The sequence below is a fragment of the Tamandua tetradactyla genome, chromosome 4 (assembly GCF_023851605.1).
Source record: "Tamandua tetradactyla isolate mTamTet1 chromosome 4, mTamTet1.pri, whole genome shotgun sequence".
NCBI lineage: Eukaryota > Metazoa > Chordata > Mammalia > Pilosa > Myrmecophagidae > Tamandua > Tamandua tetradactyla.
In genome coordinates, this window is record NC_135330.1 from 43,449,849 (window position 1) to 43,594,027 (window position 144,179).

Below are 144,179 nucleotides of genomic sequence, written 5' to 3' on the forward strand. Positions count from 1 at the left end.
TTATAAATTAAAACTTAAGAGTATAAAAATAAATGTGTTTAACATTACAAAATCAGGAATCTTTTCCTGACATGATATGAAAATTGTAGTACTGTAAAAAATATTTTCAAGCAGATAACTTAGGGAAAACGATGTAACTCTATAAACGCTAACTTCTGAGACAGAAGAATGCTGCAAAATATAGCACCCGAATACACAGAAAAGCAAGAGATACACCTAGTTAAATGTAAAAACATTAATTATACCTATTAGTCTATCATATTGCTTTCTCAGTAATTAGGTTTCATAAGCACAAGATCTTAGAATAAGTGTTTCATCATATTTGGCACTCTTCTGGGAGCAATAAAACCAACATTTTAAGAAAAAAGCAAAATATGTATAAAGTCTTCATTACTTTTAGAAGTTTCCAGAGTAAATGCAGAGGGCTAGGTTTAAAACCTGAAACACAGAATAGTGTGACAGAGGGCATAAATAACTTGCTTTAAACCAAACAGGACTAATTTCACTGCACCAGTCCTGTTACTGAAAATTCATTTAATATCAGCAAAGCCAATTCCAACAGAGCTGATGCTAGAATGTTTCATTCATTAATCCCTTTCTGAAGTCCACATGGAAAGTCACAGCCATGATGATGTTTAGAAAAAATTTTCTGTTTGCCAGGTCATACTGCTGTTTTAATGTTTTTAAAAAAATAAAGCTTAACCATGAAGTTTCTGTGAAATTTGGTGAGGACTGTCTTGTGTTCATTTTTTAATTTAAAAACAGAAATTAAAAGAAAAAAGGTTGCAAGGCATTTTGTTATTCCATGTTTTAAATTACTTTTCATAGGTAACATAGAATTCATGTAAAGTTTTGAGTCAATAAAAGACATATGTAACTTTATTCTACAGGTTAAAAATGAGTCTATAATATGATTTAGAGGAATAGAAAAATATTGTTAAGTATCTTTATCAAAGAGATTGCATTTTATATCAATAACATTTTTCTGTAATGGTGATATACAACATTTCATCCATTAATTTTCTTTGGGTGGATACCTAAGTCATTACTATGTTTTTAATAGCTTGAATATTCATGCTATATGCTTATAAAATGGACAACCTACCTTGTCTCCATCTTTTTAAGTCAGATCGTTCAGAATGAATATTTATTATATCCAGACATCATAGGAGATAGTATAAGAAAATTTAGTCCAATTGTACATCATCTGATATATATCTGAATAGATTTGAGTATGTATGTGTGATGGTTTCAAAATGGCACTTCACTAATATTTAGAAATTCCTGTCATCAAGATGTGGGGGTCTCTGTTTCCTCCCTTAAAATCTGGACAGATTTATGATGGCTTCATTCAGGAATTTGGTGCAAGTGACACTATCTGCCTCCTGAAATTAGAGAACAAGAAGCCGTGTAGTTTCCACCTTTGAAAGACTAGCGGTAAGCATATTAAATCTCCGGGACCTTAACTCCTGCAGTTGTGTCACCATGAATGGAGGAGCTGAAGCTGCAAGGAAACTCCACAAGTTGAGGCTTCACTCAAGAGCTGCAGCTAAGCCTTACTTTAGAGTCACTGCAGTCAAAGCACTAGATCCGTGAATGGAGAAGCTTCCAGGTGCCTCCATACCCCAATCTATCTAGTCACCTCCAGTTAAAATAAACGAGAGGCAAGCCATCAAATTTCCTGACCTACAAGCCCTTGAGCATAATAAAAAGGTTTTCATTTTATGGTTTTAAATTTGGGATTGTTTGTTATTCAGCAACAGATAACCAGAATAATATATGTATTTTGTAAGTTTCAAAATTAGAACATCAAATATTAATTTAACCCTAAATATAATCAAGTTATAAACCCCAAAATTTCTCCAAATTACATTTTGAAGAAAAAGAAAGGATTGGAAAGTAAAAATGTATTTCCATTGATTTATAATCCTAATCTAGAACACATTTTATAATGCAGACACTTTTATGAAATGGTTTTTAAATTTTGATCTGAAGTCTTCAATTCAGGAACAGAAAAACAAAATCAAACAAAATAATAACAACTCCAAAGGGAGCAAATATATCACTGCAGTAGAAATTTACATAAAAATGGAAATACGTAGAATGTTTTATAGTAAATAAAAAAGATGTTTCATTTAAATGTGATCAAATTGAAAATAATGAATTTTATTAATTTAAATATGAATCACATTTATTTCTTTCATTGACAACATGTTAAACACTCCTTGGAGGTAGAGCCTAAGATAATGGGTTGAGGGAATCATATTGGATTCCCTCAAGAGCACATATATATTATTAAAAAAGAGAAACAGTAACAATATGCATGGGTTTGCTGGCATGGAATTGAAATAGGTTGGATGAATTTGGCCTCTCAGGATGTGCTGCTGAGTCTGGAACCTGAAATATAAAAAGAAACAAGCAATGCAAAATTCTTAGGAAGAAAATATCAGGTAGAGGCACCCATGGAGCACTGAAGTTCTTCGAAAAAAATAATTTTGTTCCATAATGGAAGGATCATTTAACAGTAAACATTAGTGAGATAATGCATATCACATACTTTTCACAGTGTCTCATGCATTATATCTAAAAGAAATAAATACGCTTGTTTTTACTAGAAATGTAAGCTTCAAAGGCTGGTAGGCAGTGTTCATAATGACATTAATATTTCTAAGGAATCCATTCTGGCCATCTGGAACATTGACTGGGAATTGTTTGTAATGACTGATTTCACATGCGAGGTAAAATACGCATACAGGATCTGAAAAAAAAAGGTGACATCTATAATACACCAGTCTATAATTTACTTAATAGAACACAAGTATCTTCCAAAGGACAGGAAGCTACATAGCAATAAATTTGTAAAGGCTGTAATGGCTGCTCCCTAGGACACTTTTTAATCAGTACTAATTGAGAAGGAAGTTTACCGCTGAGAAAAGGGCATATTTTACATGAAAGAAAATAATCAACTCTATGAATTAATTTATGTTCACTAGAAAGCAGTATATGTGTAAAGCTTTCACTTAAACTTCTTTAAAAGACATGTAAGATTGTAAATGTCTTTATTTTAAAGTCTATATACAATTTTACCAAAGCCATGAAACTGAAAATATAATCAATAAATTTTAGAATGATTATAAAGGATTCTATGTTATTCTTTTTTTAGAAAAGCTACAAAAATCAACCATGTGTAAATCATTGAAAAGATAATATAACCATTTTGTTAAATTAAGTGTGTTATATCACAAAACCTTTCGGAAGATAATCGTTGTGTGTTTTTTTTTTCCCATCTTTGATTTATTTAATGTGCTATATTGCATAAGTTGATTTTCTTATGTTGGCACACCCTTTCATAACTTGAATAAAATCCACTTGCTCATATTGTACAACTTTTTTTTAAAGTGCTGTTGTACTAAGTTTGCAAGTATTCTGTTGAAGAAATAACATTTATGTTCATTAGAGAAATTGGTCTGTAATTACCTCTGTTCCTGTAGTATTTTTATCTGGCTTTGGTATTAGGGTAATGTTAGCTTCATAGAATGAGTTAGGTAGAGTTCTCCCTGTTTTAACTTTTTTTTTTTAACAGTTTGAACAGGATTGGGATTAATCCTTCTTTGAAATAATGAAAGAATTAACTGGTGAATCCAACTGGTCCTGGGCTTTTCTTTCTTGGAAGATTTTTGGTGACTGATTCAATCTCTTGTAATTGGTGTGTTGGGAGGTCTTCTAGTTCTTTTAGAATCACTGTAGGTTGTTTGTGTGTTTCTAAGAATTTGTCCATTTCATCAAAGACGCTTATTTATTGGCATATAGTTGTTCATAGTTTCCTCTTACTATTCCCTTTACTTCTGAGAGGTCTTTAGTAATGTCCCTCCTCTCATTTCTTTTGTTTTTTGTATTTGTGTCTTTTCTCTTATTTCCTTGCCAGTCTAACTAATGGTTTATCAATTTTATTAATCTTCTCTAAGAACCAAATTTTGGTTTTGGTAATTCTATTATCTTTCATTCTCAATTTAATTTATTTCTGCTCTAATATTTGTTGTTTCTCTCCTTCTGCTTGCTTGTGATTAGTTGGCTCTTCTTTTTCTAGTTCTTGCAGGTGTGCAGTTAGGTCTTTTATTTTAGTTCTTTCTTCTTTCTTAATGTAGATGTTTAGGGCTCTACATATTTCCATCTTAGCATTGACTTCACTATGTCCCACATGTTTTTATATGTTGTGTTCTCATTTTCATTCACATCAAGATATTTACTGATTCCCCTCCCAATTTATTTTTTCCACTGATTGTGTAAGCGTGTGTTGTTTTATTTCCATATATTTATGAATTTTCCAGGTTTCTGCCTGTTAGTGATTTTCAGCTTCATTCCATTATGGCCAGAGGAAGTGATTTTTATGATTTCAAACATTCTATAGTTATTGAGGTTTTGTTTGTTACTCAGCAGGTGGTCTATACTGGAGAATGATCCATGGGTACCTGAAAAGAATTTATTTCATGTGGCTTTGGAGTGCATTGTTCTAGATACTAGAAGAGCTCATTCTAAACCCTAGAAGGTCTGGGTGTAGTTCACTTATCATATTATTCAAGTTCTCTGTTTCCTTATTAACCTTCTGTTTAGATATTCAATCTGTTGATGAAAGTGATGCATCAAAGTTTCCAACTATATTTGTAGAAACATCAATTTTCTCCTCAGTTTTAGAAGTGTATGATTCATGTACTTTGGGCACCATTGTTACTTTCATAAATATGATTGTTATTTCTTCAGAGTGGATTGCCCCTTTTACTAATATATAGTGTACATCTATACAGCTCTCTCTTGCCTAGGGTTTTTTTTGTTTGTTTGTTTTATTGCATGAGCAGGCACCAGGAATCAAACCCCAGTCTCCTGCACAGTAGGTGAGAACTCTGCCACTGAGCCACCATGGCGTGCCCTTGCCGAGGGTTTTATTGTTGAATGGCTTTTTGTTAAAGTTCTTCTTTGACACTTGCTTCAACTTAGCCTAGACCTTTTGAACTGACCACATTTGACTGTTCAGATATCTTCAGCTCTCCTTCATCTGATTCTTATCCTGGATATGTGGGACAAGTTGTGAGATTACATTTTCACCATCAGGAGAAATATTCCTTTCCTTTGTTCCTCCTCTCGCAATCTTGATCTCTTGTATTTGTATTTGTTTTGCACATTTAGTTTTATTTTATTGACATTTCTTTCATTTCCTCTAGCTGCTTTTGCTGGAGGAAAAATTCTGGTTGTATGGTAACCCTGAATAGGAATTTCCCAAGTTAGTATTTCCCAGTCAAATCTAAACCATGGACCCATGAAGTGGGTACAAACTAGCTCCAAATAACCTTGATGAAAAAGTCAAGAAAGACATCAAATGACTTTTTTATGAGTCCCCAAAGCTGAACCTTCTTAGCCTACTCAGCAGGCACCACCCTTCAGAAAACTATAACCCCCTGCCCTAAGGAGGCTATTTGCTCTTAAATCTCCACACCTCTGCTTTTGTATGGGTGGGCTTAAAGCAATGGTCATTATCATCTCTTTCCAGAGTTGGCTGAAACAGAAGCTCAGACTTGAGACCCATTTGATCCAAATTTGCCAGTGTTCAGCCATTTCCCACCCCCCCACCCCCATTCCTGGGGTTAAGGATATCCACATCCCTCTCAATGCACCACCAGCAATGAACCAGACCCCAACATGACTTGCCTCAAGAGTCAGGGATTTGCATCTGCAAACAATACAGAGTGAGTCACTCAGAAATTTTTACTGCAGTTTCTCAGTTTCTTCACCCCAGTTTTCCTTGAATGCTGTACAATGCTCATCGGGCCTCTGGAGCCCCAGAACAGTTGTTTCAGAGATATCCTGCCTGTCTACTAGCCATTTTAGAAAAGGATGGAGTTCTGAATTTCCTACCCTGCCATCTTCCCCACAAATTCTGTGTAGATGCTTTTCATTTCAAATGAAAATACATTTCCTGTATTGTCAAAGAGACAAATATGGGCAGTGCAATTGTTGTTTTGTATACTTCTTTGTTTCATTTTAAAATGGAAAAATATAATGTCTGCATGCTGAGATGAATAGTCCAGAAAGGATGAAAAATAGATGATAAAAAAATGGTGAGGGGATTGCAAAAGCATGCAGGTAAATAGGCAAGAGGAGATGGAACCTAGTGTAAAATGGCATTTGCACAGTAAGCACAGAGTTATTGGAAAGAAGATGGGTACATGGTCATAAGTGAGCATAGGAGCATCGATGTGGTGGGAGCTTGTGTCACTTCTTTTCTGATGGCTTCTATTTTCTAAATGAAGAAAAACATCTGGCCTTCAGCTTGGAATGAATATAAAGAAGGAGATTATTAAAATTTAAGGAAAAAAGAATAATATGAAGTATTTGCCTAGGAGAATAGAAAAGAGGCTGGACTAATAAAGAGTAATATGATTATAAGTCAGCATTAAAAACCTACGTGGGGTTAGCGATCGTGACTATGGAGTGAGGTCAGCCTGGATGGTTGGTGTTTAGCTCAAACCACATTCAACTTCTTTCACACAATGTTGTTTGGGAATAGCTATAAAATTGGATTTAACCATGATGGTGAATTCACCAAGAACGTATCAAAAAGAGATGAAGAGACAAAGGAACAGAGGCAAATGCAAGTTAATCATACCATACTGATTGTTTATGAGACTGAAATAGGATAAGAAAGGAAAAGGACACATCTAGAGTGAAGGTCCCCCAAAAGTTAAGAAAGCAGGAGGTTTAAAATCTTGAGATAATTAAAACATATTGGAGACTAGACATTAAAGACCATTTGCTGAGGCAAAATATGGTGCTAGAGAGGATGATGTTTGAAATTGTGATTATGGGAGAAGTCATCATCACTAGTCATGAGAAGGCTAAGTGAATGATCAATGAAGTCAATCATTGGATAGAAGAAGAAGCTCATTAGCAAATAATTGCTTTGTTTTAGATATTTATAATAGGAGATTTGGAGAAACATATTACTAGTAAATAGGAGATGTTTTAAGAAGTTATCATAAACATATTCTATTGAATATTATCAAAAATATGAATGATAGTGCAGATGTATATTTGTTGATTTGGAAAATTATCATAACAAATTGATTAATAAAGACAATTTCTTATTATTTAAGATTCTTATTTTTCCTCCAACTGGAAGGAAATTCTTCTTATGTAGAATTTCTTTGGCATTCAACCTTCTTTACTATGACTAAATATCTAAATATCTTCTTATCTTTTCTACTTGGTTGTAGGCAGCTTTACTTCAAAACACGCCTCTAAATCAATTGATTTATCTACAAAATACAAAATTTGATGCTTAATGTCACTTATTCTGATAAACAGATAAGTTTCTTCATATTGCCCCACTACTTTCTGTTGTATGAAAAATAATTCTTAAAATGATGTCAAAGGTTAATGGTAAACACGATTATTTTCTTTTCTTCCCCCACCAACTGAAGCTGACTTCTCTTACTTTTATGAACCAGCTCTGTTTAATTTTGTATTTGCTCAAAAGATAAAATTCAGTTGTATTACTTTATTCCAATGCATATGTAAATTTTTAACCATATTTAGAGCTAAACTGATCCAAAGTCAGTGAAAACCCTTAAATAAAAGTATATAATTAAAGTAATGCTGAAAAAGATGAAGATATTTCTATATCTTCACATGTGATTAAATGCCACTGCTTAATCATGATTAATAAATATATGATAAAGCAAAAAATATAAATTTTTTCCCCAATGCGTAACTGAAAGTATTAGATCCTGGAAGTAGGATTTATGGGGATTCATGGAAATCAATTTCTTTAAAAGGCATTTTTAAGAACATAAACAAGCATTGTTGTTACCTAGGGCAAAATTAAGCATAAAAACATATTGCCTCTGAGCAGAACAAAATCATTTCTTGCAGTGAACAATATTGCAGAGTCACAGCATGAGCCTCAAATTCTATTTCAGGGAAGAGAGAGAGAGAGAAAGAGAGAGGGGAAAGCATGTTAATAATAAGCTTCTGTCCATTACCAGGGAAATCTAAATATTCTGGCTTGGATATGCAAGCTGAAGTAAGAAAACTACATCTTGCTACATATATTTTGAAAGTTAATTGGCATCATGTTTCCAACATTAAATTATCTCTTAAAGCATTCATTTTATTTTAAAATAAAACAGTCGCTATGATTAAGCTCTTCGCCTATTTTTTTCATCTCCCTTTGTTAAATTGGCAAAAAGAAAATTCTGTTTTCTTTCATTTTTTTAATCATAGAGGAAAAAGAACCATTTATTTTTACAATGTTTCTGCAACAGTATTTGGGGTGGTTGATAGTTTCATGGCACAGAATAGTAATGAATTTTAGTAATATCATGTAATCTTTTGCCATTCACTTTCTCCTTGAGTGTATATGCCTGTAATATCTTCTTTCCCTTCCCTGTCTGGTTTTACTGTAGTGCTCTAACTCAGGATAAGGGTCCATGTTAGCAGCTTCTCCTAAAACAAGCAGAAATGATATCATATGGCTGAACTGATGTGTGAGCAATTTGGACTACTCATCAGCCCCTGGACATTCTACCCTGGAGGATTGAGTGACCCAACCAACATAATCAGTCCTAAGTCTGAAAACCAGCTTACTTTGCAATATGTGATTTTTACTTTGCTGCACATTTCATTATTGTGTCACCTGGATAGCTTCACTATTTTCTTTTTTTTCCCCACTAGCTCCTTAAAAGCAGCCTTTTCTGCTCCCAGATAATGAAAAAAGCAAAGGAGTAGCAATATCCAGAAAACACAGCTGAATACACGTAATCATCACGAAACCTCACACTGTGATATATCATCTCTGACGCTGTAGAGCAGATGTACTATATTTAGTTTTAATATCTTGGAAACAGCATGGATTCAAAATTGTACAGTCGTCAGTCCCCACAGGAAACTATTTCATTTTCCATAATTTCCTCTTTTCATAGCTACCATGGATATAGTCTCTCTCTCTTTTTTTAACCTCACAAGTTCCTTTTGGTTTGACTTTCTAGAGATGCTGGAAAGTTTCCATCGAAACCTTTTTGAAATTCTAGGTTCATCTGTTATTTGTCTTTCCATGCAGTTATTCCATTTAAAACTTCAAAATAACACAGGTTCAAAATTATTTTACATATCTGAAGACAAGGAATCATTTCTACATAAGATTTTATCTAAGGCTTTCTCTATGGAGTTACCAATCAGATTTTAAGCTACCCCTCCTATACTGGGGTATTTGATAAGTAATTCTACTTGATGTTGCTAAGATTTCTCTGTTAATCATTATTAACTACCTCAGCACCAACTGTTAGAGAGAACCGATTCTCTGTGGTTTACCTGATGTTGAGCTTGTTTAGAACAGTACATGGCATGACCTGAGCAGATGTTTTGGATTTGTTAGATCACTGTGGCTTGCGTCCTAGTCCATCTCTTTTATTCATGAACAAGATGTACCAACCAAACTGTAGAGAACTGTTTAATAACACTTTTCCTCACCTAATCAATTCAATATAACCTCATCTTAATGTTATTACACTCCACAAAGAACATATGTCCAAATAAAGTCACATTCTGAGCTTCTGGGTAGATCTGCATTTTTAGGGGGCAGAAGGGTACACTATTCAACCCAGTACAAGCATTCAAAAGTTTAAATCTCTATGACATAAAAGAATTAAGGGTGAACCATGGTGGCTCAGCAGGCAGAATTTTTGCCTGCTGTGCTGGAGGCCCAGTTTGATTACTGGTGCCCACACACACACACACACACACACACACACACACACACACACACACAAGCTATAAGGTGGAAAGGAGATTGTGAGAGCTGAAAGCAAAAGGAAAGAGAACACAATATCATTTTGTCAAGTAAGCTTTAAAGCAACAGAGCATATTATTGTTGAAACAACAAATGAAAATATAAACATATTCCTTAATTTTGCAAAATTTATAAAAAACAAAAGAAATAAAAAATTTATTAGGAAAATAACAGTACGAGGCTTATGTAGTAGAAGTTAGCTACTTTATCATCCTTCATAATAGGAAATCAGTAAATAATGCCTGAAATAAATAAATATATAAATTTTCTTTGGGGAATATAATTTGAGATAGGGACAAGTGGAGCACTTATTTTTTTCCTATTGAGCTCTTTTCTATTATATGATATTTTAACCATAAGTATGTTTTCTTTTAATACAATCAATTAAAACTATTAAGCTGTTCTGTGTTTGCTTTATAGAGTACAGTAACAAATATGGAAACCCATATTACAATTTTATATATTGCTGGAATTAATTTTGCCTTGGATACTCTTATAGCTAGCCTTTTATTACGTTAGCCTGTGAGTTTTCTTTCACATGTACCTTTGTTTGGTTTTGGCTTCAAGGCTATAATGGTGTCATAAAACAAGCTGAGGCATGCCATGTAAACAAGAGCAAATGGCCAAACTGGAATAGCGCTCCTTTGAGAAAACTCTCATGCAGATAAGAGTAGCCATTGTGTGAGCCCCTCAGTGCCCATTCTTGGGATGCAGACAAAGATCTATCAGAGCCAGCTGGCAGTGTTAGTAGTAGAATTCCAAATCCTGAGCTACAGAGCATTTTAAAACACATGATTTGGAAAGGACAACCTTCCCTCTTCTCAACGACATGAACAGTCAGGAGATGTTCATTGGCTTGTTGAAATGACTGGCCAGGCCTTGGTTCTCCCAGCTAAGTGTTCCTGGTTGGGAAGGGAGATCCAGTTTTATCTCTGGAATATATATACACACATGCACACATATATTTTAAGCAATTTTACTGAGATATATGCACATATCATGTAATCCATCCAAAGTTTACAATTAATGGATTTTAGTATATTCATAGAGTTGTGCATTAATCACCGTCATCAATTGTAGAATGTTACTTTTAGGTCAAAAAGAAAAACCCAGTACACCTTTGGTAGTCATCTCTCAATCCCTCTCCATTCCCATACACCCCCATATAGTTGACGCTTTGCATTAGTACAACACTTCTCTAACAACTGATGAAAGATTATTAAAATATTACTATGAACTATAGACCATTGTATACATTAGGTACATATTCCCATATACTACTGTATTAGCAACACCATTTATGAATGTTCTACATATATTTTAATTTGTGAAAGAAGATTTTTATATGTGTCCTTTTAACCCCAGTCCACTATCCACAAAAGGGTTCACTTTGTCACACCATCTTCTAACTTTCATTCTAGTAACAACACATGACCTAAAACTCTCCTTTCAACCACATTCATATATATAATCCAATGCTCTTAATTACCTCACAATAATATGCTACCATAACCACTATTCATTCACAAACCTTTGCAATCCACCTAAAAACGTTTCAGTACAAATGAAACATCAGCTCCCCATTCTCTACCACTATCTAAAACTTGGAAACCAATATTCTAGCATCTAACTCTATGAGTTTGGTTATTATAGTTAGTTCATATCAGTGAGATCATACAATATTTTTACTGCTGTGTATGGTGAATTTCACTCGATATAATGTCCCCAAGATTCATCCATGTTTTCACATATATCAGGACTTCATTCCTTTTTACAGCTAAATAATATACTACTGTATGTATATATCACATTTTGTTTATCGATTCATGGGTTGATGAATATAAGTTGTTTACAGCTCTTGGCAATTGTGAATAATGCCATTATGAACACTGAGGGGTAATTATCTGTTTGAATTCCTGCTTTAATTCTTTTAGATATATAACTAATAATAGGATTGATAGGTCATATGGTAATTCTAATTTTGTTTCCTGAGGAACTGCCAAACTGCCTTCTACAATGTTTGCAGCATTTTACAACAGTATTCCTATTTCTCCACATCCTCCCCTACATTTGGAATTCTCTGTTTTTTTTTTAATAAGAGTAATTATAGTGGATATGAAATGATATCCCATTGTTAAAGACAGAATTCTGTCTTTAACTTTGCTATTTGATATTCTGACTAGTATGTAAGTCAGAGTAGTCTAATATGATTTATTATGTTTGGAGTATGTTGAGCTTCTTGGACATGTGTTTTATGTCTGTCATAAGAGTTGGGAAGCTTTTGGTTTTTATTTCCTCAGATAGTCTTCCTGCCCCTTTTCCCTTGTCTTCTTATTCTGGGACACCAGTGACATTTGTGCACTTCATGCTGTAATGCAAATCCTTGTGACACTGTTTAATTTCTCTCTCTTCTTTTCTCTGTCTATTCTTCTTACTGTATAATTTTGATTGTCCTGGACACTGAATCTTTCTTCTGCCTGTTCAACTCTGCTGTTGATGCCTCTAGAGTATTTTTAACCTCTTCTATTTTTCCTTTCATCCCCTTAATTTCTGTTATGTTTCATTTTATACTTTCATTCTTATTTATGATCACACATTGTATTCTTAATATCCTTTATCTCTTCATGCATATTTTCCTTCATCTCCTTGAGTTGACTTAGGAGATCTGTTTGAAATCCTTGATTAGTTGTTTCAACTTCTGTGTTTTTTTCTGAAGTTTTAATTTGATCCTCGGGCTTAGCCCTATCTTCCTGTTTATAAGTGAGGCTAGTAATCTTTTTTTTTTTTTTTTTGAAGTCTAGGCATTGATTATCTTGATGATTAAACCCTTAAGTTTAATTTCTCCCTCCTGTATAGGGCTTTATTGTAGATTGGTTTTATCATTCTACAATAAGGCTCTTCTTTGACCCTTAGTCTAATTTATTCTAGATCTTTAGTGTAACCCATGTTTAATTGTTCAGATTTTCTTAGCTTTTCTTCATCAGATTCTTCCTCTGGATGTATGGTGTGACTTTTAAGATTTCATTAATTTTGTAATTCTTTAATCTTTGTGACTTCTCCAGGAATCTTGATCTGTTCTGTCTGTTTTGTTCAAACTTCTCCCCCCAGTTTCTATGATTTGTTTAAATTCTCTCTCACTCAGTGCCATATTTTCCTTATATTTTCATTTTGGGGACTGCTTTATCTTATAGAAGCTCAGTTTAATCCTCTTAGCACCTTTATTCTGTGAGTGTTTTCTGTCTCTGCTCTCTTCCCAGTTAGTGTACCCTAGGGAATAAGGTGAAGATAATCCAGAAAGGTGGGTTACTTCAGAAATGTTCATTTTGTCTTTAGTTAGTCCAGTCAACTGAAACTTGATTGAGTGAGGGCACAACAGTACTTACCAGACTTTCTATCATGACCTCTCTGTCTGTTCTTTTTTTTTGTCACCTTTGGGGGCTATTTTGTATACACCACTCTTTAGCGACTTGTGTTCTGCCTCGTGTCTCCGTAGACTTTGGTCCCTGTGCCTGGAATGCATGGAATTTTAACTCACTGTTCTGAGTTGCACTACAGTCTCTTTCTGCAATAGGAGGAACCCAGGCCATACTTCCTATGTGAGACTCCCAAGCTGCATGGGACTGAGCGACGGACAGGAGTAGGGGAAACAATTGGCAATCTGAGATGACATTCTCATACATGATATTTTTCTTGTTTCTCTGATCCAGCATTTGTAGAGACCTTCTCCAGTCTCTACCATCCTCCAGAGTTCTAAACAAGTGGGATTTATCCTTTTATTCTAAACCTATGGGTGGGCTCCTTCAGGGAGTGTCTTATGTTACCATCTTGACGATATCACTGTAGATGTATTTTAATTTTTTTCTATGAGCTATTATAATAATGTTTTATACTTATTTACAATATTTCAATCATTATCAGAAACATGTTTTTGTCTAACATTGATTCTGTGATTTTATCAAGATTTACCTATGGCCAAATACTTACCCAGCTTTTATAATTGTCTTTTAAAATATTTAATAGTCTCTAGTCATTAAGTATATTGTTTTATAAATGGTTTTTGGTATATCCTAGGAAATCTTATTTCTCAAATACTTTGTAGCTTTTATGAATTATAGTCAGATTTGTTTATCCATTACTGAGAAATATAAATTAAGCTCTCAGTATATGGTGAATAGATCCTTACAATTTTGTCAATATTTACTTTATGCTTTATGAAGATTTCCTTCTTGTCTAATACTTAAAGCTGTTTAAACTCTGTAAAAGTTATTAAAACTCACATTTGCTACTTGCTGGGCTATCACTCAAGCTTATAGGCAAGAAACAGAAGACAAGACAGACTTTATAAGTGTGGTAGATTAGAGTTATTATTTGTCCATAAAAACATTTTATTAATCTTAATCCATACCTGTGGGTGTGAACTCACTGTAAATAGAACCTTTTGATGAAGTTACTTCTATTGAGGTGTGGCCTAACTGAACTAAGAAATAACTTGATCTTATTACTGGTGGCCTTTCAGAGAAGTGCCCAGAGAGAGAAGCCGTGGGGAGCAACCAAAAACAGGAAGTCAGTGTAATGCAGACAATAAAAGAGAATATGCTACTTTATGCATTGTTATGTTATGGAAAAGCCAAGGAACCCTAAAGATTGCCAGATACCCTTAAACGGCTAACCCCAGAAGAAATAAAGTCTTCTATCATCTGCAACTCTTAGCCAATAAATTCCTCTTATTAAGCCAAATCTCCAAGAAATGGGTAGTATTTGTTTTAACAGCCAGAAAATTAAAAGAACAAATGAAGAAGGTTCAAAAATAGGTCAATTTAAAAAGTGAATGCAGCATTTGGAAAAACTAGAAGATATTTTGCATGATTTGGGGTTATTAATAACAAGGAACTAGTATCTTTCCTGAGCTTGAATAGGTAAGATAAGGGAAAGGTTTACTGGATTCCAAAGAATCAATGTTTCCAGAGTTCTACATGAATGAGCTTTGGCCTTTGGTATGAGTTCAGCTAACCTATGGCAACATCAATGTAAGAAACTGGAATAATATTATGAGCTCTCATTATTTCCAGCCAGAAACTCCTTCTGACCAAATGAAATTAGAAATCAGAAAGCAAAGAGAAGTGTTGATAAAATTTACATGGTTTAACCACCCAGGACACAAGGGGAAAGGTAGAGGATAGAATAGAAAGGACAAGGAAATAAATTATAAAACCTACTATAGCTTATTTCATAATTTTTCTTTACTTGTAGTTTAACAATTTCTGCTTTGTGTCTGGTGAATTTAACACATTTGTATTTATTGAGATTATTATATATTTGGGATAATCTCCACAGTCCAAAATTTTGCACTTTTCTATATGCTTCATTTTGAATGTTATACATTTTGTTTATGATAACATAATTTCATAATGTAAAAATTCTCTATACTTATTTAGCTAATAGTCCATACAAATTGTTATACTAAATAATATAAGAACCTTAGAAGAGTTTTAATTTTTCACCATCCTAAGAAATTGTATGGAATAGTTTGTGCAGAAATTCAAATTTAACCAGTTTAACACATAAAATAGTAACATTTTGTAGAACCTGAGCTTTCTTTTTTGTTTTATTTTTTAAATGTACAAACAGGTTTACCAGTAGGTCATAGTCCATCTTGCCATTCTTTATCTGATTTTATTTTACTTCTTTTTTTTGTGGGGGGGGCATTGTCTGGGAATCAAAAGTTGGCCTCCCACATGTAAGGCAAGCACTCTACAACTGAACCACCCATGCACCCCTACTTATTCTTAAAATATGTTTTGTAGACATTTCTCCTTGAGATTATGTTGGTTATAAACTGTTTATTGGTTGGTTTGATTTTGCATATAACATTTATGTTTCATCTTTGCTTTTGAAAGATGATCTATAAGGAATACAATTTGATTTTTTCATCACTAATAAGAGGCTCCTATTTTTCTGTGAGTTTCCATTATTACTATCAAGAAGTCAACTGTCTATTACCTTCGTAAAAATTTATTTTATACATCTGGCTATTTGGGGGATTTTTCCCCATCTTTAATGTCATTAACTGTCACTATGACATACTGTACATACAGATTTTATTTTTAATTCTATTTTGGATTTGTTGAATTTTCTTCTTCTGAGAATTCAAATACTTCAACATTCCCTACCCTAATTTGCTTGGATTTTACCTTTTTCATTCTGCCTTTGTTAATATCTACTTCTGGAATTCTTGTTAGACACATTTGAGAAATTTTCATCCTGTCTTGAGTTTACTCTAACATCTTTTTCATATTTCACATCTCTGTTCTCTATGTTGCATTGTGAGTTGTTTATTTATTTATACTTTCCCTTCAGTTCACTAATTCAATTTCAGAGGTTGATTTAAAGTATAAACAGTGTGTTTTGGGAAGATGGCTGAACAGAATAGATCGAGGTCAGCCCTGCTTCACAGAAAAATTAGAGAAGGGATGGGAGAGTGACTGAGATGGTGATTCAAGAGAGCAACTGAACTGGGCGAGCTGTATTAGTTAAGGTTCTCTAGAGAAACAGAATCAACAGAAAACACAAATATAAAATTTATAAAAAGTCTCATGTAACCATGGGAATGCAGAGTCCAAAATCTGCAGAGCAGGTTGTGGTTGTGAAGCTGATGATTCCAATGGAGAGTCTGGATGAACTCCACAGGAGAGGCTCACTGGCCGAAGCAGGAGGAGAGCCTCTCTCTTCTGAATCCTCTGTAAAAGGCTTCCAGTGATTAGATTAAGCATCACTCATTGCAGAAGACACTCCCCTTGGCTGAATACAAGTCAAATCAGCTGTGGATGCAGCTGACATGATCATGATCTAATTCTATGAAATGGAATGTCCTCATTGCAACAGAGAGGCCAGCCCTTACCCAACCAGACAATCAGGTGCCACCACTTGGCCAAGTTGACACATGAACCTGGCCACGACAGGAGCCTTCTGTACCACATAAAGGTAGCCCTGTTGCAGAGGCTGAGGAACTGAGAAATAGGTATCTGGAGCCTGAGACAGCAACACGGAGCCCATGGGAGCACATGGATGGGAGCAGGAGACTAGAAAATAAGCCAGGATGTGTTTAAGGAATGCACTACACTTACCAGTGCAGCCCTGTGACTTGCAACTCACCCCACATACCAAGCACCCAAACTCCATCACCCACTCCCATTCCCCATGCTCCAAGCACCCCCACGTCAACAGCCCACAGCATGCGTACTTGCCCCATGCCCCTACCCTAAGTGCCGCACGGCCCACCTCTCCAGTTACCCTCTCAAGCTCTACCTCCCCTCCCTGTTCCTTGCAGGCTATTGCCAGTGCAGAAAGGCTACAGGCTGCTAACGTCCATACCAAGGCTAACTCTGCCTTCTGGCCATAGTGTTGCACAGGCTCACCCCTACCCATGAGCTCTGCACATCACTTTATGTCACTCCTAGTCCTGTGCAAGTTCACAACCTCCAGTCACATCCTTCATCTCTAAGAACTCCGGTTTATGACAGTCCTCAACTTTCACATGTGCACAGGACCTCAGTCACATCCTACAGCTCTGTGAACTTCAGCTTATGGCAGTCCTAGATCATAAATGTACACAGCCATCAGTCACACTTCCCAGCTGTGACAAAGTGCCAACCTGCACAGCTTGGTAAAATCTGCTCCCAACAAGCAAAACCATAACACTGACCTGCTGCCACAGCTCTATGCATGCTCACAAAGGGCCTTGTGCCTTAGACCAGTGCACACCAAGGTTTTGCCCCCCAGACTGGTACACCCACACAGCTACATCCTCCCTGGGAGCCCACATTCACAAACATCAGTTTAACATCCCCAACCTGTGCCTATACCTGCCTTGAAATGTATCACTGCACTGTTGTGCCCTTCCCTGTACCCTACTCCCTGCTGCACATCTATCCTGCAAACACAAGACTTTAGACTACTGAAAGAAATTACCTTCCAAAGTAAATCAATCAAGATATCTACATGCAACAAAAATAATAGATGATCACTAAGCATATCACAATGCAGACAGATATAGCCCTGCCTGAGGACCAAATTAAAACACCGGAGGAGACACAGATGTTGAGACAACTAATCAAAGATGTTCATACAATATACTTAAAAAATAAGTGAGTTGACAAATGATATGAAAAAGATCAAGAAGAAAGTAGAAGAGCAGAAAGAGGAACTTGAAAGAATAAATAGAAAAATAGTGGATATCACAGAGATTAAAGGTTCTGCTGACCAAATAAAAAACATACCAGAGGCACACAACACCAGGTTTGAAGAGAGAGAAGAAAAAATAAGTAATATAGAGGACAGGATAACTGGCTTTGAAGACTCAAAACAGTAAATGGCAAAAAATATGGAAACATTGGAATCGGATATCAGGAAAATGATAGACAAAACTAAACATGCAAACATAAAAATCAGTGGTGTCCCAGAAGGAGAAGAGAGGAATAAAGGGCTAGGAAGGGTAGTTTAGGATTTAATGGGAGAAACTTCCCAACCATTATAAAGGACATAAATATATAAATCAAAGAAACTCAATGAACTCCAAGCAGAATAAATCCAAATAGGCCTTCCCCAAGACACATTCTAATCTGTCTGTCAAATGTTGAAGAGAAGCAGAAAATTCTGAAAGCAGCAAGAGAAAAATCACATAAGATTGAATTTAGACTACTCAACTAGCACCATGGAGGTGAGAAGGTAATGGTATGATATATTTAAGATTTTGAAAGAGAAGGGTTCTAGCCAAGAATTCTGTACCCAGCCAAATTATCCTTCAAAACTGAGTGAGAGATTAAATTTTTCACTTTAATCTTTCTGCATAAACAAGTCCTGAAAGAATTTGTCAACAAAACCTGGCCCTACAAGAGATACTAAAAGTTCTGCCAGAAGAAAAAAAAAGGACAGGAGAAAGAGGTCAGGAGGAGGGCACAGAAATGAAGAGTACCAGCGAGGATATTTAAAAGGATAAAAAGAGAAAGAGGGAAAAATATATAGATCTGACAAATAGAATAAAAAGATTCAGATTCAAGAAATGTCTTTTCAGTAATAAGTTTGGATATTAATGGACTTAACAGTTAAATGATACATATTGGCAGAATGGATTAAGAAACATAACCCAGCGGCCACGCTGCTTGCAAGAGACTCATCTTAGACACAAGGATACAAATATATTGAAAGTGAAATGTTGGAAAAATATTTTCAAGGCAAATTATAACTAAAAGAAAGAAGTAGTAGCTATACTAATATCAGATAAAATAGACTTTAAATGTAAAGACATCATAAGAGAAAAAAAAGTCACTTTATACTAATTAAAGGGTCAAATCATCAAGAAGAAATAAAAATCATAAATGTTTATGCTCCCAATCAAGAAGCTCAAAATACCTGAGACAGACATTGGCAAAACTGAAGAGAGTAATAAATGTTTCAAGAATAGCTATAGAAGATTTCAGTGCACCACTCTTCTCTATAGACAGATCAACCAGACAGAAGATCAACAAGGAAATAGAGAAGTCAAATAACTGGATAAATGAACTAGACCTAACAGGCATTTATAGTTCATTGCACTTCAAAACATAAGTATATACATTCTTCTCTAGTGCTCATGGAACATTCTACAGGACAGATCATATGCTGGGGGCACAAAATAGGTCTTTATAAATTTAAAAACATTGAAATTATTCAGAGCACTTTCTCTGATCACAATGGGATGAAGCGGGATCTAAATAACCACAAAGGAATGAGAACACTCACAAATATATGGAGATTAAATAACACACTCTTAAACAACCAATGGGTCAAAGAAGAAATTTCTAGAGAAGTCAGTAGCTATCTGGAGATTAATGAAAATGAGAATACAATTTATCAGAATTTATGGGATGAAGCAAAGACTATACTGAGAGGTAAATTTATTTCCCTAAATGCGTATATTAGAAAACAAGAAAGAGTAAAAATCGAGGAACTTGAGAAAGAATAGTAAATTAACACCAATGCAAATACAAGAAGAGAAGTAACAAAGATTAAAAGCAGGGATAAATGAATGGGAGAACAAAAGAACAATAGAAAGAATCAATAAAACAAAAATTTGGTTCTTCTAGAAAATCATTGAAATTGATGGGCCACTAACAAGACTGATAAAGAAAAATGAGAGAGGATACAAATAAACAAAATCAGAAATGAGAATGAGTGTGTAACCACAGATCCTGAAGAAGTAAAATAAATCATAAGAAGATACAATGGAAACTATATGCCAAGAAACTAGACAACGTGGACAAAATGGACAAATTCTTGGAAACACACAAACAAGCTACACTAAGGAAGAAATAAAAGATCTTGCCGAACCAATAACAAGTAAAGAGATTCAATCAGTAATCATAAATGTTTCTACAAAGAAAACCCAGGGCCAGATGGCTTCACAGGGAAATTTTATCAAACAGTCCAAAAAGAATGAATACCAATTCTGCTCAAACTTTTCCAAGAAATTGAGGAAAAAGGAACTCTACCCAATTCACTTTATGAAGCTAATATCACTTTAATACCAAAACTGGGTAAAAAATGCTATAAGAAAAGAAAACTACAGGCCAGTCTCCCTAATGAACATAGATGCAAAATTTTTCAAAAAATATTAGCAAATTGAATCCAACAAGACATTAAAATAATTATATACCATGACCAAGTGGGATTCATACCAGGAATGCAAAGATGATTCAAAACAAGAAAATCAGTTAATGTAATATAGCACATTAACAAATCAAAAAAAGGAAAAAATCAAATAATCATCTTGATTGATGCTGAGAAAGCATTCAGCAAAATTCAACATCCTTTTCTGATAAAACACTCCAAAAGATAGGAATCAAAGGTAACTACCTCAATGATAAATGGAATATATAAAAAACTGGAAACCAGCATTGTGCTCAATGGCAAGAGACTGAAAGCATTACCCCTAAGATCAGGAATGAGACAAAGATGCCCACTGTCACCATTATTATTCAACATTGTGCTAGAAGTTCTAACTAGACCAATCAGGCAGGATGAGGAAATAGAAGACATCCAAATTGAAAACTAAGAAATAAAACTCTCATTGTTTGCAGATGACATGATCCTATACTTGAAAGATTTTGAGAAATCTGCAGTGAAGTTACTGGAACTAAAAAGTAAATTCAGCAAGGTGGTAGGATATAAAATTTATGTGCAAAAATCAGTATCATTTCTATATACAAGCAATGACCTAGCTGAAGTGTCAGTTAAGGAAAAAGTTCCATTCAAAATAGCGACTAAAATAATCAAAAATTTAGGAATGAACTTATCTAGGGATGTAAAGGACTTATACACAGAAAACTGTATAACATTGCTAAAAGAAATCAAAGGAGATCTAAACAGGAGGAAAGCTATTCCCTGCTCATGGGTAGGGAGGCTAAATATAGTAACAGTGTCAGTTCTCCCCCAAATTGTCTACAGATTCAACACAGTAGCAATCAAAATTTCAACAACCTACTTTAAAGACTTGGAAACACTAATTGTAGAATCATCTGGAAGGGAAAGAGAATCTGAATAGTCAAAACATCCTAAAAAAGAAGAACAAAATGGGAGGATTAACACTACCAGACTTTAAAACCTAATATAAAGCCACAGTGCTCAAAACAGCATGGTATTGGCACAAAGATGAATGCATTGACCAATGGAATTGAATCAAGAGTGCAGAAATAGACCAACAAATCTATGGTCAATTGATTTTTGACAAGGCTCCCAAATCCTTTAAACAGGGAAAAAATAGTCTTTTCAATAATTGGGCATGGAAGAACTGGATATTAATAGTGAAAAGAATGAAAGAGGATACCTATCTTACACTCCACCCAAAAATTAACTCAAAGTGGACAAACAGCTAAATATAAGATCTAGCACCATAAGGCTTCTAGAAGAAAATGTACAGAAACATCGTCAAGGCCTAGTAATAGGAGGTAGCTTCCTACACTTTACACCCAAAGCACAGGCAACAAAAGAATAAATAGGTAAATGGGAACTCCTCAAAAATCAAATTCTTCTGCACCTCAAAAGGCTTTGTTAAAAAAGTCAAGAGGCAGCCAACTCAATGGGAGAAAATATTTGGAAATTGCATATCAGACAAAGGTTTGATTTCCTGTATATACAAAGAAATCATACAACTTAACAACAAAAGAACAAACAACTCAATCATAAAATGGGCTAAAGAAATGAATAGGCATTTTTCTGAAGAGCAAATAAAGATGGCTCAAAAGTACATGAAGAAATGCTCATTTTCATTGGCTATAGGGGAATGCAGATCAAGAATATAATGAGATACCACCTCACACCTATAAGAAGGGCTGTTATTTAACAAACAGGAAATTATAAATGTTGGAGAGCATGTGGAGAAATTGGGACACTTATGCACTGCTGGTGGCAATGTATAATGGTACAGCCATTATGGAAGTCCGGCAGTTCCTTAGGAAACTAAATATTGACCCAGCAATAGCACTACTTGGTATATACCCAGAAGAGCTGAAAGCAAAGACACAAACAGACTTTTCCACACCAGTGTTCATAGCAGACTTATTCACAATTGCCAAAAGATGGAAACAAACCAAATGCCCATCAACAGATGAGGGGGATCAACAAAATGTGGTATATACATATGATGGAATATTATGCAGCAGTAAGATGAAAAGATGTCCAGAACCACATAACAAGATGGATGAGCCTTGAGGACATAATGCTGAGTGAAATAACCCAGTCACAAAAGGATAGATATTGTATGATCTCACTTTTAGGACCAGCATGGAGAAATTATCAAAAGTCAAGAACGTTGATGGACTGTGGACTTTGGGCATTATACATGATGACTGATGAATGCAGGTGACTGAAGGATGCACTGATTGAGAAGTAGGTTGGCGAACAATAGTGTATACATATGAATGAAGGTTGTGTTGCTACAAAAAAGGAAGAAAGTCATGAGGCATACAACGATGTGAATGAACATGTGGGACATTTGGTGAGGCAAAATAAGCCTGGAACGAAAGAACAACAATGGTGTGGTCACCTTTAGAAATAGCTGATAAGAAAAAGGACTAGATTATAAGCTTTTAGAGCAGATGTATTAATTCTGGAGTGGTGATTATTATATCTGCATTTTGAGAAGCTGTGTTATATATATATATATATAGCCTGATATTTAGAGATAAGAACAAAACCAATCAGATTGTGGTTAATGTAATTCAGAACACAGGGGGAAGGAAGACAGTTTCTATAGTTTAGAACCACACATACTGTTTGAGACCAAAGGAAGAAAGGTTTATTTGGTCTGGAACTGAAATTTTCTGTAGTGCATTACCTAATTGAGCCTATCTGCAGAGCGTATTTGAGCAATGAAACACAGGTTGCCCAGAATAAGAAAAAGGACCTTCAATCATGTATAGATTATTGTAATGCCTGGATACATCCTAGAGTATATTAAGCAGGTAATCAAAAAATATTGACAAAGCCCCTTGAGGGATTAGAGAAAGAATATGAAACTATTAAACTTTACCATCAAGGAATCCCCTGATAGTGTGTGAAACTTCAGGGACACCCAAATCAATAGGCCACACCCTTGATCATGAAGCCTACTCAGGTGAAGCTTATGTAGGTAGTGGAGAAGCTTAGACTACCTATAGGCATGCCTAAGAGTTACTTCCGGAGGACCTCTTTTTTTGCTCAGATGTGGCCTCGGTCTCTCTAAGTCCAACTCTGCAAGTGAATTAATTGCCCTCTCCCCTACTGGGAAGATGACATGCAGGGTTGAAAGTCTCCCTGACAATATGAGAGGTGATTTACAGAGATAATCTGACCCAGACACTGTTGGATTAATAATTCCATGCCAACCACAAAGGTGAAAAGAAGTGTAACTAATAAAGTATCAGTGGCAGAAAGAGTCCAAATAGGATTGAGAGGGTACTCTGGCAGTTGCTCTTATGCAAGCTTCCATTAGACCTTGTTGCCTATCATCACTTGCCAAAATCCAACAGTACCATTCCAGCCAATCCTAAAGAAAACCTAGGGCAATATATAAGATTCCACAAGTGTTCCATGCACTAGAGTAACTTTCTAGAAACCTACAACCTCCAGATGGGTCCCTGGTCTAGATAAGTCCTGAAACCTAGAGGGCCCAACCTTTTCAGAGCATCAGATAGTTCCATCTCCCTACCCCATATTAGTGACAGACCCTTCTAAAATGGAAACTTTTGAATGGCCATAGCCCAAATACCTCTAAAGTGAGGGATGGAAACATCAAAGGCGATGGTGGAATTATAAAGTGAAGATAGGATTTAACAAATAGATATGAATGCTGAGTCATTAAATTGATATCTCTTTTATTCTCCAGTATCTTATAGCAGCTAGAAGTTAAAACCTGGATTTATGGAAATGTAATCCATGTCAAACTCTAAAATATGTTCTATAACTAACTGTGGTGCTATGCTTTGAAACATATTGCTTTTCTGTATATGTGGTAGTTAGGTTCAGGTGTCAACTTGGCTTGGTGAAGGTGTCTAGTTCTAATGCTGTGGACATAAGCCAATGGCATGTGAACCTCATCTGTTCCTGATTACATCTGCAGTCAGCTAAGAGGCATGCCTGCTGCAATGCATGATGCTTGAGTTAATTGGCTGGTGTTTAAATGAGAGAGCTCAATGTAGCACAACCAAAGCAGCTCAGCATACCTCATCTCAGCACTCGCAGTTCAGCCCAGGCCTTTGGACATGCAGAAAGAAATCACTCTGGCGAAAGTTGTTGGAACCCAGAGGCCTGGAGAGAAGGCCAGCAGAGATCATGCTGTGCCTTCCCAAGTAAGAAAACCTCAGTTGAAAGTAAGCTGCCTTTCCTCTAAAGAACTAACAAAATAAATCCCCTTTTATTAAAAGCCAACCTGTCTCTGTTGTGCTGCATTCTGGCAGCTAGCAAGCTAGAACAGTAAATATGTTATTTTTCACAAAAAAAGAAGGAAAAAAAGTCTATTGTGATAAAAAATATTTAAGCCTCCTAGCCTCCTATATTCTGAAGCAGCTAGAAGGAAAAATCTGAGATCGTATGGTTACCCATGACAAACTCTGGGATCTATCCTGTAACTACTTGTGGAAGACTGCTTTGAACACTTTTGTGTTTTTATTTTTTTGCTTTGTATATGTGTTATACTATACAATAAAAAAGTTTAAAAATATAAAGTGTGTTTCTTATTATGATGATTCTATTTTGCATTTTTTTGAAATATTATTTCTTTGGAAAACATAGTTCAATATTTTGATAATCTATAGTTCTTTAGTCACAGTTTGATACACTCTTTTTATTTCTCTAAGTCTGTTAAAAACAAATACTTCATGTTCAGTTTTAAATACTTTGGATACACTTATTGTCAATCTTCATCTGTTACATATTATTGATGCTATTTCTCGCTCTCATACTTTGTCTGGTTTTTTTTGTGACTTTTTTTAATGAGATAATTTTCATTGGAATGATTTATAAGATAATTCTTTGAAGCCTGGATTTCAGGTACATGTCTTCACAGAGACATTTTAAATAAGATAGATATTCATTCAGCCCAAGACAACATAAAACAAGTTCTTTTCAGGGGACCTCAGATTTCACACTGGCCTAAACTTTACATGGTGTGGAATTTTGATTTGGAATCGTTAGGTGGAGAAGGGTTTTCCTTCCATCCAAAGTCAATTTGTGAGATAAACAATATCTCTTAGGAAGAGATCTTTTAAAAATTCACCTACTCTGGCTATTGCCTTTCAGAGATCTAGGCATTTTATGGAAGTCTCTGATCTGAATTCCCCTTGTGTGTGTTGTATACTTTAGATATCATCCCACATGTTCATCTCATTAAAACCAAATATGGAGGCCATAAGGGTTAGTCATTTCTTTAGGGCAGTTCCAATTTTAATAAATGTTCTCTCTGATATTTTTTTCTCATCATTGTTCTGTAGTTTGACAATACCCATTCAAAAGGGAGGTTTTAAAATTCTTTAGCTAGCATTGTAAGTGTGCTTTATTGAACAGTGTTTAAAGGACTTTTTTTTTCTTGCAAGTACCAGAAAGCAAAACATCTGTTTTTTGTTTGTTTGTTTGTTTTTTCTTCTCAGTATTAGTTAGTATGCGGGGTTGGTATTAGTTATTCAATATTTAATAATGTGTAAAATTACAATGTAATAAAATGTAATATTTGTATACCTATCTACATTGAAATTCTTCTATTTTCTAACCATATTTACTTCATCAGAGCTTTTGCTCACTATCGTGGGTTTAAATATCACCTTTATGCTCACAATCTCTAAATAATATTTCCAGCCCATGCATCTACTCTTAATTAAATTAAAGTCTTAATGTATTTGTTTCTTTATATCATCTCATTTCAAATATGAGTCATCTGAGACTTCACATATTTAAAATTTCCCAATCTGAGATAATGACAACGCCATCCTTCCTGTTGTTCAGGTAAAAACTTCAAAATCACCCTCTGCGTCTTCCTTTTTCAATTACCCCATATCCACTGTACGAGGACATTTTCATTACACTACTTTAAAACATATTCCAGAATTTGGATACTCTATACCACTTCACTGTTGCTTTCAAATCATCTCCCTGTTTCCACACTTGTACTTCAGACTTTTCTTAGCACAGAAGCCAAAGAGATCGTTTCAAAATATAGCAAATTTTGTTGCTCTGCTGCAAATAAAACCCTCCAAAAACTTACATTTCACTCATGGGAAATGCCAAAGTTCTTATATTAACTTCAAAGACACTAGAATATTTGACTCTGGTTGTATTTTGCTTTCATCTTTTAATGACGTTGTCTGTCCTCACTTTGTTTCTGACAGTCTGATCTCTACTGTTACCCAGAACATTGGCTACTTTCTTATATAAGGTGTTTTATGCAAAATCTTCTCTCTGCTTGGAGTAATCCCCCAGATCACAATTAATACTTTGTCATTATTCTTAATTTTGCTCTAATGTCACCTTTTGAGTTAGGACTACTAAGGAAACCCTATTTAAAACTGCAAAGCCTGGGCACACCTTACCTCTTGCCTAGAACAGAGATTCTAGAGTTCTTGCCAACTTTAATGAAGTATGTACAAAATTTATTAATTATTTTATTATTACTGTATAGCCACTGAAGAATTGCTGGAGATATTTGTTTGTTTTATTCATTGTTGTATAAATATTCATTGTCTAGGAAACAAACAGTTTCCTAGAAAACAGTAGTCACCTAATAAACTCTCTATCCTCATGCTTTACTCACCTTCTATGGTATCAAGATTTATATTTAAAAAAATTCTTTTTTTTACTTCTACTGTGGTTGTAGGATTTTACTGTCTTAACTGTTTTTCAAAACTGTCTTCCTTTTTGTTTCAAACTCTCTATTTTCCTCATTAACTGCTCTGTTGTTATCTCAGATTTTCTCCTATTTTCTGGAGTCAGAGTTCACCCAAAGTGTATTCTCATTTGTCTCTCCAAGTTACATTGTTTTCCCTAATATTCTTGGAGAATACATTTAAATAGACTAAATGTTGGAGTTTTTTTTTTTCTTATTTTAATGTAGATAATTCTATATTAGTCTGTTAATGTCCTAAAAGGAATGTGTATGGCTCTTTGTCAAGATCTCTGTTTTAAAACTCTCTTTAGATTAGATTTCAAATGATGTATCTCTCTGGTTTGCATTCTTTGTGCACTTACTCAGTAGTTTTGATGAGTGTACATGTGTTAAGAGTGCTTCTGGTGATTGAATGCCTGATGATAGAGTAAAAATTGAGGTATATTGATTCCTATATTTTTCTTCTAAATTTCCTTAATTCCATAAGGACAGTAAGGAACTTGGATATATATCATTCTCTGCTTCATTAGAGAACTTCTTGGCTACAAGCTGTTTTTCTATGGTGAATTGGTGCTCCCCAGATGATTTTGGATAGTAGCTGCAAAGCTGTTTGTTGCAATTTCATATTTGATCTATAGATTATTTTTCATAATTTAAAATACTGACCAAAGAGAATTAAACTACTGAAGAATTTTGTCACTGTTTTGGGTATTTTTCACAGATTATCTATCTAAAATAGACACGTACCAAAAATAGAGAATATTGCTTGGGGATATATGAATAGATCATCCTGGCATGAAATAACAATGAAGGGAAGTTGAAAGTGAGAACAAAATCTTGAGTACTAAAATTATAATCTAGAGAGAGGATACTAGAAATTGAATATGTATCTTTTTAGTGGTTGCATATTTTTATTAGTTTGAAAGTTCCTGTCACAAAGGACATAGTGGAATCAGGAGGCAAGATGGCAGCACAGTGAGGTGTGGTATTTAGTTTGCCCTCCAGAGCAGCTAGTAAATAGCTAGCTATGAACAGTACAGAACAACTGCTGGGTAAACATCAGTTCCTGGAAACACACTGTACACCAGCCTGGATTAGGTGGAATGGCTGAGACCCCACACAGAACTATAAATCCCACAAGCCATGTAAGCTGACCCCCTTCCTCATAGGCATGGCAGGCTGGGTCCCCAAGGAGAAAGGAAACAGATTTTACTAGCAGCAAGGGCTTAGCTCAACCAAGCCCCAAATGCAGAATTAATTAACAAAGTCTGACTACTGAAAATAGTCCCCCAGCACAGGTAAACCTGAAATCAGCACTAAAGGTACTAGGAAAATGGGCTCATGGAAAAACATACCTAGGCCTTTTAAGTTGGGCAGCACAAAATACTGGAAAATGGCTGGAACCCAAAGAAAAGGGGGCACATAGAGACTGGAGATACAAAAAGCCATGTACCAACTTTAGCTCTTGATTGGCAAACCCAAGGAACAGAGTTCCAGCTCTGAAAGAGCTTTTTTTTTCCTATTCCTTAACAGCTCCTTAGATAGAGCTGGGAGCACTCCCAGACTCCAGTACTGCCCCAGGCAAGGGCAGAATTAAGCTTGTCTGAGAGAAAAATTAACTAGTTAAGTGAAAGGAGTCAATTATCTAAAGGGTGTATCTTCCCCAAAAGAAAAGCAAGGCCCAAACAAGTGGAATCCCTCCTACAAGAAATTCAGTCCCCAGGGACTGGAAAACTGAAGTAATTAAAGCCATCCTACAACCTCACCTCTGTCTAAACTACACCCCTGCCAGGCAGTTTGCTGAAATTAAAGGCACCACATCGTTTTAAGCTGGTAGGAAGCTGTGGGAAGACAAGTATCAAATACTGGGCAGGATAGGAAAAGCAGAGTCAACAAATTTCATATTAAAGTCTGACAACATGACAGGTCTCACCCACAGGGAAAATTGTTGCTGGCTACATTTTAGTCATGAAATGTGGGCCTATCTGTTCTAGGAAAATCTGACTGTGGTCTATAATATCTGAGGAGAACCTCTTCAATAAAAAAAAGCTCCATATAGGCAGGGCAAGAAAGAGGAGAACTAAAAAAATTCTGATCAGTTAAACAGAACCTATGCTAGATGTCTAGAATATGTTGAAATAAATGTCAAAGAAGAAATAGAGAACAAAGCCTTTCAGCAAGAAAACCCTAGATGAAAGAGTGAAAACAACCTCCAGAATACATTAATTAAGGACTAGCAAAAAAGTAAATAAATAAATAAAGTCTTGGTAGGAAAATCGAAGCTATGGCCCAGTCAAAGAATGAATCAACCCATCAAATTAGATACAAGAGTTGAAACAACTAATACAGGATGATTGAACAGACATGGAAAATCTTATCAAAAATCAAATCAATGAGTTGAAGGAGAATATAAAGAAGACATTGAGTGAACACAAAGAAGAATTCAAAAGTTTGAGAAAACAAATCAAAGAACTTATGGAAATGAAAAGCACAATAGAAGTGATAAAAAAAAAAAAGTGGAAGCCCACAAAAACATATCTGAAAAGTCAGAAGAAAGATCTGTAAACTAGAGAACTGGACATCTAGAACTCAACACACCAAAGAAAATATAGAAAAATGAATGGAAAAACATAAACAGGGTTTCAGGGAATTGAATGACAACATGAAGAGCATGAATATACATGTTGTGAGTGTTCCAGAAAGAGAAAAGAAAGGATAAGAGGAGAAAGATTAATGGAGGAAATAGTCACTGAAAATTTCTCATCTCTTATGAAAGACATAAAATTACAGATCCAAGAAGTACAGCATATCCCAAACAGGATAGATCCAAATAGACATACTCCAAGACACTTTCTGATCAGATTGTTGATTGTGAAAGACAAGGAATTTTGAAAGCAGCAATAAAAAAGCAATCCATCACATACTAGGGAAGCCCAATTAGACTATGTATGGATTTCTCAGCAGAAATCATGGAGGCAAAAAGACAGTGATGAGATATATTCAAGATTCTAAAAGAAAAAAAAAACTGTCCTCCAATAATTCTATATCCATCAAAATTGTCCTTCAAAAATGAGGGGGAGATTAAAATTATTTTCAGAAAAACAATCACTGAGAGAATTTTTGACTAAAGGACTGAGTCTGTAAGAAATACAAATGGGAGCACTATAGGTAGATAGGAAAAAGCAGGAGAGAGAGAGAGGTCTGGAGAAGAGTGTATAAATGAAGACTATAGGTCAAGCTAAAAAGAGGAAAAACTAGACATGACATATAAAATCTGAAAGACCAAATGCTAGAAGAAAGTACTGCCTTTACAGTAATAATATTAAACATTAATGGATTAAACTCCTCAATCAAAAGACATATAATAGCAGAATGGATTTTTTTTTTTAAAAAAGGGCCCATCTATGCATTATCTACAGGTGACCCATTTTAGACCCAAAGACCAAAATAGTTTGAAAATGAAAGGTTAGGAAAATATATTTCAAACAAACAACAATCAGAAAAGAGCAAGAAGCGATACTATTATCTGAAAAGTTAGATTCAAATATAAAACAAAAGAGACAAAGAAGGACAGTATGCATTAATAAAAGGAATAATTCAACAAGAAGACATAACAATCATATATATTTGTGCACTGAGCCAGAGTGCTTCAAAGTACATGAGGCAAACCCTGACAACACTGAAGAGAGAAGTAGACACCTCTACCATAAAAGACAGAGACTTTAATTCCCTGCTCTCATCAATGGACAGAAAATTTAGACAGAGGATCAATAAAGAAACAAATAATTTGAATAATACAATAAATGAACTAGACCTAACAGACATTTACAGAACATTGCACCCCACAACAACAGGATACACATTTTTCACTGGTGCACATGGATCATTTTCAAGGATAGACCCCATGTTGGGTCAAAATGTAAAAGGATTGAAATCATACAAAACACTTTCTCAGATAATAATGGAATGAAGTTGGAAATCAATAACAGGCAGAGGGCCAGAAAATTCACAAACATATGGAGGCTAAACAACACACTCTTAAACGACTGATTGTCAAGGAAGAAATTACAAGATAAGTTAGTAAATATCTCAAGACAAATGAAAATGAAAACACAACATATCAAAATTTATATGTGGCAGCAAAGGCATTGCTAACAGGTAAATTTATTGCCTTAATGCTATATTAAAATAAGAAAGAACAAAAATCAAAGATTTAGCTGTTTACTTGGAAGAACTGGGGAAAGAACAGCAAACTAACCCCAAAGCAAACAAAGGGAAAGAAATATATGGAAATTAGAGCAGGAAAAAATGAAATTGAGATCATGAAAACAATGAAGAAAATTAAAAGAAAACAGAAGTTGGTTCTTTGAGAAAATCAATAAAATCAATGGGCCTTTAGCTAGGCTGACAAAAAAATAAAATAAAGAGGTATGATGCAAATAAATAAAATAAAAAATGGAAGAGCAGATATAATCACCAGCTTCACAGAAGCAAAAGATGTAATGAGAGGATACAATGAGCAACTATATGCTCATAAACTAGACAATGTAGATGAAATGGACAACTTCCTAGAACAGAATTGTTCTAGTTTGCTAGCTGCCTGAATGCAATATACCAGAAACAGAATGGCTTTTAAAAAGGGAAATTTAATAAGATGTTAGTTTAGAGTTCCAAGGCCAAGTAAATGTCCCAATTACAACAAGTCTATAGAAATGTCCAATTTAAGGCATCTGGGGAAAGATATCTTGGTTCAAGAAGGCCAATGACATACAATGTTTCTCTCTCAGCTGGAAGGGCACATGGTGAGCATGGTGGCATCTACTGGTTTTCTCATGGCTCTACCAAAAGGGACTCTCTCCGAACTGTTTCCTCTTTTAAAGGATTCCAGTAAGCAACTCCACCATCAGTTGGTGGAGATACACCTCTCTGGAAATCATCTAATCAAAAGTTACCACCCACAATTGGGGGGGGGGTCACATCTTCATGGAAACAATCAAATGCTCCCACCCAGCAATATTGAATGAGGATTAAAGGGCATGGCTTTTCTGGGATCCACCACAGAATCAAACTAGCACAATCATGAACAACCATTGAGTTGAGGAGAAATAGATGACCTCAACAAGCCAATATGAAGTAAGGAGATTGAATCAGTCATCATAAAGCTTCCATGCAAAAAATTCCAGGACCAGATAGCTTCACACATGAATCCTACTGAGTATTTGAGAAAGAATTAGTACCAATCCTGCTCAAACTCTTCAAACAAATTGAAGAGGAGGGAAAGCTACCTAATTCATTCTATGAAGCCAACATCACCCTAACACCAAAGCCAGATAAAGATATTATAGGAAAAGAAAATTATAGACAAATCTTTCTAATAAATAAAGATGCAAAAATCCTCAACAAAATTCTTGCAAATCAAATCCAACAGCACATTGAAATAATTATACACCATGATTAAGTGGGATTTATTCCAGGAATGCAAGAATGATTCAATACAATAAAATAAATTAATGTAGTATACCATATTAACCAATGAGAGTGGAAAACTGACATGATCATCTCAATTCATGCAGAAAAGGCATTTGACAAAATTCAACATCCTTTCTTTATGAAAACACTTCAAAGGAGAGGAATAGGAGGAAAGTTCCTTAACATGGTATAGGGAATATATAAAACAGCCACATCTAACATCATCTTCAATGGGTAAAGATGGAAAACTTTCACTCTAAGATTAGCATCAAGACAAGGATGCTCTCTGTCACCATTTTATTCAATATTGCGCTGGAAGTTCTAGCCAGAGCACTTAGACAGGAAAAAGAAATAAAAGTCATCCATATTTGATGCAGATGATATAATTCTACATGTCAAAAATCCCCAGGTTATCAAGAGATAGAAATTCAGAAGAGATTTGACATTTGGTGCTAAAAAACTACAGATTGTGCAACAGGATTGATTGTAAATGTTCAGAAATGGATAGCGCAATACTCTCTGATTGTAGCACAATAATATAAGTACTCTGAACAAAGTCAAATGTGAGTATGATTGAGATAGAATTGCTGGAGGTACGTATGAAACCAGAAGGAAAGATGGATGATAAAGACTGAGATGGTATAATTTAGGAATGGCTAGAGTGGACAGTGATGGTGATTAAAAGCACAAATGAAAAAATGTTTTTCATGATTGAGAATGAATGTCAACATTGTAAGATATTGAAAATGGGTGATATGCGTGAAACACTACAATCAATGCAAACTAGGGTCTATAATCAATAGTAACACTGTAATATGTTTCCACTGAATGTAACAAAGCCATTATGCTAAAACTAATTGTCAATGGGGGGGCATCTTTGTAGAGTATAGGCTCTTGGTGGAAGAAAAGGAAATGTCTTCATATAGATTATGCTGGGAAAGCCATGTCTATATACTTAGATTGGATTGTATGATGTGTGAATAAAGTTGTTTAAAAATGAACAGAGAGAAACAAGTGCTAGAGAAAATGTGGAGAAAGAGAGGTACCTATTCACTATTGGTAGGGAAACTGAGAGGTGCAGTCCCATAGAAGGCAGTGTGGTGATTCCACAGGAGGCTACCAGTGGGGCTTGACATATAATTCTGAAACCCTTTTGCTCAGTATATAGCTGGAGGAACTTAGAGTGGGGACATGAATGGACATCTGCACACTGGTGTTTATGGCATCACTGTTCAAGATTCACAATGGATAGAGTTAGCCTACGGATACAATGACTGAGGAATGGAAGAGGGAAATATGGTGTATACATACAATGGACTACTGAGCTGCTGCAAAAAGGAATGAAGTTGTGAGTCAGGCAACTATATGTATGAACTTTAAGGACTTTATGTTGAATGAATTGTCAGGAACAAAAAGACAAATAATATCATGTCAATCATATGGACTAAATATAATATAAAATCTTCGTGAACTGAAGTGGAGAGCCTGGATTATCAGGCTGAAGCCTTTTGTAAAGGGTCTTAGATTGTAAACTCTCACAGCAGTCATATATATTCAGGAGCTATAACTGTAATTTCTAAATTCTGAGATAGTGACCTGTTCGCATATAACCTGGTAGTTCTCAGAAACTTTGGGTATGTATGTGACACCTAAGACTCAGAGTTAGAACTCTGAAGTTATGAAAGTCAGCAAAACCCCATGTAGGAGTTGTTTAAAACATTGAAGAAAGGATCAGACTTCAAATAGCGATATGAAAGACGCTGATCTATATAGGACTGAGGTAGAGTTGAATACAGGGTAAAGGATGATATCACCCATATTTTAATACTTCAACCTCTGCGGGAGACCAAAGGGACAGGTGTTTAATTGGGTCAAAACTTATATTTTGGGTAGTGCATTACCTAATTTAATTTGTATCTTCAGTTTAGGGGAACATGATAAATACATAGAATCTTGAATAGGGAGTGAGAATTTGTTGGTTTGTCCAGGTCAGTGTGGTGCCCTTATATATCCCAGTGTGATTTGGCTAGTGAATAAGAACTATTTGCAAAGTCCCCTTGGGGCACTTGGAAGAAAGAAGGAAATATTCAGCTTCCTCATTTGAAGAATTTCTGATATTCTTGCAAACAGTGGGGGCAACCAAATCTAAAGGACAAGTCTTTGATCTTGGGGTTTGTCCCTATGAAACTTATTCCTGAAAAGGATAGGCTAAGCCTACTTAAAATTAGGCCTAAGAGTCACCTCCAGAGAACCTCTTTCATTGCTCAGATGTGATCTCTCTCTCTAAGCCAACTAAGCAGGTTGACTCACTGCCCTGTTCCCTACATGGAGCATGACTCCCAGCAATACAAATCTCCCTGGCAACATGGGACAGAACTCCCAGGACGAGCTGGGACCTTGTGTCAAGGGGTTGAGAAAGTCTTCTTGACCAAAAGGGGGAAGAGAGAAATGAGACAAAATAAAGTTTCACTGGATGAGAGATTTTAAACAGAGTCAAGAGGTTATCCTGGAGGTTATTCTTATACATTATATAGATATTCCTTTTTAGTTTATGGTGCATCAGAGTGGCTGGAAAAGTACCTGAAACTGTTGAACTGTGTACCAGTAGTCTTGATTCTTTTTCTTTTTTTTTTTTTTTTGTGTGGTGTATGGTGGACTCACATTTCATTATTTTTCCATGTCAGAATCCCATTATTGCAGCATCATTGTTGAATTTTTGTTTTCTTTGTTTGTTTGTTGGGAAGTGGATAAACCAGGAATCAAAACTGAGTTTCCTGAATGGCAGTAGAGAATTCTACCACTGAACCACTTTTGCAGCCCCCCAGTAGCCTTGATACTAAAAGATGATTGTATAAAGATAAAACTTGCACAATGTGAATATGTTTTATTGGAAACCTTGTGTCTGATGCCTCTTTTATCCAGTGTATGGACAGATGAGCAAAAATAATGGCTAAAAATGAATAATAGGGGGATAAGGAGTAAAATAAGGGGTGGATGAAAATACTAGTGGTCAGTGAGAGGGAGTGGTGAGAAGTATGGTATGTATGAGTTTTCTTTTCTTTTTTTTTTTCTTTTTCTTAAGTGATACAAATGTTCTAAAAAAATTATCATGCTGGTGAATATACAACTATGTAATGATACTGTGAGCCATTGATTATACCCCACATATGGAATCTATGTGTGTGAAGATTTGTCAATAAGATATTAAAAAAATGAAAAGACATAGCCTAAAGTTTATAATGGAAATCTTGTTTCCTTTTATCTATGAGAAAAAGTACACATGAGCAATGAGGTAACATAATGAAAATTTACAAACAACTTCAAAGTAGAGCTGACAATTTAACACAAAAATCTTTTATTAATTATTTAGTTAAATATTCAATGAGTATATATTTTTATGTCAGTTGATATTGAAGGTACTGTTGATTTAGGATGAACAGTACCCATCAATGCCTCTGCTATAAGGAAGATTGCACCCAGTGTAATGGGAATGCAACCAAAGATATATATATATTTCACATACCCATGAATTTACAAATATTGAGAAGTATTATTCACATCATTAATGTTATATTTGAAAAGGGATAGCTGTCATCTTTAGCATAGTGAACCGAGAATATTACTAATATATGAAATTTTTCTTATATCTTCACTAGCACTTTTTAACTACCATGTATCAAATATTTTTATTTATAGTTTCATATTCTTGCTTTAAACCATTTTATACAATAAATAATGTAATTATATGAATTTTATGACTAATATTTGTAAAATATAACTATAATTAATTTAATGTTTATGTTTTGAAATATTCTGTGTTGGGGAAAGTATCCAGAATGATTTATGGAGCAAAGTAATAATTAAAAAATTCTAACAAATTGTGAATTATTTGGAAAAGATTTTGCCACTGATTTGTTCAGAATGTAAGCTCCAAGATGAAGAGATTGCTTTGGTTTGTTTGTTCAGTGTTGTTTGTCCAGGGCCTGGAATAATGCTTGATAAATTTTAGGAACTCATATATTTAGTGAACATATTGATGAATTTATTAACCCTCTTAATATCTTTATGTGTTCGGTACATGAACCTTACAGCTACCTCTTTCACAATGTAATATTAGCAGGGGAAGTGCATGTAAAATTAGATCATTTTGAGATTAATTGTCTTTAATAATTACTAAAATATGTTTGACTGAATCAGCTAAAATTAATTAGAAACATTGCCTATGTATTTTAATTAAGCCAGATTACTTGGTCTTTATTTGCACATAGAATGAACAGTAAATATATCTGATAGTAGAAACTTTATCTTCTGCCCTTTACATTTTATCTTTTATTACCACTTCCCCATAGAAACCATTTATGTAGACACCAAAATTTGTTTCTTCAAAATATTTTTGTTCATGAGTTAGTTGTATTGAATTGTAAATATTATTCCTCTCTATATTGAACAAAATATCCCTAAATATCCCTATTTAAATGCTATTATATATTTTTTGTGCATTAATCTGTATAGTCCCAATGATATTGTATAATTTAGGATCAATTTCTTCTTCCACAATATGTCAAATTTTGCATCATGTTCTAATTCTTTTACATATTTCAGATTATTTTTTACTACTGTTCTTGTTTATATAATCAGATAATGTAAAGAAATCATAGGTTTAAGCATAAAAGTAAATCTATTAAATTTTTGGAGGAAAAGAGTAGAAAATCTTCATGATCTTAGAGGAGAAGCAAATATTTCTTGGGCCACAAAAATCTGAGACAATAAAAGAAAAACAAAGGATAATTAGAAACCTGCTCTTAGAAAGATATTTTTAAGAAAATTCAAAGCTAGCCACAGAAAATACTTTCAAGTTATATTTACAAAAACAGACATATTCTGAATAGATAAATCTTGTACATAATAATTACCTTATACATAATAATTAGAAAACAATAAAACAATTCTATAAAATATAAGCAAAATATCTAAATAGAAATTTTACAATAGAAGAAATACAAATGACCTAGAAGCAAAGAAAAAAGGTGCTCAGTGCTATAATCCCACAGAAAAACACAGATTAAATTCATGAGATATTTCTATACATCTACAAAATGGGAATATCACAAAATAAAGAAGCACAGCAGATCACCAATTGGAAGTATTAATGTGGATCAACTGGAGCATTCACACCTTGATGGTGGGATTGCAAAATATTACAGCTTGACGTTTTCTAATAAAATTAAACATATCCTTACCATACAACTAAGCAATTCTGTCACTAAGCATTTACAAAAGAGAAATTGAAATTGAACAGGGGGTGCAAGGATAGTTCAGTGGTGGAATTCTTGCCTGCCATGTGAGAGACCCAGGTTGGATTCCTGGCCCATACACTTCCCAAAGAAATAAGCAAACAAGCAAACAAACAACAACAACAACAAAAAGAAAAGAACCAAGCAAAAATTCAACAACTGTTGCTGCAATAAGGGGATACTCACATGGAAAAATAACAAAATGTGAACCCCACTGTTCTAGTTTGCTGACTACCAGAATGCAATATACCAGAAACAAAATGGCTTTTAAAAAGGAGAATTTAATAGATTGCTAGTTTGCAATTCTAAAGTTGAGAAAATGTCTCAATTAAAACAAGGCTATAGAGATGTTCAATCAAAGGCACCAGGAAAAGATACCTTGCTTCCAGAAGGCTGATGAAGTTCAGGCTTCTCTCTCAAGTGGAAAGGCACATGGTGGACATGGTCAGGGTTCCACTCTCATCTGGAAGGGCACATAGCAAACACAGCATCATCTGCTAGCTTCTTCTCCTAGCTTCCTGTTTCATAAAGCTCCTTGGAAGGCATTTTCCTTCTTCATCTCCAAAGGTCGCTAGCTGGTGGACTCTGCTTCATGGTGGTACAGCATTCTCTGCTCTCTCCAAATCTCTCTCATTCTCCAAAATGTTTCCTTTTTTACAGGACTCCAGAAACTTATGAAGACCCACCCAATTGGGTAGAGACATCTCATCACCTAATTCAGCCTAACAACCACTCTTGATTAAATCACATCTCCAGGGAGATGATCTGATTACATTTCAAGCATACAGTATTGAATAGAGATTATTCTATCTTTATGAAATGGGATTTTGATTAAAACATGGCTTTTCTAGGGTACATATATCCTTTCAAACCAATTCACCTGCTATACAAAATACAAAAGAAAAAAATAAAAAGAAAGGAACTGAACTGAAATTACACTTTAGTTTTATTCATAGCAGCTCAAAACTGGGAACAAGTCAAATGGTCATCAATAGGCAAATAGGCAAACCAATTGCAGTATAGCCTTTCAATGGAATATATCCAGTAATAAAATAGAATTAATTTGGTATGCATTTTAAAACATGGATGAATTTCGAGACACCCCCAAAAATTATATGAAGAATTATTCTGTTTAAATGAAAATTTACAAAGGGGAAATTTAATCCATAGTGAAAGAAAGCTGATGTGAGTGTAGACTCTTCAGTCTGAGAGTGGAGAGTTTGATTAAGATGAAACACAAGGAGTTTACAGGAGTGATGAAATGTTCTATATTTTAATGTGGTGACAGTTGCACAGGAGCACAATTTTGTGAAAACTAATTGAGTTGCATACTTAAAATGGATGTATTTTAATGGGTGTAAAATATACCTCAAACAAATTGATCTGAAATAAAATGGCAGCTTTGACCATACATGATGGATTGTGAATATGCTGAAGTTAGATTATAGGACTTCAATATTTTAAATCCATAGTGTTTTTTCAGGTGAGAAGGATACAATGTTTGAGAAAAGTCTGGATTATCATTACATGCAGTGAACATTTTTATGAAATTATCCACATAAATTTTTCTCTTATTTGAAAAGAGGGATCTATAATTCTATACCACCCTTTCTATCAAAACATGTATTTGTTTTACCATTTTTAACATTTTACTATTCATTTTCTTAAATCCCTTTCAGTTTAGTGGTTTTTCACTTAATCTGTGTAGTCTTTCTATATTCAAAATATAAGAATTTGATATCTATAGTTTTTATGATAATGATTTAGAATATTTGTTTCCTGATAAATCTGGAATTACCTAGCATTTGAATTTGGCACAAGATATAGGTAAAATGCAAAGTAATGGGTTTCTAGAAGTGCAGTTAACAGTTAATTTCTTCACAGACAGTGAAGAAAATCTTTTATTTTTTGAAAATGGCAGTTTGATTCATGTTGTGCATTAGAGTTATGTTGCTTATATTATTTTGAATCATTATTTAGCCAAATCTTTTAACAATTTGTGAGTACTATTTTACTTCAACATGTTTTTATCCCACATAAAGAGGTGATATTTTTAGAAAGACTGAAACCACTAGGTAAAGATTTGTAAATAAAGTTAGAAGATTACAAAATCCAGTGCTATGTAAATTTAAAAATCAAATCGTAAATAAAAACCATGCTGCTTTTCCATATATCTTCATACTGTTTCTTAAATGATCACATAACTTGTTATTGAGATATTTTAAACAACATATACAATTAATTATTGCTCAGATTCTCATTTTAAGAGGAATATTGACAGATTGGCAGACTTGGATAGAAGATATAGAAAATGATATAGGATTATGAAATAAAGGATTTCTACCAAAAACAGAACTAATATTTTATTTGCCTGGCTTCTAAAACAAATATCATACAATGGGTAGGTTTAAACAATGGGAATTTGTTAGCTCACAGGTTTGAGGTTAGAAGTCTAAAATCAAGATGCCAACAAGGTGATGCTTTGTTCCTGAAGAATGTGGCATTCTGTGGCTGACTGCTGATAATCCTTGGAGTTCCTTGGCTTTTCCAATGCCCTGTGTTTTTTCTTCTAGGATCCTTTGATTTCTGACTTCTAACTTCTCTATGTCTGAATGTCATTGTGCTTATTAAGCAATTCAGTAATCTGGATTAAAACTAAATATGATTGGGCAGGCCACGGTGGCTCAGCAGGTAAGAATGCTTGCCTGCCATGCCCGAGGACCCAGGCTCGATTCCCGGTGCCTGCCCATGTGGAAAAAAATAAATAAAAACCAAATATGATTCATTTGGGCCACACTTTAATTGAAATGAACTTTGAGATCCTATTTACAATGGGTCCACACCCACGAAAGTGTGAGCTAAGGACATGTTGAAACTGAAGCACACATTCAGTACCCCAAAATTAAGATGTGAGTGTAACAAGGTGGGAGAAAATAAGATCAACACTCAAATCAATCATAGATCATACATTTCTATGAACAATTATAATTTAAATAAAAATAACATTTAAAATGCTACATAAAATTAAATGCTTATGTAAATTGAAAAAATACAGACTGTGTATGTGGCAAAATTGAAAACATGGTGAAAGAAATAAAAGAATGTCTAGACAAGTGACAGGCGTTCCATATTAGGAATCCAGCATTGTAACAACATTAATTCTCCCAAAATTGAAGTGTACGTTCAATGAAATTCTAATCAAAATCTCAGCAGGACTTTTTTAAATATAAGCAAACTGAAAGTAAACAAAAGGGTAATTAAAACAATGGTTAAATTATTTGATTAGACACTTCACTGAAGAAGGTATAAGATAGTAAATAATAAACATAGAAAATATGCCGACGAGCACAACTCATGAGGGAAATGCAACTTAAAAAACAATGAGATACCACTACATACCTGTTAGAATAACTAAAAGTAAAAATAATGACAATATCAAATGTTGACAAGAATAGATGTGAAGCAATTAGAATTCTCATGCCTTATTGATAGGTAAGTGAAATGGTACAACCACTGTGAAAAACTTCTTATAAAATTAAACACATACCTGCCTATTGCCTGGCAGTTTTACTCCTTGGAATTTATCCTAAATAAATGAACACTTATATTCACAGAAATACATATAAACAGATGTTTATAGCAGCTCATTTCAAAATCGCTCAAGCTGGACTTAATTAAGATGCCTTTTAGTGAAATAATGAAATAAATTGTGGTACATTCATAAAATGGAATTATATTTAAAATCAGAATTATCAATGCATACAATTTTGATGAAGCTCAGTGTCCTTATGTTTAGTGAAATAAACTAATCTTAAAAGGTTACCTAACTATATGATTCCATTCACACAACCTCCTCAAAATGTCAAAACTAGAGTAATAGAGAAGATCAATGGTTACCAGGGGTTTGGAATGAGGGTAATATTTCACTGTAAAGGAATAGCTTGAGGGAGTTGTGGGGGTTATGGATGGAACTATTCTATGTGTTGATAATAATGGTGGTGGTATGTTACGTAGAATTGTGCAATGACAACATGCAAATTTTACAGTAAAATTTGAAGAATCAAAAATTGATAGCACTTACACTTTAAAAGATGATTTTCCTTCAATGTTTGCATGAAGTATAATCATATACTTCAGTTATTTATTTCTTCACTGAAATAAAACTCCAGGAAAAAACAAAACAAACAAAAACTCCAGCAGATGACAAATGTTAGCACAATGGAAATTCTTAAAGGGAAGAAACACAAGAGCCCAAATGAGGAAGAACCTAGCAGAGTGATGCTAGGACTGTCCAGACAAAAAACCCTGAGTACCAGAAGGAAATAGTATCTGTATACTAGTATCTTAATGGTAAATGTAGATATAAGTGTATTCAGTAATATATACCACTAGTCTGAGAGATCCATCCTTGCTCTCATCTCATGTCTGTATTTCTTCTTAAAAGTAACATTTTATTCTTACATTCTTCCTATACCACTGATTCTCTTAGAGGACAAAGACAATGGCTGATAATATGACAAGACAAATATGAGATTTTATGATATCAAATCAGTGTCTTGTCTATACGATAATTTCCTTTGAGTTAGGTTAATATAAATCAGTCTCAAAAGACTACTTTGTTGATGTGAAATAAAATAAGTTTTTAAATCTGAACCACAAAAGATCTTACTGTGGACCATGTGGACCTCACTGTGAAATGGTTACATAGGCAGGAATGATCAATATTAAACTTGATATTTAATATAGCATAAAAGTTGACGCTATGCCCCTTTTGTATCTCAAAATACATTAAAATCATTTTCTCATGCTTGAAAGTAAAAAACGGGGGAATTATGCTGGAGTCGGTATGAAGTACCAGAAAACAAGTCTTGTTTTTGCATTAAGATAAAATGGGAATAGGAATAACATTTACATCTAAGTTTGTTGTGAACATTAAGTATGTTAATACATTTAAAACACTTATAACAGTACATAGTAAAGATCACGTTTCAACTGTATCAATAATTAATATTATTGTTGTAAAAGAATAATTTTCAACAAGTTTATATAACACTAGTACAAATATATAATGATCATGTGTCAAAGATTTATTTAACTCATTAATGAGGAAATCAGCAGTCTGGTAAAACTAATTCAAAAAGCATTTGAGGAACAGAGATGATCAGAAAACACTGTTGGAATAAAAGTAAAAAAAAAAAAAGATGGATTAATGTTTGTATTAGTTAGGGTTCTCTAGAGAAACAGAATCAACAGAAAACACTCGCAAGTATAAAATTCATAAAAGTGTCTCACGTAACTGTGGGAACACAGATTGCAAAATCCGCAGTGCAGGCTGTGAAGTCAACAATTCCGATGGAGGTTCTGGACAAACTACACAGGAGAGGCTTGCCAGCTGAGGAAGGAAGAGAGTCTGTCTCTTCTGAATCCTCCTTAAAAGGTTTCCAGTGATTAGATAAAGCATCACTCATTGCAGAAGACACTCCCCTTGGCTGAGTACAAATGAAATCAGCTGTGGATGCAGCTGACATGATCATGGTTTAATTCTATGAAATGTCTTCATCGCAACAGACAAGCCAAACCTTGCCCAACCAGACAAACAGGAACCACCACTTGTCCAAGTTGACACATGAACCTGATCATGACAGTCCACCCCTTGTCAACCTGACAGCTATACATATCACCTTAAACCATACCTAAGTTCTAAATAAAAACCAATAAAACACACGTTTTTTTCTTTCACCTAACAATACTTAACTGTCCTGCATATAACTGGAAACACATTAAATCTTTCCAGAATATGTTGCAAGTTCTTGTGTAATATTCATTCTTAAACTTGATATCTTAAAACTTAAATTGCATAACACAAACAAAACAGCATTACAATCCTTGTTTCTGTAACGGACCACGTGGGCATAGTTCATATTTATCACTACCTCCTTACACTACTCATTCCATGTTCCCTTTACCCTTAGCAAGCACTTCAGCTGGCCGTGGTCCTTTGCCTGGTGGGGTGACCCAAACCTTCATTCCTGAAGTTTCAGAGCCATTGGTAGTCCTGACTGGATTGGGTTGTTGCAGTTTCCATTGATTTTAATCACAGGGCATGGTAGTACTAAAAGATGCCAAAGGGGATCTCCTATATTCCAAGAGAGCTCTTCTTTACCTCCATTGTGTAGTTGCAGTCAAATTTCCCCCTGATGGTCAGGGTCAATCACCCCAGCCAAAATTTAGCCCCCTTATTGGCTTGTTGATCCAGGGGAATGAGTAGCCCAAAGTGACCATATTAAGGTGGTAGTCTTAGATTCCAGTTCAATGGAATCATCGTTGTTTCTCTTGGTGGAAACATTCCCTCTTTTGGAACTAAAACCTATAGACCAGCAAAGCTCAGGGTCGCAATGACAGGAAGCAAAAATTTTCCTAGTGGATCACTAGGGGTAATAGTGAGTGGTACCACTCCCATTTGCACCCCTTGGTTCCTGGACCCATGGATCTTGGTTATGGGAGAAACACCACCATACAGCAGACACTGATGCAGAGCATATGCAGCTTCCTGGAGAACATTACCCCAGCACTTCAAGGTATTGCCACCTAGTTGGCACTGTAATTGAGTTTTCAAAAGAACATTTCACCATTGTATCAATCCAGCTGCTTCTGGATGATGGGGGACATGGTAAGGCCAGAGAATTCCATGAACATGGAATTTGCACTTCATTTGCTGTGAAGTGTGTTCCTTAATCAGAAGCAATGCTGAATGGCATACCATGATGATGGATAAGGCAGTCTGTAAGCCCATGGATGGTAGTTTTGGCAGAAGCACTGGATGCAGGAAAAGCAAACCCATATCCAGAGCATGTGTCTATTCCAGTTAGAACAAAATGCTGCCCCTTCCATGAAGGGAGTGGTCGAATGTAATCAATCTGTCACCATGTAGCTGGCTGGTCACCTCGGGGAATGCTACCATATTGGGGGCTGAGTATGGGTCTCTGCTGCTGGCAGATTGGGCACTCAGCAGTGGCTATAGTCAAGTCAGCCTTGGTGAGTGAAAGCCCATGTTACTGAGCCCATGCATAACCTCCATCCCTACCACATGACCACTTTGTTCATGAGCCCATTAGGCAATGACAGGAGTTGCTGGGGAAAGAGGCTGAATGGGTCATTTTATCCAGTTGATTATTAGAACCTGCCTCTGCTTAAGACACCTCTGGTGTGCATTCACATGGGATGCAAATATGTTCATGTGTTTAGCCCACTCAGAAAGGTCTGTCCACATACTTCTTTCCCAGACGTCTTTGTCACCAATTTTCCAATTATGGTCTTTCCAAGTCCTTCACTATCCAGCCAAACCATTAGCAACAGCCCATGAGTCAGTATACAAATTCACCTCTGGCCAGTTCTCCTTCCAAGCAAAATGAACAATCAGGTGCAGTTCTTGAAGATTTGCCCACTGGGAGGATTTCCCCTCACCACTGTCCTTCTAGGACATCCCAGAAAGGGGTTGTGCTGCAGCTGTCCACTTTTGTGTGGCACCTGCATATTGTGCTGAACCATCTGTAAACCAGGCCCGGGTTTTCTCTTCCTCAATCAATTCACTGTAAGGAACTCCTCAAGAGGCTGTAGCTCTGGTCTGGGAAAGAGAAGGTAATGTGGCAGAAGCAGAGACCATGGGCATTTGGGCCACTTCCTCATGTAACTTACTTGTTCCTTCAGGACTTGCTCTGGCCCTGTCTTGTATATTTCATTTCTATTTTACAATAGAGTGCTGCTGTGCATGCCCAACTCCATGACTTGGTGGGTCAAACAACACCCAGCTCATGATAGGTAACTCAGGTCTCATGGTAACTTGGTGGCCCATGGTGAAGTGTCCAGTCTCTACTAAAGCCCAGTAGCAGGCCAAAGCTGTTTCTCAAAAGCAAAGTAGTTATGTGCACAGATGGTAAGGCTTTGCTCCAAAATCCTAAGGATCTGCATTGTGATTCTCCTATAGGGGCCTGCCAAAGGCTCCAAACAGCATCTCTAATTGGCACTGACCCTTACAGAAGCATTTGATCTGCTGCATCATATGGCCCGAGTGGCAGAGTAGCTTGTACAACAGCCCAAACCTGTCACAGAGCCTCTTCTTGCTCAGGTCCCCACTCGAAATTAGGAGCTTTTCTGGTCACATGATAAATGGGCCCAAGTAGCACACCCAAATGAGAAATATGCTGTCGCCAAAATCCAAAGATATGAACAAGGGGTTGTGCTTCTTTCCTGGTCATAGGAGGGGCCAGATGCAGCTTATCCTTCACCCTAGAAGGAATCTCTCAACATGCCCCATGTGACTGGACACCTCGAAATTTCACTGAGGTGGAACACCCCTGTATTTTTGTTGGATTTATCTCCCATTCTCTGACACAAATGATTTACCAGTAAGTATTCAGTAGTTGCTACTTCTTGCTCACTAGGTCAAATCAACATGATATCATCAATATAATGGACCAGTGTGATATCTTGTGGGAGAGAGAAATGGTCAAGTCCGCTGAATCTTCATGAAGCAGGAAGCCAGGAGAAGAAGCTAGCAGATGAGGCTGTGTTCACCATATGCTCTTTCAGATGAGAGAGGAGCCCTGACTCTGTTTGTCATGTGCCTTTACAGATGAGATAGAAACTCTGTGTTCACCATGTGCCCTTCCACTTGAGTAAGAAACCTTGAAATTCACTGGGCTTCTTGAACCAAGGTCTCTTTCCATGGACGCCTTCTATTGGACGTTTCTATAGACTTGTTTTAATTGGGGCATTTTCTCTGCCTTTCAACTATAAACTAGTAACTTATTAAATTTCCCTTTTTAAAAGCCATTCCATTTCTGGTATATTACATCCAGCAGCTAGCAAACTAGAACAGTACCCTGTAATTTACAAGACAATGCCACAAATTTCTGCAAGTCATGTAATTTTAACTTGTGCTTTGAGTTGCTGTCTATTATAATAGCACATATACCCTGTCTTTGGTGATTAAGCTCTGCCACCTGGTTTCTGCCAACTCGGGATCACATCATCTCCATTGTGGTTAAGGATTCCAGATCAGTGACAGCAGTTCCTACAGTAATATCTGACCTACAGAGAAGTGCAACCACAGAGCTCTTCAGGGATGATGACGCTAGTCATACAAATTCATTTCTCACTGTTCTGGTAAAAGGTGCATCCTCTGGACATTCCAAGGGTGTAAGTGCAGATTTTGCATGATAAATGCACCCTAATATTCCAATCTCTCTAAAACCTCTGTGTCCCCTCATCTACATTATACCAGGACAGTTCTGGCATTTCAACCTCAGGTAATGTCAGCCACCTTTTGATGCATGTTTCAACCAACCATCCAAACAAACTGTTAATATCTTTTCTAACCCCTCGAGCTATAACATTGAATTCAAAATCTCTGCTTAGTGGGCCCATATCAATAAATTCAGCCTGATTCAGCCTTATATTCCCCCACCATTATCCCACATCCTTAAAATCCATGGCCTCATATATTCCCCTGATTCTGTCTATAAAAATCAGAAAACTCACACTGTTCTTTTGGAGTATAATGCACCTCCTCATGTGCAATACTCTGTACCTCACCTTTACGGGCCTGTTGGGACTTCAGTCTAGTTATATGTATGGAAGAAATGAGGGGTGGTGGGGTGGGTCATGAAAAGAATTACAAATATCTTCCAAGTCATCTGTTTCAGGGCCTTCATTTGCAGTTTCATCTGGTGAAATAGGATTGATCACTCTAGAGCTAATCCCTTGAGGAGGAGGTTGGGTGGCCAACTCCTCAAGGCAGGCTGGAGGTGGGTGGCTATGTCCTCAGGGCAGACTATTACAGGGTTATCTAGAGAAGACTTAGCATGGTCTAGGGTTTCAACCTCACCCCTGATATCATTATCAATCCACATGTCACCATCCCATTTTCCAGGGTCCCACTCCTTTCCAATCAATGCCCTCACTTTAACAGCAACACTATGCAAGATTGAGATTTCAGTTTATGTTGTAAAGTTGCTCCTCTAACAATAAGATTCTGAGTTTGATTTTCAGAGATCTCAGGTCTACAGCTACAGGAAATAAGATTTTCCTTCAGTATACTCATAGAAACTTCTAGATCTGTCAGATGATGCTTAAGCTTATTGTTTGAAGCCTTGAGTTCATCCCTTTCACTCCTTAATGTACCCAATGCATCTAACAACAATCAGCCAACATCTATATACCTCTTAGTTCCATAAAACTCCATAAAGGTATAAAAAACATTATCCCCCAGAGTTTGATTTTGTATAAGCAAAGCATTAGGAGAATCAAATAGTGATATTTTGACTATCTCTTTTGCCAACTCACTCTATGGATTGGAAGTGTCATTCTGATTATGGGAATCAGAGTCTTTAGTGCCTTTGAGTTCAGTCAGAGTAGAAAAACATTCATAAAAACCCATCTTTAAGATCTTAAGAACCACTCCTGATGATGTTGTATTAGTTAGGATCCTCTGAAGAAACTGAATCGACGGGAAACAATCCCAAATATAAAATTGATGAAAGTGTCTCATGTAACTGTGGAAACACAGAATCCAAAATCCGCAGACTGTGATGTCGATTCTGATGGAATGTCTAGATGAACTCCATTGGAGAGTCTTGTCAGCTGAGGTAGGAAGAGAGTCTGTCTCTTCTGAATTCTCCTTAAAAGGCTTCCAGTGATTAGATTGAGCATCACTCGTTGCAGAAGATATTTCCCTTGGCTGCTTAGAAATGGAAGCAGCTGTGGATGCGGCTGACATGATCATGATTTAATTCTATGAGATGTCCTCATTGCAACAGACAGGCCAGCACTTGCCCAATCAGACAAACAGGTACCACCAATTGGTCAAGTTGACATAAGAACCTGACCATGACAATGTCCTATAGGGCAGTAAAACTGCTTCTTTAGAAGTTGCCCTTTTTGATTGCTAGAAGTCAAACTTTTGTCATGCTACTGATGTTCTCTTTACTGCACAAATATCAAATTAAGATATCCATTCAAAGTTCAGTTACATAATCTTAAGAGGGTTTTAGACAATATCTCATTTTGATAAACCCTTTTGTGAAAGGATACGCAACCATTATGCTGCCTTATTTTCATGTTTTGTTTAATATTATGTAACACTATCTTAAACATATTCATATTCTGACTTCAATACTTACTAGCAATGGGTCCCTGGTCAAGGTGCTTAAATATTATCTAAAAAAAACATTGCTAATAATTTTTCTGTAGTAAGAAAAATAACCTAAAGCCTAGGGCCTTATTTATATTTAGTATAAATTAAATGTTAGCTACAATTACCTATAGACATTTCAAAACTTTATGCAGCATGATTTTACATAGTTTTTCATTTTGTTTTGTTTTGTTTTAGTTTCCTGACTTCTAATGCAAATACCATGCAAAGTACTGTCTAAAACTATGATAATTTATTGCCTCACACTTTTGAGATTAAGAGAAGCTCAAAGTCAAGGCATCATCAGGGCTATGCTTTTTCCCAGGAGACTCTGGTGTTCTGGAGCTGGCTGTCGGTGATCCTTGATCCTTTGCTTCTCTCTCACATGGTAGTACACATAGCAGCTTCTCTTGCTTTCTCAGTTTTGTTGACTTCTAGCTTCTGACTGCTCTCTGCGGCTTTCTCTCTATGTGTCTTAATTTCATTCTGCTTAAAAAGGACTCCAATAATAGGCTTAAGATCCATTTTAGTTCGGCTGGGCCACACCTTAACTGAACTGAAACCTCATCAAAAGGTCCTATTTACAATGGATTCACATCCACAGGAGGGCATTGAGATTAAGGACATGCTTTGTGGGTTACATAGCTCCATCCACCATAGTTTTGGTATATGACACCAAGGTATAGGGCACAATAATATTTTTGAATGTGGAGCATATTTATTCAGTTTGCAGAATGAACTAAATCGAAAATAAGAGAAAAGAAACTTAAATATACATAATTTCATTTGACTAGTTAAAAGACCAGAGTCTTAAAGATATGCTCTCTGTTTACAGTTTGCATAATTTTCCTATAAACACTTTTAAGTGAATAGCTTCTTTGTTTATCATTGAGATAACTTTTGCAGGTCTGTGGAATAAAACAAAAAGGCCAAAACAGTTTATCTAACTTCAATATCTGAAAAGTTACATATTTCCTTTACTGATAAAGAAATAAACAAGATATAAATAGGAAGTGATGTATATTTTTGTCTCCTTACCTTCCAGGAAAGGTTTCATCCCTAATTCACCATTTTCATCTACCAATAGCCAGAATATCCAGAGTAGCCTTTAATTCCCTCCTCTTTCTATGCCCTCTTAATCAATCACAGATTTAATCATTTTAGGTTTGCCTATCATATCTGTGCTTCCAATGTGTCCGTGAGAGATTCTGATTAGCTTATACCTTCACTACAAAAAACTTCACGACTGTAGAAAAAGTGCTTTCTCCTGTTAAAAGTAAACAAACAAGCTCTTACTAGGTTGTTTTAAAATACAAGATCCTGATAAAATTATTCAAGTATATTTATCTTAACTAGAGCTTTGTTTGCATGTGTTTTGCTCTTGTGTTTTTTTTTAAATCTGTATCCTAATAACCATTCAACATCAAATTTGAAGGTGAAAGAAATTTCATCCTTTGTAAATGTACTAAAGAAAACATCATGGTCTGATGTATCCTGTCAGACTGGTTGGTAAACTGTCCATCATATCAAATCTTCTCATAAAATTAGTGTTTGCCATTTAAGATTGCCACATGTGCATCAACAGGAAAACAGCCTGTTCTAATTCTCCAACATCGCCTTTTAGTGCATCTCACACACCATTGAGATAATTAATAATTATAAATAGATAATTGATCTTCTTAACCTGAAGTGCATGTAAGGGGATTAAATCACTTCAATAAGTATTAAATATGGTTAATGATATGCAAATACTAAATTTGATTCCTTTGAAGCTTCAGATAACAAAATTAAAAATCCTTTCAGAACGGTCATTGAAAAATACATTTGTTTCATACACCAGAAATGTGTGCAACTTTTCTTCATGAATTATGCATACAGATAGTTAATCACAAGCCATTATATTTTATGAAGCTCTGTAAATAGTATCTTCACAGTCATGTTATGTGAACAAAATTATCAGAATATTGGATTGTGATTCAATGAATCCTCTTCTGTTGCTCTTTAAGTTTTAAATATTATCCAATTATTTAATATTTATACTTTAAGGAAAAATAATTATGTATGGTAAATTTTTATTTGTAATCAAATATATTATTGCTGCCTGTATTAATATGTCTGTGACTATGAAATTTAATTCAAAAGTTATGATCATCTTTCCATTTGGGACCACTGAATTAATTGTGATTTAAAGATAGTAGAAATAATTTTTAGCTTTTATTTAACTCAAGAAAGAAGCATACCACCAAATCATTTTGTATTCTGATTCTGATGAAATAGCCAGGTATTTGTTAATATGCTCCCAAATGCAGAAGTAAGCTAAAATGATATATTTTGGGGTTATTTTCCAAACGTTTTGTGCTATGTTGGTAGGAAAAATCATCCAGATTTTCCACGCTGTATCCATGGCCTTTACAGAAACACTCCATGTTTCTTCCATAAAGAGAAGGCACTATGCTTATCTTTTGAATCTTGCGATCTGCTCTGCCCCAAAAAGAATGCCATAGAAATAGTACGATCCCTATTGCCAAACTAAGCCTTAAGAGGTTTAGTGAAGTTCTACCTCCTCCTCAAGCCTTCTGATTCCACTGTGAGAATAAGATCACAGAAACCTTCTGGAGGGTGATTGTCATAAGGAACAAACCAAGCCATTCCAGCCATGGTTATTCTAGACGTGTGAGTGAGTCCTGCAAGGGCCAGGACAACTGCCCTACAAACTGAGCAGGATCAGCCGGACAGTCTGGTTGACCTGTAGATTTGTAGGGATAAGAGAAGGCTGTTGATTTAAAGCCATTAAGTATTGGATTTACTACATGGCATGTTATGGTAATAGATCCCGAGACATACTTAAAATTAGTAACTCATTCACTCAAGGATATTTAATATTAAGAACATAAAAATTATAATCCTTGTTTTTCTTTTATTCAGCCATTATATCAACTAGTGCTATAATTATCAACATTTCAGAAGGGAGGAGAGAGTGTAAATATTCTAAATCCTCATCTCATAAAGATTAGTCAATAGATAAAATACAAAAATAATAAATCAAACAGTAACATGCACATATGTCCTAGAGAAAGGAGTTTAACCCTAAAAGGAAAACAAAAACAGAAATTGCCTCTAAGAAATAGAAAAAAGAAAGATAAACTGAGGCACTTTTTTTGTCCTAAGCCATTCTTTACTATTTTTTTTGTCATAAGCCGTTCTGTACTACTTTAAATACTATCAAGAGCAGCTTATAGTATTTAAAAAAAGGAAAAGTTGCTAATCTAATCCATTAAAACTACATATTACTCCATAAACATTAAAAAGTTTTAGTGATAGAGTAGAATATTTATGATATATTGTCAAATGGATCAAAGTGGTTAAAACAGTTTACATATGACACAGGTTTCATAAAATGATATGTATGCATGAAATGAATAGCAATTCACGTCATATAGCATGAAGAAATATAATTAAATATCAAAAGTTATCAGTAATTATCAGTTATCCTCTCAATTCTTATTTAAGAAATAATGCTGCTTAAATTGAAATAAAGATAAATAAAATATAAACATGATATGATGTTTTAAATAGTCGATTATTTCTGTTTCCTTAACTTTAATACCTTACAAACCTTCTTTTCATGGCCCTGAATTTGCAGCTCATCCAACCCTGTTTTCAAAATTCTTTTTATCAAATATAGTGTAATTGTGGCAATATGAAGAGAAAGCTCTGAAGATAACTTATCATGATTACCATATTATTTTCTAAGTGCAAAAGGCATTCTCATAAGTGGATAAAGAGAGTTAAGGAACTGGTGGTCTGTGTTGTTTCAGATTTTATTTCAAAGTTTTTTGAGTGATGAGACTAACACAAATATCCAGCCAATGGAGAACGCAGGAAGGGTCAGCTTTGCTAGATCGAGGGACCTGGAGTAAGAAAGGGCGCCGGCTGGGCTTAACCAGCCTGGGATCCTGTGAGATTCTTTGGAGGAGGGAGGGGTGAAAAACTCATGGGAGTCCTGGGCTTCTGGCTTTACTGTGACCCAGAGGTCTAAGGCCATTTCAAACTATAGGGCGCCAAAGCAGAGGTGGCAACGGCCATTTTGTTTTCACCCAAAACATAAGGGGGTGTAGGTCTACTATTTGCACTTACATCTAGGGAAAGACTAACTGAGGTGTTTGCTCGAAAGGAAGCTTAAAACTAAGCCAGGCAGGACGACAAGGCACCAAATATAATTTATTTTCTGACATTACATAACGGGCGTTTATATTATGTGTCAACATGGTGTTTTTATGTTAAATTACAGAGTTCTTATTCCTCTCCTGAAATTTCTTCATCAAAATTCCCAGCAGTTCCTTTTATCTATGGTATGGACACATGAATATAACATAGGGATTGAAAATAAATACATAATAAGGGGGAAATGTTAAAATAAATTGGGTAGAGGGAGATACTAGTGGTCAATGAGAGGGAGGAGTAAGGGGTATAGTATGTATGGGTTTTTCCTGTTTTCTTTTTATTTCTTTTTCTGGAGTGATGTAAATGTTTGGAGAAATGATCATGGTGATGAATATACAGTTATGTGATGATATTGTGAGCCATCGATTGCACACCAAGTATGGAATGTTCATACATTAGGATGCTCATACTGTATGTTGACTGACTTTATTAATAAAAATAATAAAGAAATTCCCAGCAGTCACAAATTTGTGATCATTTAATTGTTCTCCATATTGGAAACAATTCTGGAAGTATTCACCTAGCAATTTGACTTTTGTAGGCAAATAATATTTCAATTACCAGTATCAATTCAGTTCAAATTCAATTTTCTCTATTTTTTAATGACACTTTTCAGTATGTGGCATATTACTGCATATTTATTTGCTTATTGTTTGTCTCTCCCACTGGAATGAATGCTATATGAAAGCAGGGACATTTTATCTTTTATTCATTGCTGTTTCCCCAATATGTAGATACATGATTAGCAATTGTTGGTACCCAATAAGAACCATTAAAACAATTAACCAGTTGAATTAAGTTCAATTCAATGACAGCTATAACTTCTTGCAAGCACTTAATGAGTGCTACCTGATCTCTACTCTCAAGAGCTTTGAGAATCAAGTGAAGAAGGTAGATACACTCGATAAGAGTTAATCTGCACTGTATATATAGAGGAGGAATATGTAAACTAATAAAAGGATAAGTGCCTTTTATTAGGCAGATAATAAAAAAATCATTTTTGAGATTGATGCTAAAGAATAAAACTCTGAAAAGCATTCCAGACAGAAATAAACAAAGGTTAAAGTCATGTTTTTTGAGAGATGTGGTATGCTGAGCAAATAACAGAGTTTTACTGTATAATAAAGATGGTAATAAGATGTATGTTTGAAAGATATATGGAGGTCAAATTAACAAAAGATGGATACTTTTAGTGAGACGTTTGGGCTTTTTTATACAAGAGAAAAATGCTATTAAAACTCTTTCAACAGTGGTATAACTTGGTCAGAACTATGTTTATAAAACTGATTCTCTTAACAGTAAAACAGATTGGCTTGGAACTGAAGAGAATATGAACACAAACACCAGTCAGGAGACAATTGCTTTAGTCTGGTGGAAGAAAATGAGAACTGGAGTTAGAATAGTGACTATAGGATAGAGAGAAAAAAAACAATTTGGAGGTATTATCAAAAGTACAATTTCATATATTTGGTATGAGAGAGAGAGGATTGAAAAGTGCCTCCAGAGCCCTAGGCAACTGGGTAGGAAGTTGAAGTTGTAAACCTAGGAGAAGCAAGTTTAAACATGCTGGATTTATGCTACTTATGCATATATATTGAGAGATATAGATTTCTCCTTCAATTAAAAATAGAATCATTCAATAAATATTTAGTTAGGTTCACTGTGTCAGGTACGGTTTTAAGTACGAGGGATACAATGATAGGTTTAATATTATCCTTTTCTGAGTGATAGATACTCACTTAAATTGCCTTATTTTGAAAAAGGGGTTATTTTTACAATTAATATAGAACTGATTGATTATAACTGTTGAAAAAGGTAACATTTTCAAATAATTTTAGAGAGAAATAACCAGCAAATGCTCTTCACAACACCCAGGAGGTTAATAAGATGGTTAAACAAGGATTCAACTCCTTTATGGCACATTTTATAATTGCAAGTTTAGATATTTGGTGAATTCTCTAATTCTCTCATGGTTGAGTAAAATTGATGCTGCTTTGAAAGATTCCATTTCTACGTTTTTGAAAATATTATATTTCTATATACAGACAAATGTGATTCCTTGTTTTATTAATCAGGGAATTTAAATTGTAATAAACTTATTACTACCAATTTTTAGCTCTTTTTTACTGAGTTTTTCCAGTCTAGATCTGAGGTATCAGTTGAAAACACTGAGAAAGTGATTAGAAGCAAGATAATTCTCTAGGAACATTGAGCAATTGGGGTTTCGTTTTGTTATACAATGTACATTCTCTCAAAAATACAATCTGAGATAATTCTAACAATTTTTCAAATAAGAACTATGATGGTGTTACATTTCATTATGTGTTGCTATAGTTAAATTGCCTCAGATACTTGAATTTGTTTACAGGTGACTTTTTTCTCTCATACAAGTTACGTACTGAGCAGAAACTTCATGAATGGCTATAATTTTCTGTCACTTAATTCCAAAGGCTGTCAAAAACTATCAAATAATTATAAATAAACAGAATTTAAAAATTTGGTATTTGAATTAAATTTATAAATTATGTAATTTTTCAAAATAAATATTCACATTTATTATTGACCACTCAATCAAAGTTGGAGAGATAGCAATTTGAACTTTCTGACCAGTTATGAAAATATTTCACTGGCTTTTTTTAGGAAATTAAATATCCAATAAATGAAATCTAGGAGACCTTCTGTACAAATAAAATTTATTTCTTCAAAAATTTATATCCACAATTGCTTCTTTGACAGATTACTGCAACTTATAGATATAAAATGGATCAAGATAATATAATGCAGTATTTTCTCCTTTTAATCTGTTTAGTTTTTGAAAATAAATTAAGTACTACTTAATTAAATGGTGCTTAATTTTCTTAATGTGTTAAAATGCATTAATGGATTACGTATAGAAATATAACACTTTAAAGAAACTAATGTTTAGTGTCTGTTGAGAGAGTGGTTTGATAATTACATATATTTGAAATGTGCATAAGGGGAAGAAAGTGAAAAGTTATAAAAACTTAGAATGAGCTAGTTAAATACTGAGAATCATTTTAAGTCTTTCAGGTATTTGATAAGTTGTAAAAATCTTTTTTAATAAGGAGTCAGTAAAAGTGTGAAATAGCTGCTTAAGAATCTTAAAACTTAGCTGACAACTATTTCTTTATTCATATATTCAAGTTTAGTTTATTCTCCAGATTTACTTAAGAATTTTTCCAACCTGTTCTTCACAGATCAACAGAATTGTTCAATTAAAATCTTCTCGGTGGTTTCTCATGACAATTAGACTAAAATCCAAATATCTCATTACATCCTCTAAGGTCCTCTTGATTTGTAGCCTGTTTAGCATTCTGACTTCATTTTTCTTTTTACAACTCAACCAATGGTTTTGTTGCTTCTAGCCACGTGCATAGAAAGTGAGGCCAATTTTCAGTTTCTTGTCCAATGTTACCATACGTACCAGTGAATTTTTATAAACCAATTTATCCTCATAACTAGTTTGATTTTCATAACAAACAGTACTTGTAAAACATTATTTCAAGACCTTTGTTTTGCTGTGCTCAACAATCCTGATGCATTATTTCACAAATAATTTCAACCAATTCCGTCTTGATGATACATCTTAATCCACATTTCCTTGTCTCCATAACCCTTTCCTTCCTTGCCTATTTTGCAGCATCACAAAGACTCTGGCAAGGTCCACTGAGGTCTCTGTAAGATTAATAGACTGAGATTTGCTTGACTCACTAGATTTCATGTTGGTATTTGAGGAGGCATCTGGGCACTCCACTAAGATCCAGCTGAAACTGCTGCCATATTGCAAAAAAGAAAATTTACTCTGAAGCTACATGCTCTTGTGGTCCCCCTGGTGTCTCCCTCTCAGATGTCTCTCTGTTTCTGGGGAAGCTGGATAGTAAGGTACGTCTGAGTTCCAATTTCTTTTCGCAGAGCTCTCTATTTGGTCTCCAAGAAATGAGGATCCACCTTTAAGGGATTCTTTGATTACCTGAGCAGACTTAAAATATATTATTTTATTGATAATACCCCACATTGTTATTCTTTTATTGGGGAATTATAGCTTGACTGTGATGGTTAAATACTTTAACAGATTGAAGTTTAGATTCTGGAAATATACAAACTCTTTATCTAAATGCCCATAGAAGTTACCCTGTAAAAGCCATTTAATTCCTGTATGTTAAATTATCCATCAATTGAAGGCTGAAAATACAATTTGATATGCAGCTTTAAAGCCCCCTGAAGAAAGAATTTTGCCAATGTTCAGTTTGAGAAATTTGCCAGTAAGGAGATAGATATTTTTATTTGAAAATTCACTTCATTCATTCTAAAACAGATCAACTTTGCAAAAATATGCTAAGAAAAGAGCATCTGTAATTTTTTTGTGTGTATACTGTTTGCTTGGAAATGTTTGAAAATAATTTTGAATTTTTATCTTTTATTACATTTTAAGATCAATTTTGGTATATTTATGGTATGAGATTGATTTCCAGAAATAGAACTACAATTCATTTTACTGTTTGACAGAAAATGGAACTAAGTTATTAATTTCCAGGAAACAACTCTCATATTGCCTAAAACATAGCTGCATATGATTTACTAACTTTCAAGCAAAATTTGGGGAATAATAAAGAAACCTAAGTACAATTTATGTTACTCGTACTAAAGGTGATCATAACATAATTTTTAGTGGAAAGTATTATTTTATTTTGAAAATCTAGTATAGTGTGTAATGCAATATAGTAAAAAATCATGAGCTTTGGATATGTAGCAGTATTTTACTCACCTAGATGAACATAAAGTTGCAAAAGTAAAAACATATAATGAATATTGCTACATAGTAGGAAAGAAAACACACAAAATTTACTGATATATGAGATACCAAACCAGACACTAAACACTTTAAATGAACAAAAAACAAATGCAAACTATAATACATGTGCACATATATGCATATATGCATAATACATTTGAATAAAATTCTGATAAAGTATATGCCAATAAAAGCACATAGAGTGAGTGTAATCCCATAAGGATGTATATGAACACATAGTATATATCAGTAAATATGTTCTAAATCAAGGAGAAACACCGAATGAGTTTAAATAAATTCCTATATGGGTAAGCAATATTCTTAAAAATTTTTTAAATGAAGTAGTATAGTGATGAATTTTAATATTTTCATACATCGAGTAAAATAAATTCTTTTCTGAATTTAAATACACAGGTGGTTAAAATATGTGAATTATGCAAGCTTCATGGTATTGTATAATAATCCCTCTGTTGCTTTTGATCTATGCATTATATTAATACATTTCAATTTATAATATTAGACTCACTTCAAATCTGTCTCTCATTACTTCTGTGAACCACAGCTTCATATTTGTTTAAAGATTACTAGCAATATGCAAACGTCACGTAATTGGTGAGATGTGCTTTAACTGAGACATCAAATTTAAGGTTGATTTCAATTACTGAATCATTATAAAAATATTCCTTTTTTCTCTCTGTCATACTGGAGTAAATAGAGTGTGTTAGTTTGCTAACTGCCAGAATGCAATATACCAGAAACAGAATGGCTTTTAAAAAGGGGAATTTAATAAGTCTCCTGTGAACAGGTTTAAGGCCAAGAAACTGTCCCAATTAAAACAAGTCTATAGAAATGTCCAATTTAAGGCATCCAGGTAAAGATACCTTGGTTCAAGAAGGCCAATGAAGTTCAGGGTTTTTCTCTCAAGTAGGAGGGCACATGGTGAACACAGTCAGAGTTTCTCTCTTATCTGAAAGGCACATGGTGAACATGGTAAAATATCCATATATTTGGAGATTTGATAAATTCCTAACAATTTGACAATATTCAAATTTTTATTTATACAAAAATAAATATGCTGTATTTATATCCCGATACTAATCTGTATGATTTTAAGATATGGTATGGTGTTGTTAGTCATGGTTTGAGCTATTCTAAAAAGGCTACAGATCATAGAAGCAGCCAAATCTTCTGTTGTACTCCTCTACTCTAATACTTCTCTAAAAATATATGTGCTCAACTTTAAAAGAGTGGTTGAGCAAATATATATATATATTATATTATATTATATTATATTACATTACATTACATTACATTACATTATATTATATTATATTATATTATATTATATTATATTATATTATATTATATTATATCCATTAAATAATATAACTCATTCTTCTCCACCCCTTTACAAGCTATTCTACTCCCTCTTATTGGGCCCTTAGTTATCCTCTTGTTAACTTTCCTTGTAGCCCTCTGCCTCTTACAATGGCTGTCTAGATTTGTTCACAGGTCAATAACAGCCATGACCAACCAGCAAAATTCTGAAAACATATTCCTGCTATGACAGAAATGTGAAAGTATGCTCCTGTCACAATGAAAACATGGCTATCCACCTGTTCTGACAGAAGATGCCCAGAAACACAGTTAGTACTACCCCTGCTTGGCTCAAAGAAGTTTATCCCCTCCCACCCCAACTATACCCTTTTGACAGCTGAAAGTAGCCAAAGATAGAACACAATGCCCTTGATCCTTCTAAAAATTGTGTCAAGCCAAGCAAAGTCAATAACTTAAAACAAACCCCAGCTTCATTAATTTCTATTAGAAGAAAAAGACAGGAATGTCAGGTCTCAGAAAAAGAACTCAATAGGTAAAAGGGATTTTGGACCCAGGGGGTCCTCAGGTTCTTTTGCAGAACCAGATGTGACAGCAAGATAAGCCATCACAAGGTTTATGGTTGAAGGATGTTTGAAAGCCCCAGACATGCTGGCACTGCGCCCACCAGAGGGCCTGCTTGATAACCCTCTTTGGTACATATCGCTGCACAGCAAAGGAGAGCAGTGCATCAGAGCCTCAGCAACCAATTGGATCATAAGCCAATAAGCCCCCCCTCCAATGAAGGGACAACACTGTGGGCACCCTCCCCTCCCAGCATGACTTCTCTTTAAAAATGCAGTTCCCAGAATGAGGAGCTGGAGCCATTTCTTTCCTTTCATTGGCAGGTTTCACTGGCTCCCACCTGCCCTTTCCATCCTGCTTTCTCCCTGCTTTCTCCTCTCAATAAATCTGTTAAGCTTTGACTCACTGTCTTGTGCAGATTCCTTAATGACTCTGGACCTAACACATATTGTTGTTTTTGATATAATTTTCTCTGTATTATTTTAATACTTTAGTTTGTTTTCCATTTTTTGTTTAGTCTTTTTTGGTTTTCCTTTCTGGTTTTATGCAATGTGTATTTACCTTTGTGATGCTTCCAACTCTGCCTTTATTTCTGTGAGACTTCACTTTTCTGCTTCATTTCTTTCATACAGTTTAACAGCTTATGTTTTACCCTCTCATCTTTTTGTTACTATGAAGAAATGTCCAGTACTCTTTCTTTTTTTTTTTTGCTTAAGATGATTGCTTCAGTATTTTTCTTAAATAATTGTGCCATTTGTGTGGCAATTTTTAGCTAATCTACAGCCATATTTTTAATCTTGAGTGTTTTTCCTTGTGAATTTTCTTTACTTTTTCATCTCTTTTCTTTTCTATTTCATTGTAGTGACTTAGTAGTTGCTGTAATGACAACTTGTTGTCCCATTTGACTTATTTCTCTTTTTTGAAACAGGTGAGTTTTCGTAGTGAAGAATCAAGGCCTGTGATCCTGTTTACTAGAATTTCCCTCATGTATTAGGGTTTTGTGTGTGCATGAGCACTCTTCATCTAGCCACGATTAGCAACCTAGAGCTCTTAATAGCCAAAGTAATTCCTTTTCCTTTTGTTGTAATGATATGCTCCTAATTAGACACATAACCCATGCTTTCATTCATCCAGCTCACCAGGCAGAGCTAACAGACCAGCCAGGTCCCACAGCCAATCTTTGCCCTTAATTTATGGTACTGTAGATAAGGATGGTTGCTTTGTACTTCAGCGTGTACTGTTAACTTAAAGTGGGCTATGGAAGCTTTTTCAGGTAACTGTAGCCAATAGTATACTATTCCATATTTTATTGCCATCTTATTGGACCTTCAAAGCTTTTATAAAAATTACCTCTCTCCTACTTTGGGTTTCTGAGCTTCAAATCTTTCTTGATACCACTGAAGTTGACATTTTTGTTTCTGTTTTGTTGTTTGTCATCCCTCATTGGGTAATTTTGAAAAGAAGAAGATGAAAATGAATAGCTTTCCTCTGAAATTTTATAAATGGATATTTTCTTAGATATTTAGAATGAACAGAATATGTTTATCAGTCACTGCATTGCTTTTAAAAGTCTTACCAGACACATGATCTGACACCAATCCAGACTTGGCCTAAAAATTTTGGAGTATGTTGAGATCATCACTATGATAATGACACACTTGTAACTTCATGTTATTCCTTTTATCTTCCGTGTCTTCCCATATGCCACCATACATTTCTACCTTTCACAAACTAATTCTATTTTATCTAGTTTACTTTCCTGTGTTTACGCATTTGTTATATAGCATTAATCAGGACAGATTCTGTTCCTTCGCTCCTTTATAACTGGCATGCTGGCTAACAATAGTTAATGAATAAAAATCAACAAAATTTGCTGTTTCTTGAATTTATGCTTGTACACATCTGCACCCACATGTGCACATACTATGGTTTCATCAAATAGCAGTGCCTTCCTACTCTCTTGTTCCTACTTTGATTCTATTAAGCACATATTTTTATCACCAATCCCTTTTCTTACTTATTTGCAACTAAACTGTGGATTAATGACAAATTTAAGCATTTTCATGATCAAAATAAAATGGGAGTCCAATATAAATATATACATGAAAGCTGCAAGTGTATTTTGCTTATTTCAAGATGATTTTACTGTCCAAGTGATTTTAAATTATATTAAGAAATAAATATTTTAGGCTTCCTTTTCATTTACAAATTTGAAATGCTTTTTTTTTTGTTAGTGGTGTTTCTAGGCAGAAAAATGGAGTTTCATCAGAAGTAAATGAGTCGGCAAACATTGTGAACTCATTAGAAAATTTCAGTTTCAATAAAGCACATTATATTATGCGTAAGCCAAAAAATAAAATTTAAGCCCCAAATTCCTTTAGTAGTTATATTATCTTGGATATCATTTATGATTTTTTAAAATAACAGATATACATATGGGAACACAATAATTTTTAACAATGTATAATGTTTGAAAGTGATTTTGATATTATTTTTAGTGCTCTAGGATTTTACAAAAAGGATTGGACAAAGCAAGGGACAGGTCTTTAGGATTTAGGATCTCAAGCACCGTCTCCAGTTTTCTTACAAAGAATCATATATTGCATGTTCTGGACTATTTATGCTTAAGATGTTATTACTTACTTCTAAGAGATCTGTAGATTACAGAAAGGTGGCCAGAGGAAAATGTAGCAACAACCTAGAATTCAAATGAAAATCTGTATCTGGAAATAACAGCTGAATAAATTTTGTTTTTCTGACTCCAAATTGATAAAATCAGAGTCATTTGAATTAATTAAATAATAAGTCACACTTTTGGAAAAATGAGCAAATATGAAGTGAATGAAAACAAATAAAACTCATAGATTAAGTAATAGACTCCATTCCTTTTCTGATGCATACTGCATAACCCTAAAACAAAATGCACTGTAAATAGTAACATCCGTATTTGAGAAAGAAATGCTTCTATTTTCTGAGTTACAACATTGTGTTATCCCAAATTATAAGAGTGAGTTAGCTAGGGTAGGTTATTCTGATGAAGCAAAGAAAGCTAATGCAGTGGTGCACATAAAATGAAAGTTTATTTCTCATTTTTATACCTATTCAGATTCTTGCTTATATACCAGTTCAGGTCAGATTCCTATAGTTCAGGTTTTGATGTGTTAGAAAGAAGAACATCAAGTTGTCACCCCTTGATCCTGGAAAGGAGCAGAAGTATGAAAGAAATCTATTGGAATAATTGTCACTCAGAAGATGAGAAACACAATTAATCTTTTCTATAAAAAGATACGGAAGACAGTTACACTGGACTCGGTGCGGATTGTAGTCCTCTCACAAAGCAGATGCTTGAGTTATCATGAAAACAGGGTATGAAAAGGCCTATTAAGTCCAATGTTCCCATAACAGAAGAGAGTTGTTAATTTTCTAACAATTCAGGCCTATAATAAGTCTATAATCTGCATTTAATTTTATTTTAAGATTTAGGTTCTCTGAATAAATGAGACAATTGGACACATTTTTAAAGTTGTGAAATTTTAACAAGATGTTTTCAAAAGAAGAGACATTTCTCTACATTAATCCTTGCTTCTCCTGAAATGAAGCTTACAAAGGTCAGAAGCAGATGGAGCCTCCTGCCCCTCCTTTTGCTGTCATACCTATGGAACAGCAGGATCCCCCAAATGAAAGGACAGGAGTGATGTTCCCTATAATAAATAGCGCTATTTTGTTGCTTGACCTTTAAGACAGTCTGAAAATTTCAAGTCAGAGATCAGAGTGGAAGAGCAAATTGATGAGTAGGAACACTGTAATCTTAACTGATAACTCTTTAAAAGGTAACCAAGTCATTTCTTTGCTCCTTAGATAAGGGTAAACTTTTCAAAGAACTTTAAAAAAATCTAGTGGAGTGTAAAGAGAAGTGAACATTTTTGAGTGACCTTTTCAAGACCAGGAGTCATATTAAGACTCTTGGGGCAGTCTTGCTTCATGAGTGGCTTTCCAAATTCTGAATATATTCTCAACTGGAAATGAGAGTCATATGAGACTTATGTAAACTAAGGCTTATTGTTAAATTCAAGAGAAGATCGGGGGCAAAAAAGAACATACCTTTAAAGAGCAAAAGAGTAGAAGTCCACATAAGACAGGACCCAATCTAAATCTTAGCAAAATGCTGACTGGGTCAAAGGGAGCATTTTTAGATATAAATCTGGGAAAAAAACAACCCTGGGAGAAAAAGCAAAGCAGTAAAAATGAATTGCCTTACTTTTGGAAGTTTGACTTCAACAGAGAGGAACATGAATAAAGAGCACCTTAAAATATTCTAATTATGTTACTGTATTCTTTTGCTCTAAATCATTAAATACCTTTTATCCTCTTTACATATATCTATATATCTCTTTATCCCTATCTCTTACCTCTATTTTTGGTGTACATGGGGATATTTCTAATACTTAAATGTACATGGATTTAACTTAAAATATCATATTTATATTATTATTATAAAATTGGAAACATTAAAGGAAATGTGACACAAAAGCAGACATTACAGCTTATTTTTTATTCAGGTAAAAGAATTTAATAGAGTCACTTCTGTTTCAATGAACATTTCCTTAATTCAAATTAGCTCTTATATGACTGAAAAAAAAGGGAGAGCTAAGGCAGAAATCATGTTGCTCCATATGTGTTTCTCCAGCATACTCATGTTTTCAGGTACCAAGTGAATCAACTGATGACAAAGTACACTAAAGCAGCTGGACTCAGCAAATCCCAGGAAAACTCAGTACTCTACAGTACACCCATACAGCCCCAGGGTCTTCATTTTGCCTTCGTTAGCCCACATGTCCTTCCCAGGAAGAACTGATTGCGCTGTTATCCCTGATATTTGTGCATTTTATCCTATTTGCATAACTCAGCAGCCTCAACCCTTCTTTATATGCCATTCAAGCAAGTTACCTTCACCTTTTATACAGGTAAAGTCCTAAATTAATGGCAGTATTTCTTTATATATTAGGAATTTAACATGTTTGAGATACACTAGTAATTTTAAGAATTTCATTAGGCTAGCTATGGCTATAATTAGATCTTTGTTGCAGAATTTCTGGGATTTTAGTGGTATCTCGAATTTATTTGCCTATATGTTTGATATTTTTAGCGTGCAGATTTGTATGAGAGTGCTTTTTTTTCAAAGAATACATATATTGTGTTATTGAAGTTTGCTTGTATATAGTAATGTGATTTGCTAGGACTCTAAAATGTTACTATAATTGTTCCCTGTGATAGTTGATTATGAGTGACATTATACTTAATAAAATTAAAAGAGTGCAAAAAACATATTTCATCATATTTTTTTAATTTTTCATTTACTATACTGTAAAATTTCTATCAAAAATTCATGATAATGAAAATACTTACAAATATAAAACTAAAACATATTTCTTTTCAGTTATCTTCTCATAATTGTGTTGAATATAAAATCTTGATTCTTGACAATCAAGTTCTAATCTAGACATGAAACAGAAAGTTTGTCCTGACACTGTGTAGCCACATAAGTAGGTTAAAACTGAATTATATCTATGGATTGAAATTTGCCTCATAACATACATAAAAGTAATTTTATGCTAGAATCAACTCTACAAAATATTATGGATGCTATCAATGTATTTACAGTTATCAACATTGGCTTTTTTTCAAAATATGAGTTGTAAACATTAAAAGAGTGTAGGAGGAGAGGAAAATTGCAATTCTTTGCTTCTTTAACTACAATAAATTAAATAACTGTATAAAAGCCTCTGAATATGCTGTGGTGGTTCAATAGACAACTATTCTGAGGGAAAAACTAAAAGAGAACTGAACACAGTTTGAAGCTTCCTCTCCATCTTTCACAATCTAATGACAATATTTAAATGACAAAACTAGGCAAGCCCAATGCTATAACAAGTTTAGAGACAGTGGCGGAGCTGAGAATGCAACATTCGGTCATTTTTTGAAAGAGTTCTGACAGAAATGATCTGAACTAAATTTATTTCTTACCTCAGAAAGACATTTATTTTAAAGCAGAAAAGGAACGATACCAATTTTATAGGACTTCTACTTTTACAGAAATCTGCAGCCTCGTTTATGAGTGTAAGACCTTACCTTCCTTAATAGATCACAAAATTGTGTCAATTATTTTACTCCTAAAAAAGTCAACTGTTTGAAACCAGTAGTTTGTGGTCTTTGATTTTGTCCTCTTCTAATTCAAATGTGTAAAATTAATTGTAGATGTGAAGATAAGATAATTAGACACCTACTCTGGGACACAATGTGTACTGAAAATAAAGAGCTGGCAATTATGAAGACATAATTATCACAGTTTTACCTTTAGACTCTGGTAAATCATGTGTAAAATTTAATCTGATTCCATTAGATTTAGAAGATTTACCATAGAAGCCAGAATGGTTCAGAGCCAGTATGTTTTTCTTTGTTCCGACCATTGCTCAACTTATAATTTGCACACACAAATAAATATTTTAAAGATTGTTTCTAATGAATTTGCCATTGATTGTGTACACTTCTCTTTTATAGCTGTAAAATGAGTATTTTATTCTTTATTTTTCTTTAAGTTTTAAATCATCTGTTTCTAGAGAAATTTAACTTCTGGAGTCTCCTAGATTAATTGCTACCTTTTTTTCCCAGTGAAAAGTTAAATAGTTGTTAAGATCTCAGAAACCCATACTATAAACTAAAGGTAGGAATTCTCTCTCTCTCTTTGTTTATTTCCATCCCACGTATGCTGGTTTGAAGCTTGTTATATACCCAAGAAAATGTCATGAATTTTAATAGAGCCTATGGGTGCAGACCTATTATAAGCCTTCTGATTAGGATACTTCAATTTGACATGTAACCCACACCATTCAAGGTAGGTCTTAATCCTCTTACTGAAGTGCTTTATGTGAGGCTAAAGAACAGCAACGACAGCAAAGCTGAGAAAGCTTACAGAGGGAAAAAGCCTCCAGAGAAGGTGTGAGAGAGCATTTAAAGTCAGAAGCTAAAAGCAACGAAACTGGGAGAAAAGAACCAGCAGACCCTGGCCATGTGCCTTCCCCTGTAACAGAGGTGACCTGGACGCCAGCAGTCTGTCTTAAAGTCCAGGTATCATCCTGCTGATGTTTTAATTGGGACAGTTTCATACCTTAAGAACTGTATATTGCAAGTTAGTAATTCCCCATTGTAAAAACCTATCAATTTCTGACATACTGCATTCCAGCAGCTTTAACAGACTGAAACAGATTTTGGTATTGGGCAATGGGTTGCTGCAATTTGCAAATACCAAAAATCCTGGAACAGCATAAAAATAGAAAAGAGGAGATTATGGAGGAATTGTGAGGAACTTGACAGGAAAGGCCTGAATTGTCTTGAGGAGACTGCTGTTAAAAATATGGACTTTGAAGGTACCTCTGATGAGGTCTTAGACAGAAATGATGAATGTTTAATTGCAAACTGAAAGAAAGGCACTCCTTGTTTTAAAGTGGCAGAGAATTTGGCTAAACCGATATAGAACGGAAGGCAGGATTTGACAGTGATGAGCTTGGATACTTAGATGAAAAGGTTCTCAAATTAAATGTGGAAGGTGAGGTCTGGCTTCTCCTTGCAGCTTATATTAAAATGCAAGAGGAAAGGGATAAATTGAGAAATAAACTCTTGGGTACAAAGAAACTAGAAATTGGTAGTTAGGAAAATTTTGAGCTTTTGGGAAATGAGTTCCCAGTGAATAAAACCCCATAGGAGGATTTAACCAAACATGGAATGGCTAGTCATTTTAGTGCTAGTAAGAATTGGAGATGGAGTTATCCAGAAAGGCTTTGCCTGAAGTCTGATGTTTGATGGTTGTGACTCCTGTGTGCTGTATTTAGAACTGATGAATTTTTGCAAGAACTATAATAATGGAACAACTGCCAGACTGAACTAAAAGAGACAGAAAAGGGACAGATTAAAGGACAAATGATTTCAAAAGCAGGACTAGGGAAGCCAAGGTCTGGACCGAAGATACTTCTGGTAAGGACAGCAGACCCACACATGCATGTGGAAAGGCTAAATTTGCCCTGTATTTTTCAGATAGCTCGAGATGTTCCACACACCATTGGGTCTTAATCCTTTTAATGGAGTCCTTTATGAAATGATAAGGGACAACAAAAGTTAACAGAGCTTACAGAGGGAAAAAGCCCCTGGAGGGGCTAAGAAATGGAGCCACAGAAGCCATACACTTAAAGCAACAAAACCCAGCAGAGAAGGATCAGCAGACAACAGCCATGTGCTTTTTCATGGGCGCTTGGATGCCATTAGCATGTCTTCAGAGTCCAGGTATCATCCTGTTGATGCCTTAATTGGGATATTTTTACCACCTAAGAACTGTAAATTGTAAGCTGATAAATCCCCACTGTATAAATCAATCCATTTCTGGTTTATTGCATTCCAGCAGCTTTACCATACTAAAACACCAGGAATCCCTAGATTGTCATCTTTGGTTTAAAGTTCAGCCTAGTGAAGTAAGTGCCCTATAAATATTTGTAAGCTCCAGTAGACTGGTAGTGTAAAAATTCCTTGGGGGAAGAGATGGGAATCAGGAATGAATTCTCTGCACTTTCTTCAGAAAAACTAATATTATGTCAGGTTCAAATAAGCAATGGTGGTGAGTATTGCTCGTGCCTACAAGACAGTTTCTATTTTACTTGCAACAGTGATCATTGCCTGCAAATTATTCAAACAGAATATCTCAGTTATTTAACTTAATTAATTAATTAATTAATTTGAGATATGTATCCAGCATTACTGTTTTTTTTTTTTTGCATGGGCAGGCACCAAGAATCAAACCTGGGCCTCCTGCAGGGCAAGTGAGAACCCTGCCTGCTGAGCTACCATGGCCCACTGTTCTAGTTTGTTAGCTGCCAGAATGCAATATACCAGAAATGGAATGGCTTTTCAAAAGGGGAATTTAATAAGTTGCTCATTTACAGTTCTAAGGCTGGGAAAATGTCCCAATTAAAACAAGTCTATAGAAATGTCTAATCAAAGGCATCCAGGGAAAGATACCTTGGTTCAAGAAGGCCGATGAAGTTCAAGGTTTCTCTCTCAAGTGAGAAGGCACATGGCGAACATAGTCAGGGCTCCTCTCTCGGCTGGACAGGCACATGGCGAATACGGTGTCATCTGCTAGCTTGGTCTCCTGGCTTCCTGTTTCATGAAGCTCCCCAGGAGGCATTTTCCTTTTTCATCTCCAAAGGTCATTGGCTGGTGGACTCTCTGCTTCATGGTGCTGCAGCATTCTCTGCTCTCTCTCTCTGAGTCTCTCTGAATCTCCAAAATGTTTTCTCTTTTATAGGACTTCAGAAGCTAATCAAGACCCACTCAAATGGGTGGAGACATGTCATCCCTAATCCAGTTTAACAACCATTCTTAACTAAATCACATCAACCAGGGAGATGATCTCATTACAGTTTCAAATATACAGTACTGAATAGGGATTATTCTACCTTTAAGAAATGAGATTTATATTAAAACATGGCTTTTCTTAGGGGGCATACTTCCTTTCAAACCAGCACACCCACCCTCCAGTATTACTTTTAGTGTATTACAGGTATTCCCACTGCTTCTTTCTTTAAAAGAACAAAATATTTTGAGTACATGTACTAGATGCAAAAGACTTTGCATTTGACACTCTGAGTCAAATACTAACAGTTAACAATGATTGTGCATTTATGGTATCACTCTCAAATTTTACTTTTTTTCTTCACATGGATAGGCTCCAGAAAATGTACCCAGGTCTTCGGCATAGCAGGCGAGAAGTCTGCCACTGAGCCACCATTGCACCACCCTCAAAATACACTTTTATCAGCAGGACATGATATTACCGTCCTGTTACAAATGAGAAACTAGGGCTAAATAGCATTGTGTCTTAAGTGGTAGAGCTGCCAAGACTGTTGAATAGTCAAGGCTGATGTACATGTCTTAGTTCTTTAAACTGGGTACTAAATTGTAAATTTATCTTAGCTTGGGATTATTTCAGAATTGGTCAAGCAACAGTAGAATACAGGTTAGCATGCAACTAGGGGTTGGTTGAAAGTTTTATTGTTGATGTTGAAATTTTGAAATATTATAAACATTATTGAAACATCTGAGGATCACACAAACCTCATAAATGATATCTGGATTGAGCTAGGCGGAGAGTTCCAGTTTCCCAGTATATTTACCAACTTGTACTAATGTTCAATTTACAAAGAAAATACAAGTAAATGGTTTATCACTTATGTGTGAGGCCAGAGTAGTGTAGAAATAACTCAGGCTGGAACACTTACAGATGGCAGGAGGCATTTTAATTGTCACAACTGGTGGGGGGAGGTTGGGTAAGGGGAGATTTCTAATGGCATCTAGTGGATAGAGGCCAGGAATGCTGAACTAATAAACATTGCACAGGATGGAACTGCATAAGATAGTCCACCACAACAAAGGACCATGAAGTTTGAATTGTAAAGAGTGTCAAAGTTTAGCCCTGGGTTACTGTGAAAGAGCAAGAGAATAGGGCTGGGACAGAGGTACAGTGTGCTTGGTAGGTATTTAAAAAATTGCTACCCTTTGATTTCAACTTACATGCATCTTGCTTCCTTTCATCTTATTTCCTATAATTTATTTGGTGAATTACCTGGAATTTTACTTTTCGTGTTGAAGCTGAGATAGAGTACCCATCTTTTCCTTTCTTTCTCTTAATTAGGTGAGCCAATAAAATCTCTGTGATGGTTGGCTTTATATGTCAACTTGACTGGGCTATAGAACCACTTATTTAATCAGACATTAATCTAGATTTCGTTGTGGATGTGATTAACATTTACACTCATATTGGCTTTAAGTAAAAGAGATTATCCTCAATTAAGAGGGTGGGCCTCATGCAGACAGTTGAAAGGCTTTATGGATGAAACCAGGTTTCCCCGAATGGAATTTCTTCCACAAGACTGCAACATTAACCACTGCCTGAGTCTCCAGCCTTCTGACCGACCCTACAGGTTTCGGACTCAAGAATGCAACATCCACTCTTCACCTGCTGTGAGTTGCCAGCTTGCCTTACAGGGTTTGGACTTGCCAGCCCTCACGGTTTGGTGAGCCAGTTCCTTAACATAAATCATATATATATATATATATTTGTTTTTAGAAGTAACATATACATATAATTGTATTTGTTTTAATTATTCTTAGTTTTAATTGTGTTTCATTTGCAACTGGTAGAATTTGGTTTAACACAAAAGGCTATCAGAATTATCATTATATTTAAGAAAAAACAATCAAATAAGCAAACCATAGATAAACAATTTTATAGACAGAAACTCCAAATGAATAGTTATAAAGTACATAAGGTTAAATTGTCTTATACAAATGTTTGATACAAAAATCTGTGTTTCCTAATTACTCATTTAATTTCTTTCATCCATTAATTCATGCAACAAATATTTTTGAGCCCCTGCTACATGTCAATAACTTTATTCTCACAACAACCTAATGAAATAAAATTGCAGAAATGGCTACTCACCAATAAGTATTCATTCTCCTCTTCCATAATTCAGAAGTATTAGAATAGTGTCTGACATACAAATGTAATGAGTGTTAGTCATTTATGTTATTATTATATATTTTAGCTTAAATTTTAAGGTCTTCTAAATGAAAGATGTTCCTAATACTATATTTAAAAAATAAATTTAGTCAACTTTTAAAGCAGCATCATAGTATATTCAAAGATTAAGCTAAATGCTGACAAATGCGATTTTTATGTATGTTTCTAAAATGAAGAACAAAATTTAGCATTTTCTAAAATTTATAATGATTAATAGGAAGATAAATTCCATAGGGCATATTAAACACAAGGACAGAAACACAGAGTTAAAAACACACTGAACTTTTTATTTTAGATTAGTAATATGTGTACATATGTATGTAACACATGTATTCAGGGAAATTTATTGTATTTAGCTCATGTCAATCATGTCAATGAAACATGATTTCAAGGTATACATTGCATTAAAATCTAATTACGTACTATGAAATTCAACAGATTGGGGACATTTGTGTTTTATGATATCAATTTATATGTATTTTTATCATTATTATTATTTTTTTTTGACATGGGCAGACTCTGGGAATTGAACCCGGGTGTCCAGCATGGCAGGTGAACACTCTACCACTGAGCCACTGTTGCCCATCATTAATTTCTGAATATTAAGTATCAGGGGAGTCATGTGATATTTGCTTTGTAAATTAATATAATATTTTCCAGACACTTTTTAAATATTGGTCAGAAATGTGAAAGGAAGATGCTTGATGCTACAGTATCTGCAATTCTTAGAAACTTTGATTTTCATCACTAAATATATTAATAGAAAATTGTATAGCTGTTCAAGCTGATATTGAAACTGTTCAATATCAAATGAACAGGAGTGGATGTTTTATATGTGAGAAACTATATTTTTTTTCTGATCACAAATATGAATTTGCATAAACTACAGTTCAAAGAATTGATATAAATGATTGAATGAAAATTAAACAACTGTTCACATTTGAAACTACGCATAGGATTTATAAGCCAAATTTTGAAATTCTTTTCCATCCTCAGAGACTTACCTACTTGTTATTTACATAAAATAATCTTAAATTGAAGAATTTATTGATCTTATATGATTTTTTCAGAGTAAACTTATATAAGATTGTTTTAAAGCATCCCTGCTAATTATGAGCCTGTCTGTATAACCTGATATTTTTGGAATGTCTGAACTGAAATTGTCACTAGAGAAGTATTTGTATTTTATTTATTTTTAAGAATCTTGCCTGTTTTTTAACAAGTAAATGTATTTTTGATTGACAAAACTCATTACGGCATAGAAAATGGAACAGAATTTTAGCTTAATTCATCATAGTTCTCATCTGAAGAAAAACAACTTTTAAATTGAGTTTTGTGATAATCAATTAGTGTGATTTATTGCTTGGAATTATGCACATACTGCTTTTTTTATGTTAAAAACTCCTTTTCCCTGACTCAAAAAACACTTCTATTGGTTATCAGCATCCAGATTAAATGATCATTCCTTAAGTAACATTCTTCCACCAGTCTGAAAAGAGTTAACCCCTCATTATTCATACTTTCATGGACTTCCTTAAAATCTAGTTTTTAATTTGCTTTAATTATTTGTGCATGCATTTCTTATCTCCACTGGGCCATGAATCCGGGGAGGTAGTAGATATTCTATTTTTTTCATCAGTTTCTTGCCATTAAAACAGTGAGAGACACATACCAAGAATACAGTAAATGTTAATTGTCTTAACGTGCCTATCTAGATTTTTTTAATGCCATTGGGCTAATAACTTGAATCTTTTTTTTCTTTTTCCTGTTCAGTACAAATAAAACTGAATCATGCTTTTGCTTTCCTTCCCTCACCATCCTTTTCTTTTTCTTCTTCACTGAGGATCCAAAGTATAGTGGGTTGTTTAATAAGTGGGGTAAAGTTACAGTGATCATATGAAGCTGCATTGACAGTTTCCAAAGAATATTTTTATCTCTAGTCTTTGCAAAAATCAAGGAACTGATTCCCACAACTGATATTTCACATAGAGAGATTTCCTTTTTCATTCTTTTCAATTTTAAATATCTGCAATCTCAATCTCTATAAATTGTAATAAACACCTAAATCATTTTAGTAACTGTTCTTTTTTTTTTTTCCTCAATGGAAGCTTCTATAGAGAAGAAGATATTCAATATGAATGAAAAATCATAACCAGGATTAAAGCCCTGTGAAGAATAATGTATAAATGTAAAACAGGGGAATATAACTTTCAATAATATAACTTATTTTCTATAAAGTAATTTGGAGTTATATAAAATGGCCCAATAAGAAAGATAACTTGGTTAGAAAATTTTGGAGACCTTGATCCTGATCCCATTTCCTGTCATGGACTTATATGACCTCAGACAAATTCCCTTAGGCCTCATTTTTCTAGAGTAAGATGAATGTTTGGATATTATCAGATTTCTTCCTAACTTCCATATCTTTTTTTTTATTAATGCATTTGGGTATTGTATTAGTTTGTTAAGCTGCTGGTATGCGATATACCAGAAATGTAATGGCTTTTACAAAGGGAATTAAATAAATTCAAGTTTACAGCTCTAGTGCTGAGAAAATTTACAAATTAAGGAACCAAAAAGAATTTATCTTCACTCAAGAAAGGTTGATTATGCCCAGAACACCTCTGTCAATTGGGAAGGCACATAGCTGAGATCTGCTGGCCCCTTGCTCCTGGGATCCATTGCTTGCAGCCTTTGTTTCTTGTAGGGATTCCTCACTTGGTGTCTGTGGGACTTTACACAGCTCCTCTGGACACAATTCTAGGTTCTGGCTTGCTTAGCATCTCATGGGAAGATACGTGGTGACATCTGCTGGGCCCTGCATCTCTAAATGTCTGGGTCTTGTGATGTCTCTGTCAGCTGTGAAGCAACAGTTTTCCAAACATCCACATTTGCTGTAAGCTCTCTCCTAATGTTTCCTCTGTTAAAGGATTCCAGTAAACTAATCAAGATCCACCTGGAATGGGTGGAGTGATATCTCCATCTAATCAAAAGGTCACACCTACAATTGGGCACATCACATCTCTGTGGTGATAATCTAATCAAAGTTTCCGCAATGGCTGCTCCCACAAAATTAGATCAAGATTAAAACATGGCCTTTCTGGGGTGTATAATACTTTCAAACTGGCACAGGTATTAAACATTACTTCACCATCCTGATTTTTAAAAACAATAGGTAATAGCAAATTGCAGAGTCAACCTTCTTTAAATAGCTACCATGTGAATAGCATTGTACTTGATATTCAGTGGTTCTAGGCATATAACTTTACAATCTTACCGTGGCTAAAAGTCATTCTTGTAGTAAAAAGAGGAGAGTAAAACATCTAAATTTAATATGCATTCACTAAAAATCTGTGAACCAGGACAGGTATTCACATTTTACCAGTAAAGAAAATGAGAGTCAAACTTGTTCAAAGACTTACAGTTACTAAGCAGTATTCTAATCACACTTACAAATATGAAAATATTATTTAAATTTCATTGGTTATTATTGTCCTAATCCACCTATTGTATATTAAGAACAATATAAACAATATCAATAGCGAGCCTAAATATAATTATCTAAACTATTTTTCACAATGTATTTTTTTTGGTATGTGGAGTATTATAATTTGTGTTAAAGTCTGGAAATTCAAATTTCTCTCCTTTTCTTAAATAAAAATTTAGAGTTTTGACATTGCCAACAACAAGTGTTTTTTTCCTTTTCTATTATTAAAGAAATACTTGCATACTATAAGAAACAAATTATTTTTCCCTGAATGTTGGTGTTCAAATTTAAAATTAAAATTTTGCAATGAATATCACTAAAACCTGTAGGAAGCACCTCACTGATTTTCTGACTCTGAGTTACTGTGGATAGAATATTTCAGAGAATTCTCATCTGTGTTTGCATATGTGGCCATGGACCTGCCAATCACAAAACAGTGCTAGCATGGAAACAAATGAACTGTAAATATACTATCCAGACATTCTGGTATCCAGCTGAATAAACTCAATCACGTCTGAGTAGGCAGACTGAGTCAATATATCACAACCGATGGATGCACAAAGGTGATCATTAGAAATGATTTAAGAACAAAAGGTACAATATAATTGGAATTATTTTCTAGTAAGTTTTGGAGCATAAGCAAAGATGCACATAATGAAAAGTTAGCTCTTGAATAGGCACTGCAAAAATCACAGAGTTCACAGAGCAGTTGTAGAATGGACATTAACAACATAAACAATATTTCACCTTTTAAAAATAATAGCTTTTCTGAGACACATTATAATTAATGGAACATTATCACACTATTGCAATAGAAAAATAACCTGGTCAATTTCTGTTAAGAAATCAACAAATTTGAATTATGAACACTCATGCAATTGTGTTTCATAAGATATTGTTGAGCAACTAAAGTTTCCTGGTCCATGAACACAGATTTAGTGGTAATTAAATTTTTTTTTCTCTTATCCAAGCTGCCAGCCCTATTGCTCATCCCCATCCTGCCACCTGCTTCCTTCCTCATTCTGCCTACCTTGAGAATACTTTTGCAGCTACAGGACTACAGAGAAAAACAACTCAGAATTCAGGGAAAAAAAGAAAAAAAGATTATATATAAAAAAAAAGACAACTTCAGACCCTAACTAGTCTAAATATTAAACTTGCGCACAACCTCCCCTTCTCCTTTCCCTCTCACCCTTACTAATTATTTACGTGAGAGACAACTAAGTATGTAGCTCCTCGTATCCTTCTTCTACTCTCCCAGCCCTTCCAGACTTCAGGTGGCTTATTTACTCTAAAGGAAAACATTCTGAACCAAGTGGTCCTATTAAAACCTCAGTCAATCACTCATTCACCCCTGTAATCAATCCCCACTTACTAAAAAAGTGGGTTACTTCTCCTCCAACTTACTGCCAGCCTTTACAAAGCTTTCTGTTCTTTCTCGGGCTTGCATTCTACTCTCTCTCCTCTGCTATAGCAGCCCCTTGAATAAAATCATGCTTGCCTGTTTAGCATTATCTAATACAAATTAACAGAAGACTCGCCTTAGACACAAAGATAGAAATAAGTTGAAAATGAAATGATGTAAAAAGATATTCCACGCATAAGCAAAAAAGATCTGGGGCAGCTAAAATAATTTCAAACAAATTAGACTTTAAGTCAAAAGCTGTTGTAAGAAACAAACCAAATGGGTGGAGAAATGTTGTCACCTAATCCAACTTAACAACCACTCTTGCTTAAATCACATCTGCAGGGAGATGATCTGATTAGAGTTTCAAATATACAGTATTGAATAGGGATTATTCTGCCTTTATGAAATGGGAGTTAGATTAAAACATAGCTTTTCTAAGGGACATACATCCTTTCAAACCAGCACAGCATGCAAGGATGATTCAACACAAGAAAATTAATTAATGTAATTCACCACATTAACAAAATGAAGGGGGGGGGAATGGTCATCTCAGTTGATGCAGTGAGGGCATTTGACATAAATCCAGAGTCCTTTCTTGATAAAAGTAATTAGAACACTAGGAATAGAAGGGAATTTCCTCAACATTTTAAAAGGCATATATGAAAAAAAAACAAAAACAACACATACACAGCTAGTATCATGCTCAATGGTAAAAGACTGAAAGCTTTTTTTCTCAGATATGTAACAAAATAATGATGACCACTGTGAAAACTGTCATTCAAAATTGCATTGGAAGTTCTAACTAGAAAAGTTAGGTCAGAAAAATAAATAAAAGAAATCCAAATTGGAAAGGAAGACATAAATGTTTTACATTTACTAGAGTTAATAAATGAATTCAGCAAGGGTACAGGGTACCAGATCAACATGCAAAAATCAGCAGTGTTTCTATACATTAAGAATGAGCAATCTGAAGAGGAAATCAATAAAAATTCCATTTATAGTAGCAACCATAAGAATCAAATATCTAGGGACACATTTAAGTGAGGAGGTAAGACTTGTACACAGAAAACTACAAAATATTGGTGAAAGAAATAAAAGAAAAGCAAAAAACATGGAAGGACAGTCTGTGCTCATGAATTGCAAGACTAAATATCATTGGATGTCAATTCTACCCAAAATGAGTTACAGATACAACACAATCCCAATCAAAATTCCAATGTCCAAATTTGCCAAAATGGAAAAGCCAAATATAAGAAAATTATTTGGAAGGGTAAGGGGCCTGGAAGATATATTAAAAAAAAAATTTAAAAGAAGAACAAAGTTGCGTGGACCATGGTGGCTCAGCAGGCAGAGTTCTTGCCTGCCATGCCAGACAGTGGGGTTCGATTCCTGGTGCCTGCCATTGCCAAAAAAAAAAAAAAAAAAAAGACGAAGAACAAAGTTGGAGAACTCACACTTCTTCACTTTAAAGCTTGTTACAAAGATATTGGGTCAAAACAGCATGGTACTGGCACATGAATAGATATATAGAAAAATGGAATCAAATTGAGAGTTCCAGAACAAACCCTCACATCCATGGTCAATTGATTTTTTAAAGGCTGCAAGTCCACTCAATTTAGGAATATTAAATTTTGCCAGAAGAACTAGGAATCCATATGCAAAAGAATGAAGGAGGGCCATCAGTTCACACCAAATACAAAAATTAACTCAAAATGGATCAAAGACCTAAATATAAGAACTGGGGCTATAAAACTCTTAGAAGAAAATGTGGGGAAGCATTGTCAGGATCTTGTGTAATCATCGGTTTCTTAGACTTTGCATCCAAAGCACAAGCAACAAAAGAAAAAAATAGATAAATGGAAACTTTTCAAAATTAAAAACTCGTGTGCATCAAAGGACTTTATCACTAAAGTCAAAAGACAGCCTACTAAATGGGAGAAAATATTTTAAAACCATATATATATAAAAGTTTAATATCTAGACTATATAAAGGAATCCTACAACTTAATAAAAATCAAACAACACAAATAAAAAATGGGCAAAATACTTGAATGAATATTTCTCCAAAGAAAATATACAAATGGCTGAAAAACACCTGAGATACAGGCATCATCGCTAGCTATTAGAGAAATGCAAATCACAAACCACAATGATATAACATTTCACACCCACTAGAATGGCTGCAATCTGAAAAAGAGAAAATCACAAGTGATGGAGAGGATATGAAAAAATAGGGAACACACATTCATTGCCAGTGGCAATGTAAAATGGTACAACCATTTTTGTAGAGAGTTAAACAGTTCCTCAGGAAGATAAATAAATAATTACCATATGACCTGGCAATCCCTCTACTAGAGCTATATGCTAAATAATTGAAAGTAAGATCTACCACAGATATTTTCACACTGATATTCATGTTGGCATTATTCACAATTGTCAAAAGATGGAAATAAACCTAGTGTCCATCACTGATGAGTGGATAAATACATGTGTAATGTTCCATGCAATGGAATAATTCAGGTATAAAAAGAAGTGAAGTGCTAATACATGTGACAATATGGATGAACCTCAAGGACATTATGCTGAATGAAATAATCCAGACACAAAAGGATACATGTTGCATGAACTCATTGGTATTAAATAATTAGAATAAGCAAACTCAGAGAATAAGAATCCAGAATATGCATTACCAGAGACTGTGTTGAGAGTAGAAAATGGGGAGTTAATACTTAATTTGTACAGAATTTCTATTTAAGTTGACTGTAAAGGTTTGGAAATGGACAGTTGTGATTTTAGCAGATAATTATAACAGCACTGAATTATGTATGTAAATGCAGTTAAAAGGGGGAAACTATAGGTCATAATATGTTATTAGAATAAGAATTAAAAGATAATTTACAGTACTGTGCAACAGTGGAGAAAATGTAAACAATATATGAATCCTATGTTGACTTTTACTTATGTACCACAAGTAAAATTTTAAATATTATGTCTTTTTTATTCTTATCACCTTTACTGTGCTGAAAAGGTTGATGTCATACAGCATCAACTCTTCAGTTTATTTTATCTCCAACTGAAAATACTTTTTGTACATCTTTATTCATTCGATAATGTAGCCGTATATTAAAAATGTTTCTATTCTCATTGGGAAGATCATTTCCTCCGTTTATACTTAGCTGCACTCTTCATTTTATCACCTTTGGAAGAAAGGAAATTCTTTGTAAAAAGTGGCAGGGAACTTGTAAAAAATATATTCTGATGTTGGATTGACAGTGAAACTTGTAGGTGATGAACTTGAATATTTAGCTGAGGAGGTTTCCAACTAGGTGAGGAAAGGGCAGCTTGGTTTCTCCTTGTTGCTTACAGTGAAATGAGAGAAGAAAGGGATAATCTTGGAAATGAACTCTTAAGCTCAATGAAGCCAGAAATTGATTGTGTAGAAAATTCTGACGCTATTCAGATAGCGTCCTCTGAGACTGCTGCCAGAAGTGGCTTATGAGGGAAATCTCTGAGCTTTGAAAAAACGAATCCTTGCAGAATATGGCTTCATCTGAGTGTTTGAACATAAGTCTAGTTAATGATTTCAGTGGAAATTAGAGTTGTAAATTCAGTTATGTAGGATGGATCTGTGGAAAGTTCTTTTGTCTGATGGTTTGGACTCTGGTGAAGTGCATACAAAGCTGAGAGGGATTTTGTGAATTTTGTATGAGCAGAACTACTGTCAGCCTAAACTGAAAAAGACAGAGAGGGGACAAATCAAAGGAAGAATGACTTCAAGGGCAAAAACTTGGAAGTTGAGGTCTGGACCAAAGGGATCTTCTCAGACCAAGAGACTGGGCCCCTATATATGTGGAAAGAGCAGTTCCACCCGTACATTTGGAGAGGGCAGGCCATCTTCCTGGCACTGGGAGAAGGTGAGCCTTGTGTCTCATTGTTCAGGGAGAGTGCTGCTATCTCAATGCTCAGAGACATTGTACCCCAGTATTCATGTAGTGCCTAGTTGCCATCTTAATGCTCAGAGAGGGCGGGAATTTTTATTCTGGCCATCATAGATTGAGTGTACACCATGCTGATGTTTGGAGAGAGTCGAGCCTTCATACTAATGTTTGGGGAGAACACGGCCACTGTGCAAGTGTTTGAATGGAGTGTGGCTGCTACTCTGCCAGTCCTAGAGGACAAAGCATCATCAATAGATGATTCTCCAACCTTGACATCTAAAGGAGTTCATCTTGCTGGGCTTTGGAATGATTCAGGAACTGTGACTCCTGTTTTCCTTCCATTTTTTTTTTTCTTCTGGAATGGGATTGTTTACCTTATGCCTGTCCCTCCATTGCATATTGGAAGCAGAGAATTTGTTTTCTAGGATTCACAGATCCACATACAGAGGGGATTTGTGCTCTAAGACAAACCACACCCATAACTGATTTTGGGGAGACTTTGTATTTAGCATTGTTACTTAAATGGCTTAAGGCTTTAAGAAAAACATATTCTTAAACTTAATTCATTTGTGTAGATGTGAACTCTTGAATAGAGGACATCTTGATGAGGTGACTTCAGCTAAGGTATGGCCCAACAAACTCAAAATTAGTCTTATTCTATTACTGAAGTCCTTATAGGGAAGAAGAAGAGAGAGAGAGAGAGAGAGAGAGAGAGAGGAGAGAGAGAAGGTAACATGAACAGCCAGAAGCTGGAGGTTAACATAACCTAGAAGAAAAAAGTGAAAGGCAGAGGAAGCCACCATGTGCATTGACATTTGACAGAAAAACCAAGGACCAGGAATCACCAGTCCCAGAATAGCATCTTCTGGGAGAAATCACCATCTTGTTGACACCTTTATTTTGGACTTCTCCTAGCCTCAAATCTGTGAGTCAATAAATTCACATGGTTTAAGACAACCCATTGCATGGTTATTATTTGCTTTAGCAGCCAAGAAATCGAAACACACATACATACATATTATGTGTTTGGTCATATACATTCTCCAATGTGGTTAAGGTAATCAGGGTATTCCATGTGTATTGAAACTTAATATTCCCATAACCTTTAAGCTTCTGCATGATAATTAATGTACATTATTCTCAAATCTGCAAATAATTCACTTTAAAAAATTTAATTGTGATGATCAGTTTCCATCATGCATATGTCCAAGGGAACATTTTTTTCAAAAATTTACATTAATTTTCATTTCTTTTGGGACACCACAGAACTTTATTCATTGGGCTCTTCTAGTAGTTGTGCTGGTTTGAATCTGTGGTGTGTCCCAGAAAAGCCATGTCCTATAATCCCCATTCAATATTGCTGGGTGGTAGCTATTTGATTGTTCTCATGGAGTTGTGACCCACCCAATTGTAGGTGGTAACTTTTGATTAGATGGTTTCCATGGAGGCGTCTGTCTCCACCATTCAGTGTGCGGTTGCTTACTGGAGTCCTTTAAGGGGGAAATATTTTGGTAAGATAGATGCCAACCCACGCAGCCAGCGACTTTTGGAGATAAAGAAGGAAAATGACCCTGGGGGAGCTTCATGAAACCAGAAGCCTGGAGAGAAAGCTAGCTGATGTCACCATGTTTGCCATGTGCCTTTCCAGTTGAGAGGAACACTGAACATCATCGACCTTCTTGAACCAAGTTATCTTTCCCTGAGTGCCTTAGATTGGACATTTCAATAGCTGTGCTTTAATTAGGACATTTTTGCAGCAATAGAACTGTAGAATTGCAATTTATTAAATTCCCGTTTTAAAAGCCATTCCTTTTCTGATGTATTGCATTCCTGAAGCTTTCAAACTAGAACAGTAATTATACAATAAGTTTGGCTATACATATATTTGCTGACTATACTATTGAAACATCAAGAGCAGTGGATATTTTCTTTTCAGTATTTGAATCCAAATGCCATGTCATAGTGCCTATTTCATAGTCATTTCAGAAATTTCTGACCTGATAAACCAAGAGAAAAATCTATATTACAGCATGTGCTAACATAGGAATACTCTAAATTTATGGAGTTATATTACATGCCTCAAACAATATAACTATAATTGTTTAACTTTGATGTTTTCTTTTATTTAGCTATAAGTTTTATTAATAATTTCATTTGAATTACTTGATGTGTGATCAAAATACTAAACAACCTATTTATTGGAAATAAAGAACACGTCATTAAAAATTATATGCACAAGCATTTTAAAAGTGTCTATACCAATAAGGTAAATTATATTGTCAGAACACATTGACATTGTTAATATTAATGATCATGTATATAAAAAGCTTTGCAATATAACTACAAATATTACTAAACATTGATAATTGCTAAGACTTTCAAGAATACATGTGGGGGAGTGCATTGTTTCTTTGAAGCAGTATAGTGTTATTTTAAAATGGACTTAGATTAGTTGTAAATGTATACTGATACATCTAGGGCAAGCACTAAAATTTTAAAAATTAAAAATGAAGTCCAATTGACATGATAAAAAAAGAGAAAATGGAATCATAAAATGCTCAATTTAATTCAGAGAAGGCCAACTTAATATGGGTGAAAAAATAATGAAAAAAATGTAAAGCATAGGAAACATAATACAACTATACCAATTTAAATATGGATGGCCAGGATATACCAGTTATAAGAAATAACCCAAGTGGGTGAAAAAACAATATCCAAATATATGTTCAGTATAAGAAAGCTACTTTAGATGTAAAAACTCACATAGGTTAAAGAAAAGTGATGAAGAAAGATATATAACGTTAATTCTAATGGAAAGAAAGGTGGAATAGCTATACTAATTTCAGACAAAGCAGATTTCAAAACAAATATAATGAGAGGTATAAAATAATAGTTAATTCATGAAGTATATATAACAATCCTAAATATCTACATACCTAGAAACAAAGTATCAAAAAATATGAAGCAAAGCTGACAAAACTGACTGGGGAAATGCACAAATCCACTGTTAGAGTTGAAGACTTAAATGCCTCTAGCACAGAAACTGATATATCAAGGAGAAATAAATATATCAAGTGTGCATTTGAATGTAAAAGCTCTCTCAATCAAGATGATCTACTTGACATTTATAGAATCCTCCTTTCAACAATAGCAGAATATATACTTTTCTCAAGCTCACATGAAACATTTACCAAGATAGACCATTTTCAGAGCCAGGAAAACATTTTAATTTAAAAGAACAGAAATCATTCAAGGAATGTTTTCAGAGCACAGTGTAATTAAATTATAAATAACAAAATCAGCTGGAAAATCTTCAAACATTTGGACTTTAAGCAAGATATTTATGAATAACACACAGGCCAAAAAAGAAGTCTCAAGAAAAATTTAAAAACTCATTTAGACAAAATGCAAATTAATTTGTGACATCAAACTATTGAAATATGGTAAAAGCAGTGCATAGAGGGAAATTTATAGCATAGAAAACATATACAAGAAAAGAGGAAAGATTTAAAATTCAACATTAGGAAACCAATGAAAGAAAAGCAGTTTAAGCCTAAGTATGCAAAAGAAAAGCAATAAAAAAAAGAGCAGAAATCAATGAAATCAGAAACAGGAAAACAGAGAAAATAGGTTTACCAAAATATGTTTTCCATGGAAAGATGAACAATATTGATAAGACTCTTCCCTGAAAAATCAAGAAGGAAAAAGAGAAGACACAAATTACCAATGTCTGAAATTAAATAAGTATCATCACTACTTATTTTCATTTAAATATTTTTAAGAAAACTGAAGAAGAACATTAACAAAAAAATACAGCTCATACACACTTAAATGTGAGAAACTGCATAATTTCCTTTTAACAATGGAAAAATGTCAGAGGTGTCGTCTCTCAACCCTCTTATCAAACAGAATAATGAAATCCTTAGTGCAAAAAGACAAGAAAAGGGAAGTAAAATGTATACACATTAGAAATATAAATGTCATTTTTGCAGGTGACATGCTATGCCGCAGATAAAATCAACAAAAGAGAAAACCCTTAGATCTAATTAGTGAGTATACCCAGCTCTCAAATTATGATACTGTTTTTGTTTCTTAGGCTGCTAAAATCAAACACCATGGAACAGGTCAGATTGCACAGTGGGAATTTACTCACTGAAGGTTTTGAGGTTAGAAAAAATTCCGTATCAAGACATCATTAAGCAATGCATTCATCCTGAAAACTGGCTATTGGTAATCCTTGACTCCTCTCCCACACAGCAAGGCATATGGCAGTATCTGCTGGTCTCTCCCTTCTATTCCAGTTTCCATTGCTTACAGCTCCTTGCTTTCCTGATGTTTGGTTTGCTAATGCTGCCAGAATGCAATATAGCAGAAATGGACTGGCTTTTACAAAGGGGATTTATTTACAGTTCTAAGTCCCTGAAAATGTCCAAAACAATACTCTTCTCACAGAAAGGGCATCTGGGACACTTCTGTCAGCTAGAAAGGCATGTAGTGATGTTTACTGTCATTCCCTGGCTTCTGGTTTCAACAGGTCTCTCAGCTGCTATTTCCAGCGGCTTTCACTCTAAACATCTATGGTTTTTCACTTAACTTCCCCTTTTATCACTCTACTCTTTGTGTAGACTTTTTAAAGGACTCCAGTAAAACTAATTAAGATCCATCTTGAAAAGGCAGGGTCACATCTCCATGGAAATAATCTAATCAAATGGTCCAACCCACAATTGGATGTGCCACATCTCCATAGAAACAACTTAGTTGATAGATCCTACCCAAACAACATGTCTGCCCCCCACAAGATTGTATTAGGATGAAAAGAACATCACTTTTCTGAGGTACATAACAGTTTCAAACCAGCACAACTGGCTTTTCCTGCCTCTGTCCGAATTGTATTCTCTTATAAAAGCCTACACTGATAGGGTTAAGACCCATCCTGAATGAGGTGGGTGATGCCTTAACTGAAGGAGCCTCATCAAAAGGTCCTACTTACAATGGGTTCACACCCGTAGGCATGGATCAACTTTAGGAACAAGTTTTTCTGGAGAACATAAAGCTTCAAACTGCCAAAACAGCCATTTTCTAAGTCCACTGATTTCTAATATACAGTATGAACAACTAGAATTTGAAATATGAAAAAACAAAACCACAGACTTCTATGGTTTCTGGTCTAACATGTAAAGAGCTTGAAACTTGTCACTCAAATCTTTACAAATAAGAAAAAGACTGAAAAATAAAAAGTCAACAACCCCGTTAGATTCATCAGAGAATTGTAGTCATGGGGCTAACTAGTCTTCACCCTTCAAAACTGAAGAAACAGGCACATAGAATCAGAGCTTGCTGGGGCAGAAACTGCAGCTGAAGATAGTAATAGCTTGGAACTGTTAAAGGGTATTTCACTGTTGGATTCCAAGTGTGGGCTTGCTTAAGAAATAAAAATTCCTGAGGTCCAGCTTTAGAGGAATGTCCACATTTTTGTGTACTTTAACTCCAGGGACTCCGTCAGGTTCCAAATGTGGAGATCAGGGAAAAATAGCTTTGTGTTGGGGCAGGGGGAGAGGAATAGAATAGTAATAATTTTGAAATATGTCTAGAGAGTCGGGGTCTCTTTAACAAATGCTTGCTGTCAGGGGACATTTTTTACCAGGGCCTAACTAACATGGATTATACCAGAGCCAAGACATGAAGAAGGGAAAATAAACAACTCTAGTCCCTCTCCAATATTGACTTGGGGTGTGGTAGCTAATTTTACGTGTCAACTTGGCTATGCTATATGGTCTGGTGCCCTGTGGTTTGGTCAAATACAAACTTAGAAACTGCCATGTAAGTAGTTTGTAGATGCAACATCTGCTGTCAGTAACTTTAATTTAAGGGGTTTATCCGTGATAATTGAGTGGGTCTCATCCAATCAGTTGAAGGCCTTAAGAGGAAAAGCTGAGGTTTATTGAAGAAGAAGAAATTTTCCATCAAGACTGCAGCATAGAAATCCTGCCCAACTTTCTAGCTTGCTTGCCTGTATAACAGATTTCAGACTCATAACTACGACATCAGGTTCTGAGTTTTCAGAACAGGACTCAGGAAATCAAGACTGCAATGTCAACAATTGCATGTTTTCACCCTTTCCACCGGCCCACCACAATCACATATGGCATTTTCTTAATTGTCTCTTTAAAAATATATAAAAGTATCAATATATTTATATAAATAAATATATATTATATACATATTCATGTGCATATTGATTCTGCTTCTGTGAAGAATCTTGTCTGATATATGGAGAAAAGGAAATATCCAAGTCCAAACTCTCGTAGGTTTCCATGTGGAGAAATAAAATACCAAACGCTCAGCACTCTTTCTTCCTTCAGATTTCCTCTCTCACCTAAGTGAGGAAAACCTAGCTGAGAAGAATTTATGAAACCCAGGAGCACAGGTTCACTAAAAGACTGAGACCTAATCATAAGATTATAGAAGACATACCCTCCCTCCATATTTTGCCAATGTATCAGTAAAGCTTCTACATAATTATAGGGGATTGCTGTTAAAAAGAATTCCACATCTCAGACTGGGTGATAAAACACATGTGTAAAACACATACCTGGTAGTTGGAGACTTCAATACACCATTTTCAATGGTGGATAGAATGTCTAGGCAGAAACCATCAAAAAGACAGAGGACTTGAACCACAAATGGTATAACCCAATTGAACCTAAAAAACATATACAGAATACTTTAGCCAAAGATGACAAAACACATTCTTCTCAAGTGTACATGGAATATTCTCCAGGATAGACCATATATTAGGTCACGAAACAATTCTCAATAAATTAAAACACATTGAAATCATGCAAAGTATCTTATTTAACTTTTGTTCAATGGAAATAAGCCCATAATTAATCACAGAAAAAAACTCAGAAAATTTACTTATGTGGAAACCAAAAACATCATAAACAACTGATAGGATGGAGAAAAAAATCACTAGGGAAAATATTAGATGGATCCCAATTGAGGTACATTCTACAAAATACCTGAACAGTACCCCTCAAAACTCTCAAGATCATCAAAAACAGGGAAAGTCTGCGAAAATGTCATAGACAAAAGAATCCTTAGGAGAGTCATCAAATAAATGTAATTTAATGTAGATGGAGCCCTAGAACAGAAAAAGGACATTATCATTAACTAAATAATAGCATAATAATTAAAGAACTATGAAGAAAATAAAGGCTTTAATAATAATACGCCTACACTGGTTCAATAAGTGTAACAAATGAGCCATCCTAATGTAAAATAATAATAATAGGGGAAGCTTGGTGTGGGGTATATGGGAATCTCCATACCATCTTCACTATTTTTCTTTAAAATCTAAGAAATCTAAGGCTATTATAAATAAAAAAGTTATTTTTAAAAGGAACACAAAACAAAATTGTATCATTAAAATGTTTGCGATGATTACTTGTTGAAAACATGCCACACATATAATGGCTTAAGTGAAATATACTATTGAAATTAACACGCAGAGAAAAGGGCTCTCAAGAGCTTTGAGAGGCCAACTTGTTCCTTGTGTAATGACAATTTTAAAAAGATGTTCTTCAGGGAGACAGAAGGAAAAAATGCTGACATCTGTAGTACAGAAGAGAGAGGAGGCTGGAGGAGTCTCATTGTATCCTTCCATCCCAGTTTTCATCATATCTTAATGTTTGACTGGGTTTTCCATGAGTTCCCATGAGACAATTCATGTTTCATTATAATTATAATAAATTCCTTCTTACTTTTTAAAAGCATCTTTGAGTAGGCTAATACTACAGTTTCCAATCCCTAACTATACAATAGCAAAGATTACAATGTTTTACTTAACTTCTGTGTCTATTCTCATTCAATATGAGTGTCCTTGCCTCTCTTTCCTCAATAGATAGTAAAGCAGCCCAGTAGATCTTATTTTCTTATATCACTCCCATCCATTAATCTCTTCTCAATTGTACACTATTCTTAATATCTTCAATGAGTATTACTAAAAATATCATTACACTAAACATTTTTGAATAACTTATTCAAAATAGCATTAATAATAATTCAGTTTAAAATATGAATGTTCTTTTCTAAAATAAAAAAAAAAATTCTTTAAAAAAACTAAGAGGCCTGGGAACTTACACTAGGAGAAAGACCATGAATATGACATAGTACTTGGCTTCAGAAAATACAAAGTCTAATAAAAATGGTTAAATATTTAAACATAATCATAACAAAATTTAACATTTATCACAAGAATGAGAGCTATAACTTTCAAAAAAATGGAGTTAAAAAATTCAGAAGCACTCAAGGTTTCTTTAGCAAAATGGAGTCATATAATGCTGGTCATTAAAAGCGTATAAGGAAGTGGTAGGTTTAAATAAAATTGTTGAAAAGGAGATGAGGCAAGCTCATTATGGTGGTTTGGAGCTGTAATTATCCCAGAAAATAATGTTTTTACACTTAATCTATTCCTGTGTGTGTGAATCCATTGTAAGTAGGACCTTATGATGAGGTTACTTCAGTCAAGGTGTGGCCCACCTCAGTCAGAATGGGACTTAATCCCATTACTGGAGTTCATTACCAGCAGAATGAAATTCAGATAGAAATAAATGGAAAAGTCTCAGGGAGAAAATGGAACCCGGAAGAAAAGGAAGAGGCTTTAATAAATAAAAAGAGAACATATATTTTATAAAAATAAAATGCCGTATCAATTTGAGAAAATGTGTTCACTTTTGAATTATTTTAAGGCCATAGAATTAACAGTATTGCTATTTATTTATTGCTTCTTTTTTAATATTTAGATATGATATACTTTCACACCTTACAAGTCTCTTTTATAATTGTTCTTCAATTAATTATTTCATTTTTTGTCTTTCTACACTACATGGAATAGCAGCCTATGCTTATGTTGTTACTACTTTTATATTCAAATACAGTAAAAATGTTTGCTATTTTGTTTATAATTTATACACGTACATATTTTCAGAATATATAATCTTCTCTATTCATTATTTTACAGAACAAATTTAGATTTATAATGAATGTAATGTGAAACTACGTAGGAATGGGAAAGGAGCATAGTTTTTTTTTTGGTTTTTTTTTTTTTTGTCATAGGCAGGCACCAGGAATCGAACTTAGGTCTCTGAGAATTCTGCCACTGAGTCAAGTCACCATGGCACCACCCGAGAGCATAGGTTTTTGAAGAGAGAAACGTGTATTAAAAACCAACCTCAGGAATACTTTCTTGAAAATAATTGTGTGCATGGGAATTTGTTATGTTGGTAGTGGTCATTAAAATTACAAGATTTTTTTTGTTCAAATGAAAAAAGGAATTAGGGTATAACCTATAGTGTATTTTAGGCATTCCACTTAATATCATCCTTTCCTATGTAAAGGAAAACCACAAATATAAAATTCAAAACTCTTAGTTTTACATCAGCTTCACCAGGAACTTGTTGAAGCAACTACCTGAAAAGCTATTTGCAGCTGCTTACGAAATAAGCATATACCACCAAGGACATTAATCAAGATATTTTTAACTGGCAGTTGTACTAATTTTGGTATTTCATATTTAAAAAAGTGAATTTGGTTTATTTCATGCTAAATGCGTACTCGAATACTTGCCCGCATAATTCAAATAGTTAGCTCTACAGTGGGGACTATACGCAGTAAGTATCCAGCAAATTCAGCTAAAAAAGAATCTATTTATAAGTTATGATAAAGAAACACTCTAGAAGATATCTACAAAACAAAATGCAGATATCTGGTATTTAGAAATGAAAAATGAAAATAATCTATATCATAGCTTGTTAACATATGGTTACATAGAGAAGAAATTCCAAAAGGGACTTTTAGGACAAACAAAAACAAAAATAAAAACTGAAAAGATTTCTTTGGGCTTCTTTGGTCGTATCAGTTGAGAAATCCCATATACTTCAGTTAAAGCAACTCTTCCTCAAAATACTAGAACACAAAGGTATTTCTTTCTTTCCAAAGACTGTGACTCTGAGGATGGTTGCCAGTGATCCTTGGCTCCTCTGTTACATAGCAAAGTACATGGTGGTAACTCCTGGTCTTTCCCTTTTCTTTCTGTTCCATCAGTGTCCAACTTCTAGCTTCCTCTGATTTTCTTTCTGTCTGAATTTTGTTTTGCTTACAAAGCACTCCATTACTAGGATTAAGACCCATCCTGATTGAAGTCGGCCACATCCTCTGAAGAGGTAGTCACATCCAAAGTCTCTTTTACAATAAGTTCATATTGCATTAGAACTAAGAAATGTTTTTCTGGGATACATTCGGCTTCAAATCACTACACTCAACCCTCTGGATCCCCAAAAGATGTGGTCATTCTGTATAAAAAATACATAGATTCTGTCACAATAACACAGAATCTTTAAGTCATTTCAGGTACAATGCCTAATACAAAGTTTCCTCAAAATTGGTATAGACATGGTCTGTCTCTTGGCATAATTCCCCTCTGTCTGTGTATTGTGAAACCGAGAGAGCCAGTTATCTGCTTCCAATACCCAATGGAAGGACAGACACAGGATAAACATTACCATTTTTATACGGGAGAAATTGGAAGGAAAACAGGAGTCATGGGCTGCAAACAATTCTGAAATCCAGCTGGGCACACTGTGTTAGATTTCAACATCTGAAGGTCATCTATGGAATGATGTTTTATCCTCTTCATCCTGATGAAGTGACAGTCCCAGTCCTTCCAATTACTTGCTTTGTGACCATGTTCTCCTTGAATACTGGAGGGAAGGCTCCACCCTCTCCAGGCACCTATATGTAACCAGGTTCTTCATGCTCTCTGAGCACAGGATGAGCAGCACTGTTCATGAACAATGGGGTGGAAGAGCCACCTTCTCCAAGTTCTGGGACATACCTACTGATTCCACACACATGGGTGGGCCCACTCTCTTGGCCTGAGAAGATGTCTTCAGTCGTGTCCTCTGCTTCCATGGTACTGCCCTTGAAATATTTTTCTTTCAGTTTGTCCCTTCTCTGTCTCTTTTATTTCAGGCTAGCAGTGGTTCCTTTCATACAAATTATGCAAAACCTTGCTAGTTCTGCCTATAGTTCATAGGGGTCCAAACCATCAGACAAAATAACTTTCCACAGATATTTCTTGGATAACTGCATTTCTATTCCGGACTTCTATGAAAATTGCTGACAGGGTCTGTGTTCATTAAACCCTCACATGGAGCACCATTCTCTGAGGACTCATTTCCAAGAAACATAAAATTTTCCAAACCATTAATTTCTGGTTTCTTTATGCCAAGGAGTTCAGTTCTTAGCTTGTCCTTTTTATTTTGTGTTTTACCATAAGTTAAAAGGAGAAATCAAACAGGACTTTCCACACCTAGCTTGGAAATCTCAGCTAAATATACAAGTTCATGACTCAAGTTCTCTCTTCCATTTGACATCAGAACTTTATTTAACCAAGACCTTTACCACCTAAAAAGAAGAATTGTCTTTCCTCCTCTTTCCACAACATATTCATTATTCTATCTGAGTCTTCATCGGGAGTGCCTTTAGAATCCATATTTCTACCAACAAAGCAACCTAAGCCTTTTCTACCTAGCACCTCACAATTTTCCTCCTCCACTTACCCACTTCTAAAGCCATTTGTGATTTTTTTTTTTCATTTGTAATAACAATACCCCATTCCCGGTAATGAAATCTGTTCTACTTCCTAGGCTGCTCAAGTAAATGCCATGAAATTGGTCAGGTTAAACAATGGAATTTCCTTGCTTATGGTTTTAAAGTTAAATTAAAGTTCAAAGCATCATCAAAGTTAGGCTTTCCTTCGAAAGACCATGGCATTCTGGGGGATGGCTGCCAGTGATCCTTGGCTCTTCTGTTATATGGCAAGGCATATGGCAGCATCTCTGGGTCACTCCCTTCTCTTCCATCATTGCCCAGCCTATGGCTTTTTATGACTTGCTCCCTGACTGTCTGAATTTCACTTTGCTTATAAAAGACTCCAGTAATAGGATTAAGACCAACTCCTGGAGGTGGGACATACCTCCTTTACTGGAATAACTCATCAGAACGTTTTACTTAAAATGTGCTCATGGCTACAGGAATGGATTAGATGTAAGAACAACTTTTCTTGGGTACATAAAGCTTCAAACCATTAGATACATACTATCACCATGATATATATATGTTGATCTTGACAACTTGGCTAAAGTAGCATTTGTTAGGTTTCTCCAATGTAAAATTTCTGTTTTATCTCCTCTTTTCTATACTGTTCTTTTTGAAGGAAGTCACCATATACAGCTCACATTTAAAGAATAGGGAGTTATATGATCCAATTTTTAAGAGGCTATTCCATCAATATATCAGTGTATTTTTTCTATTGTATATATTTTAATTTATATGATCATCATGCATTGTCATGGTTTTGAATGCAACTTACATTTTCTCCTCTGCTTTTAAAATTATCAAAATAATTGAATGTATGAATTAGGGATGTATTGGGATCTAAATTATAGAATACTGAAAGAATGGTTTAAAACCTGAATGCATTTATTTTTTAATTAAAATAGAATAAGAGGTAGATGACTGGTTAAATCAACAGCTCTGTGGCTTAACACAGTGAAAAAATAAAAAAAATACAATAACAAAAACAAGAAAAAACAAGAAATTGATACTTGTGCTAGCTGCTAACAGCTGGCATTTGGCAGTGAACAGTTAATAAACACATCCAGTCTTTGGGTAATATCAGCCAAGACAGAGACAAGGACATTCTACTAATAAAAATAAATAAATAAATAAACCTCTTCTTCTTCTTTGTAACATGGGCGACTATTGCTTTTTCACCCTGGCCCCTTTCTATTCTTCTACTTCCTAATAAGTAAAATTACCTGACAATCAAATTGGCCCTCTACCTGAAGTACCCAATCAGAAACAAACCCACACTTCCATAAAACCTAAAACCACCCTGCATAAATCCAAATTACATCCTAAGCTTCTCATACTGACACACCTTCCCTTCCCTCATGATGTACCATTTCCCTCTTCCATTAAGGTAATAATCCTTACTTTATTTGACTCCAGATGTGCTACTGGTGGATTTAGCTGATGGCTTTAACAAAGTTTCAGATCTCAGTCTGTCCTACTTTTGCATCCCCAGGCTGTTGGCTTTTCAGTCTTACTCATGTTATGAAGAATGCTGCTGCTTTAGTTTTCCAACATCATTCACTCACTCCTACATGCCAAGCAAAAAGAAGAGATGGAAGCAAAAATTCTTTTGGAAATTATCTTCTTATGTAATAAATACCATCTTTCCCTAAATACCCATGAACTTTTTATTATGCATCACTAAGCACTAAACAATCACCTTTAGTTATGAAGCAAACTAGAAAAAGATGCAATTGCTGAAGGGACATAGATATGTTCTGATCAGACAAATAAGAGATTTATATTTCAAGGAAGGTCATATCAACATTTTCTTTTATGTGCAAGAAAGAAGTGAGAGAATAATTGAAGGATGTGTAATTGATATTTTCTTTTATATTAAGATGATAATTAAAATATATGACAATGACTTTCTTCACCAACAGATTTTTGACATTAATGAATTAGAAATAATGCTTATATAATTATTATATCCCTATGTGTACAAGACAGAATGATTAGAATACAAACTTTCTTTAGATGACATATTTTGTATGCATTTGTCAGAAGTTTTAACATAATTTATAAGTGTACATTATTAAAAACAAAAAAGAATGTATGTTTATTAAGAAAATAAGGGAAGAGAGGATTTCCAAGGACAAGGACTAATAAACGTGAGACATAGAACTCAGATGGTGATATCAGAGAACTAAAAACAGCTTATCATTTTAAAGTATGAGGTTCAATTGTGATTTTGAGAAAAATGAAAACAGAGAGCTAGGTAAGGGTCAGTTCATGTAAACAATACAAAAGTAGATTGACTATCTGGTGTTTCTCAGATAGTAACTTGTCAAAGTTACTATCAAAGCACTTGTCAAGAATCTCATAGTATTAGGAAATTACTATGTAGGCATCAATGCTGAGTTTCCAAATGTTTACACAAATTGCAAGTGCAATTGAGACAATGCAAAGTATTTTTCTTACTAAAGGTAAATATCACATTTTAAAAACATCACATCTTAAAAAATATCGCATTAAAAATATGACAATTTATGAATTAGTTTTTCTCAATTTTTCCTTGATATATTCCTTAGAATGAAAATATAAATACCTTAAAATACATATTCTAAATAACGTCTGCATTATAAAACGTGCTAAAGTATCTTAATTAAATGATAATTTATTTTATTTTATATGCTGAAGGCATGAATGAGGCATCATAATCAGGTAAACAGTCCTTTATTGCTAAAAGAAATTATTCAACTAATATTGAGATCCTTTGTAACTCTTAATGAAATTATCTGTTTTACTGAGGTCAGTTATATTTTATATAAGGGTCAAAATAAATATACAGTTCAAACTAATTGTATTATTTTTTCACTATCACTATGTTATAGAAAGATTTCATTATCCCTTGTACAGCATTCATATTTATGGATTTGCTACAGAAAGACAAAAAACCATCTAAACACCTGGAAACTAAGTAACATACTTCTAAAGAAGATGTATCAGAAGGAAAAAGTGTCGGGAATAAGAATAAAATTGGAAATGAAGTTGAAAAAGCAGCACATCAATATTTATAAGATCAGTTAAAATATTTGAGATATATTTATAGCAATAAATGCTTATATAAGAAAAGCAGAAAGCTCTTAAATCAATAACCTAGTTTTCTACTATAAGAAAGAAGTAGAACAAACTTTAAGGAAAGAGAAAAGAAGAACTAAAAGTAGGAGAAGAAATCAATAACATTGAAAACAGAATAAAAGTATTTAAAAAATCAATGAAACAAAAAACCTAGTTCTTTGGAAAGGTTATAATGACAGAAAAAAAGGCAAGATATATATTGCCATCATCAGGAGTGAAAGCGTGTGTACCACTTCACGCCCTGCAGATTTTACAAATATAATGAATTCTTTCATTGAAATCAGCAATCTATGCACATAAATTTAATATGTTGGATGAAATGTAACAATTCCTCAGGATCCTTCAACTATCAAAATTAACTCTATAATAGAGAGCCTGAATATTCTCATAACTTTTAAATAAATTGAATTTATATTTAATAATCTTTGAAAAACAAGTTTTGAACAAATTTTTTCAAACAAAAAAAGGTCTTTGAAACAGCTTTTCAAAGGAAAAAAAGAAATCTCTAAGTCCCAATTTTTAAAGTCAACTAATACATTATCTCTCAGAAAGTAGAATAGGAGTGAATCTTTTCCAATTACTTCTATTTATCCTGAACCTCTCTCATAGCAAAATCAAAGCAAGAAAACCACAGGTAAAAAACATCATAAACATAAACACAAAATCTTCAACAAAAGATTACAAATTGAATTCAGTACAAAAAGAATAATACAATGTGACCACATGCACTTTATTCAATGAAAATAAGGTTTAGTATTTGAAAAGTAAACAATGCAATACACTATATTAACAGTACAATGTAGAAAGAAACAAAAGATCGTATAAATAGATGAGAAAAATGTCATTGAACAAAATCAGTATCAATTCAGGTTAAAACTCCTGGTAAAAGGCAACTCCCAAAATCCTACAGCTAAAATGATTTTTAATGATAACTGACTGGATATTTTTCCTTTTAAGTTGGAAACAGGCTAGGGATTTTATTTTCACCACTCTTACTGAACATCATACTGGAAGTCCTAGCCAGTATAATGATCTACAAAAAAATCATAAAACATAATTGTTGGCAAGAAAGAATAAAAGTATTTTTGTTTACAAGCTAAATAACAAAGAAAAATACTGATTTCATGATTGTTGAACACAACAGAAGAGAAGAGATCAATTCTATCCAAATTACTGTTCTATAGATTTAATGTAATACCAATAAAAATACAGGAGTTTTTTTTTATTATTTTAACACAAAAATAGATATGGACAGGCAAAGCAATTAGAAAAGCTAAAACAAATTTGAAAAAGAATAATGTTGAATAATTGAATTGCTACTTCATTTTAAGTTTTAGTACTATTTTGTGGAGGGATTAACTCCTTGATCAATAGGATAAGATATAAAATCCCCAAACAGACTTATACAACTGTGGCTATTTGAATTTTTTCTATAAAGGAGCCAAGGCAATTCAATTAAGAAAGGCTAATTTTTCAAAAGTAGTTTTGGAATTGCACTTACATAGTCAAGAAAGTTAATTTTCATCTAAACCTCACACCGTATACAAAAATTGATGTAAAATTTCTTTTTGATGAAAACACAAAACTATAAAACTTTAAAAAAAAAAACATAAGGGAAAATTGTTGTGACTTTAGGCCACAAATAATTTCTAGAAATGAAACTATTACCATGATTCATGAAAGAAAAAAAAGTAAATGAGCATTTAAATTTATAAATTTTGCCTACAAAAGAACATTCAAAGAATGAAATAACAAAGTACAGATTGAGAGATAATATTTGGAAACAATACATCTGAAAAAAGATTCATGTATAGTATACACATTGAACTATCAGAACTCAGCGTTAACCAAAAGAGCAATCCAGTTGAAACATGGGCAAAACAGTCAAACAACAACTCTGCCAAAGAAACTATATGGATAACAAGTACATGAAAAGTTGCTCAACATCATTGTCCTTTAAGAAAATATAAATTAAAACCATGATTCCTAAATCATTAAATTGATGTTTCTTTTAGTCTCCAGCATCTTAGAGCAGCTAGAAGTAAAAATCTGAAGTTGCGGAATTGTAACTCACACCAAACTCTGAAATCTGTTCTACAACAAAATGTGTTGTGCTTTGAAATGTGTTGCCTTTTTGTATATATATGTTATTTTTCACAGAAAAGAAAAAAAAGTCAACTGTGATGATAAAAAATATATATATTTATTCCTTCTGACTTCCTATATTCTGGAGCAGCTAGAAGGAAAAATCTGAAAAGATGATATGGTAGCCCATGGCAAATTCTGGGATCGCTCCTGTAACAACCTGTTGAAAAGTGCTTGGAAAAAAATTTTCTTCATTCTTTGCTTTGTATGTATGTTATATTATGCAGTAAAAAAAGTTAAAAAAAATGCAATGCAATATAACCATACACATATAATGGCTGAATAGAAACCAATGACAATGTCAATTGCTGATAAGAATGTGGAGCAACTAGAAATCTCATACATTATTTGGAGAATTCAAAATATTATAGCCAGTCAGGAAACAGTTAGACAGTTTCCTGTAAAGTTAAACAAATAGTTACCATGTGAACCAGCATTACCACTTCTGGTTTTCTACTTTACAGAAATCAAAACATTTGTTCAAATATGAATGCCTACAGAAACTGTACTCATAATCACTCAAACCAGAAACAACCCAAACGTCTTTCTACAGGTGAATGGAAAAATACCTTGTGGTATATATATATATATATATATATAATGGAGTACTATTAATTAAAACAAAACAAGCAATAAAGCAAAATGAATAGACATTGATATATAAGGGCAATTTGGATGTATCTCAAAGGTGTTATGTTTGTTGAGATTAGCCAGTTTCAAAGTTCTAAATATTGTATGATCTCATTTATATAGCATTCTGAAAAATACAATGCTATAGTGATTTAAAACATATCATTGGTCACCATGTTTTGACACTAGAGAAGTGTATGACTATAAAAGTATAGGGGGAGGGAATTATATGGAATGATAAAGCTTAATCATGCTTGTGGTCTTGGTTATGTAAAAATATGCACATATGTAAAAATGTATTCAACTTGATACAAAAATAAAACCAGACAATTGAAAAAAATAACACAAAATAAAAAAAAATCACCAAACTGCTGGAGTTAAATTACTGCAGTATTTGACAGCTGGGCATAGAAAGACCACCAGTCATGCCCTTGAAATCCCAGAGCATCATATCAAAGAATAGGTGTGAAACAAATTATTCTAAACCCTACCAGACCTGCAACTTAGAAATGAACTACATCTTTCTTCATTGTTTTGGAGGGACCAGAGAACAGGTATCACTAGCATCTTCAGCCTCTGTAGTTCATTTTCTAACAACAATGGCATAACAATCACACAGTCAAGAAAATATATGTTATAATAACCAAAAAATACTCAAATAAATGAACTATATCACTAATAACAAGGGGAAAAAACAGAAAAATTGAATCAGAACCTTAGAGTATTCATCTTCTATTGAAGTTAACAATCAAAGACTTCTAAATAACCACAGTTAATACATATAAGACATAGAGGAAATCTGAACAAATATATAAGATCAAGAAATTAAAATAAAAAACAAAGTTTATTAAAGTAATTAAATGATCATTTTCTAAATTAAAATCACATTGATGAAACTAATATAAAGACTTTATCTTATAACTTATTTGGTATAGCATGAGATAGAATTAGTGTAATAGAAGACAAGTGAATAAAATAAACTATGCAACATAAAGCAAAGCAAAGAAAAACAACTTTAAGGAATGAAATATGAAACATGAAATGACATTAGAAAACCTAATTTATGAATGATTTCAATTACAATAGAGAAGAGAGACAATATGAGAGAGAAGCAATATTTGAAGAGAAAATGCCTTAAAATTTTCTAAAACTGCTGAAAGATATAAATACAGATATTCAAAGATTACAGTGAAGCCCAGACATGATCAATGCAAAGAAAATCCCAACTAAATTACACAAAAGTGGTATTTTGCCCACAGGCGACATCATTCATGGGATATATGCCTGGATACATGTGGACTACATCATAACAGGTGCTGAATCATGGTTACACCAACTATGCTATATAGTGCTCCCCCAGAACTTCAGACCCCAATGCACTTACAGCAGCCATCTTAGCAAGTTGCTTATAATGACCAATTTTTCAGGCCGCACAGTGACTTTCTGTACCCAGCTGTCTTAGGTCATGGAAGCAATACCGTGAAAGCTCAATAAGCTACTGAGGACCTCTTGATGCAAGACCCAACAAAATTTTGGCCCTCTGAAATATTCCACCAGTAAAAGGTGGTGGCCCCACTTGTTCTCAGTCCCTTGCCAGATGCCATGGTGCTGGAGGAGGTCGCCTCTTTCCCAGTTCCCTCGGTTACCTGGGGAATCACGTGGGATAAATCGAGTGGAAGTGGAAGTCCATAGAATTTACAGACAGCAACTGTTCCATTGTTGGTAAGGGAACTCAGTGGAATGTGCTGATTCTATCTCTTAACAAGAACATCACTGATAAAAAATTGGCACTGAGCGTCAGCACAGTTAGCCTTACATAAGACAGTCATCTTAAACCTGGATTCTCTAGACAACAAATAACCCTTTCTGATAGCTTTATAAATTCTTGGGCAGTTGTCTAAGAGTTACCCCTTTTGTGGAATGAACTCTGGGATTGTCTTCTCTAAAGACACCCAAAATATAATTTAAGGTAATAGATGTCTCTATACCTTTTAAGGTCATAATAGAAGACCTCACCACGACACACCTTATACCTAATAGAATTCCAGATATTCCAGATAACACTGATAGTGATCAAGGCATTGAATTTTTTTTTCACAGAATACACAATTCTGGGCTTTTAAGGAAACCATTCAGTAGGATCTTTTTGATAGGACCCAGCAGCTGGCTTAATATAAAGGCATAATGGGCTCCCCAATGAACTCCTTTTGAAATTTCAAAGCAGTTGGGCATGATTGCCACAAGCAGGAATTAGTCTAAATCCATGCTTTCTACAGACCTGCAGTCCCTATACCAATACCACAAAGGACCCTCATTTGTCTTTATTGGCCATAAAGGGAGCACCTCTACTGTTTTTGACAGCCACCTCACCATGCGGACCTCTCCCTTTTGGTCAAGAGTCTACTTCATTCCTTTGGAGGATATTCCCCTTCTCCCAATATGCATCAGCCATCGCTAAAACAGAGGTTTGATCAATTGTAGTGTGAAACTTAAAATTTCATTGGTGCCTTGAATTCTGAGCCTCACAAGGCTCCATAGGCCTAACCATGTGTTCTCCTGCTCTCACCCTATATATTCCCCACCTGTAAGGAAATGTTCCTCACTTGGCCTGTTTCCCTGTCAACCAGACCTGCTGTTCAGTACCTAGTTCTCAGTCTAATAGGTTTCACTTCACTGACAGCCTGTGGAATTATTCAAACAAGCCAATTACATACTCCCACGGGAACCAGGAATCATTTCATCCTCTTATTACTTACAAAGCCAACCTCCAACAGTCACTGCCGGTTCACTCTGCTCCTGAGTGCGAGCACCATGTGACTCTATTTGGCTTTTTGTGTACTCCTCCCCTGGGTTGTGAGTAGATGTAACTAATAAATTGCTGCCAATCTCATTTGTCCAGTATTAGTTCCCATCTGTTCTGCTATTCCTAGATCCTAGGGCATGACTCCTTCCCTCAACAATGGAGAGAAAATGAGGCAAATTAAACAACATGACAAGTTCACCTGAACTCAGAAAATGAAAAACTTAAATCACTGGAGAGAAATAGGATCATAAGGTACAGGTAGTGAGATGGTGGCTCAGTGGCAGAATTCTTGTCTGCCATGCTGGAGACCCGGGTTTGATTCTTGGTGCCTGCCCAAGTTAAAAAAAAAAAATTAACAATTAACCAAAGGTGGACATTGGACCATATGTGAATATCTAGAGAATGTCTAGATATAAAAGCTTATATTCTCCATCTTGTCTGTGGCTAAATTGCAGTGGATTTTCAATCCACAAACAAAAAATTGGAAGTGAATTCTAAATTATATCAAACATATAATATTCCAATCAAGATTTCGTGGAAAAAGTTTTGAAAATATAGTGTCACTGATAATATGTGAGTTATGTTGTAGATTGATTTAAGTGCTACAGAAAAAAAAAACACATTCTAAGGTATATGAACCTGTTGTAAATAAAAGTTTTGAAGATGTAATTTTACTTAAAGTGTGCAACTGAATCAGAATAGGTCTGAATCCTGTTACTGGAGGCCTTACAGAGGAGGCTACAGGGACAAAGCCTTAAAAGGAGCAGAAGAAGGAAGTCAACTGAACCCAGAAGAGAGAGGAGAGGGTATGTTACTGGAAAGACAAGAAGCCCAAAAGTTGCTGGCCAGAAAGAATTCAACTATGGGAGGAAGTAAGTTTTCTAGCCTCTGGAACCCTGAGCCAATAAATTCCTATTGTTTAGCCAACCTATGTCGTGATATTTGTCATAGCAGCTGGAAAATTAAAACAAGTTATTAAAAAAGTAACTAAATGCTTTAGCTAGGCAATGTTTTTCTTTTTTGTCTGCTCATTAAGATCTTAGACAGTCATTTGATAATTAAATAACATCATATTTTAATTTTTGTGAAAATAGAAATTATACCTAGCTTGGCATAGATACTAAATAATATTAATGTACTTTCCAAGCCCATTATGGCATGCCAGTCATCCTTTGCCATTGTACTTCTTGTATAGAATTTATCATATCAGGTACAGAGGAAGTGATTGGGGAATCACCATGTTTAATCCTTCATAGTCTTGTGTCAGTCCTTGTGAGCCATCTGCATTGCAAAGTACCCAAATGAGTCTGCTAAATTGGAATTAATGGTTATCAGAACTACTGCTGCAGCTATAGTTGCTTTCCTGGAACAAAACATTACATAGTATTTACTGCAGGAGCAGGTTTAAGCAATTCTAAAAAACTTGCATTTAACATCATATAGTGGATGGAATAGTGCCCCCCCACCTCCAAATTCATGTTTATCCAGAAACTCAGAATGTGACCTTATTTAAATATAATCTTTGCAAATGTATTTAAAAGTGGAGTCATTCTGAATCAGCAGGGCTCCTTACTTCAATGACTGTACACTTATTAGGAGATAGAAATTTGAGGCATAGATACACACAGGGAGAAGGCCATGTGACAATGTAGGCAGATGCTGGTATAATGTACCTACAAGCCAAGGAACTGCAAGGATTGTCGACAACCATCAAAAACCAGGAAGAACCATGGAACAGATTCTCCCACAGAGACTCAGAAGAAACCAATGCTACGAACACCTTGATTTTGGATATCTGACCTGCAGAACTTGGAGAAAACAGACTTATTTTGTTTTAATCTACAAAGTTGGTAATGATTTTTTACAATCCTAGGAAACTAATAAAAGTCACAATTAAAATTAGCTGAAGGAAAAAAAAATTAGGTGACGGGTAGATTTTAGTGGTCATGCCATATGCCAATGGAAAGTCAGAGTCTTCCAGTCACACGTAATGTGCATTCCAGTCACTCCTTCAAGTAACAGGGATGAAACCTCCAATAGCATTGTCTAATCCATAGCATAACCATCACTTTAGGACCTTTCATAATCTCCATATATTTAATTCAACCTTTGGGCCTTTTAAAATTCCCTATCATTTCTGCATTAAAATTACAGTACAGTGGACTCATGAGTTGACAGAACATCCTCAGGATTCTATGGTTTGCTGGCCGTGGTTCCCACGACACATGCATAATCTTCACTTACAACATCCATACAGGTATCCTGGAAAATGAATTTTTTTGCATTTACAGGAAAAAGAGAGAAATACTTTACTTCTTTTCTTAGATTGCTCTTTTGCTCCTCTTTATAATTCAAGTTTTCAGTAGGGATGCTAATAACAGTGAGAAAATAGTAAATTTTGGTTACTGTTATATTATGCTGGTCACTCTTTATTGTTTTGGCCAATTTCCCGTGGCCTAAATTTCTATCTTACAAATTCCCCTGGCAAAGCTTGCTTTCATAATCTTTCAGGTTTCACCACTTCATCACAAAGATGCCTGGGGAGCCATCCTGAAATTCAATTTTCATTAAGTTTATGCATACTCTCTCTTTTCTGGCCAAAAAAGGGATTCCTAGGTCTGAAAGGCAATTAATTTTCTGCTTCCAAGCTCTGTTAATGCAATCATTGATTCATTAAAACTAGATCTTACCTGAATTAAATTTTACTAACAATTCAAAAGATAGATGAAAAGAGCACAGGCATAGAGTAAATTTTATTATTTTTAGGACTTAAACCATCAGAACTAGCTTCAGAAAGCATTTCTTTCTCTTACTTCAAATGGTAAGGTTTTAGTATTATATCCAGAAACATTGTTGGAAAAAAATGCTATTTTCAGATTTGGGGATCCTCCTTTAATGCATTTTCAGAAAATAATGCAGAGAACAAACTGCCTTATTTTGGGACATTTCATGACCTAAAAACTAAATTGTGCATTAATAAACCCCCTTTGAAAAAGGTAACCCATTTCTGGTATATTGCATTCTGGCAGCTTTATCAAACCAAGACAATTTCTTCATCTAATATAATCAGAAAGTGCTTCCTAATTTCCCCCTTAAAATAAATTACTTTATTCCTTTCATTCTTTTTTTGAGATGGAATGGGTATAAATTATATAACAAACTGGATTATTCCAAATGTTTTCAATAACAAAGGACATCTTATAGCTCATACAGGAAACATAATTCAATAAAGAAGTGGGTTTTTCAAATGCAGAAGATCTAATCCTGAATACACAATGAATATATGCTGTGCTTATATAGGAAAATATAAAGCATAACAGAAAATAAAACACTTTTTAACTGAACAACTGGATAATTTTCAATTCTGGTATATTTAGTTACATTGATCTAACAAGAGTGGTCTTAAATCCTAAAATCAGCCAAATCTTAAATTGCAAAATATTAATATATTAAAATGCTCTAACAATTTTATAAACATAATATAATGACTGAATAAGTGATCATTTTGTATCAGACACTGCCGTATGTGCTTTAAATACATTAACTTACTTGGTTCCTTCAAAACTTCTGTGATTTAAGCCCAATTCTTATTCCCATTTTCCATTTGAAACGTCAGAGGTACAGATATCATGCAATCAATCATCTCCTTCCTGTAAATTGAACCAAGGTGTTATATTATCTAGACATTCTGCTTTTCACCACTCATATTTTTATATCTAAAATATGCTGATATTTTAGACTCTCGAAAATGAGTTTTGATCACTTGGTTGGATATTTTTCTCTAAATCAAAAAACCAGGGTAATAAACTCTTACCATAGCTTTTACAATTCAAACAATTAGCTCATATATTCCACACATGTAATAAAAATTTTTGAACTTTTAATATGAATATCTCCTTTAACATCTTACAAGGTGATAAATCTTTTTATATTTTAGTTTACCAATTCTTACTGATTTTAAGCTTTTAAAAGTGCTCCTCAGTTATAGTAAGGCTCACTTTGTTGGATAAAATATCTCTGTTTTCTTGCTCATTTTATTTATCAAAGTTAAGCTTTTCATTATTAGTGTATATATCTTGATATTAAGAGAGTCTTAAAATTTGGGGCTCACAAGAGACCTTCTTATTTAAATTATCATCCTTCTTCATTTTTTTGATTGATTATCTTGTACTTTATGAACCTAAGAATCTTAACTTATTCTTGCTTCTTCTTTAATGGATATCTTACCCAGTATAAACAAGAATCGTAATTGTCATTGTCTTGTGTATGATACATGTGAAGCACTATGCTAGTTGCTTTATTTAGTTTCCATGCTTCATTCCCACAACAATCCTAGTAGGTAGGCATTCTTCTCTGATAGGTGAGTGAACAAAAGTTCAAAAAGTTCTCAGACACATAAGAAATAATCAACTCAAAATGAGGAACACATTAATATGAGCAATACAACAATAATCCAATTATGTTTGCATTTGAAAGTCTCATGATTATACCTCTTAATTATTAAGAAATCATTTGTATTTTGAGTCAAGTTATTATTAAACATAATATATATGAAGTATATTAAGAGTGAAACTTGTTAAAATAAAATATTAGTAAAACATATTTGGGAATTTTTCTGAAAGTTTATGATCTCTTAATAAATGAATTAATAGAGCAATTTTAACAATATCTTGGCCTTATATTTAATTAAGTAACACCTGAACCATAGCTGAACTGTGCTGTAGTACACAGTGTGAAACAGAATTTTTAATGTAAAGGTTAATGAGTTAATTAGCCACATTTAAATGTTTAATTCAAGCAAATGCTCAATCAGTTAACTTTAAAGTTCAGCCATTTTTGTCCCCTTTTGCTTATCTACTCTAAGATTCTTTTCGCCACTGCAGTCGATGTATGGATTGCATGTGGGGTTTGGGGAGAGGAAGCAGGAAGATTTGATTATGGATCCTGTGTCTTAGGATAATGAATCCATATGTTAAAATGAAATACATTATAAAATCTTGCAAATATTAATAATCTGGTAATAATGTAGAAATAAAACTCAAGTCAATGTTTATAGCTGTTGATGTATTACTTGCATTTCTTGTGAATTGCCTTTCTTTTTTGGTGGGTTGAAAATCATCTACTATACTAAACAATTCAATGAATTTAACAGATCAATTTTCTAATTAATATCTTCTACCTAGAAAGATTGTATCCACCCCAAGTTATTTAAAGTATTACACCCTTTGCCACTATGGAAAATAAAGAAAGTAAACATGGCTACATGGCTACATATCAGGTGCAATCTCTCTTACCTTTTGATATTCTCTTCCTTGGAAATATGAACAGCTTTGTTTCCAGCATAAAGATATGGGGAAGCATCTTTTAATAGATGATATGCATTGATTTTTTAGGGTGATTTAAAAAATAATATCAAACTATATACATTCTTTACTACCAATGAAGAAATTATACTTGAGATTTTCCCATTATTAGAGTTTAAATGTTCAAATCCTTGCAATTAATTAATAATAGAGTAATTGCCTAAATTTCTATCTTATTTATTTAATGGAGTATAATATAAAACTTGATGAAGATTTACTTAATAAAATCAACTGGCAATATAGAGAAGCATGTCCATCTCTTACTGGCTTCTGTTTATTTTAATATCTTGATTCATCTTTGCCATTTGAGTTTTTGAGTTCTAACCACATAAATTCCTTGATAGCTTTCAAAATCATAATTGTCAATTGGAATGGATCCACATTAATTAGCTCTATCTGCTTCAACCCTCTGTATTTCTTTCACCTACAGATCCTTCTTACATTTCTGGCTTACATGCAATTTACTCAACAGCATTAAACACATGATCCGAGGCTACACTCAAGAAAAAATTGTATAAGATTATTCGGAGAAAACAAGCATTTGACTTTTCAAGACTGATCTCAATGACTTCTCAATTCAAAAGTAAAAATTTAAGTCACACTTCTGTTACTAAAAACTTGAAATAGAATTCTGGAGAAACCATGAAACAAGTTAATCACAATTATTTCTTAAATATCATATGAATAAAGTGTTCAAGAAAATGACTCAATACTTCAATTACATGCTTCAATTAGACTTGAGGCTTAAATTATATTCTATTGGATAAAAAGACTAAGTCTAATAACTAAAGTATGACCAACAACAAGGCATAAGATCGTTGATCCTATAATAATTGAAAACACTTATTTAAGTGTTGAAAATTACTTATTACCATATATATAAGATCATGAGAGAACTGTAACCATTCCAGTATTTTAATATAATGGCAACATATTGCCATTATATAAGATAAGACTGTCCAGAGCTGCTTCTAGGAACGAATACTGGCAGAATTTCCATCCAAGTTCTCGCTCAATTGCAACTTCAAATATATCCAGTAATCAATGACTAAGCATGGTTTAATTATTTTTATCCGAAGTATTTTTACTATATATCTCACTAACTTAATTAACCTATCACCTACCATCCTTCAACTTATAAGCAAACAACAACAACAAAAAACGCATGTCTAATGTCTTTCTTTCCTATTTTGAAACTGCCTTTTAAATTCTGTAATGATGTGCTCTGCTGATTATCAAGGAAATTCTTATTTTCTTGTAAATTGAAACTTTCTTTTCTATCTTGCCTTCTTAAGATAATTCTTATTTTGCTCACTCAGCTTGGTCCAAACCTGTCCTTCTTAGGTAGGTTATATTTTACCAGACAAGTTTCTTAGGTTCTGGTGATACAATATCAAAAGAAAATAAAGAGGTAGAAGACAGTGGTGTGAAATCTAGGATGGGGAAGAATATATTTGTAGCTAGTTTGAAGGAGCAGTACCTGGTGTGGAAAAACGGGAGGCATACTGAATATATACTAGTATGCACACACATATACTGAAGGCTAATGGAAGGGATAATTCTTATTCCTAAAGAAAGTCAAATAAGAAAATGAAGTACTGGCTTTCTTTATAATTAATTTTACCAGCTTACTTTCTCTAAATTTGATTTAGCTCAAAAAAATAAAAGTTAAGCATTGTCTCCAAGAGACTTACATTGTTAGTATTGATGCCACCAACTGTGAGAATGTGTCAGAACGGTAGTCAACTTCTCTGTGGCTAACGCAAATAAAATTTGTTATAGAGTTCAGCCTATGCTGCTATAACAAAGAAGACCAAAGCAATCAGAAATTTATTTTTGTCTCACTCAATGGCCCAAAGGTAGGTATCTTTGCCAGAGCTATTGGACTCTGCATGTATATATCTCTATGCATTTATATATCTCTAGCTTCCTCTAGTACTTTATATTTCAACAGAAATGACTTCATGTAAAACATGATACTTTTCAGTGAGGTCTTCAGGGATCTAGTCAGTTTCCCCTATCTCTTTATTGCATGAGTATTGTGGGTATGGATTTTGTTTACTTTGTCAAAACAGGCAATTTACCATCATATCTGAATCCACATTTAAGACTGGAGGAAAAAGGAAGTGGAAGGTGAATAAATACCTTTTTTAGCATGGTCAGGCTCTGGGAAGCAGACCCAGGTTTCCAGCATGGCGGGCAAGAATTTTGACACTAAGCCACCATTGCACCACCCATGCAACTTCCCTTTGATGATATAACATTGAAATTGCAAATGTCACTGCTGGTCACACTTTATGAGGCCAAATTAGTTACGTAGTCACCTCAAGCTTCAAGTTTTACCGATTGGCTACATGTGCCACTAAAAGTTGAAGTTGTAGTTTCCATTACTACAATAAAAACTGAGAGAATAAATATTGGAAGACAATTAACATTATATTCCAGAAATGTGATGGACCCAGAGCCTTTCTGTAACTCATCAAAATGCAAAATCTTGATCAGTAGGATCTCATTGATCATGGCTAAGAGAGAATGAAATAAAGAATGTCCTCATTCAAATTATGTAGGATGGAGCCTTGCCTCTCACTTTTCCTTGGTGTTCTCCAATTATGAAGAGTGGTTAAATGGTATCTAACTTGAAACAACAAATAGCTGTTAAAATTACATAGAAGAAAATGTGAAATCTGGCCTTTTTTCCCATTTCTAACTTACTATGCTCTCCAGAAACAATCATTGAAAAGTTTAGAAAATATCCTTTTACAGTGCATTTATAAATCCCTATTTTTGCCCAATATTTTATTTTCAAACACAAATGATTTTAGATAACGCAAAATACCTTTCACATTTCTTCTTAGAATAAGTGTTCCTAATTTTTACTTTTGTTTATTTCTGGTCTACCAGTGCTAAAAGTAGATGAGTAGCTACCAGGAAGTAAATGTGCACATGCTGAAGTCTGTGTTAAGTAAAGTGACATCAGTATTCCACGGCAGCATACTATCCACCATAGCACAGAAGATGAGCTGGAATCACACCACACAGCACCATGCTTCTTATCCTAAATTAACAAATACAAATGCCCCAAACAATATAATACATTAATATAGAGCACTAAGTAGTAATATGTTCCTAGCATTCAGCATAACAGGGAGAGGAGTAACATTTGTGAATAAATAATTCGTTTATAGCTGAGAGAAAGAAAACTGTACAGTTTGCAGTATGAGAATTACATGTTTGTATGGAACTGAAGCTGTTGGTTTTACTCTTTCCTACTCAAAGTATTATAGCTCTAAATTACATATTGTATTAGGCTAAATTATTTCTGAAAGTTATAAGCTACATGAACATTCCACTATGGCAAAATTATAGAGTACGTTCCTCATATTTTATAACTTAAGCAAATGAAATTATATGAATGAGAACCCATCATCTTATAGTGTCATTATTTATTTTGTACAAGAATATCCACTTACTGCAGAGAAATGATTGTATAACTTTAAATTCTTTTAGAAATTTAAATTTGAATCTTAATAGTTCCCAAGCATGTTTTTTTAAAAACAACTTCATCTTTAAATATGTTTCATGTTTTTTTTGATTTGAACAAAACGAAAGAAATATTTTAAATGGTGGTTTATTTGTTACATCATTAAAACTTTGCATAATTAAAAAAATTAGCCAACTCCACAAAATAAGGGATTATATTTATATAAAATCAATAGTTTTCCACCAAAGGACCACTTTACATTGCAATATGCAGACCAATTATGACTAGAATGAATTAAAGAAACCAAATTAGCAATTACTTAAAACATACGCTTACAATGTGTGCTTTGTCTTAATTTATTCTCTATTTTCTGAAGAATGTTACCAAATTTTAAGTCAATACACTAATGACGTGTTTTGCATATTAAACGTTAATCAGTGCTAAATTATAAAATACATCTTAAATGTGGAATATTCTGCTCACCTTTAGGTTACTGATCATAAAGTTGAGAAAATCAGCTCATGTAAGTTAATTAATTATAATGCACAAACATTATTCTTTGTGCCACGTTTGTAATTGAGGCCGTTTATTTTCCAGGATGTGCAAGAGCAGCTGTGAGCTATAACCAAGAGGAGACGTCTTTGCATTTTTCATTGTTGCTCTGTAATTGCCTAATTTTTTCTTTGATATTCCATCATATTAGGAATCCAATTACAAATATGATGTTTTCACTCTATTTTGCATATTAATCGTAAAGTCACTTTTTAAAACGTTTTAACCCTGGGCATGCTATTTTCTTCCAATTAATTCATAATAATAGACTACAGTGATTCTGATGAGGCAAAGGCATAATATCCTAATAAGTCTACAATCTTAATTTTCCGGCTTTAGAAGCAGAAAAAAAACTTGAGACTTCATTGATTGACAGTTGATTGATGTGATCATTACTAAGCAACTATTCATTTGGTTGAGTTAAAAAGGTATCTCAATGTCTTTGTACTTATGCATTACCTCTAAACAGTGTTTTTGAAAGCTTAATACAGGTGTTTGGAAAAAAGAAAATAAATACACTAATTATACATGCTTTTTCTACTTAAATAAAAGACAATCTTTTTTTATAGATACTTTTGTGGCAATCTTTGCTCATTGTTCTAACCAAGAAAAGCATTGATGTCATTTTCAGTATATTATGTAATCCCCTCTTTGGGCACCATCGAATCATAGTTTACAGAGTATAAAAGACACCTTCAAAAGCATTAGCTCACTTGGTCATTGCTATATATGTTGACTCCTCTAATGAGATTCTTCTGTGCAGTAGATGTGAGCTTTAAGTGGTATGCATTAGCTATATGGGTCTTTGAAATACCTCTCTTGGGGAGGGAGTGAGCACATTTTAGGCATCAAGAGGAAAAATAGAATAAATTCTTGGTAGGTAGAAAGGTAGGCTGCAGTAGGGGCAAGGCTACTTGTTCACTGAACTGTTTTTGTTTTCCTCCAAGGCATGAAGAAAGCATTGTCAATTTGCTTTGCTTTTATGCGAAGCTCAGTGGAGAAAATAATATAGTTCATTTTAGGCCTGAACTATAATCTCCTGCATGATCTTCCATTTTAGCTCTCTTCCTTTGCTTCTTTTATGTCTGAGTGAAAGATGCTTAAGAGATCACTCCAGAAACTCGAATTGTATTGTATAGAAATTTATTGATGTTAATGTTTTATAATTCTGTACTCTCCAGTAGAGTGCCCACAAGCCACAAGTGGGTATTGAGTACCTAAAATGTGGCTAATGTGTCTGAAAACTGACTTTTAAATTTTATTAAATTTAAATTTAAATAGTCATGCATGATTAATGTTTAATGTATTGGAAAATGCAGCTCTAGAATTTGGTTGTACTATAAGCTGGAAGAAACCAGGAACCTAAAACATCACTTGGAAGGTGTTATTCACTGAACGCTATAATTGGACTAAGCTATGAATGAGAAACAAATCTTTAATTTACAACAATGAGGTATTTTGATACTTTCTTAACATAACCAGAGTTAATTAACAATCATGTTCCATTTATATTTGTATTTTTAGCATTTAGTATAGAGTTTGGCATATGTGTTGGTGAACAAATGAATTTCAGTGTTTTTATTCATATACTCTGTAGATATTGAAACAACATTCATTCATGAATAATATATAGACTAACAAGCTATTTTAAATATCATATATATATAAATTATAGATATAAATTACATATAAATGTATTACTTAAAAGCATCCCTTTAAGGGTGACTCTTTGTATTTCAAAGAATGTGTGAGGAAAATGAGCTCAGCCTAATTTTCTTTTAATTTTGAATATGTCTCTTTTGCTATGAAGCTGAATGAGTATGCGATTTTTATGACCTTCAGTAAGGCGACTTAATGAAACAGAACCAAACTAAAAATCAGTGGTGAACTTTCCCTATGTCATTTGAATGTTTCTCCCACGCTTCTTGTCAGTGACTCATGTGCCCATTCTGTGAACTGAGAAGAATTGCTTTTAGTGAACAATATAGAAAGGATTAAAGGGGGTAAGCCAATTTTGTGAGATAATTGGGAAACATGGAGATGTGAGTCCATCTGTTAATAAGTGTTTCTCAATAGCACTGGGAACTTATTATTAACATTTTATTTAGCAAGAATTAACCGCAGCTAAGCAAATCCTTTTCTCTTGAAATGGGTTTTATAGGAAAGTAGTGGGCCTGAGAAGAATGGAAAAGGTGAGGTGATAGCTATTCCCTGGGAACTTTACATACTAACACTTTTATAGTATCCCCTTCATATAATAAGTACTTTTGCTTGGTTATTAGAACTCAAGGTTCACTTATTCTGTGATGATGCAGAATTCTGGGAATGATCCTAGTAATAGATGTGCAGCATGTATATGGAAAGAAACATTGAAAAGTCTTCCACTGATAACTGCTTACTATGATTTTTCTAGAGAATTCTGCCTCTAATTCGGGGATCTTTCCTTGGACATAGTCTGAGAAATAATTTAACAAGCAAAATATAAATCAGAATAGGTACCTATTTCATTCCTATGTGGAGAACATGCCTTGTAGCAAATAAGTCAATGTCATAGTCATGAAGATTTCTTTCTTTAAGATTCATTAATATAGTCCAACAAGGGAATGAATAATAAGGCTTTCTTTTTTATATACATTTTAAGAATGTACAGCATTTCTTCTTCTTAGCATTTTTACTTATATTATGTTTATTATTAGGCAAAGTACTTTTGAATCTGAAAATATATACATTACTACCTCTACATTTTTCTCCTCTCATTTGTATAATAATTTTCTTGGATATAAATTGTTTTTATCCAGAAGTAGCAAAAGCATAAGAGAAACATTAGCAAAAACAGGTGCCCATGATAAGAAGAAGTGTACAGGGACTGGATCACATGGAGAGGAGCTGGCAGGAAGAAGTGCACATTGCACTGTAACAGAAGATGATGTCAAAGCAGGGGGCTGGGTAGATTTGGTGGAGAGTGACGCAGTACCTGGTATTATGACTTGAGTATGCAAGGAGTCTGCTATAGGTAGCAAAGCATGCAGAATAAAATAATACAGAATATTGACCACAAAGTGGCATAATTTTTTTTAGGCAATTGCAGATATGTGCTCAAGTAACAACACTAATATTTAATATGTTATAAAAACCATAAACTAGTCATTCAAGTTATTGCATTCACATAAATTTCATTAAGTGCATCCTTGCTTGTCAATACCAAAGTGAGTATATACTTTACTTGTCTTTGGTGCTGTGTCCAGGAGATACCCTATGTTGAAGGACAGTTAGTGTTGTATAATACCATTTAATGTCTCAAATTGCACATTTATATACGGTGAATAGAAAAGACCTGAAGCATTTGTCTGCTTTCATATTACGGTCAAGAGACTTTTCCTCAGAATAATAAGTAAGACTTAAACCTATGATCACTAAGTTTATTGAAACAAATGTAGCCATAGCTTCAGGCAAAAGTCTATACAAATCAGTTTGATAAACTTAATTACCACTTTTTATAATACCATTGGGCCACCTTGAAATACAGTCCAGATACCATATAGTGAATGGCTTTTGGCTTTCCCCAAAAAGCCCTGGGACATTGATTTAATTGAATCTTTTCCAAACAAAGAGAAGTTTCCATTTTTCTTGGTCTGCTAAAATAAAGAGTAAAGAAGGATTCAGGCATGTCCTGTTAGCCCTTCATGTTATCTCTGTTTTCTAAATGCCAATTCCCTTGTTAGTCATTAGAAACCTGAATAAATTTTTATTCAGAATATAACTGTTGCTATCAATTTCATTATGAAAGTAAACTTTCAAAAATATAACATCTATAGGGAAAACTGAATAAATGCAGTAAATAAAGTGCAGAGTTCAATGAATTTTCATTATCTGACTATATGTGTTTAATCAGCACCTGTATCAAGAAACAGAACATTAGACACACTAGAGAGGCTACTTTTATGCCTCCTTCCAATCACTAAGTCACCACATCTCCAAGAGTCATTGGGATTCACTTTTAAAAGCTTATTTTTTAACTTTATATAATGAATTGTATAGTGTATACTTTCTCATATCTGTCTACTTACCCTCAACATAATATTTGTGAGATTCACTCATGTTGTTCTATATACGTTTGCTTATACGTTAAGGTATGAATTCTCAGTTCTTTATTTTTTCTTTAAAATATACTATGTTTATCGCCTGCCATGCCGGAGACCCAGGTTTGATTTCTAGTGCCTGCCCATGAAAAAAAAAAAAAAGAAAAAAAAACACTATGTTTAAAATATTATTTCCAAACCCCAGTTCATTTCCTCTCTACCTTATCATTTCTCATGCCTTAGTTCGATGTCTTCTTTGTTCATGACACGGCCTTCATTACCCCTTTTTTTCTTTTGATTCCCTTCCTAGACATGAAAGTTCTTAATAGTCTAAATAAGCATAAAATATTTATCATTGTTCTAATATTATAATCTTTATATTATATTTAATTTCTTCTTTTGTATTGTGTATTATAAATCTGGCACTGTTCTGTATTCTGGGTGATAAAGTAATGAAACAAGTTGGAAAAGACTGCTTTCCTTTCATTGCAGTGAATGGTTCTTCAGCTGTTATTGCTTCTTGTCCACTTAATGTTCTCTAAACACATGATTAAAATAACATCATCATTAATAGAGAAGCATACCTGACATATATTAAGGGAATATAGTCATGTTATAATATTAGTTTTCCCTGAAAAATTATAAAATTCTTTATAAATGAATACCAGTAAAGTCAACATTCCCTTATGGACTTTTTCCTTGTCACTCTTTGCCTGTTACTGTGTAGACACAGCCCCAATAGCATCAGTAAATATTGCATTCTCTCTACTGAGACTGAACACTTTCCTCCCAAATTTGGATTGGATGTTGAGACTGCTGACACCACATGCCAATAAGGAATATACGAAGAATACATTTATTACTCAAATTTTGAAATTTTTCTGAGTCTTGAGACAAAGCAAGATTTCAAGCAGGTCCAAAAATGGCTTAAGAATGCAGGGAAGGAGATTGTATTGTGGGTTTTTTGGTGGTTAGGATGTCGGCCTAGAGTGTGGGTTCTTGCATCTGTTCTGGTGCTTGCATGGTTTGGACTCTCCAGGTAGCACCAAGGAAGGGAGCACTCAGACTCTATTATCAGCTTGTCTGGATATGAGAGTATGCTAGTTTTAATATGTTCTGTACTCCAGAAAAGCCATGTTCTTTTAATCCAGTCTTGAGGGGGCAGACTTATTGTTGGTTGGCAATTTTAATTAGGTTGTTTCCATGGAGATGTGTCTTAATCAGCTTACTGGAGTCCTTTAATTGGGGAACATTTTGGAGACAGCTATGGAAATAAGAACACAGATGCTTGGAGAAAGAACCACCCCATCCCCACCCCCCACACACAATGCCGACCTTGCCGGAGATGTTAAGCTAAGAGACGAAATTCAGAGTTTGCCCCAGAGAAGCTAAGATGTCTAGAGAGAGAAGGACCAGGGAGACGGCAAGAGAAGACCTGGAGGACAAAGAAAGAAAGCCACTGGAATCAGAGGCTGAAGGCAACAAACTGGGAGCAAGGACTAGCAGATGTGAGCCATGTGCCTTCCCAGCTGACAGAGGTGTTCCAGATGCTGGTGGCCTTTCCTCAGAGTCCAGGTGTCATCGTGTTGATATCTTAATTCAGACACTTTCATGGCCTTTGAAATACAAATTTGCAACATAATAAATCCTTTTGTAATGGTCAATCCATTTTTGGTGTATTCCATTCTGGCAGATTTAGCAAACTGAAATAGGGGCATAAAGGGAAATAAGAGGGGACCTGAAAGACTTTAGTAGTCAAGCATCAAAAATTGAATCCAGACTCTTTATTATGGTTAATTTTTAATGATGTTTTCCAAATTTCATTATCTTCATGTTACTACTCTTTCTTTATGATATCCAATAAAATAATGATCATTCTGTTAACTGAAAGTGTACAGACAGTGTTTTTTTTGCTGTGTTTCTGGTGGTTTAACCCTCTAGCAATGGTAGGAATTCATGGAAACTGTTACAGAGAATAGAGCTTTAAAACAGAGAACAGGTTTCAGAGAAATCTGTTGTGTTGTCTGTTCAAGTCATTTGAACTTCTGGAACTCTAACTGATAGAATAGGATGTGTGTGTGTGTGTGTGTGTGTGTGTGTGTGTGTGTGTGTGTACATGTGATCACATGTATTTCTCTGAATATATGGGAGAAAAATTTTTTATTAATCCAAACAATAAGTTAGATTACATTTGTATGAAAAAAGGTGGACTGTTAATGTATTCATCCTGCATTTATTTTCATGAGTTTATCAAAAGGAGTTCTTTTTATTTTTTGGCTAAAGATGAAAATATACAGTTTTTGTTGTTTTGTATGGGTCTCTTTTTTTTTTGTTTTTCATTGTGCATCCTCTGAACAGGAGGATAAACAGATGGTGGTGAAATATATACGCCATATTGTTCTCATACCAGGATTCAGTGATAGTTTTTATTCAAAAGTGTCAGGCAAATCTATGACAACCACATACCCTCAAAAATCATAAAGGGCCCTGATTTGTGGCTTTTGCCCATTTTTATTGTAGTGTAAATACACCCAGCTTGGTTGATTGCAAGAAGCCAACAGGATGTGGATAATCACTCAAAATTCTTAAAAAAAGTAGGAATTGGCTTTAAAATCTGGTATAAGCTGATTCTAATATGCCAATCTTTTCAATCCTTATGGATTTTACCATGAGATGAAGGTACTGACAAACACCTTCTGAGATTCTGTGTTAGAAGTGTTGCTACAGGACTTACATGCCAAAGAATGACTTGGAGATATAAGACAGCTATTGATTTCCTTCTGAGGGCTCAGGGAAGCCACCAGCAGGCAACAGCTGTGCTGTACAGAGGAGCATTCTCCCACGGGGCAGAGGCCACATGGAAAGCATTCCTGAGAGTAATGAAGCAGAAACATGATCTGGCTTGCTCTTGAAAGCCACAGAATTTCTACCCTGTTATTTCCAGAAATACCTGGGATATACAGGCACACATTTCAAGGTCCTGTGAGAGCAAATTAGGACTAAGACAATATAATTATGAAGTCAATTTTGAACCCTGTTTTAGTTTGCCAGGTTGCCGAAAGCAGATACCATGAAATGGGTTGCCTTTTAACAATGAGAATTTATTAGTTTACAAGCTCGCTGTTTTGAGCATGTGAAAATGTCCAAATAAAGGCATCATCAAGGTGATATTTTCTTCCCAAAGACTGACTACTGGCATCCTGGGCTCTTACATCACCTGGCAAGTCACATAGCTGCATCTGTTTTTCTCTTCCCTGTATTCTTGGTTTCACTGCTTTTAGCTTCTTGCTGAAATCACCATCTCCACTCAGCTGTTATCATTGCCCATCCCTTCTTTTGTAGCAAGCAGCAGAAGGGAATGACCACTGGCATTGCTTACAGGTGCCAGAGAGGGACATGAAAATCCAGCTGGGGGTGTGGTCCAATTACTGATCACTGATTACCTACTACAGATCATGGAGACACAGACTGAGGGCAACCATTGGTCTCATCTGTCCTGGACAGAGGCTGGGGAGGAGAATAAAATGGGACACTTCCTCAGAGTTGTGGAAGACAGTTGAAGTGATGCATTTTCTGGGCAGGTGCAGAGTTAAGAAAGCACAACTTTGCAGAGCTATGGGAGAAGCTCCTGGTGCTTTCTGGCTTCTCCCTCATCCCATCCACAGAGCAGTCTGAAGTTGGTTAAGCCTCCTATTTTGCGTCGCTGACCTGTTAAGGATGGGAAAACTGACTTAGGATAATTCCCCCTGGTGAATCTCCCTAAAGATATGTCCTGTAGGCTAAAGCAGCTTTCAGACAATAAAAACAGTGTAAGAAACAATCGAGATGGCTAACCTGGAACAAACACTACCTGTTTTCAGTTCTGTAATGGAACACCATGGAGGAGAGTGGGTGTCCACTTGGAAGTAGAGAGGCATTAAATGTCTTGCAAACAGGGGAATTCTTAAGGCCAGTAGCAAGCACAAGCCCAGGACAAGACACAGGTCCGGAAGAGCAAGGAGGATCCTATCCATGGCATGCACCTTGGACTGACCTTCCTGAGAGAGGGCTGAATTCTCACTGAGAGTACCAGCCAATGCAAAGCCCATTTGCAAACACGCTGGAAGGAGTTTTTCTTTTCTTTTTTTTTCCCCTTAGGTTTGCCTGGTTTTGTTAGCTCCTTACATTCAAGAAAATCTTTGCCATATCACTAGCTGGATACAAGCTCAAGAGACAGACATTTCGGGGAATAAATACCAGAGTTTACATTCTAAAATATTTAAATGAGCAGTGTTCAACAAAAGACTGCGTGACAAAGAAAGAAACAGGAAATGATAGCCTATCCAAAGAAGAAGGATAAAAATACAAAAACATCAATGAAGAAATCAAACTGTGGACATGCCAGACAAAGCCTTTTAAATAATGATAATCAGCATACTCAGATGGAAGAATATACAGAGAAAGTATTAAAGGATACCAGGAAATCAGTTAATGAGCATTATGGCCATATCAGTAGAGAGATAGAACTTTAAAAAGGAACCAAAGAGAACTATTGGAACTGTGATCACGTGTACACCAATGAATTAGACAACAAAGAAGAAATGTACACAATATTTAGAAACATACAAATTACCTACACTGATACAAGAAGAAATAAAAGATCTTAACAGACCAATTACTAGTAAAGAGATTGAATCAATAACCACAAAATCTCCCACAAAGAAAAACCCAGAAATAGATGGCACCCCAGGGGATTTCTACCAAACATTCCAAGAAGATGTGACTCCAATTCTGCTTAAATTCTTAAAAATTCAAAAGGAGGGAACACTCCTAATTCATTTGTGAGGCCATCATCACCCTAATACCAAAGCCAGATAAAGATACCATAGTAAAAGAAAACCATAAACCCGTATCTTCTATGAATATAGATGCAAAAGTCCTCAAGAGAATACTGGCAAATCAAATTCAGCAGCTATATTAAAATAATGATGCACCAGCATCAAGTGGAATTCATCCCTGCTCTGCAAGGATACATAAATAAAAAAATTGTGTCTCAAAGGATTTTACCATGAAAATAAAATGACAACTGGCACAATGGGAGAAAATATTTGGAAACCATGTATCTGATAAAGGTTTAATATCCAGAATATACAAAGAAAATCCTTCAACTCAGCCACAAAAGACTAATTACCCAATTTATAAAATGGCCCAGCGTTTAAAAAACATTTCTCCAAATGGAAAATGGATACATAAATCCTTTTAAACTGGCACAAGGATTGTCAGTCCCAAGGCTTTCACACTCACATGTCACATCCTAAAAGCTATATAGGATGTCTATATACTGCATAAGAATATCATCCAAAAAGACCTCTCAATATTATTTGATATCTCTCAGTCATTGAAACTTTTTATTTTCTTTCATTTATCTTCCCCTGTTCGGTAAGGAAGGCTTTCTCACTCCCATTATGCCACGGTCAGTCGCATCCATAGAAGTCATGTTCCACATTGCCAGGGAGATTTACACCCTTAAGAATCACATTCCACATGTGGGGGAGGCATTGGGTTTGACTGCAATGTTGGCTTAGAAAGAGAGGCCGTCTGAACAACAAAAGAGGTTCTCTGAGGGTGACTTTTAGACACAATGATGAGTAGCCTTAGTCTCTCCCTTGCAAGCCCCAAGCTCAAGGGTCTGTCCCATCAAATTGGCAGTCCCCAGTGATTGCAAGAATATCAGGCCTTTCCAGGAAGTCCAATATTTCCAACTTTTTCCCTAGTTCCTCAAGGGGACTTTGCAAAAAAAAAAAAAAAATATATATATATATATATTTTTTGCAAATATTTGTAATATATATACATATATATGCATTTTTTTTTTTTCATGGGCAGGAACTGGGAATTGAACCTATGTCTCTGGCATGGCAGGCAAGAACTCTCCCTGCTGAGCTACCATGGCCCGCATTTTTGCAAATATGTATATATTAACAGTGTCTAGTTTATTATGAATAGAAAGAAATTTCCAGAATTTACAAATACTCACTTTTTTTTATTTAAAGGATCACCCATGTATCTTTCCTTTTTTACAATTTATAGAAGGAAGACCCTTGATTTCCTTTACTTGTAATTTCACTTCCATTCAAATGCCAATTTTTAAGCTGACACTTGAGAATATCCAGTAGAATTTATCCTTCTTCAGCTTAATTAATATGGTCTATTGTCTTACAGGAAAAGTACAAAATTGAGATTAATTCTTGTAAGGAACTCATGTCAACATCAGGATTATCTTACAGGAAATAATATTAGTATATTTAACTATACAATAGAGAAATCTTGGCACTGTGATTTGTATATTATTTTTCTGAATTGCAATTTTAAAGCAAAGATTGTACCCTATTCTACTCATTTTCACTTTGTTTTAAGCAATTCTCCACTCTTTACAACAGACCATTGTATTATCTCAATTCCACATCCAAAAAATGATGTGCTGTAAGAAAATAAATTGTATTTTAATTAAAAAATTGCATATATAAATCAAAATTTTTGTTAAATATTTAATACTCTTTCCACCCAACAGTTCTGTATGCAATAATTTACAGTGATGCTTGCCGTACTGTAAATGATTGCATACAGCAGCAGCAGATGAAATGTATTTTGCAAATGTGTAGAGAGTAAACTCATTTTCTTGTGGCATGGTGGTGGCCGCATCAGCTCACCGCAGCCAGCTAAGTCCTTAAGTTTGAAGATGAAGTTTATGCAGACTCATTGTTCTGGTATCACAGTGCTTTTGGTTTGGCACAATACTGATGTACAGTTCAAAAAATCCTGAGCATTGTATAAAGTAAACAACTGAAATGGATGCATTGTATCATCTACAGAGAGGGAACTTGTGAAGTTTTAGTTCTAAATCATGAAATATTTAGAGTCTGGGTTCCCATGAGTTGCAGGAAGTTTTAATGAGGTCATGTACAGTCTTCCTTCTGCTCTGGGTCCATTTGAGCCACTGGAGGTTCTCTGGCTGCTTCTGGAAACGGATGCTGGCATCAGTGCTTAAATCCTCGCTGAAGCGGCTGACCTCGCTGCTCTCACTGCTGCCAAGGGGGTGATCCTGGGGCAGGGGTGGCAATGGCTACAGTTGAGGGGGCACTTTTGAGGGCGTTGTTTGAAATCCTTCATCAAATCCAGGTCTACGTAGTTAAGACCATTCTCCAAACCCTCAGCATCTTCTACCCAGGGGCGTCCCGAGTTGTGTAGGCCTCAGCCACACGTTTTCAAAGGATTCATAACTGGGCCGTTTTACATCCTCTCTGTTGCTCCTGCTGCTGCTGTTGCCACTGTCACTGCCCACCCCTGCTGCAGTGCCCCCTCTGAAGGGCACCATGTTGCCCGCCTGGGTGGCTCGAGAAGGTCTCAGAGCTGTGCCTCCTTCTCACACATAACTCTGGCACTCTGATTGTGATTGGAACTGAGGCTTACCCTGGTGAAAACCTCATGTCCCCAGGTATCTGTACCCTCTCCCCCAGCAAAGAAGTGTGGGCAGCCAGTTCAACTGCTCCTTGAGGCCCAGCAGGAGAAGCAGCAGCTCCTGAGGAGGAGAAGGAGCAGGCAGCAGTGGTGGCCCCAGGAAGGCTCGCTTCCTCGGCAGCAATGTTCATCTGCATGTCACCATAGCTAGCAAGGTCAAATGTGGAGGTGTGTCCATGTAGCTCTGACTGGGGCATCCCGCCTGTATGGCCATGTAGGCTCCCCCACTGCTGGGCCTGGCTCAGGTTGGCCTGCACACATTGGCAGCCCCAGGAGGTGTCAGGCCCATCCTCCCCATCTCCACCCCAGCACTCTTCTGCCAGGTTGCCTATGGCCAGACCCAAAATCCATGTTCATGTACTCTTCAGTGCCAGTCTCTTCCTCTCTGGGAGTTACTGGAGCTGGGATGGGCACCTGACGGAACCCACGGAGCCAGATAAGTGTCCAGGCTGATCACCCCCAAATTCAATGTTTACATATTCCCCAGGGCTCTTGGGCTCTGGAGGCTACAGCAGGAGCTACTGCTGCAGCTCTCAGCCAAGATAAGGTGCTGGCCTTGAGATGCCCCAAGGACAACCTCATGGGGAGGTTTAATATTTTTACCTTCTTCTCTAGTCCCTCAAGTACTTTGCAAATACTTTTTAATTTTCTGCATAGATTACTCTGGGAAGTATCAGGGCATCACACCAATCTACAAACCAATAGGATCTCACTCCTTAGTCATGATTCCATGTAACTATGGTGTTCAAATAAGCTGACCATACAAGTTAAATTGGATAGTGTGCTACCAAAAATATAACTTTTGCACCAAAATCATTCCTTCCTTTGGTGTTACACAGAAGTTGAAGTTTTAAAATACAGTCAATATCTTCTTCTACCCTTTAGTCTGATTTACCTTAGTCCCACCCAGATTAGCTTCGTTCGTATTTCTAATTAAAATTGGATCACCTTTTCAGTGTTTTTAACAGTTGCTGTATGGGGTAATCCTGACTTTCATAGCTGCAGAACTCTAACTCTGAGTCTCAGGTGTCACTCAAATACACAAATTTCCATGGAATGACCAGGTTACATACAAAGAGCTCAGCATCTCAGAATATAAAAATAAAAGTTACAACTCCAGAGTAGATGTGACTGCTATAAGACTTTACAATCTAGGAACCTTTACAGTAGGCCCTCACCTGATAACCAGTGCCCCCAAATTCAAGTCTCAGAGTTTGCACATTATAATTAGCCCATACAAGTGAGGCATTATAATATCTGCCTTTTTATTGTTGGCTTATTTCACTCAACATATTGTCCTCTAGATTCATTCACCTAATTGCATGTCTCATGACTTCGTTTTTTCTTACAGCCGCAAGAAACCATTAAACCACAGTTCCCTCTTCAAGTTTTCAGTTCATGCATGCTTAGGTCATGCAATTCATGAATACTGCCAACAAAACATGATTGTGAAAACTTCCATTCATGTTCTGCTTTCAGTTCCTCCAAGTATACACCTAACAATGGGGTTGCAGGATCATGTGGCAGTCTCACACCTCACTTCCTGTGGAACCACCGCACTGCCTTCTGGAAGGGCTGCACTTCTCAGCTTCCCTGCCAACCATGAATAGGTATGGCTCACTCTCCACGCTTTCTCTGGCACTTGTATCTCTCTATTCATTTCCTCGTCTTTTTGTATAAGTCCTTTTCTCTGTAAACATAAGATAATGAAGTTATTCTTCTATAATTTCTTCACGTAATTTCAAATTTCTTCCTTTTGGTTTTAAGCTTTTAATTAATGTGGAATTAATATATGTGGGTAACATAAAATAAGGATCCAATTTTTTTTGTATGCTGTATGGCAGGAGTTGCATTTCATTCTTTTTCCATGTGAGTATCCCGTTATTGCAGCATCATTTGTTGACTTTTTGTTCATTTGTTTATTTGGGAAGCATATGGGCTAGGAATTGAACTTGGTCTCCTGCATCGGCAGGTGAGAATTCTACCACTGAACTACCCTTGTACCCCCTCCAATTGTATTTTTACCTTCTTATGGATAGCTAAGCAATTGTTCCAGAACAATTTATTTAAAGATCTGCAATATTACCCTTCATATAGCAATATTTACTGTATTTGTGTTTTTCCTTCCACATTTCCATAATTCAACACCACAATGTTAAATACAGTAATTTTTAGTAAGTATTAATATATGTCAAAGTGAGGATATCAGATTGTTTTTATTCAGATTTTTTTGACTGTTGTTCACTTCATTTAAATTTTAGAATTAATTTTTGGAAAAGTCCCCCAAATATATTGGTTGGCATTGTACTAGATCTATAGAACAATTTGGTAGAATTAATATATTTATGATATTGTGTTATCTCTGATGAAACATTTGACTAAATCTTGCTGATAGACTCATGGGTGACATGGTACATGTCTACCACATTGTAATGTTTAGTGAATATGTTAAGTATATTCAGAAAATTGAAATGTTTCATTGGTGCTTTCCACTTTAAGCAAAATTCTGCAAAAGAAATGTAATCATACTAGAAGTATGCTAAAGAGATTGATATGACAAGTAGATGACGTTTTGTTAAAAGTTCTGCTAAAGCTGTTTGAGCCTTAAAATCTGTTTTGATGGAGAATTTGGAAATTTGGAACCTTTTGGTTCCATATCACAAGATACAACATTAGAAGCTGTGACACTGAAGTGTTAGTCTTGTGAAAGGATAAATATTTGGCCTAAGCCTTTTCTAGACACGTCTTCTGTTTTGAATTGTTTGCCCTGTAATGGAAGCAGAGTAAGTCAGCCCAAAAGGGCTTTAAGGTCTCTCCAAAGCTACTTGCATTATATAGGCACGATATAGATGAGAGATGGAGAAGGATAAACAGAGAACACGGCCTACTAAATATAACACAAGCCTTTAGGTTTAAAACTGCATGTAGACAAGATCTGCAATTACCTGTACATAAAATTGAACAGAAGCAAATAAACTATATTTTAATATTTTAAGTAATTGTGTGGCCAAGAATTGCACTGTTAAGGTAAAAAAGAGAAAATCTCATCTGCAAAATTTAAAAGTATTTAATTCTTAGAATGACATCCTGTTTGTGGAGTCATGCTGTCAACAACTCTGAAAAATGCTCAGGTATTATATTTTCAAATATTGCTTTTCTGCCCTATTCTTTATTTTCTCCTTCAGAGACTATGATTAGCCTGTTTTAAGTCTTGTCATTCAATCTCCCATGCTCTATAAGTATTTGTCAGTTTCTTCTCTACTTTACTCTCTCTGTGCCTCATTTTAGTTAGTTACTGCAAATTTATCTTCTAACACATGTACTTTCTTCAGTCGTGTCTGATCTGCTCTAAGTTTTGATTTGAATATTTTAAAACATTATTTCATTTTATATATATATGTGTGTATAAAATATTGTATATATATTTCCCAAATCTCACAGACCATTTTATAATGTCTTGTTACTGGTTCATTTTCGTGACTTCTTTTTCAATGTCATATGCGTTTTCTACATAATAATTTTATATTCCTTATCAAATAATTCCATTATCTTAAATATTTGGGGTCTAAATCTGAATGTTTTTTTTTCATGGTAGTCTCCAGATGACAGTCATGGGATGGGGTTGTTTGCCTCAGGGGTATTAGTTATTGCCTTGGTGATCTTGCTGTTATTTTGGTGCCCTGTTTTTTAATTTTACATTTAATTACTTTTATTTCTATTTGGTAGTTCATTTAGAGAAGCCAGCAATATGGTGCTTGACATAATTTATATAGTCTATAGGTGCATCTTAGGGAGATCAATCTGTAGGGCATCCAGTTCATCATACTGACACCAACGACAGTTCATTGTTTTCTGCATAATCATATTTTAAGCCACATACATGGATGTCATCTAAAGTATTTCATATAGTCAACTTTGAAATTGAGTCAAGAACTATACATGGAACATCTGCTATATGCCATGGGCTCTGCTTGCTGTCCATTATACAAAATAGATTTTTGAAAAACTCTCCCCAAAGTTCTAAATTGTTAAATTTGCTTGGGGTGTAAAAGGGTGACTTCAATCAATAAAAATGCATTGTACAACAACAGATGGAATTAAGTACAATGTTAACATGGTGATGGCTATAATATTTTCTGTGGCTTGCAACTAAAATCTCTGGTGGTTCTGTGAGATTTCAACAAGGCATGGTAGAAATACCAGGGCAAGGCAACTCCCCCCTGCCAGCAGGCTTCAGGGAAAACCTCAGAGGAGGAGCACAGATAAAAGAACAACTGGGAAATAAGAAGAGCGTGAAGGCCTTCGGGGCAACTAGACATACAAGATTTCACAGCCGGAAGAGGCTATAAAGTGAAACATTTCTATTTTATTATGTTTTTCTTGAAGAACTAGTGAAGAATATGGATTTCCAGTAAGTGACAGTAGTGCCATTTGAAACAACTCAGAAAGAAGATGCTGAGCTTGAAACTAGTTCTATCAGGATGGAGATGGGGAACAGGTTATTAATTGACTGCATGCTGATAAAGGGAATAAGCCTAGAATGGTTTCTCATTTGTAATCTGGGCAAGTAGGTAAATGAGGGTGTCATTCTTCAAGATGAGAATTACAGGAGAAGAGAAGTAGGTTTGTGAAGGCCTTTGTTTTGGGGTTGAAGTGGGCGAGACCATGAACATTCTGTAGATGCTGTTGAGCGTTTAGTAGAAAATGCAAATGTGCAATTTGCCAACAAGTGAGATGAAATGAGATAAGAATGATTGATTTTTAAGATTTTCCATGCACTTTCTTTGGAAAGTGTATAAAATATAAAGAAGGTAAAATGCAGAGTCTTAGGTAAGCCAGTAGCTAAGGGACAGGCAGAAAGTAGATGAAGGCCCATGGAGGTAGTCATATGATGGGATTAGCATTTGTCTGCTCCCTGTTATATTTTATCACATATAAAATATGTCATATTTTATTCATATGTTCTCAAAATGACCAGATTAATGTTAGACAAATATTTTTATCCAAAATAAGGATCTTTCAAGTTGCGAACTTGTCCGTTAACACCTATGAAATCATGTTTTATTGTGATGAAAAAATTAACCAAGAACGTGGTCTTCTTTTGAACCTTAAAGCAAATCCCATGATATGCTCCTGAACTTTATAAAAGAAATGAGTTTTTAAATGTTCTCAGTTGTCATAGTCATCTTGCTTAACCAATCCTTTTCCATTGCCCCTGATAAGTGTGTTCATATTGCAGTTCATATTCATAGATACAGTTGTTCGTGATCCCTGTACTTGATTAAAAAAAAATCAGTTGTATTTCTTTTTTCTTGTTTTTTAGAAAATTCTTTATACATAATAATTCTCTTTGTTCTCCAGAGCCAAAGCCACAAAATTTATTATCTCTTAGCAACAGCCTAGGAAGGCTCCTGCATGCATTTATTCATGTACTGAATTTCTGAAGAGAATTAGACAACCCACATATCATCCGAGGACTGCCTAAAAGTATTTTCTACAATGCCTTTACTACTCAACAGGACTGTTTCAATTGACAAAAAAAAAAAAAGATTTTATTCATTTTACTTAGCTTATTTTAAGAAATTCTCAAAATATTCATTCATTCTTGCTATAAAAAATCAGGTTGAATGTTGAAACTGCTTTCCTAAACAAAAGTCTAAAACTAAACTTGGAATAACATAGAGGAATGATGAAATAAGACAATTTAACTGGAATGCTGCCTAAATAACTAATATAAGATAAAGCTGGACATAAATAAAATTCCTTTAAAAGGATTGGTCCCTGATTCATTAAGCTCACCTCTTGGAATCTGTGAAGATATTTGCAGATCTGATGGCTTTCTGGCTCATTTTAGGGAAAAGATAAATTTTAATTCATATTGAATATAAAATTCACTATTTAGAATATCTTTACAAGATATACCTACAGAATTTGGACATAATTTAGCAATAATTTTTTCCCCAAATCAGGATTGCTTTAGTTTGAAGCCTGAAACAGGAAAAGATGAAGGACTGTAATTTGATTGGTATATTCATTTCCTGTTGTTACTGTAACGAATCATGACCAATATAGTTTTAAAACAATGTGAATTTATTCTCTTACAGTTCTTGAGACTGTAAATCCAAAATGAGTCTTATGGTGCTAAAATTAAGGTGTTGGCAGGGCTGTGACTCCTTCTGGGGCCTTTAAGGGAAAATCTGTGTCCTTGCATTTTTCATCTCCTAATGGCTGCCATAGTCCTTGGGTTGTCATCTGCATCTTCCTCTTCAAAGTACATTACTGCCACCTGCTTACATCATCACCTTGCCTTCTTCTTGGATTCTGTCTTTTCTTGGCTTCCTGTCCTAAGGGACATGATGATTATACCATGTGCCTTAAATAATCCAGCATAATGTGTTTATCTCAAGCTCTTTAACTTGATCACATCTGCTATATAAGGTAACATTCATAGGTATTAGGTATTAGGATATGGACATACTTTGTGAGCCATTATTCAGTCTATCTGATTAGTTGGTTGTCGATTTTCCTACCTGAATTTCTCTTTTCCTCCAAAGATATTTCCCCACAAAAATCTTCCCTTCTTTCTATATATACTTGCTCTTTGTGTTTGCTAACATTAAGGATTCAAGACTTGTGAAAATGGATTTTCAAATATTCTTTGGCAAAACTGCTTATGGCCATTTGGCACTATATTTTGAATTTTCACATATATTTCATCCTGGGGCCTAATGTCACTTAAAGTTTAACATTTTTTCCATACATATCTGGGAACAGAGCATTTCAGGCACAGGGAAGAGTATATTCAGAAAGTCTGTGGCGTGTATAACCTGGCAGTTTTTTTAGAGAAATGAGGAAAGCTATTGGGACTTCTTTAAAATGCAGATAAAATACAAGACAGTTATATTTGAATTTCAAATACAAAAAAAAAAAAAAGAATACAGTACTTTATTACCACAAATATGCCCCAACTATTGCATGAGACCTAGTTATACTAAAAGTATTATTTTTATCTGAAAAATAATATTTTATTTTTATCTGAAAAATAATAAAATAATATTTTATATTTATCTGATATTCATTTCTGAGTGTTTTTTCATTTTATTTTTTGCTAAATCTGGCAACTAGACCATTTTATGATAAACAAGTGTGTGATTTGTTGGTGATATTAGAGTGGAGTCAGGATCACATCAGGAAAGGCTTAAAGGCAAATGTTAAAAAAAAAGTTTGTAATTCTCACTTAGAAAATTGGATGATTTTAAGCTCTAGAGTAATATGATCTTATGTTCTGAGGTGATTGCACTGGTGTCTTTGTGAAAAATGGATCATAAAAGGTCATATTTGAAAGCAAGAAGACAGTGAGAGTAGCTATTCAACCAGTCTTGGTGAGATAGAATAGCGACTTGGATGCGGGAGCTGTTGAAATTTGACAAAATGTTATTCCATTGATGGACCACGCCCCAACTCATTTAGAAACAAGATGGCATGGATTGGGAATATGATTGAGTAGCTTAGATTCAAAAAGGGTTAAAAGAAGAGCGAATAAAGCTTTCCAAACCTGGATCTGTTAAGAAAAGAACTTTTCTTCTTTAAATGTGATCCTGGAAAAGTGAAAAGTTTATCTCTAGTAAGGAATAATACTGAGAAGGAAATTAACTCTCTGTATCTGTAAAATGTATTCACTATGCAGAAAAGCTACAATATTGTTATCATACTTCTTCAAAAAGCATTTATTTTTTCACGCATTTGTCTATTTTGCTTGGGAATACATTGGATTTTACAAGTTCATGAGCAGATCTCTAAGAACAAACTGATTGTTCAAACTCTAGCACCATTTTAGAATGGAGGTTAAATTTTATCCAATTTCCAGAAAGAAAGTTTCTTCTTTCCTTAAACAGATTTTACTAGCATACATGTAATTATTTTTCCTTTATAAACACTTATAACACTGTATTTAGCATACAAAATTCAAATTAAAAAATCTTTATGATACCTTTGAATTGTATGATTAGGAAATGAAAATAATGGTCTGTCCTTTCCTAGAGTTAGCGTAGAATCTCTTTTATTCTATAGTTTTTTATTTATAGAAAATTACTGTCTGAATGTTATATGCTTAACTTTTGCAGGCTGCAAGTCCTTGGAGGAGCAGATCTTTCTTTGTCAACAGAGATAGCCTTCTTACGTACCAATGTCTGTATTGTTTTTAACACAATTTATCCTCTAAGAAAGATTTCTCTCATTTTCCTTCATATCCTTGCATTTTCCTTCAAGGAAGTTTTTCCCTACAGATTATCTGAACATAAATTTCCAAAACTTCAATGTTCAGTAAACAATTAAGCTTTATAAATACAATAATGCGTTTTCAAGTTTTAGTTCCATTGATGATGGTTGATATTTGATAGAACTCATTAAGAAGACACAAACTTAGCATGCAAGATAGTTTCATTTCCACTCCAATAAAGCTATGAATAATTTTAGCATATTTTTGAAAATCATATGTGTCTGTTCAGTGGATAATTAATGTCATTTTGAAAAAGGGATATAAAAATCAAGTAATACTATTATTTTGCATATGTCACAAAATAGATGAAGAATTAAAAGAATTCAAATACCTATAGTGTGCTCCATTTCCTCAAAAATTTTAATTCAAATCATTGCCTATACATTCTCAAAAAATTGTGATTACTTGCAGTTAGTAAATATGTATATATTTTGTTAATTTTTTGCTTATTATGAAACAATAATAACAATAAGCTATAAAACATATAGTTATATATGCTGGTTTGAAAATATTATGCACCTGTCATGGTCAGGTTTGTGCATCAACTTGGCCAGGTGGTGGTGCCCATTTGTCTGGGTGGGTAAGTGCTGGCCTGTCTGTTGCTATGAGGACATTTCATGGACTTAAATCATGATTACATTAGTTGCATCCACAGCTGATTGCATTTGTTATTAGCCAAGGGGAGTGTTTTCTGCAATAAGTGATGCTTAATCTAATCGCTGGACGGCTTTTAAGGAGAATTCAGAAGAGACAGGCTCTCTTCCTGCTTCGGCCAGTGAGCCTCTCCTGTGTTCATCTAGATCCTTCATTGGAGTCATCAGCTCCACAGCTTGCTCTATGGATTTTGTTGTTCGGCCAGCCTCTTCTGAGAATTCATTGAGGCACTTCATCAGAGTTATTAGCTTGCGGCCTTCCCTATTGACCTGGGACTCTATGTTCTCATGGTTACGTGATGAACTTTTACAAATTTTAATATATCTACAGATATTTCCTGCTGATTCTGTTTCTCTAGAGAATCCTAGCCTATAAAGTACTCAAGAAAAGCCATGTTTTAATCCTGACTCAATCTTGTGTAGATAGCTGTTTCTTTTAATCTTAATTCAATACTGTAGAGCAGTAACTTTTTACTAGGTTATCTCCATGGAGATGTGCCATGCCCAATTGTGGGCATGAAGTTTTGATTACATGGAGATATGACCGCACACATTTCAGGTGGGTCTTGATAGGTTTATCAGAATCCTTTAAAAGAGGAAGTAATTTGGAAAAGAAGTGACAGAGCTGACAGAGAGAGAGCCAACAGAAACTTCAGAGCCAACAGAGAGAGTGGAGACATGGATGTTTGGAAATGTTTGAAATCCAGCAGTTATTGCTGTGTGCTTTCCTATGAGATGTTAAGCAAGCCAGGACCTGGAGAGAGCTAAGCAGAAGTCAAGAGATGAAAGTTAGCCCCAGAGAAGCAAAGTAAGAAACTCCACAGGAACAGAGGCTGAATGCAGTAGAGCCCAGGAGCAAGGAACCAGAAGGTGCCAGCCACAAGCCTCACCAGTGACTGAGGTGTTCCTGACCCATCGGCCTTTCTTGAATTAAAATATCTTTCCCTGGATACTTTAATTTGGACATATTTATAGGTTTAGAACTATAAAATTGTAATTTATTTAAGTCCCTTTTAAAATCCAATCCAGTTCTGGTGTATTGCATTCCAGCAGCTTGCAAACTAACACAATTTATTATATATGTATCAAGATGGAGTCACAATTAAAACATGGCCTTTTGTGGGTACATAATATTTTCAAACCATCCCATTAGTTTATTCCAGTAGGCCAATCTCACATAATTGAAATCATTTCCTTATGACAGATATCCCAGTAGGAATTACTGGGCTAACAAATAGCTATATAAAGAGAAAGTTTGTTTGTCTGCTGTATGGGGGGGGGGTCACATTTCATTATTATTCCATGTGAATTTTTGCATCATTTGTTGAATTTTTATTTTTGTGGCATCATTTGTTGCTGCATCATTTGTTGAATTTTTGTTTGTTTTGCTCTTTGTGTGTGTGTGGGGGGGGGGGGGGGCGGTAGGGAAGTGCATGCACCAGAAATTGAACCCGGGTCTCCCCAAAGTAGGCAAGAATTGTACCACTGAACTATCATTGCACCCGCTAAATAACAATATATTTTAAGCATCATTGCTTTCTGTAAAAATTGTACCAATTTAACCTTCTATCAGCAATGTATCAAGGTATCTGTTTCGTTAAAATTGTGTTTTGCCATTAAGTAAACCAAAAAAATCATCTTTGAAAATTCAATAATGATGTATTTTTCGTTATGCATTCTTTGATAGTTTCCTTGAGAATAATCATCCTTTATAATGTTTAAATAGGTATATTTCACTTAAAATATCTTATTTTCCTTAGTCGAGTTTATTACTGTGAAGAGAGATCTTATTATGACATGAATTTTATGATTGCTGAATTGAAAGAAAGATATGTGTCCTTCACTGATCATGTAGCATTTGTTGAGAACATTTAACTAGGTTTCCTCTTGATTTTGTCTTTAACGTAAATAGTTTTGAGTGGTTTATTTTGACCTGTACATTTCTGTAGCTTACGATCAAGCAGTCAAAGCTTCCTTTCACAAAAGCATACATCATTTGTCTGTTTTAATTCCCTTTTTTTTCTTAAGGTGAAATTTACTTCCTTTGTGTGTGTGTGTGTGTGTTTTTTTTTTGTTTGTTTTTTTCAATTATTTTATTTTATTTTTTTAAACACCAAAAAACACGTAACAAATGCAAACATTCCTATTTTGATCATTCTGTTCTACATATATAATTTCCATTTCAAAATTAACTAATTGTTAATCATTTTGTTTTGTTTTCAATTATGATCTGAGATTTCTATGGACTGCACATTTTTTAAAAAAGGGCAGACTCAATGAACTCTATTCATTTATTTCATCCATTTTGCCCTGTTCCCTTGGTAATTTTGCAGAAACCAAGGAAAGTATTTCTAAAATGTATTTGCTTTATCATCCTCACCAACCTCAAACAAAAAATAAACCTTTGCGTGGAACACCGTAACATCTAGGAGTTAAGCTTTATTAGATTTGTCAAGCTGCTTTTAGTGTATGAATTAACTTAAATTTGTATCAGCTGGATTTAATTCTTCCATCTTTTCACTACATTATCCTAGATGTTTAATTGTTTCAGGCTTTTGATTTTTTGCCAGTTTGATGAGTGTAAAATTGTATTTCACTGTTTACAACAGAATTCTGGATAAATTTTGGGGACATAGAATAACCCAAGTCAGTTTCATAGAAAGTATATCAATTTTCAAGATAATTATATTGAAGGTCATATCAGTAATGAAGGGTTTTACATTCACATATAAAATATTTCTTGCTGGGTAATAATTTACATATTTCACCATTTTATTCGTAACAACTTTTTAGGGCCGTAAATCTTTTAACTTATGAGACTTTGGGTACATGTTCCCATAAACATAAATGTGAAAAAGATTATACAATATAATAGTATTGTATGTATTCATAAAATAAAGGAAGAAAAAAGTCTACCAAAAGTCTACCAATCAAGCCTAGTTAAAACAGTGATATATTCATCCAATATGCCATTATATATAATTAAATTAATTAACCAAAAGCATTTATCCAAATTTGTAAATGTCTTAAGCATAATAGTTTAGGAAAGAAAGTTGTAGAAGAATGTATATGGTATACTGCCACATTTTTAGTTTTAAAATGTCGAATCTGACAGTATATTTGGTAATGAATGTAACTTGCATGAACCTGATAATATCATATTTGGAACAAGTCATTTTTATGAAAACAGGAGAGGAATGGGATCATGATAGTTACAAAAAGGATGTCAACTCTATTTTGTAAAGGGATTTCTTTATTTCTGAAAAATTTCTGAAGAAATATGAAGATGTCTTAAGATTTCCTAAAGCTGGATATTGGCTTAAATATGATAATGCATTTATAAAGGTTGTAGGGTTTTTTCAATATATCGTTATATTTCAGTTGTGTTTGAAATATTTGAGGCTGAACAAATATAATTTTATTGCAACGTAATAAAATTACATTGTTTTCATTTATCGATGCTAAAACAAAGACACACAGACACATGCCCAGATGCTAAAAAACTTCAGATGAAGGTTTATATCAACTTTTATGAAAGCAAGTGAAATCCAGGAAGATATGCTGAAAAAGTAGACACCTGGGTTGAATCTTGAAGGATGAATAGAAGTTCACAAATGCTACAAGTAAAGATACGAATGCTCCATATCGGAAACATAGCATAATAGACACATGACCAGAATTGTGCTTAAGGCTGAGTGTAGTGCATTGTAAAATACTGCTATCAATTCCTCCCATCCTGTATGCATGCCTCTTTGATATTTCATTTATCACGTGATGCAATTACTTTTTCTATTCTTTGAATCTACTTTGACCTTGTGACATGTTTTCATCAAAATAATGTGACAGAAATGGTAGGCAATTTCCAAGGCAATGCTTGTATCTTCCTCTTTTACTCTTATAGATGCCACCCTGAGATTTTCAAGTAAGGGAACTGGTTTAGCCTACTGGACGATTAAATGTTGCATGGTGGAGAACTGTAGCTAACCATCCAATAGCAAGTGTCAACTCTCAGATATGTGACTGAAGTGATCTAGTGCCCTGATGCAAATCAAATAATTTATATTACCATCTTTTTAAAATGTTCATGCTGACATTAAAAATAGATTTTATCATTGAAACCATTGATAATGGATTTCTAATACAATTATTTTACTATAAAACAAACTCTGAATCTTATATTTTAATATAAAACATTAGATTCTCTAATATAAGGTATATTTAAATGCCAATATAGGGTGCCTTCTCAACCATTAAGATTATTTGTAAATGTTGAAAATGATAATAATTATAATGTTTTTTTTTTAATAGTCAGAGGAACCTAGAGTTTTTCTCGGACCCATTTAATCATTCAGTTGACTGGGAAAGTTTATGCTGCTGAAAGTCAAACACCAAAATTTCCTTCAGGTCTTTCTAGAGTTCTGCACTGTGACTCAAGCCAAATTTTCCTTTTCTGTCTGTCTGATCCTATTTTGACATCTGTCAGTTATGCCTAGTGCTCAAATCAGTTTGACCTGAAATTATGGTCTATAACATTCTAGAACACATAGACTGAGAATCTACTCTAGGTCCTATCAGAGTATATCTAACTCTCACAGCATGCCAGTTATTATTAAGTTCATTTTACAGATGAGAAAACTGAGATTTAGAATGATTGAAAATTTCAGCTAGTAAATAGTAAAATTATTATCTTAATTCAGGTTGTTTTCCCTATCTAAATTTTAGTTACCAGCCCAAAAGAGCCACTGCTGACTACCAAAGACAGAACCAATCTTTTTCCTCTCAGACCCTTAAGACTTTCAAAACCTTCTGATAATGATATGATTTAAAAATGTTTCTTCAGCTCTCCAGATATATAGATTTCTTTCATAAGTTATATTATTATAAAAGATTAACCTGTGTTACAGATTCAGTTGATGATACAGGGGGTTGATGAGGAGGTGGATTTAGCTTTTTGAGACATTTTAATCACATACCAGCCAATTATTCACCCATGCCCATGAAAGTGATGGATTAAAATATGATTTATTAAGAACTAATAATTCACAAGAAAAGACATAGCAATGCATCTGTCTCCTGTATGGATTCAAAGTCTATTTAATATTATTGGATAAAATTAAACATTAAAACACACCAGGCGATTTGAATGCATATTATTTAAACCTCCACTGTGTAATTAAAATCATTGATTTCTCAAGAACATAATATACTGGTCAAATAAAATTATGTCTTTCCAGTAAATATCAAATGTGCAGTTAAAAATAAGGAGACTTTAAAAGCCTACTGACAAGAGATAGGCATATAGAGTTAATGAACTGTGGTCCCTACAATCCATCAATTGTGGCATAGCTGTGACATAGCTGCTTCTAGTGATAAAATCAATACAAGTGCTTTCAGATACATGCCACATTCTAACCTCAATATGTCATCACACAGGTATTTAAACATCAGGCAAACATAGAAAAGCTTCAAGTGATTTTGAACTTGTATATACTGACAAAAGATTTATGTATTTTACATATTTGTTTTCTTCCAGCTCCAATACACAATTCTAGAAATATCAATTTATCAACTATTCTTTACCAAATTGTTGTGAATATATTATGGGCAGACAGTTTTCACATGTTATACTGATGAAATAAATGCACTGATTTGAAGAAGGTATGAAAAAAATGCATAACCTTCCAGAATACCAAGATAAGCTTCCTATCCCATATCTATTTTTAAGTGTTGTGGTTTTGAGTTTTGCAATTAAAGGTATCTTAAAACATCTCCTTTTAAATAATGTGATTTTCTGCATCAACACTCTCCAAAAGCAGTGATCTAAAAGTTATGGATTGGCTTAGAGTGAACTTAAATTGAAATCTGATTTAAATAGCGTGAAGAAATTTTATTTCTAAAATAATTTGTTTTGGTTCAGTGTGCTAGGAGTAAGGATTATTGTCTAAATTTCATACCTGCTGTGTAGTATATGGAATATAACTGCTATCTGAAGAAATTGTTCATCCAATAATCATAAAATTATTTCAGTTTCTATGGGGTTATGATATGCCTGTGGGGTTAAGATATTTTTTCATTAGGATCTCTGGCCAGAACCAAAGAATTATTTTATAGTTCATTCAAGATTGATTTCAAATCAAAAGAATACAGATGGCTCAGAATAAACCAGAGTTACATAATACATGAAGATGATGGTATCCAGTATTTGTGCATAACTTTATAAATTTCTGTGTGCTTCCACATGGTATCTTAACCATGTCAACAGCAATAATATATGCACTGTTAGTGAAGTAGGGAGTGCTAGGAGAAGGCTGTACCTCTCAAATCCAATCAGTTCCCGTATTATTTACCTATGTGTCCAATAAATATTTAATACAGCCAAGGAAATAAATGTGATACATAACAAAATGCACACAGAGTTAGGTTCATAGAAGATTATGAAATTGGTGAATGACTTGGCAAAGATACTCACTTTGGAATGTTAGAATTTGTTACTATCAAGGGTCAAAATTTAAAAAAAGAAAAACAAAACTAGTTGGCAATGTATATTAGTCTCATAAGCATTGTCAAAGTCTTGTGTTGTGAACATTTTTTTGTTTGTGACATAGTAGAATAAGTCTCCGTTTTGAGTATTGATTGTAAATGGTATTTTGCAATCGATATATCTTTCTTTAATTTCATTCAACACAAATGATATTCAGATTAGCAATCCTACAGTATTGTCATAAGTACATTATTAGTTGAGGGGACACTAATAAGAAAATTGAAAAGTTTTTTGTTTTGCTTTGTTTCTGTTTTTGCACAAGCAGGCACCAGGAATCAAACCTGGGTCTCCAGTATGACAGGCGAGAACTCTGCCTGCTGAGCCACCATGGAAATTGGAAAGTTTTGAGACACCCAATACCTAATGACCTTAATGAAAATTGGAAAGTTTTGAGATACCTAATACTTAAAGCCATTTGACAAGCATATGGAAAAAAAACATGGGAGTGCAAAAAGGGTTTGATAAATTTTGAGTACTTAAAAACAGTCTTAATACTTTTCCTGCTTGATATGATTTTCTTGCCTTTAAAAAGTTTATTTTGTTTCTCTTAAAATTTAAATTAATTATATAAATATATATTTTTAACTTCTTCCAAGTTTTATGACAATATAACTTCAATAAATATTCTATTTTCCCAAGAAGAAAAAGATTATAATTGAAATACAAGGACAATTTTAAATTTTCTTCATATATATATATATATATATTTTTTTTTTTTTTCGCATGGGCAGGTCCCAGAAAGCAAACCTGGGCATCTGGCATAGCATAGCAGGGGAGAACTCTGCTTGCTGAGCCATCATGGCCTCCCCTCTTCTTATTTTAAAAATTTAAATAAAATGGCATGATGCAAACTTGCTTTAGAATGAAATATCATAACAACATTATTAGCATTTTATTAAGCATGATATACTTTTGGATGCTGTCTTGATTTTATTTATTTTTGGATTTATTTCAAAATTTTCTGAAAATATTACAATAAAAAGATGGATGATATTAGCAAATTAAAAACTTGCAAATTATGCACTGGTTCTTAAACATCTGCCCAAACTGACACAAACCATATTTACTCACATTTCATTTGTCAGACAAATCAGAATTAAAGATAACATTATGCTTTTTGCTTTCATGAAATAAAAACAAAGCAGATAGCAAAGGAAAATTCTGTTATTGGCTTATAAAAATTAAAATGACAAAATGCAGCACTTCATATCATAACAAAATTGAAATCTAATATTTGGTGAACTTTATCTTCAATTTTCTCCTTCTGAATACTTGGTTTATCTCTGTCTCACTTTTTCTCTCTGTCTGTTTCTCTCTGTTTCTAACTCTCTGTCTCTTCAACTTTGACTTATTCCCCTTCTCCTTTCCCATCATAGTGATCTCTCCTCTTTGTATTTTTTTTTTTTGCCTGAGAATGATAAGACAATAAGAATCCATGTACTATTTCCTAATATAACTTATGTAGACAGCTTAATTGAACACCATAAGTACATGTAACTTTGTGTAGGGCATGAGAGTTTGTTGGTTTGTCCGGAGTGATGCCCCAATAAATCCCAGAGTGATTTGAACAGTGAATAAACAAGCATTTACAAAGTCCCCTTGGGAGAATGGTGAGAAAGGGGGAAAATTCAACTTCCCCAAGTTGAATTCTTGATATTCTCACAAGCTGTGGTGACAACCACAGCAATAGACTGAGCCCCCAATCTTGGGTTTTGTTCATATGAAACTTAACCCCACAAAGGATAGGTCAAGCCTACTTAAAATAGGCCTAAGAGTAACCCCCAAGAGAACCACTTTTGTTGCTCAGATGTGGCCTCTCTCTCCAGCCAACACAACAAGCAAACTCACTGTCCTCCCCCTCTCTACATGGGAATGACTCCCAGGGGTATGGACCTTCCTGGCAATGTGGGACAGAAATCCCAGAATGAGCTGAGACTCAGCATCAAGGGATTGAGAAAACTTTCTCAACCAAAAGGGGAAAGAGTGAAATGAGACAAAATAAAGTGTCAATGGCTGAGAGATTCCAAACAGAGTCAAGAGGTTATCCTGGAGGTAATTCTTGCATTAAATAGATATCACCTTGTTAGTCAAGATGTAATGGAGAGGCTGTAGGGGACTACCTGAAAATGTAGAGCTGTGTTCCAGTAGCCATGTTTCTTGAAGATGATTGTATAATGATAGAGCTTTCACAATGTGACTGTGTGATTGTGAAAACCTTGTGTCTGATGCTTCTTTTATCTGCTTTATCAACAGATGAGTAAAACAAATGGAATAGAAATAAATAATAGAGGGAACAAATGTTAAAATAAATTTAGATTGAAATGCTAGTGATCAATGAAAGGGAGGGGTAAGGGGTATGGTATGTATGAATTTTTTTCTGTTATCATTTTATTTCTTTTTCTGAATTAATGAAAATGTTCTAAGAAATGATCATGATGATGAATATGCAACTATGTGATGATATTATGAATTACTGGTTATATATGTAGAATGGTATGATCATAATAAAAATAAAAATTAAAAAAGAATGTATGCACTGCAAAATCTATTTGCATCATTTTATTCTACCATGCTAAACTGTAATTGTTTTTATAGTGGGGCAGCCTTATATATTTAAGTATCTGGACAGAAACATATCATTAAATCAATATTCTGCTGTGAAGGGAACAATAAGGGATATGTTTCATCTAAAACTATATCTTATTAACTATTCTAACAACAAAGTTTCATTATAGATTCATAGTTTCTAAGTTCTACTGAGAACATATTCAAAACTTATCAGAATTACCTTTTGACCACAGACAGAAAAATATTATAAATCTTAGAATCAGCATTATTGAATCGCCAAGAAGTTACATTAAATCAAGGTTACATATATTAAACATAAAGCATGCCCATAATTTATTTATTATAAACCATACATTTCTATTTGTTCATGTCAGTGAAATATTGATGAGATGGTGAAATGAATTAGTTATGAATCACTGGCTATTGAATGAATGTTAATGTTATAGTTAATGATTTTTTCCATGATCTTTTTCTTCAAATTCAGGAGAAAAAAATCTTCTGTTTTAGCATAGTTTTTTTTAATCACACTATAATCTGTGAATATGTATTTTGCAGTGTGTTCTGTTCTTTTAGACTCTTTCCAAGCATACTCTAAGTATTTATTAAACTTTTAATTCGGGAGGACAATTTTTTGTTTTCCTTCAGGAATAGTTCATGAGTTTCAAAGTTAAAGATTCTGGCATGTGAAAAGTAATATCCTCAGTAGTTGTTAAGAATTGGCCATTGAGAACGATCAGCAAGCTGAGAAGACAAGGCTAAAAAGGATGCAACTCTTAAATATGACATAATTGATCTAGTCTGTGGTTGTGTTCTCTTTCTACAATGTTTGATTTGATTGTTCTAGAACAATTAAAAATCTTGACAAGACATAAAAATTATGTTTGAAGGCAGCGAAAGCTACAAAGGCAGTGCAGATTTGGAAGGCTCCACCTTGGTTTGGAGAAAAGCATGGAGTGGTAATCTGAGTGGTGGAGACTGCTTTATCCCTGTAAGTGATTGCTGGTGTCATGGTTAGGGACATGTGTCAACTCGGCCAAGTTGTGGTAGCTGCTTATCTGATTGGGCAAGTGCTGGCCTGTCTGTTGCAATGAGGACATTTCATAGGATTAGGTCATGAGCACGTCAGCTGCATCCACAGCTGATTCCATTTGTATTCAGCCAAAGGAGAGTGTCTTCTACAATTAGTGATGCTAAATCTAATCATGGGAAGCCTTTTAAGCAGGACTCAGAGGAGACAGGCCCCATTCCTGCTTTGGCTGGCGAGCCTCTCCTGTGGAGTTCGTCCAGACCCTCCATCAGAGTCGTCAGCTTCACAGCCTGCCCTGTGGATTTTTTTGACTCTGCGCTCCTACGGTCACGTGAGACACTTTTATAAATTTTATATTTGCAAGTGTTCCATGTTGATTCTGTTTCTCTAGAGAACCCTAACTAATACAGCTTGTTCCCAGAGTCAGAGCAGTAGAAAGAGGATGAGAAGCTGAGGAGAGATTTCTGTGGTCATTTGAGACTTTGAGTGTATCCTGGGAAATCAAAATACTGTCAAGTTAATTCGGGATGGAGGGTGAAGCATAAATATATCATTTCCTCACAAGACTAAACCTGATTTCACTTGACCTTAATCTCTAACTGTGGTAAGTGCTATGGGGCTGTTACTGTCCCTAGAATAGTTCCCTTCTACAGCAACATTAAATCTTCGAAGGGAGAAGGCACCCAGACCCTCAAATTCTAACTCATTTTTTATGAATAATGTCCAACATTCAATAATGATAGTAATAATTATAACCAGCTTTTGAAGAACAGAAAAGTCACAAAAGAAGACAAGCACAAAATATATAATGATGGCTCAATGTATAAAAATAAAACTTTTAGATAATAACATAAAGTGATACCTTGTAGTAAGCAATGAAATCTTAAACAAGGTACGAAAAGATCCAATGAAAAAGGAAAACTGGACTTCATTTGTTCTCCAAATGTCATTAATGATATCCTAGGAAGACAAGAGCCAAAATGGGAGAGGGTATTTTCAATGCATACAAATCAAAAGGACTCATGAAAATATAAAGTGCTAATGACACATCAGCACAAAAGAACATAAAATCAAATTGAAGAAAATGGACAAGGGAATTAGTCATATATTGCACATGAAAGTATATCCAAATTGCTCACTAATATTTGCAAAGAAGTTGAATAGCATTAGTAATCAAGGAATTGCCTTAAAAAACACAATGAGGTACAAATATGTACACACTACAATGAGAAATATTGAACTGACAATGCTAAAAGTGGTTAATGTTATAGAGTAACTAGACACAAATATAAAATTGGTGAGGATATACATTTTTCCAATAATTTTGGATATCTCTTTGGCAGTTTCTATTTCAGTTAACACATATATAGGCTATGAACCAGCAGTTGCTTGCTTACACCTATATCCAATTGAACAAATGTATATATAATCCTCAAAAAATATTAATAAGAATGTTAGCAGTAATGTTAGCATTAGGAATCAACCCAAGTATACATCAATATTTGAACAAACTAATTATGACATATTCATTTAATTGTAGAATACTACGCACCACGATCAAGAACAAACTACTGCTGCATACAACATAACAATGATTCTCAAATTTATATACAAGATGTTGAGCAATCAGGTGTCAAGGTGGTCAGTTAGGACAATGAACCAAACTAAAAGGAACGATAAATTCTTTATTCATTCACTGCAACAGTGTAAGAAAAAGGCAAAAAGAGGCATCAGCTGCCTAGTGTTCCATTTTTTTTCCCAACAGAACAGCACTTCCAAGGTTCAGGTGGATATAACACAGACCAGGGTAATCATCTCAGTGCTGGGGAACCCCAAGCACAAGGATCTTGTCACTTTATTGACCTGAGCTAGGGGAAGAAGGGGAAGGGTTAGGAGTGAAAAGGTACTGAGTCAAACTAGAGCCATGACCAGGTTCCCAGAGGAGGCCTCCAAATGGAAGCAGGAATGGATCCATGCCTGTGTGCATGCCTGGCCCAAAGGGTCTTGAGTGCTTGACTTTGACCCCCTCCATAAAATTGCAATGCATTGACTGTGCACCGAGTCTGGTATGGAGAGGGCACCTTCTCTTCGGGAAACTTGCTAGGGAGAGCTTTGTGATTAACAGTGGTTGGATCTCACAGATAGGTTTAGGATTGAGGCTCAGACCCAGACTCTTTATTATTTATATATAGATAAAGTTCATTGATTTTTTGATTATTAATCTTGTATTTGACATCACTGGTAAACTGAGTATTTCTAGTATTTCTTGGATGTGTGCGTGTATTTCTTAAGATTTTTATTTATCCAATCATATCATCTGCGGATGATTACAGTTTTTCTTCTTTCTTTCTACTATTAGTTTTACATTTTTTTTGTCTTATTGCACTATATACCAATATAATGTTGACTGGAATTAATCAGAGTAAGTATTGTTTCTGTGTTCCTGATTTCAATGGAAAAAATGCTCAAAGTTTGGTCATTAAGATGTCTGTAGGTATTTCTAGATACCCTTTATCAAGTAGGTATCATTTCCCTATATTTCTCTTGTACCTAGAGTTTTATCATAATTGAATTTTGAATCTTGTGAAATGCATATCTGCATTGAAATGTTTTCTATTTTATTCTGCTAATATATTTTAAATGTTTATATTGTCAAATATACATATATATATTAAAAATCAATTAATTTTAAATTTGGTATAGGTTAAAGTTCCACAATTTTTTGTTACTTCTTCTAACTGTTCCAAAACACTGGAGACCAAAATAAATATTAATATAATGATTTAGCAGTCATACTCATTTGTTAAGCTCTATCTTCTCTGTTAATATTTTACATGGCATTAATTGATTTTTAAATTTTAAGTGATGCTACATTTTCATGGGTAAATTGCAGTTTTTAGTTTTATATTTTTGTTTTTATATATTTCTGGATTTGATTTTCTAATAATTTGTCCGTGGATTTTGCATAAAGAACTTCAGTTATACTTTTCTTTTTGGAAATATCTTTTTCTGAGAGTGCCATAGGATCAATTTAACCTCAATTTGAAAGATTTTCTTCTACATCTATTTTCTGAAAGAATTTGTATAATTTTAGTTTCCTTTTCTTATTTTTGTAAATCTGTTAGCCTAGTTAGGTTTATTTTAATTTTGATTATCTTTCAAAGAACTATTTTTTTGTTTTGTTGATATTTCATGGCTTATGATTTTT

General features: G+C 34.5%; 2 long non-coding RNA genes across 5 annotated transcripts; both read right to left on the reverse strand.

Annotated features, from left to right (window-relative positions):
- Window positions 1-7,865: 7,865 nt before the first annotated feature.
- Window positions 7,866-99,839, reverse strand: LOC143678914 (uncharacterized). Of its 4 annotated transcripts, XR_013173472.1 has the most exons (5): window positions 99,776-99,839; window positions 93,636-93,801; window positions 87,169-87,279; window positions 71,663-71,713; window positions 65,520-65,610 (listed from the first exon to the last, which is right to left on the reverse strand). It is a non-coding gene; the product is annotated as an uncharacterized LOC143678914 (long non-coding RNA). The 4 variants fall into 4 exon arrangements; XR_013173473.1 differs by lacking the exons at window positions 65,520-65,610; window positions 71,663-71,713 and adding an exon at window positions 7,866-7,961; XR_013173474.1 differs by lacking the exon at window positions 71,663-71,713 and having other exon boundaries at window positions 65,557-65,610.
- On the reverse strand, window positions 43,066-48,501 carry LOC143678913 (uncharacterized). Its single transcript, XR_013173470.1, has 3 exons — window positions 48,332-48,501; window positions 43,285-43,416; window positions 43,066-43,158 (listed from the first exon to the last, which is right to left on the reverse strand). It is a non-coding gene; the product is annotated as an uncharacterized LOC143678913 (long non-coding RNA).
- Window positions 99,840-144,179: the final 44,340 nt, after the last annotated feature.